This window comes from Lampris incognitus, chromosome 16, assembly GCF_029633865.1.
Source record: "Lampris incognitus isolate fLamInc1 chromosome 16, fLamInc1.hap2, whole genome shotgun sequence".
Taxonomy (NCBI): domain Eukaryota; kingdom Metazoa; phylum Chordata; class Actinopteri; order Lampriformes; family Lampridae; genus Lampris; species Lampris incognitus.
Genome location: NC_079226.1, coordinates 22,001,305 through 22,109,141, shown reverse-complemented (window position 1 = coordinate 22,109,141; position 107,837 = coordinate 22,001,305). Strand labels below are relative to the sequence as shown.

The following is a 107,837-nucleotide window of genomic DNA, read 5'->3' as shown; positions in this document are numbered from 1 at the left end:
TTGTACATTGATTTGACCATGCCCTTATATTAGCCTATGCCACTGTTCTTGCTGCCTTAATGAACATTCCCATTTAACAATTTGGCAGATTAGCAACCTTGGCGGCACGGTGGCGCAGTGGTTAGCACTGTGCCACAGCAAGAAGGTCCTGGGTTCGAACCCCAGGGTTGTCCAATCTTGGGGGTCGTCCCAAGTCATTCTCTGTGTGGAGTTTGTATGTTCTCCGTGTCTGCGGTGGGTTTTCTCCGGGTGCTCCGGTTTCCCCCACCATAAAAAAAAGACATGCATGTTAGGGTTTATACTCCTGCCTGTGCCCTTCACCCAGGCATGGCAAGACAAACTGGAGTTGGTCCGTGGGTGCTGCACAGCAGCCGCCCACTGCTTGCTCCTAGCTACACAGCTAGGATGGGTTAAATGCTGAGCATAATTTCTCAAATTTAAAAAAAAAAATTAAGACTCTGAGTTTTGGTCTTAAAATAAAAAACTCCCCCTTATTATTATTATTATTATTATTATCATTTTTTTTTTTGCCCCTAAAAGGCAAAAGGGATCTGAGATCAGCACCTGTACATTTAACCCTTTCTGCCCAGGTCGCACTCAAACTTGAAACACTGACGGTATGCCTACTTCTGCTTTCCTGCTTTTAAAAGCAGTGGGATCCATTGATTTTCAATCCTGTTAAACCAGGAGATTCATCAGGGGTTCAATAATGGATAATTATTTCATTTTCTAAAAGCCTCCCTTTTACAGTTTGTTATTCAGTGATGCAGAAAATCTCTTGCGGTCGACTCAAATGGAAAGGAACCCCCTTCCAACTCTGCCCTCCATACCTGTCTTCTGAGTGAGTAAACCAAAGGTTGTCAGTCTCATACAAAACTGTAACACACTTTTACCATTGTCTAAAACAGGTCAATGAACTTTGGAAGGATGGTTGATTTGCAACCCACACAGTACACACACAGTACAGAATGGCATCGTAGAATAGGGTGTAGCATGGTATGCTTTGTTTGGCTCCGTTCAGTTCTGCAGTGTAAACCCCCGTTTGCAGATGTTTGAGAGTTGGAAACACTTATGAATAGTTGCCTTAGGAATCCCTCAATGAACTAATTGTCTTATCAAGATGTGTGATACGTGCTATATGTTACATGGCCCTCTGTGCCTGTTCCTACTAACCTAGTTTTATCAATCGAAAGATGTACAACCAATTACTGTTGTTTTTGCACCTTCCAAATGCCTTTTATTTTTGTCAAATAATGCTGGTTTGTGCTTGAATCACCACAAAGAATTGTTTGCACCAAAAAGAGAGGTATGGGTATTGAAATATTCTCCGTTCATTCCCAGGTGTTAGAAAAGTATGCTTAACCATTGGTTCCTCTGATGTCAATTTATGTTCCCATACTTAGCATGGAAATTTGGGAAAATTCTAATCACAGCACAGATTATTTGTATGGTTTCAAATGAATCTCTGTAATAAAATAAAATATTTAATTGTAATAAATAATATATGAGTTTGAAAGTATTTATGCGTGGCTGATTTTTTTTTAAAATTTCTTTTAATAAAGCTGGCAGCTGTAGTAATTGTTTTGCCCCACATGGGAGCCCGTACAGTTTAAACGCTGATGTGTCTGAAGATGGATGCATAGGGGGCATGAGCGACCCCCGAGCAGGTCTGGTATCATGCGGCTGTTGGTATTTACTGACCTATGTTACATAGAAATATAATGACATAGACTTAAGTGTAATACAATTATGCAATCACTTCTTCATCAGATAGGGGACTGTCAGCAAAATAGTAAATGGCAGATGGGGAAACATTAAGAACAAATTATGCATGCAGGAACATTATACAGCAAGTCTGTGCAGCATTCTGTGGTACAGTACCTAAAATGTGCATCAAGTTTAAAATGAAAAGATGATAGTGATTTTACGAGTGTGACAAACTGATGTTTATAGGATGCAGAGTCTTCATAGGGAGCAACGGTTTTGTCAAAGAGCCTAAATTGTTGTCGCAGGAACAGGTAAATGAGAAAAAAATGCCATCACAACCAGGGTTTTAACAGTAAAATTACTTGTATCCCTACATACATTCAAGACTAAAGATTGCATGAGTCTTGAGAAATAATGTAAAATTGCATGAAACTATAGACATTGAATCAAAAAGAAATTCGGGGGGGGGGGTTGCCCTAAATGTCCCTACCACTTAGGAGATGAAAACCACACCCTTGGAAACACAAATATCTGTGCCTGGCTGTCACTGTGCCACTTTATTTCTGCACGCATAAGAAAAAAACTTGCTTCTTACTGTACAGTAACACATTTTTAATACATGTTTTTATCACTGTACGTAACAATTGATTACCTGCATGTTTCTACCGAGTCTAGACAATTTAGACAATTTCATAATAATAAAAAAAAAGCACATCATAGTCTTTTCAACTAGTCGAAAGTGTCTTTGTTAAAATGTTTCTTTGTCTGTGGAATATACAGACACGTTCCATAATCCACTTGCCCTAAGTGGTTTCCACACAGTGCATACATTGTGCTACCCAGAAATCCTCATTGGGTTCTAGCCAGCCTTTTCCCTGAGTCTTATTATTTTGAGATCCATGCGGTATTTTTGCATTTCAAATCAATAAAAAAATGTAATTGATAATTTTGAAATTTGATATTAAATTGATATGAAATTTGAAATTTAATCAAATGAACTTTCATGGCATTACAATTGCATATAGTATTATACTAAATCAAATGATCAAGATGTAAACAAAAACAATAAAAGTGATTGAAACCCATTAAGGTATTTGGCCAGTCGGCCTAGGTCAGGCAAGATGGATGAAATTTCTATGGCATTTTTTTTACATTCCTTTTACTGTGTAATGATGTATGACCTCTACTATCCATGACAACATATCGAAGGGACATATCGAGTGACTAGCAGATGGAATGGACTGACGTGTTCTCTGGATGTCATGTGACGTGTTCGCTGGATGTCATGTGACTTTTCAATCACAAACAATTTATGACATCATTGTGACAGAAGACCTACAAATCCTATAAATACAAGCATGGCAGGGATGGATTTCCCACAGCTGGGGCTCATTGACAGGGTGGGACACAATCTCCTCTCCATGCTATAGTTTAGAGTTTGATTATCATAATTAAATTCTGAAATTATTCCTAATCTCAGAGGAGAATGAGTGGATGGAGATTGGATCCCACACTGACATGGAACCACAACAGCAGGAAACCCATTGCTGCCAGGTTAAACCTGGCAGAAGAGCTTGATGTGGAAGCAATTCAAATCAACATCACATCCATGAACACGATCCCTCAGAAGGATGTTGTGAAGGCCCAGGTCTCATTCTGGAAGATGCTGAGAAGCTTCTTCAGAAAGAAGGCAAGGGAGGAGAAAAAGGAGGTAATGAAACATGATGATGTTGAGGTGGTTGGCATGACCAGTGTGTTGTTTGATGGACCTACTTGAAACTGTTCTGCAAGTAGAAATCCACCATTTCATCTTCCTCATGAGTTTGTCACACTTAGCTAATACTCCATCCCTGATGTTATTTAATATACCACCAGTTAAACCCCCTCAATATCATGTTTCACTGCCTCATTTTTCTTTTGGCTTCTAAATCCTAAAGAAGCTTCTCACCCTCTTTCAGATAGAGACCTGGGCCAAACCAATCTCCTTCTCAGGGATCTTGTTCATGGATATGCTGGTGGTTTGAGAGGCCTCCACATCAAGCTCTACTACCATTCCAGGTTTGGCATGGTAGTGATGCATTTCCTACCACTGTGTCTCCTTGACAATATGAGATCCAATCTCCTTTCCTTCCCCTTATCCTTATTCTCCTCTAAGATTGGAAAGAAGGTAAAGTACCAGGATATATCCACACTATCATGGGAGGCCCAGCTTCTTTCAGGCTCCTCACTCTCCTCAGCTCCATCCAAGGGGACCCAAGATTGTTCTGTGCTTTGTGATCTGGACATAATTAAAGCTTTAACAGTACAATTTTGTAAAGCTTTCTGAATGTTGCTTCAGTATTATGTGAGGACATGAGCATGTTCTGAGTTTTAATAGATTTTGGGGGCTTTATCATCATGAATGACACCAGTAATGTCATTCATGATATCAGTGACTTCACTAATGAAGAAAAAAATAAGAAAGAAGAAAGCTACTTTGTCGTCACTGTTCCTTACAACGAATTGTATTCTTGCAATGAAATTTATTTTCTGCATTTAACCCATCCTATTGTATAGGAGCAGTGGGCAGCTCCAGCACCCGGGGACCAACTCCAGTTCTTCTTTCCATTGCCTCGGTCAGGGGCACAGACAGGAGTATTAACCCTAACATGCATGTCTTTTTGATGGTGAGAGGAAATCCGAGCACCTGGAGAAACCCCACGCAGACACAGGGAGAACATGCAAACTCCACACAGAAGGGACCTGGGATGGCCTGGGGTTCGAACCCAGGACCCACTTGCTGTGAGGCAACAGTGCTAACCACTGGGCCACCGTGCTTAATGATGTAATCAATGAAGTCATTTCGGTGCGGGACCCCCAAAACCTATTACTCAGAACAGGCGCATGTACTGATACTACTTAAGTAATATTGAGAAAGCGTTACAGTTTTGCTGTGCAAGCTTTGCCATCTTCTCAATCTTGGAGGAGAATGAGGGGATGGGGAGGAGACTGGATCCCACACTTAGGAGCCACAGCAGTGGCAAATCCATTGCTACTATGCCATACCTGGCAAAGGAACTAGATGTAGAGGCCTCTCAAACCACCATCACATCCATGAACAAGGTCCCCGAGAAGGGCCATGGTCAGGCACACGTCTCTCTCCAGAAGAAGCTGAAAAGCTTCATTAGGACGACATCCAAGGAGAAAAAGGAGGCAATGAAACATAATGACGCTGCAGTGGTTTTCATGAGGTTTTCATGAATGGGTCCTTTTGTTTGTTAGAACGACTTAAAACTGTGCCACTTCACACACCACTTCATCTGTATTGAGAGTTTTTTAAGCCAAACAATATAAAACCTTAGTTTCAGCATGATGTAAGTGAGAAACTCATAATGCACATGAGATGGTGGACTTCTACTTGCCGAGCAGCTTTAAGTAGTTCCAACACCACCTCAGCATTATAATTTTTCACTGCCTCCTTTGCCTTCTTCTTGGACTTCTTCCTGAAGAGTGGGATCCAGTCTCCTCTCCATCCCCTCATTCTCCTTCAAATTTGGGAAGAAGGTGTTCACACCATTATGGGAGGCCTAGCTTTGGCCTCTTTCGAGCTCTTCACTCACCTCAGCTCCATTTAAGGGGACCCGAGATTGTTCAGGGCTTTGAGATCTGAACATAGTCAAAGCCTGCACCATAAAATATCAGGGTAAAGCTTGAGGGTCCTACACCAAAACGATGTAATTGGTTCAGTGTTGCAGTGATGTCACTGATGACATCATTGGTGTGACTGATGATGACATTAACAGAACTTATGATGTCAATCTGACTTAAGACTCCCAATATCTATTACCAAGAACAGGCTCAGGTCCTCATGTATGAGATGGTGGTAATTTCTCAGACACATTTTAAAAGGTTTTTTAATGTAAAATTCTGTTTAGTTTTTTTTTACTTTAATTGGTTGTTTGGTTAAATTTAAGAATTTTATTTCACAACCTTGATATATTACTTTGCTTACTTTTAAAAGATTGTTAGAAATCACCAGATGAATTACATTACATTACATTACAGTCATTTAGCCGACGCTTTTATCCAAAGAGACTTACAGTAAGTGTATTTAAGTTTAAGAATTAAGTTGAAATATCACCTCCATGAACTATGGGTCCCTGAGATGGACCTTGGTCAGGTCCACGTCTCTTTCTAGAAGAGGCTGAGGAGCTTCTTCAGGAAGTCCAAAAAGAAGGCAAAGAAGGAGAAAAAGGGGGAAGTGAAACTTTATGATATCAAGGTGGTTTAGTTGTGTTTTGTTTGCTTGAACTAGTTGAAGCTGCTCTACAAGTTGGAGTCCCATGTCATTCACCTGCATCATGAGTTTCTCACACTTAACCCATGCTCCATCGAACATTTTATTTTGTTCGATTAAAAAACACAAATAAAACTGTTGAAACTTCATACAGGCACTGTTTTCTGACCACTTTCTTAATAAGTAAGTTGTTTGAACTACCCCAAAACTTTAAAGTCTAACAAACGTGTGTTACTGACTGTCAGAGCCCTTGTTGTCGACAGGGCTCTGACGGTCTCCGGTGAGGCCAATATAGTGTTAAGTAAAGCTGCCGCTTCAGTAAGATTACTTGCAGGCGGTTGAGCAGACATCAGCGTAGCGAACAAACCAACAATAGCCCGTATTATAATTTGCGCTAATTTCTCAAGCACCTTCCAGTTCAGCTAAAATGCCTTCCATTCCATTGTAATGCCTTCCGGTTTAACTGAAATGCCTTCTGTTTCACCTGAAACGTCTTCCGGTTTAACTGAAATCCTCTCATACACAATACTAAAATGCTTTAAGAAAGAAAAAAATTCCCCCAAAGTAACTGTGAAAGCTTTTAAGTAGTTTATGTAAAAGGTTTTCACAATATTGTGTGTGCATTTTAACTGTGGCTATGAGCATACTTTACTAGTATGTGTGAAAGCTTTTCAGTAGTTTCCATGAGAGCTTTTCAGCCAAGTATGTGCAGGCCAGCCCAAGGCTTTATGGGGCCCTAAGTAGAATTTGATTTGCCCCTCCACGTTAAACCCACCTCTGACAACCGACAATATTATGTCCATGCTTGATCGTTAAGATTAGGTTTAAAATAGGCGTCCAGAGAGCGTGGTGGGCTATTCGGGAAACAGATTTCGGAGGCGGCGGGATGACCGCTTGGGAAAGAGACTTTGGAGGCGGCGGGACGGCTGCTCGGGAAGCAGACTTAGGAGGTGATGGGACAGCCGCTCGAGAAGCAGACTTCGGAGGCGGCGGGACAGCCACTTGGGAAACAGACTTCGGAAGCGGCGGAACGGCCGCTCGGGAAACAGACTTCAGCGGCGGCGGGGCAACCACTCGGGGACCAGGCTTCAGAGGCGGAGGGACGGTCGCTCGGGGACCAGACCTCAGAGGCGGTGGGGCAGTCGCTCGGGGGAGAGGCTTCGGAGGAGGTGGGACGGCCGCTCGGGAAGCAGACTTCGGAGGTGGCGTGCAGCTTGGGGGACAGCCTTCGGAGGCAGCCCGGCAGCAACTCGGGGGACAGGCTTTGGAGGCGGCCCGGCAGCCACTCAGGAAACAGACCTCGGAGGCGGCGTGGCAGCCACTCGGGAAACAAACCTTGGGGTCGGCGGGACAGCCGCTGGGGAAACAGACCTCGAAGGCAGCGGGACAGCTGCTCGGTGGACAGGCTTCAGAGTTGGTGGGACAGCCAGTCGGGGGACAGGCTTCGGAGGCGGCAGGGCGGCCACTCGGGAAACAGACTTCAGAGGCGGTGGAGCGGTCACTCTGGAAACAGATCTCAGCGGAGGCGGAGAGGCTGCTCAGGGACCAGGCTTTGGAGATGGCAGGATGGCCGCTTGGGGACCAGACTTCGGAGGCGGCGGGGCAGTTGATCTGGGGACAAGCTTCGGAGACGGCGGGGCAGCCGTTCGGAGGACAGGTTTCGGAAGACAGGCTTCAGATGCGGCCCAGCAGCCGCTCGGAAAACAGACCTTGGAGGCGGCGCGGCAGCAGCTCGGGAAACAGACCTCGGAGGCAGCGTGGCAGCCACTCAGAGAACAGACTTCAGAGGCGGCGTGGCAGCTGCTCGGGGGACAGGCTTCGGAGGCAGCTGGACGGCAGGTCGGGGAAGAGGCTTCGGAGGTGGTGGGGCAGCCACTTGGGGGACAGGCTTCAGAGGCGGTGGGGCAGCCGCTTGGGGGACGGGCATCAGAGGCGGCCCAGCAGCCGCTAAGGGAGCAGGCCTCTGGGGCGGCATGGCAGCTACTTGGGAAACAAACCTCGGAGACAGTGGGACAGCCACTCGGGGGACAGGCTTCGGAAGCGGTGGGACAGCCGATCGAGGGACAGGCTTCAGAGGCGGTGGGACAGCCGCTCGGGGGAAAGGCATCAGAGGAGGCCCGGCAGCTGCTTGGGGGGCAGACCTCGGAGGCGGTGTGGCAGCCGCTCGGGAAACAGACCTCGGGGGCGGCGGGACAACTGCTCGGGAAACATCTCGGAGGCAGTGGGAAAGCCGCTCGGGGGACAGGCTTCGGAGGCGGCGGCACAGCCAGTTGGGGGACAGGCTTTGGAAGCGGTGGGAGAGCCGCTTGGAGGACAAGTTTCAGAGGCAGTGGGAAAGCCGCTGAGGAACAGGCTTCGGAGGCGGCAGAGCAGCCACTTGGGGGACTGACTTAGAAGGTGTTGGGCCAGCCGCTCAGGGGACAGACCTCTGAGGCAACATGGCAGCTGCTCGGAGGACAGGCCTCGGAGGCGGCGTGGCAGATCAGGGGACAGCCTTCAGAGACAGCGTGGCAGCCGCTCTAGAAACAGACCTCGGAGGCGACGTGGCAGCTCGGGGGACAGCCTTCAGAAGCGGCCCGGCAGCTGCTCGGGGGACAGGCTTCAGAGGCGGCCCGGCAGCTGCTTGGGAAACAGACCTCGGAGGCGGCGTGGCTGCCTCTCGGGAAACAGACCTCAGAGGCGGCATGACAGCCGCTTGGGTGACAGGCTTCAGAGGTGGAGGGACGGCCACTCGGGGAACACGCTTCGGAGGCGGTGGGGCAGCCGCTCGGGGGACAGGCTTCAGAGGCGGCGGGGCAGCCGCTCAGAGGACAGGTTTCGGAGATGGCAGGACAGCCGCTCGGGGGTCAGGCTTCAGAGGAGGCCCGGCAGCTGCTCGGGGAGCAGACCTCGGAGGCGGTGTGGCAGCCATTCGGGAAACAGACCTCGGGGGCGGCAGGACAGCCGCTTGGGAAACAGACCTTGAAGGCAGCGGGACAGCCGCTCGGGGGACAGGCTTCGGAGGCAGTGGTGCAACCACCCGGGAGACAGGCTTCGGAGGCGGTGGGGCAGCCGATCGGGGGACTGGCTTGTGAGGCAGCGGGGCAGCCGCTCGGAGGACTGGCTTTGAAGGTGGCGGGGCAGCCACTCAGGGGACAGACCTCTGAGGTGGCATGACAGCCCTTCGGGGGACAGACCTCGGAGGCGGCGTGGCAGCCACTCGGGGGACAGGCTTCGGAGGCGGCGTGGCAGCCACTCTGGGGACAGGCTTCGGAGGTGGCGTGGCAGCAGCTTGTAGAGCAGGCTTCAGAAGCGGCTTGGCCGGCGGTTCAGGGACAGACCGTATGTCGGCAAAGATGGCAGTTGGCACAGGAACAGACCACTCATCGGCAAAGATAGCTGATGTCACAGGAACAGACTGCACATCGGCAAAGACGGCCTATGGCACAGGAACAGACCGACAAATCTGGAACTCAGGAACACTGGGCAGTTGAGGCTCAGGGACGCTGGGCAGCTGAGACTCGGGGACACTGGGCAACCGAGCCCGACAGGTCAGCTTAGATAGCCGGATTGCAACGACAGAGACAGGTCATTTTATTTTTTTAAGCCATTGTTGGCCATTGGTTAGTGGGTTTGAAGAACGAAGGGCTCTTTCAACAAAAAATCTCTGTCAAAGGGGGAACAAATGCATCAAAACATCCTCCTCAGCCTCCCAAAGAAGCGCCGCACACGACCCTTCTTGAACTTCACCTTATATTCTCCCTTGGCCTCCATCTCCTCTTCATCAGGAGAGGATGATTCCTCCTTCACGGCTGCATCTCTCTGCAGGGCCTCCACTTCCTGTACGAGCATGTCTTTCTCCAGGGGGATCGACTCCTTTTCTTGCTCCATGACCTCCTTGGCAGAACGAGCAGTCTGTGCCTCTTTGGATTTGAGAAGACACTCGGTCTGGAGGGTCTCATTCTGGCAGAGGAGTTCCTTTTGATAAATAAGGAGATGCTCCTTCTCCTCCTGCCACTGCTGGAGGTGTCTATTTAACTCCTCCTCTGCCTCAGAAGCCATCTTTTTTTTTGCTCTGCTCCCAAAGCTTGGCATCGTCACCGAGGCATTCCACCCACTCCACCAGTGCCTTAGTTTTCTCCATAGCAGCAGCTTTTAACTTGTCTGCCTTCAGAGCGGCAGCACTCTCCAGGACAGCATATCTCTGTAGGGCCTTCACCTCCTGCAGGAGCTTGTCTTTGTCCAAGAGGATCAACTCCTTTTCTCGCTCGATGGCCTCCTTAGCACAATGAGCATCCTGTGCCTCTTTGGATTTGAGAAGACACTCGGTTTGGAGGGTCTCATTCTGACAGAGGATTTGCTTTTGATAAATAGATCTCTCCTGGAGAAATCTCTGGAGATGTGCAGTCATGCTCAGGATGGTTTGTAAGAGAGTTTCCACCTCTGTCATCCTCATCCTCTCCTCTTGCAATTCAGCCGAATTCTTTTCTCGCTCCATCGCCTCCTTGGTAGAAAGAGCGCCATTTGCCTCTTTGGATTTGAAGAGCTCCTCTTCATAAATAGATCTCTGCTGGAGAAATCTCTGGAGGTGTGCAGTCTTGTCCAGCCATGTTCGCAAGAAGTCTTCAACGTCTCTCATCCTCATCCTGTCCTCTTGCAATGGAGTGGGGCACATCTCTTTACACCAAGGGCCCTGCTTTCTCCATCTCCTCACTTCCTGTGTTACAGTTGGGGGTCTCTCCATCCTGTTGTCCTCCTCGTCTGTCACCGCACACTGTAATACAGAACAGGATCAGTTAAATTACAATTTTTGTCAAAACCGATTTTCTTTTATTTTTGTACATAATGAGGACAGTGATGTTCACTGTGTTTTCTATATAACAGATGGAAAATATCAATGAATATCTGCTGAGAAGGCGCTATGACATCAGATATGGGGAAGCTAAATTTCCTAGGATTTTGAATGAATGAATGATGATGATTTATTTCGAAAATATAGATAAGCAGGATATAACATGTAGATAAACCATTGCCAATAATCTGAAGTGATCAACAAATCCACACATCAAACTCAGTGAACAAATCTCTGTATGCATCAGATTATTTGTTACATGTGCAAAAAGGAGTAGGAGGAAGTATACACTTAAATTTTCATGAAAAAAATAGCTTAACCCAACAGTGGACTGGCACTTAGAAACAAGAAAGTCCACATCTTGCTAAAATACGATTCAATGAACCTCATTCAGCTGCGAGCCTTTGACTCGAAATTACAATCAAATTTCCCATTAAGCCTATACATTAATTAATAGCGGATAATACCATCCCCTAGCCTCTCAATAGCGCCACCTATGATTAGTAGCGCTGCCTATGATTAAATGTGTTTTGATCATTTCAACACATCAGTGACGAACACAAAGTCCGTCAGTATCACTACAAGAACTATCTCACCTGTCTGGCTTGGCCTGTTTCTACCTGCCGGCTGCCTTTCTGCTGACGGGGCACTTGGTTCAAACCAACTCTTGTGTTGTAATGTCCCTCCTGCTCCATCTTTCCTTTCTCACTGATCTGTGATTTTGAGTCTGACCTCTTCTGTCTGCAGTGAAGCAATCGAATGACTGTCCGCGGCTGCTGCACGTTGTTATATACCGTAGGTTCTATGACATCACAGTGGTTCTGATTCTGATTCCAGAACACATTCATTCTGTCTTCATAGTGTAACCTGGAAAACAGACTGCGGAATGAATTAAAAGCATTTCAACAAAATTAAATATTTTAAAATATTGAATGTGTTCACTATACAAACCTTATCCAAAGGAATCCAAAGGAATTGAAGCGAGAGCAACTGGACTTGGTATATATCCGTGAAGACGTTTCACCTCTCATCCAAGAGGCTTCATCAGTTCGGGCCTTTCTGACTAGACCAAGCTAGTCTGACTGGCTGGTGATGAAACTCAGATATTTAACCACTTTGGAGTCGTTATCAGAGCTAATGATGTCCATGGCTCTTTGTGTTCCGATGTTTAGCAACGCCCATCATTATCAGAGGTATTGATATGTGTGGCTCTTTTGTGTTCCGATGTTTAGCAACGCCCGTCGTTATCAGAGGTATTGATATGCGTGGCTCTTTGTGATCCGATGTCCAGCTGCGACGGACAGTTAGTTTCGACTTCGTTAGTGCTCCATTCAGTGGTCATGAGTCGTTGGAGCCGTTAGTGACCGACTGTTGTTCTTGGAGGCTAAGCTTCTTGAGTCTCCTGGGTAGAGATGAAAGGACGGCATTGTAAGTGGGAGATAGGTGGTGTCGCAGACCTCCTCCTCTGTTGAGGGATGGTTTTTCCAGTTTCGCGTAGATGGCTTCCTTGACCCCTCTTTCAAACCATCTATGTTTCCTGTCCAAAATGCGTACGTTGCTGTCCTCGAAGGAGTGTGTCTTCTCCTTTAGGTGTAGATAGACTGCTGAGTCTTGTCCTGAGGAGTTTGGCCTTCTGTGTTGGGCCATCCGTTTGTGTAGTGGTTGTTTGGTTTTTCCTATGTATAGGTCAGTGCAATCCTCATTGCATTGTACAGCATACACCAGATTGCTTTTTTGGGTGTGTGGTACACGGTCTTTGGGATAAACCAGTCTTTGACGGAGTGTGTTGCTGGGTTTGAAGTATACCGTGATGCGGTGTTTGTTAAAAATTCCCCTGAGTTTCTCGGAGACCCCAGAAACATACAGGATGACTATGTTATTCCTTCTGTTCCTTTTCTCCTCGTCGCTCACCCGGTTGGTCTTTTTGGAACGTGTTGCAGTTTTCACAAAGGTCCAACTGGGGTAGCCACAGGTTTATAAAGCTCCCTTCAGGTGTTTGTGTTCTTCCCGTTGGGCCTGAGTGCTGCTGGGCACATTGTCAGCTCTGTGTTGCAAAGTTCTGATGATGCTCAGTTTGTGTTTCAACAGGTGGTGTGACTCGAAAAGTAGATATTGGTCTGTGTGTGTAGGTTTCCTGTAAACCCCAATGTGGAGGCTCCTGTCTTTCCCAATGTGGACGTCACAGTCCAAGAAGGGCAAACTGTTGTTCTTTACGTTTTCCCTTGTGAACTTAATGTTCTTGTCCACTGAGTTGATGTGTTTGGTAAATGCTTGCACCTCTTGTGTTTGGATTTTGACCCATGTGTCGTCCACATATCTGAATCAGTGGCTCGGCGGTGTTCCTCTGAAGGAGTTCAGGGCCCTGTGTTCTACCTCTTCCATATATAAGTTGGCCACAATGGGAGATACTGGTGAGCCCATTGCACAGCCATGTTTCTGTCTGTAAAACTGGCCCTTGAATTGGAAATATGTAGTGTTCAGGGCTGTAGTGTTCAGAACATCCCCAGACATATACAAACCTTACAATTTATTTCATATTTCAAAACCTGCGGAAACAAACTGGATCGGGTCTGCTGGATACAATAATAATAATAATAATAATGAACTTTCTGCAGCTGAGCCGTCACTTTTTTACATTTCAAACTCCACAACCACACACAAAAGCCGATTGCAATTCATCATCAATATCTGTCCCTGTATTCACACCGGGGATGTGTTAAACTCTGGGTGACGGATCGAGATCGGCAGCCCATTCATTTCAATGAGAGCTGCTCATTGAGCGCATACAGCTTGGCTCGGTTGACTGCGAAACACGTGACGCAGTGGGGCTCGTTGAAAAGAGAGGCTTGTAAATGACAACAAAAACACCAAAGACAACTTCTGGGCATCTCAGACTTGCAAAATCAACTCTATGTATGGTCAACTTTTAAATCATCATGCACATTTTTAATAAGCCACTTTCTTATCGTGAACTCGCGCGTCTTAAACACTAGGTGCATTCTCACACAAGTTACACAAGGCAGCCTGGGTGCACTCTGAGGGTGCAGGGTGCTTGCTCACTTACATTTCCTTCAGCCCAAAGATTAACAGCTGACACACTTTTAACATGCAGGACAACAGAGTGTCTTTGTTTTTCTTTATTTTCTCTACTGATAAAATAGGCCGTTGCAAGCCGTTACTTGACTTAATATGCACATCCAAGTTGTTTTTTCTCACGGCATGGACTGCGTCGCAAATTGTGGTCACTCATATGGACGACCTGAGGGGACGCTCGGTAATATCCGCTCCTACTAAACGCGCGCTCGTTACTCTATGATATATTAACTATATGTATTTCAATATTCCCCTGTGTGTGTGTGTGTGTGTGTGTGTGTGTGTGTGTGTGTGTGTGTGTGTGTGTGTGTGTGTGTGTGTGTGTGTGTGTGTGTGAGAGAGAGAGAGAGAGTACGTGTGTATGTGAGGTCTGACAATGTGATGGCGTGAACACATGTCTAGATATTGTAACGTGCATGGATAAGTAGACACGTTCGTCCTTGACTAACGGGTCGGACCCTTTAGTCGACTGGAATACAGGGACCGCCACTGCCCGGACGTGAACCCGTATCTCCCACTCCGCAAACGACAACGTTAACCGAGCGGTCAGCGATGTCTCCCGCGGTGCGGGCGATATGGGTTCACAAAACTCTCATTGCTGTAATCTGCTGTATGATTCTAATCCAGTCACGCGATCTGGTTAATCACAGTTACTTTTGCATTGCTATGCCTCCAAATTCTATCGAAATATGCAATTCGACAATTTGTTCAAAAATTCCATAATTTATGCCCATCATCGACTGTTTTTCCACGTGTTATAGTATCTACAAGGAGTTCGTTGCTGTTATCTAGATTAAAAGACACCGTATACGTGAGGAAGAGCTGATAGATCGAAACGTTAACGAGTTAAGAGATAAAATAATTATTGAGCGCATTTCAGTGTGCCGACCTCATTCTTCTGTAATATGTTTTGCAAATTTTTTGTCTTGCACCTAAATATGTTTTTTCTGGTTGTGTGCACACTTGGTTCCTCCTCTGAAGGTTTGTTATCTAGATTGCCCTGTATTTAAACATGCTTTCGATTATTACAACAAGTTGTTTGCCTGCATCTGCAGTCTGATTCACTGCTTTTGTAAAGCATCGATTTTCAAACTTTTTTTTTTCTAAGGGACTCACATTTTCAGAATAAGGTTGTGGCCCAGATTATTTTAAGTATTATACTGGCTAGTAGGAGCAAATTTATCATGCTTTTATGATGTTAAACTTACATCCATGCTGGACCCTATCCCAGCAGTCATTGGGATAGGCTGTACAGGGAGACACCCTGTACAGGCCGCCAGTCCATCACAGTGCCGAGACACACACACACACACACACACACACACACACACACACACACACACACACACACACACACACACACACACACACACACACACACACACACACACACACTTTAGTACGGCCAAGTCACTTGACCCACATGTCTTTGGACTGTGGGAGGAAACCGGAGCACCTAGAGGAAATCGACGCAGACACGGGGAGAACATGCAAACTCCACACAGATGACGACCCGGGACGATCCCCAAGGTTGAACTACCCCGGGGCTCGAACCCAGGACCTTCTTGCTGTAAAGTGACCGCGCTAACCACTGCGCCACCGTGCTGCCTAAACTACAATCCGTCCAGAGCCGGCCCAAGGCTTTATGGGGCCCTAAGCAGAATTTGATTTACCCCACCCCCCACGCTAAACCCACCTCCCACCACCGACAATATTATGTCCATGCTTGATCGTTACCATACCATAGTCACGACTTACTACTGTGCTGGAAAGTCTTAAAATAAACCAGCAGACAATGCATTTACTGAACAAGTTTATTTTAATTGCTTTTGAACTGTGCAAAAGTACCGAACTGTCACAGCCTCTCGCCCTTGACATCAAAGCGTTCGCCCTTGACACCTGCTGACCCCCCCTGTCCCAGCCTCTCTCCCTTGACTTCAAAGCAATCAGCCTCTCGCCCTTGACATCAAAGCGTTCGCCCCTGACACCAGCTGGCCATCAAAGCAGTCAGCCGCTCTCCCTCGACATCAAAGCGATCATCACCCTTAAAAAGCCTCCACTCTGGTCCAGTCTTCGCTGGAACGTCGCCTTTCATAGACTTCTGCCTGCCTACCTGCCACTGAGCCGACTCCTGCTCTACCCCTGAGATCAGTTACTTCAATAAAGACTTGATTCTTCCCTTACCTGGTTGTCCCGTCTGCTTTTGGGTTCTTTCCTGATACGTGACAGTACGTTCCAGCCACTGTGGACCCAGCAGACCATTCCACCACAGACCTGGCCACGGTCTGCCAGGCTGTAGCCAACCAGGAATCAGTCCTCGGCCAGCACAGCCAGGTGCTACAGGGGATGGCTGACGCCCTCCGTGGGCTCAGCTCAGAGATCTCCGGAATCCAGACCCAACTTAGTGCCTCCGCTAGCCTGGGATCCGCCCCTCCAGCTCCGCCACCCCCAGCGCCATCAACTTCGGCTAAGGAACCATGGGTTGCCCCGCCCGAGAAGTATGATGGAGATTTTCGACTTTGTCGCCCTTTTTTGATGCAGTGTGAGATTGTGTTTAACCAGCAGCCCCAGTCATATTCCACGGATGGAGCCAAAGTCGCTTACATCATGGGTCTTCTCCGGGGAAGCGCTCTGGATTGGGCTACAGCGCTGTGGGAAATGCGGGCCTCCACGTCCTCATCCTACGCTGAGTTCACCACTGCTTTTCGCCAGGTTTTTGATCATCCCGTGCGGGGAAAGGATGCGTCAAAAAGACTGATCTCTCTCCGCCAGGGTTCCCGCAGCGTTGCTGACTACTCAGTTGAGTTCCGTACGCTATCAGCGGAGAGCGGATGGAACAACGAGTCCCTCCAGGCCGGCTTTTCCAACGGGCTAAGCGAATCCATAAAGGTCGAATTGGTTTCCTACCCCGAGCCTGGAGGGTTGGAGGAATTGGTTACCCTGGCCATTCGTGTGGACAACCGTCTCCAGGAGCGGAGGTGAGAGAGGACGTGCCACTTTCCTGGTCACAACAACTTACCACGGGCCACACCTCCAAACTCTGGGGGCCGAGCTCGCTCGACTGAGGTTGCCATCCTCCGAGAAAGCCCGAGGCGTGACTCTTCCCCAGCTTCGGAGCCGATGCAACTTGGCCGCTTCCGGCTCAACCCGGAGGAGCGTCAACGCCGCATCACCGAGAACAGCTGCTTGTATTGTGGTCAGCCTGGTCACCTTCTCGCCTCCTGCCCTCACCGTTCCGTCAAACTAGCAGGCTCACGAGGGAGGGGGAGGATCCTCGTGAGCCCAACTGTCTGCCCTCTGTCTCCTCGTCCACGTACCCAGTTGCAAGCTACCATCAGTTTTAAAGGTCAGTCCACTAAACTTTTGGCTTTAATTGACTCTGGAGCTGATGAAAGCTTTTTGGATGCAAGTGTTGTGAAGCAGCTAGGTCTTGCCACTGTGAATCTGGACCAGCCTCTTGAAGCGAATGCCCTGGATGGACGTCTCCTGGCCCGGATAACCTCTAAGACCGAGCCTGTGCGCCTCCTGTTGTCGGGAAACCATCAAGAGGAGTTAAGTTTTTTCGTTATCAATTGTCCCTTTGTTCCCATTATACTTGGTCATCCCTGGCTGGTTAAGCATAGTCCCCATATTGATTGGTCATCGGCCAGAATTTCAAGTTGGAGTCCCGTCTGTCATGCCATATGCCTCCAGTCTGCTCTGCCTCAGTCTGTCCCCTGTCAGGTGTCAAGCTCTGAGACCTCTGACCTGTCACCGGTGCCTCCAGAGTACCATGACCTCCAAGCCGTGTTCAACAAGCAGCAAGCTCTCTCCCTGCCTCCTCATCGCCCCTATGACTGCACTATTGACCTGCTGCCGGGCGCTCCCCTCCCCAGCAGCCACCTATATAGCCTCTCCAAGCCTGAGCGGGAGTCCATGGAGAGATACATCAAGGACTCCTTGGCTGCTGGTCTTATTCGCCCATCATCATCACCCCTTGGTGCGGGGTTCTTTTTTGTGGCCAAGAAGGACAAGACCCTCCGGCCGTGTATTGACTATAGAGGCCTAAATAACATCACAGTCAAGAATAAGTACCCTCTGCCCCTCATGACTTCCGCTTTTGATTCTCTCCAGGGAGCCACAGTGTTCACTAAACTAGACCTCCGCAATGCTTACCACCTGGTCTGGGTTCGAGACGGAGATGAATGGAAGACTGCCCTCAACACCCCCCTGGGGCATTTTGAATATCTGGTGATGCCGTTTGGTCTCACTAATGCCCCAGCTGTCTTCCAGAGTCTGGTCAATGACGTCCTACGTGACATGTTGGATCGTTTCGTTTTTGTTTACCTGGATGACATCCTGATTTTTTCCAGAGACCTGTCAGAGCATGTCATGCACGTCCGCCAAGTCCTTCAATGGCTTCTGGAGAACCGCCTTTTCGTAAAGGAAGAGAAGTGCGAATTCCATGCCCCTTCAGTCACCTTCCTGGGCTACATCGTGACCGATGGGCAGGTGAGAATGGACCCCGCCAAGGTCAGAGCGGTTCTTGAGTGGCCAAGCCAGACCAGCCGTAAGCAGCTTCAGAGGTTCCTCGGGTTTGCCAACTTCTACAGACGGTTCGTCCGCAACTACAGCCGCGTTGCGGCCCCACTAACCGCTCTTACATCCACCTCCAGAACGTTCCTGTGGACCCCTGTAGCAGAGGCAGCTTTCCAAGCCCTCAAGCACCGCTTCACCACAGCTCCTATCCTCATCCAGCCAGACCCAACCAAGCAGTTCGTTGTAGAAATGGACGCCTCTGGGATTGGGGTGGGGGCGGTCCTTTCTCAGCGTTCCGGTGAGGATGGCAAGACACACCCCTGTGCCTTCCTGTCTCGCTGCCTCTCCCCAGCTGAAAGGAACTATGATGTGGGGAATCGTGAGCTCCTGGCGGTGAAATTGGCACTGGAGGAATGGCGACATTTTCTGGAGGGGTCTGAACTTCCTTTTATAGTGTGGACTGACCATAAGAACCTGCAATACATCCAGTCAGCAAAGCGACTCACCGCGCACCAAGCCAGATGGGCGCTCTTTTTTGGTCGCTTTAATTTTTCCTTGACGTACAGACCTGGCTCCAGGAATGCCAAGCCCGATGCTCTGTCTCGTGTGCATGGGGAGGAGTCTGAGCCCAAGCTCGAACCTGACACCATCGTTCCCTCTACCTGTGTGGTTGCGGCTGCGGCTGTCACCTAGAACATTGAAAGGGATGTCATGGCAGCACAACAGACTCAGCCTGACCCAGGTAACGGTCCCCCGGGGCGCTTGTTTGTTCCAGACGCTGTTAAATCTAGCGTGTTGCAGTGGGCTCACTCTTCCAAACTTACCTGCCATCCTGGAGTAACCCGTACCCTAGCCTTCCTCCGCAGGCGGTTCTGGTGGCCTTCCATGACGGAGGATACTGGGTCTTTTGTTTCTGCCTGTCCTGTTTGTGCCCAGAATAAGCCCTCCACTCGGGCCAGATCCGGTCTGCTGCGCCCCCTGCCTGTTCCACACCGTCCCTGGTCGCATCTGTCCTTGGATTTCGTCTCTGGTCTGCCCGCCTCCGACGGTAACACCGTTGTACTGACTGTTGTTTATTGCTTCAGTAAATTTGTTCACTTTTTGCCCTTGTCTAGACTGCCTTCGGCCCGAGAGACTGCGGATCTGCTGGTCAGGGAGGTTTTCCGGGTCCACGGTCTCGGTGCCACCGTCAGCCTGTCATCGGGGTTCCATCCTCAGACCAACGGCCAGGCCGAGAGGGCCAACCAGGCATTGGAGACGGTTCTCCGCTGTCTGGTGTCTGCCAACCCATCCTCTTGGTCCTCACAACTTCCCTGGGTAGAATATGCCCATAACACCCTGCCATCGTCTGCTACTGGGTTGTCCCCTTTTTAGTGCCTTTACGGCTATCAGCCTCCCCTTTTTCCTCCCCAAGAGGTAGACATTCCGGTTCCGTCTGTCCAGGCCCATGTCCGTTGGTGCCGTCGGACCTGGCGGCGAGCCCGTGCCGCACTGCTCAGGACCTCCGGCCGTTACCAGCGCTTGGCGGATCGTCATCGCACCCCTGCTCCGGACTACTCCCCCGGTGACCAGGTATGGCTCTCTACCAAGGATCTACCCTTGAAATCGGACGCTAAGAAACTGTCCCCCAGGTATATTGGTCCCTTTCCCATTGTCAGAGTCATTAACCCCTCGGTGGTCCGTCTGAAGCTGCCCCACACTCTCCGAGTTCACCCTTCCTTCCATGTGTCCTGCCTCAAACCTGTCTCTACCAGCCCTCTAGTTCCTCCGGCCCCCCCGCCCCCACCTCCTCGTATGATCAACGATCATCCGGGTTACACCGTTCGTCGTCTCCTGGACTCTCGGCGCCGCGGTCGCGGTCTGCAGTATCTCGTGGACTGGGAGGGATATGGCCCGGAGGAGAGGTGTTGGGTCCTTCGTCGCCTGGTCCTGGACGCGAACCTCATTCGGGACTTCCACAGGACGCACCCTGACGGGTCTGGTAGGTCGCCCGGTGGCGCCCCTCGGAGGGGGGGGGGGTACTGTCACAGCCTCTCGCCCTTGACATCAAAACGTTCGCCCTTGACACCTGCTGACCCCCCCTGTCCCAGCCTCTCTCCCTTGACTTCAAAGCAATCAGCCTCTCGCCCTTGACATCAAAGCGTTCGCCCCTGACACCAGCTGGCCATCAAAGCACTCAGCCGCTCTCCCTCGACATCAAAGCGATCATCACCCTTAAAAAGCCTCCACTGTGGTCCAGTCTTCGCTGGAACGTCGCCTTTCATGGACTTCTGCCTGCCTGCCTGCCTACCTGCCACTGAGCCGACTCCTGCTCTACCCCTGAGATCGGTTACTTCAATAAAGACTTGATTCTTCCCTTACCTGGTTGTCCCGTCTGCTTTTTGGGTTCTTTCCTGATAAGTGACACGAACAGTGGCAAAGAAACAAATTATTTTCTTACATAAAATGCAAACGCAAAAACAGACAATATTAAATAAATTAAATAGAAACTTAAATAATTACATACAATGTACAGCGCTTCTCTGCGCCAGACGGATAAACCCTTTTAGGTGACTGTCGCGATGTACTTGCTAACAGTTATAATGCGCATGAACCTGACCCAGCTCTGACATAGGCAGCGGAAATGATTAAACCAGTTGCATTAATTTGTCAGTCTGTTAACAACATGATATCAAAATATTTATTTTTTGTTTATCGGTGATTACTACTGATATGATATATCACACTCACAAATATATATATATTTATCAACTTGTCTTGTTTGACATTTCAAGCGCTCTTGGGGGCCCCCTGCTGGCGCGGGGGCCCTAAGCGACCGCTTAGTTCGCTTATGCCTTGGGCTCTGTAAGTGGATGTATAATCTTTCAGTTGTTTATGTAAAAGCATTTCACTTGTGTGTGTGTGTGTGTGTGTGTGTGTGTGTGTGTGTGTGTGTGTGTGTGTGTGTGTGTGTGTGTGTGTGTGTGTGTGTGTGGTTTTCAGTATAGTATACGAACGAGTTAATTCTGATTAATGTCCCTCATGGCCCCTCACAGCTGGTCGTCGTCTCATGTAGTCAAAGTCAACTCTCTGTATATTCACCAGCTAAGTCGAGGCTTCCGGTCATGTAAAATTATAACATGGTGTCAGAAGTCGGTCCAGTTCGTCATGTTACTGAAGTTGAGTCGAGAGACAACGGAGTTTTCTACTAGCTAAAAGCTACGCTAGCGCGTACGGCGTACATACAAGGAAAGGTGAGCCACCGTCTGAAGATGGACCAGTTTACGTTACCGTCGCCGCTAGCGCTGACAGGCAACTTTGGGAGAAAATTGGGAGTCGATGGGAAGGAACAGCACTTCCGAATGTACATGACCGCGAGTGGTGCAGAGCGTAAGGAAGAAAAGGTAAAAGTAGCCATTTTACTGCACGCACTAGGCGAGGAAACTCTCGAAGTGTAACACACTTGATATTGACTATGATGAAGAAGAGACTGTACTGTAGAATAAATTCTAGCAGCTTTCAGAGCCTATTGACAGCCTAAGAAAAGCACAGTGTTTGAAAGACATCAGTTTTGGGTGCACCCTATGTTAGAATCTACCACGATAGAGAAATATGTGATAGAGCTCACGCGAAAGAGTAAAGACTGTGAATTTGGTGTCTCGGAAAATGACATGATCAGAGACAAGGTTGTGTTCAGTATGAATGACCAGCGCCTGAAAGAGAGACTTTTAAGAGAACCAAATCTTACATTAGAAAAGGCCATAGACACATGTCGTGCTGCAGAGACTGCTAAAGCACAAATACAAGCAATTGTTGCAGTGTCCCAGGAGAGAGCTGTAGAAACAGAAAACAAAAGGACAGTCAACCATGGGATAAAGGACACACAGAACAAGGGACAAAGGAGCGCATGCAGGAAATGCAGAAAATCACACAAGCCAAGGAAGGCAATGTCCAGACTCCAGCATATGGTGCATGCTGCCGCAAGTGTGGAAAGCAGAACCACTATGCAAAGATGTACATGTCAGGCAAAGCACAGCATGGAAAGACCATACATGAAATGAATCTTGAAATAGATGCCGTGTTTACTGGAACAGTGAACATTAACCAGCTAGACCTAAAGTTGACAAATCGTGGTAAATGTAGGCAATATGTCTGTCAAGTTCAAGTTGGACACAGGAGCAGAGACCAGTGTCCTACCACTGAGGCTAGGCATGAATGGAGAGCACACCTACTACTACAGCCCACAAGAACAATTGTATTTTAAATTGTACATTGCAATAAATTGTATATTGCAAATTGCAAATTGGAATGCGTGTGTAGCTGTTGTACTTTGTTGTTTGCACATCTCAGAGCTCGTACCTTTTTTCATTTCACTGCACTCGGGACTTGTACTTGTGTGTACGTGACAAATAAAACTTTTGAATCTTGAATCTTGAACAGTGCTGGTGGCATATGGATGGATGAGACTGAGGCCAGAAGGGAAACTCACCCTCAGGTGCTCCACACCCAAGGCTCAAGTGCAAGGCTGGATTACGGACCGGGCATTCTGGGTGAGTGCCCCAGGGCCCCAGACCACAAGGGGCCCCAAAAGGTCAGGGGCGATGCTGTGAGCTGCTATTCTCATCTCTGTTTGTTTTGTGATTCAAAATTGTGTTGTACTTTGTAGTCGCCATCCGAATCCCATGCAGATTGGCATAGCTTCGACTACCATGTTGGGTATTTGCATTAGTTTTGCATTTAACAATGTTTAGTATTGTTTACGTAGCCTATCTGACGGGGCAGGGGGGCCCAATGGACGTGCATGCCCCAGGCCCCCCTGGTGGCTTAATCCGGCCATGCTCAAGCGAGTCTACCATTTTATGTATCCAGGCACTCTGCCATACCCATCCTAGGGAGGGAGGCATGTGAAGATTTGCATCTAGCAAAAAGGGTGGACATTGACACACTGGACGTGAAACATCCAACAACAAAAGAGCAGCTGATAGCTCCACACCCAACTGTCTTTGAAGGTCTGGGGGAGTTCTCTGGAGAGTATCACATCCAAACAGACCCCAAGGCTACACCAGTCATACATGGCTGCAGAAAAATACCATTGGCAGTAATGGACAGACTCAAAGCCACTCTGAACGATCTGTTACAAGCTGATGTGATTGCACAGGTAACTGAACCAACACAATGGGTAAATAGCCTTGCAGTCACTGAAAAGAATGACAAAAAGAAGTTACAGGTTTGCTTGGACCCCAGTAATTTGAACAAAGCAATACTAAGACAGCATTACTCAATTCCTACAACTGATGAAGTTTTGAGCAGACTTGTTGGTAAGAAATATTCACAATGTTTGACGAAAAGGATGGCTACTGGCAAGTGAAGCTAGACAAGGAGTCATCACTACTGTGCACATTTAACACACCATGGGGGAGATATCGGTTCAAATGCCTACCATTTGGAATAAAGTCAGCGAGTGAAGTCTTTCAGCAATCCAACTGTGAAACATTCAGAGACATCCAAGGAGTTCACATCATAGTTGATGACATGATCATCGCTGCATCTACAGAGAAAGAAAGTGATGAGATAATACAGAAGGTGATGGCCAGAGCAAAAGAGGCCAACATGAAATTCAACAAAGAGAAAATGCAGTATAAGGTGAGCAGTGTAAACTACATGGGCCACATTGTCACTGCAGAGAGTGTTAAGGCAGATGAAGCAAAAGTTAAGGCAATTGCTGAGATGCCGCCACCTACTGACAAAACAGGACTACAGTGAATGCTTGGCATGATAAAATACCTTGCGCAGTATATCCCTGGTGAGGCCACCATAACAGCGCCACTAAGACAGCTGTTACGGAAGGACAATGTGTGCAGTGGCAACATGAACATGATGAAGTCAAAAAACTGAAACATGCCCTCACAAATGCTCTTGTGCTCAGGTTCTTCGATCCAAAGAAAAGGCTCATAATACAGGCTGACGCATCTAAAGCCTGGGGGCGTGTCTCTTACAAGAGGGCCACCCAATAGCCTATGCATCAAGAGCACTGACTGAGACCGAAAAGAACTATGCACAAATTGAGAAGGAACTCTTAGCTATTGTCTTCTCTGTCAAAAAATTCCACCAGTATGTGTATGGGGTGAGGGTGAATGTTCAGTCAGACCACAAATCATTGGAAAACATCCTGAGAAAGCCACTTGGAACAGCTCCTTCCAAACTGCAGAGAATGCTGCTTCAGCTGCAGCGATATGACTTAAATGTCACCTACACACCGGGTAAAGATCTGCTGATCACAGACACACTCATGAGCTGTAATACAAGAACAGCACACGTCAGCAGATAACGTCATGGACGAGAAAGTTGTCTATGCTTTGGAGCCCACAGATGCCTTGAGTACAAAGACTCTAGAGCAGCTCAAGAGCGAAACAAAGAAAGATGAAACACTGCAGCTGTTGCAAGTCATACACAGAGATGGTTGGCCCCGACACTGGAAGCAGGCAGACTCAAGACTGACACCATACTGGCCTATCAGACACACAGTGGCTGTGAGAGAAGGAATAATGTTCACTGGAGACAGGATAATCCTCCCAAGCACAATGAGAACAGAAACGCTACAAAAGCTACATATAGCTCATCAAGGGATGCAGCGGACTAATGCACTGGCCAGAAAGCACTGGTACTGGCCAGGAATGACAAGAGACATAGAACAGATGGTTGAGACTTGTGGGATGTGCCAGCAGTCCCAGCCCAGAAACCAGAAGGAGCCACTGATCTCACATGACATCCCTGAGCTTCCTTAGCTCAAACTTGGGGCTGACATCTTTGAAATAGAAGGTCAGTCATTTCTCTTGATAGTAGACTACCTCTCAAAATACCCAGAGGTACTGAACATTAAGGACAAGACATCACAACCTGTGATCAATAAGATGAAATTGGTCTTCTCTGGAATAGTAATATCAAAAGAGATAGTGTTTGACCATGTTCCATTTGCAAGTCAGGAAATGAGAAACTTTGCAACATCACGGGGCATAAAACTCATTCACTCCAGTCCGGGTTATGCACAGTCAAATGGACTAGCTGAGAGAACAGTGAAAACAGTGAAACTCGTGCTGAAGAAAGCACGACAAACAAACACAGACCCCCATCTCGCACTTCTCACCCTGAGGAACACACTGATAACAGGCATGAGTACTCCCCAGCACAAATGCTCATGAGCAGAGTGCTCAGAAGCACTCTACCAAGCTCCAGCACAGTTCTCTGTCCAGCAGTGCCCGAAGATGTACATTCAACTCTCCAAAGTCTACAGAAAAGACAGCAGCAGTATTACAACAGAGGAGCAAAGTAGCTTCCAGAACTGCACCCAGGTAGTACTGTTCACATGGAGACAGCACAAGGTTGGCGTTCAGCTGTGGTCATGCACAGAGAAGTGAACCATGGTCCTATGACATAGTAACATCTTCAAGGCAGCACTACAGATGCAACAGATGCCATCTGAGGAAAACACCACCCAGCACTCAGATAAACTCAGAAACAGACTTAACAGATGATAAGCAAACCAACACACCGGACGCAGGTACAGCAAAGAGTGTTGACATCGAGCGCTCATCCTCGTCAAGGCCAGCTCAAACCAGGAGTGGTCGAGTTATTCGACCACCTGAGAGGTACAAAGAGTTTCTAATGAGCCCGCAGTGAGAGTCGCACTCCAACTATGCTCATTAAAAAAAAAAAGAGAAAAAATCACTCAAGAAGGAAATGTGATTTGAAATGCTAGGATATTTGAAATATTTTCTGTTCATTGCAGGGAGAAGACACAATATTATGCTCTCACACACTGATTAGCCATTGTGGTGTTTGACAGAAGAGTTATAGATCATCTGTACTCTTTGAACAGCAAGTTTTTATTTTCTTATGTTGAAGCAAATGTGTGAGTTAGACCGTAACAGTAATGAGACACAAAGTTCAGTCCTAAACAGATCTTCATTATAGCGATGTTGAAGTGTAACTTTGATGTTGAGAAAGGAGGCTGTAGTATATAGTGCTGCACACTGATACTGATATGGAGGTTGATGATGTGGAGGTGGAGTAACTCAGTTTGTGATTCGTCCAGCCATGCGTTCAGTATATGTGTATGCAGCACAGGTTGTCGTTGATAAAGTCATCACATGCAGTCAAAGTCAAGAAGTCTCTGTATATTCATCAGCTAAGTCGAGTCTTCCAGTCATGTAAAAGTATAACACCCCCCCCCCCCCCAGACACACACACACTTTTCTCCCCAATTGTACTTGGCTAATTACCCCACTCTTCCAAGCTGTCCTGATCGCTGCTCCACCCACTCTGCCAATCCAGGGAGGGCTGCAGACTACCACATGCCTCCTCCGTTACATGTGGAGTCACCAGCTGCCTCTTTTCACCTGACAGTGAGGAGTTTCGCCAGGGGGACGCAGCGCATGAGAGGATCACACTATCCCTCCCAGTCCCCCCCCCCCCGAACGACCAGTGGTGGCGCTAGTGCAGCGACCAGGACACATCCCCACATCTGGCTTCCCACCCGCAGACACGGCCAAGTGTGTCTGTAGAGACACCCGACCAAGCCGGAGGTAACACGGGGATTCAAATCGGCGATCCCCATGTTGATAGGCAACGGAATAGACCGCCACGCCACCCGGACACTCCTCCATTTTTCATCCAACTCACAACGTTGACCCAATGGTGCGATATGTCATGTTTCCTGTCAGCAGAGCGTTCGTGTTATAGTGCTCCACCTTCCACTATATTAAAAGCTTTAGTATCCTATAAAATATAGTGTATTCGTAGCCATAGTGGGTCAAAGGCCAGCTAACATGAGGTATCATGTGCTCGAAATATAAAAGATCCACTTTTTTGGGAAAAATTACCCACTCCTTTTAGTAAACTGGCTGCAGCCCAGATTGAGGACAGGAGTGTACAGGATCACATTGTGTGTTTATGCCGTCAGTCAGTATAAACACTGTTTTGAGCATCATGTATACGTAGTCCTCAATCACCATCTCCAGCCACCTAGCTAAAGAGCCAGCTGTTTCTAGAGGTTGAACAGACCATTTTATTTTGTCGTTCTTATCCTCAAGAAAACAATCTCCTTTAAATGAACACAACGGAAACAATTACGTTTTTACTAATTAGATATTCATGACTTATCTCCTCCCATCAAGCTTATTTCAGTCATATAAATATATTACTTTAACTCTGCTCATTGTTTCACCTTCCCATTAGAGCTTTTGCTAATTATACCGAGGAGTTTTTTTTCTTATGTGTTGCCTTGTGTATTATTATTTTCTTCACCAAATATCACCAAAGGTAGATATGACTTTCAGTGGCTTATGACTCACTAGTGAGTTAACATAGGCATCACAAATGCAGAAGTGTTTGAGTGCAGTTATTCTTCGCAAAGTTATTATCTGCAGTTAGCCTTTGCTGATGCCTATTTCTTAGGCACCATGTTGCTTGTCACAATAGAACTGAGATGAGTTTGTGTTAAATGAAACGTTATACATGCATAGAGTTCAGACCCCTCGGAAATTGAGACAGCAATCATCTTCCCATAGTTTACGTCATACATAATATTTCTTTAAAGGTCCTATTCACCTTCACTGTTTGGTTTTCAAGATTCTTCATCCTGACAGATTGAGCATTTGTGTTTTGACGAAGGACATTTTCGGAGCTATGGAGGTACAATGCTGCTCACCGCGACCCCTTAGGCTTTTTTTCTGTCCTTTTTAGTTATACTGCCAGATAAGAAAGCAAAATATGATGTGTGACATAAGCTTCTTGTGGGTGCTTCATTTGAGAGGGTGAGGCGAGTCAGCCTGCAGCAACAGGGACAGCAAACACTGGGGTGTCTGAAGCTATAGAGAAGGAAGAGTTAAACTGACTCTTATCTGTAGTTGCTGGTCATGATTAATTTTCTGTTGTAAACTTCACCAGCCACCTCTGACTACGCCCTATCTCCTGCAATATTTCCACTGCTTATTTACTCTTTTTGTATTTGCTGTTAATGTAATACTGTGTCCTGCATCTACAAAGGCTACATGCCTTTGTAGATTCACTGCAACCATTAATGCGCTAAATAAGAGCGATAATCTGCATGTAAATGCCCTCTACATTGCATTTCTAGTATTATTGACCCTTCAAATTCTCAAATCTGTGTTCAAATGGATCACCATCTCAGAGAGGAAGGGAAGAATGAAGAATGAAAAAAAAAGAAAGAGAAGAGTTGGAGACAGGAGAAAGGATGTTGGGTATATTAGCAGAGGGAAAATCTTGGGTGAAAATAGAGTGTTGACTCCCAACCCACCCCTACTTGAAAAATGACTTAGACACACACACACACACACACAATTAACATATATTGAGTCCATTTTGTCAACTTATAATTATCTCTAGTTTTATTAGTAAAATTAACAAATTGTGTTCTCTGCAGACTTTTGATCTGATACCATATTAAATGCACTGCCTGACAAAAAACAAAACAAAAACACAACAATGGTTCTCAAGTACTTTTTTCTGATGGTACACTCATGCTTCTTCATTATTATGTGGCGGCATGACTCAGGCAGTAGAGTGGGTCGTCTAGTAAATCGGAAGGTCGCTGGTTCGATCCCCGGCTCCTCTTGAGAGCATGCAGAAGTGTCCTTGAGCAAGACACTGAACCCCTAACTGCTCCTGATGAACAGGTTGGCGACTTGCATGGCAGCCTCCACCATGTGTGTTTGTTTGTGTGTGTGTGTGTGTGTGTGAATGTGAGGCATACACTGTAAAATGCTTTAACTGGTCAGTAGACTACAAAAGCTCTATATAAATGCCATCCATCATCATCATGTAATTATGATGTGAACAACTTTTTAGTGATTGCTTCCAGCTTCAGAAGTGTGTTAACTGGTAACATTGTTTCCATAACTGGTGAGTCATCCTTCAATGAAGCCGTTATGGGGTTTTGCTGCTTAAAGCAACAATCAGTGAAAATGTTGTGCTCTTGGATGAGGTCATCCGGCTTTGGACAAATCCTTTATTAAACTGTCGTATGATTAAGTGTGTCGGCACGATCAAAATGAATACATTTCAGTTTGCATTCTGGGTGAGATATTGGTTTGCAATATCAAAAAGAGATTTTCATAGCCCACACTGCATCCCCACGACCCTGGGAGCAGGATAAGTGGTTAAGATAATGGATGGATGGAGTTTTTTGTTTTTTGAAAGAAAGAGACCGAAATGAATAGTAAGACTGTTAAAAGAATAATAACCGCCTTGTAGTTTTACAAGTAAAGGTCAAAGTGCATTTTATGTGTGAAACAATTTGAAATTTACAGCATTTTTTTTCACCTGTCAGTTGAGGTCTGTCTCTGAAGGGACCTACTAACTGGCTATTCGTTCAGGACAAGTTTATGTACTTTTATCATCTGTTCTGCATACATAATTATCACATGACATATTCAGAACCTCCAGATCTTATAATTTATATTACACAAAAAGGGGGATTAGGATTTTTTTTTTAAATAGGTAATTTCGAGGGGTTTAATTTTCCAACTCTTCTATTCTTCCCTTTTGTCACAAGATGTTTTTTATTTTTTCCCCAGATCTTATTTTTGCACAGATGAACAGTAAACAATGCTCATGTCCATTCTCTTTGCATTAAAGCTGACATTCAGCCACACTGAATACTCTGGTGGGCTGTTGGTTGTCTCATATGTCAGTGCTGCAGCGGATGCTGTGTGACATGCACTCGGCATCTTGGAAAAGGCAAAACTTGAATCAGGAAAATACGGTATTCAACTACTAAAGAAAGCCCTACACGGCTCTTTCTTTATCCACTTCACTCACATGAAATGGATGTACAAAGAAACGTGTTCTCAGTAAGACAGTTTATTGTCTAAGTAAGTTCCCTGTACCTTTGTTCTTTTGAGTGTTTCTCACTAAAATTGTCAGGGATGACGGATATATGTATTTAGCAATTTTTAACTGACACAAAATAAATGAAGTCTTTTATTATCTGAGTAAAGACAGGATAATATATTATTTTTTCATGGCATTGACTTCTTCAGTCCTCACTGTTTCTAAAAATTTTAAAGACCTTGAAAATTACGTTTATTTTGCTGTTGAACTCATAGTAAAATGCTCTGCGTAAGATTACCGGTATTATCCCTGGTACCACACACAGATGCGCAGGCCCACCGGTGTGTGGATATCCCCTGATGCCCACGAACCAGCCCCCCAGCTCTGGGTTAAATAGTGTCACTGCCTAGTGGATACCTCGGGAGAGGACTAGGCTACGGGAGTAAACCCCTACAGAAAATCAACGTCCACAGTGCTGTGTTTTTTTGCTTTTCTTGATCTTTTGTAACTGTTTAAGTCGGAGAGTACTGCTGGTGTCGTGTGTGGCTGCCACTTCTCCCTCTCGTAGCCCCCTTCCCATCCACCCCTGTATGTTTGTGCTATGTTTATCTGTTGTCTTGTTTTACCCCGTTTATTGTAAAGCGACTTTGGGTGTTAGAAAAGCACTATATAAGATTGATTTATTATTATTATTATTATTATCATCTGAACTGAAAAGAAACATGTCTTGATGCATGCTCAATAATCCAGGTGTAGAAATACAAATGACCGGGGCGTGGCGGTCTATTCCGTTGCCTACCAACACGGGGATCGCCGGCTTGAATTCCTGTGTTACCTCCGGCTTGGTCAGGCGTCCCTACAGACACAACTGGCCGTGTCTGCAGGCGAAAAGTTGGATGTGGGTATGTGTCCTGGTCGCTGCACTAGCGCCTCCTCTGGTCGGTCGGGGCGTCTGTTCAAGGGGGAGGGGGAACTGGGGGGAGTAGTGTGATCCTCTCATGCGCTACATCCCCCGGTGAAACTCCTCACTGTCAGGTGAAAAGAAGCAGCTGGCGACTCCACATGTATTGGAGGAGGCATGTGGTAGTCTGCAGCCCTCCCCGGATCAGCAGAGGGGGTGGAGCAGTGACCGGGACGGCTCGGTAGAGTGGGGTAATTGGACGGGTACATTTGGGGAGAAAAAAGAGGGGGGTACAAACGACCATCCCTGAACGGAGGGGCGGGGGCTAAGAGTACATCTATCACCATCTTACAAAGCTGTGATTGCAAACATTCCCAAATCCTCTGTGAATAATACACATGGCCATTGTAACTCTAGTTAATGGTCACACCCATATTTGCATATGAAAACTATTGTTGGTTTCGGCCGTTATGCCACTCTATTGTTTATAAGGGGTGGGGATACCTGCAGTCAGTTTAGACTGAAAAAGTCACTTAGATGAGTGATCTAACATTTCTCCTTCAACTTTCTGGGAAATGTAACGTGAAATTACAGATGATGCCTATGGCTTGCTGAATTAAACATGAACCCTAACATACCATCCATCAAAATGTACAAGGATATATTATCTATATTAAAATCGGACAATAATATGTAGAATTTCATCATCTAATTGAAAATCTGTTTTGGTATACTTTCTACACTGTGTTATTCAGGTGGTTTTAAATGAACATGCTATCAGGTTGATACATTATAAGGTGATAAGGTAAAGAAGAAAGAAAGCCACTTTATTTTTGTCATTGTATAGTTGTTTGGTTACAATGAATTTGTTCTCTGCATTTAACCCATCCTATTGTACAGGAGCAGTGGGCAGACGCAGCGCCCACGGACCAACTCCAGTTCTTCTTTCCATTGCCTTGCTCAGGGACACAGACAGGAGCGTTAACCCTAACATACACATCTTTTTGGTGGTGGGAGGAAACCGGAGCACCCTGAGGAAACCCACGCAGACACGGGGAGAACATGCAAAAGACCGATAGAAGGGTAATGTTGCACAGCACATTGCATAGTTTTCATTGGCAATAAGACAACAGAATATTATAATTCCCATAGACATCCTTAAACATGTTAAATTGCACTTCATTACACACATGAATACATAATAAGATGATAATTTGGGATGCCTGTTTGCATCTGAGTAAGCTCGGCTGAGGAGACAGAACTGTCATGATTTTTATTGATAGCCAAGCATGAGTTGCACCTATATGCTTTTGCATCTATTTACATACATTGAATCTTGTGTCGAAGCTCCGTCAAAGCGTTTGGAGTCTGATCAAATTTGATATCTTTAGTTGAATGTCTGCGTGGTTCTTTATTTAATAGGTAGTTTTTATGACAACTCCCATACTGTCAAGAAAACAGTTTCAAAAGCCATTGTATCGCCTCACATCCCCTAATCCAGTTTTATTTCCTTCCAACTGTTATGATCTTGTGTCTACATCAATGACAAACCCTTATCATGACTTTTAATGCACATGACTATCATGGTGGCCCAGTGGTTAGCACTGTTGCCTCACAGTGAGAAGGTCCTCGGTTTGAACCCCAGGCCATCCCAGGTCCTTTCTGTGTGGAGTTTTCATGTTCTCTCTGTGTCTGCGTGGTTTTCTCCCACCGTCAAAAAGACATGCATGTTAAAGTAATACCCCTGTCTGTGTCCCTGACAAAGGCAATGGAAAGAAGAACTGGGGTTAGTTCCCAGGCACTGCATGGCAGCTCCCTGCTCCTAGCTACAGTCTGTGTTGAGATGCATTAAATGCAGAGGATGAATTTCCCCACAGGATTAATAAAGTATATCTTCTTCATAAAATTTGGAGTATGGGAGTATTGCATCGCATCTGAAGTTTCAAGGCTTTCATTCAGGACACGTCCACACAATGTGAGTGTGTAAATATAAATATAGAATATATTATAGACAAATGCAATCTAATTGCAATTTGTCTTGCAATCTAATTGGCCCACTCAGACTCCATGTCCCCAGCCTCCCTTGGGATACACGAGAACTTCTTCCGGAGGTGGGAGTTGAAGACCTCACGGACAGGGGCCTCCACCAGACATTCCCAGTTCACCCTAACTAAATGTTTGGGCTTGCCAGGTCTGTCCGGCAGCCTTCCCTACCATCTGATCAAACTCACGACCAGGTGGTGATCAGTTGACAGCTCTGCGCCTCTCTTCACCCGAGTATCCAAAACATATGGCCGCAGATCTGATGATATGACTACAAATTATATCATCGATCTTCAGCCTAAGGTGTTCTGGTACCAAGTACACTTATGAACTACCTTATGTTCGAACATGGTGTTTGTTATGGCCAATCCATGATGCGCACAGAAGTCCAATAACAAGGCATCGCTCAAGTTCAGATCAGGGAGGCCATTCCTCCCAATGACGCCCCTCCAGGCTTCTCCATTGTTGCCCACATTAGTGTTGAAGTCTCCCAGCAGAATGATAGAGTACCGAGGCGGAGCCCTATCCAGGACACCACCTAGAGACTCCAAGAAGGCCGGATGCTCCAAACTGCTATTCAGTGCATAAGCACACACAACAGTCACAACCTTCCCCCCAGCGACTCGCAGTCGTATAGAGGCAAGGCAACCCTGTCATTCCCCGGGGAGAACTCCCAACACGGCGGCGCTCAACTGGGGACTTGTGAGTATCCCCACACCCGTCCGGCACCTGTCACCTTGGCCATCTCCAGAAAAGTAATGAGTCCAGCCCCTCTCCAGGAGTCTGGTACCAGAGCCCATGCAATGTGTGGAGGTGAGCCCATCTATATATAGTTGGTACCGCTCCACCTTCCGCACCAGCTCAGGCTCCTTCCCTGCCAGAGAGGTGACACCACATCCCGAGGACCAATTTGCGATGCCGGAAGTCAGCACACCCCAGTCCCCACCTTTGCCTCCCGCCTGGCCTGCATTTCACCCTACCCCAATGCTCATCCCACCCATGTGGTGGGTCCACGAGGTGGTGGCTCCATGTTGTTTTTTTGGGCTAGGCCCGACCGGGCCCCGTGGGCCAAGGCCGGCCACCAGATGCTTGCCGGCGAGCTCCCTTCCCAGTTCTGGCTCCAGGAGGGGGCCCCCGTTTCCCTTTTCCGGGTGAGATGCTGTAACTCTGCTGGCGTAATTTCATTGGGATTTTTTAGGCAGTTGCGGAAGCAAAAAACTTGGGTGTGGGAAGAGTTCGGCAAGGCTAGGGAGGAGGACTTTTGGATGGCCTCAAGGAAGTTCTGGCAAGCCATCCGGCAACTCAGGGAGGGGAAGCAGGGCTTGACTCAGGCTGTGTTCAGCTGGGGAGGGGAACTGTTGACCCGGACTTGGGATGTTGTTGAGTGGTGGAAAGAACACTTTGAGGAGGTCCTGAACTCAGCTAACACGTCCTTAGTGGAGGAGGTAGAGTCTGAAGACTCAGGGGAAGCTCCACCGATATCCCTGGCAGAGGTCTCTGTGGTAGTTAAAAAGCTCCTCGGTGACAAGGCGCTGGGTGTGGATGAGATTCGCCCTGAGATGCTGAAGGCTCTGGACATTGTTCAGCTGTCTTCGTTGACACACCTCTTCAGTGTCGCGTGGAGGTCGGAGACAGTACTTGTGGAGTACCAGACTGGGGTGGTGGTTCCCATATTTAAAAAGGGGGACTGGAGGGTGTGTTCCAATTATCGGGGCATCACATTGCTCTGCCTCTTTCCAGTCATTACAAAATCTTGCTGTCGAGTCTATTTTGAAAGACAACTGTACCAAGTGCGCCTTCCGTTCATGCAACAGGGTTAGCCTTTTGTCTGTAAAGACGTTTTTCAATGCTTAGAATGAGTTTTCACACATGGCGGTTGATGCGCCAAAAGTGAGTGCATGTTTGAATGCCATAGCACTTGGCATTGCCTTGCAAGCACTCTAGAGCATCAGTTCCAGATAAAGCCAAGATTGGCTGTACCTGCATGGCATCCAGAAAATGTTCACTACATGGGTCAAGTGCTGATACAGCTTTGATCAGTTCACCGTTCCTCGCACTGAAACTTCTGTCCATTTCTCTTACAATATCGACAGTGCTGAAAAACAACCTCCTCAGTTCATTATCTTCACCCTCTTCATCATCAATTTCTCTCTATCCAGCTCCTGCCTCAACCACGAAGCCCTGTAGATTTTTGTTCTGCCTCCTTCTGCATTTTTGTGGCCTTTCAGCATCGCGCACATGGCACTGTTCCAGAATGGTGGTGAACTTACTCTCACAGCTAAGTTTTGCCACACAATCTGCCGCACTTTGAATGAGTCCAAGACCAGAGAGAAGAACAGTGTTCTTTGCTTGTAAGTTTGTTGGGAGGATCAAGCAACAAAAGGAATTATTGCAGGATTCATGCAATAAACTCAAAGCTGCGGTCAGTAATGGCCTTAATTAAACCCGTTGCCTCAATGCGCAAATCAGCTCCGTATTTGTAGCTGCTGTCAACTTCAGTCAATAAGGAAAAAATATCCTCATAAGATCGGAGTACAGCAGTTACTGTGGCCAAATGTCCTGTCCAACGCTGTTCTAGAAGTCACTTCAGTTTTTCACTTTTGAAGTGAACTGCTACAATGAGTTTCTCAAGAAACTTGTACACACTGAAAAAAAGTCTGTTGGATTTACATGAAAAAAAAATTATGTACATCGGTTGCACATATTAGTTATGTTTTCTAAAAATAATTTATTTATGTTCAATATACTAAATTCTTTTTTGTTTAACAAACATTACTTTTTTATGTTAACTGAAAGCATTTCTTTCATGTTCAGGTTTTGTTTAAAAACATGGTTTTGTTTGTTGTTTTCTCGGTCTCAGTCTCCATGTAAATTATTGCGATGGAGGTTTTCTTTTGCTTTTGCCGGTTTTAATGAATCACCATTGTCCGCTGCTTCTCGCATGACCAGCGACAAGCTTTTATCATCCAGAAACTGAATTAGCTCTTCATATGCCTCAGCATTTCTCTCCTCATTTTTTGCCGGTTCCGCTTCCTCATTGTCGGCTGGCTCAATTAAAATGGTGTCCTCTGGCCCTTGCAGCCAAAGATGGACCAAAATATTCGTCTCTCACAGTTCATAGTTCTTTTCAGCTCCATCAAAAACTAGCCGAGACCAGCGGCAGTGTGCCACACACTGCCAGAAAATGTTCGATTGCTTTTTCACTTGACATAGTGTTGGTGACTACTAAATGTAGCTGGTGGTTGTAACAGTGGATGTATGGTATCTCTCTGTCCAATTTGTCTTGCAGAACCTGCTGCATACCACCGTGCTTTCATGACAACACCGGCGTACCAGCATAGACTTGGCTAATTATCTTAGATGGATTGAGTCCAACTCTCTGTAACGCAGACAGGATTGTGTTTGCTAGCGTCTGTGCATCACCAGTCTCTGCACTGGCTATGGTCAACAGCCATTCCCTCACCTCATAATTATCTGCTAAAAATCGCAGAACAATGGAAATATTCTCAACCCTAGTTGGGTCCTGTGTGCTGTCTGCTTTACCAGGACTCACCAATTTCATCAGTATATCACTCATTATGCGAATCAGCTCATTTTGTATGGTGTGTGAAGTATGTTATTTATCCACATATTATACAGCAGAAAAGACACGACTGCTCAGTAACCGTCCACATCAGCTCTGTTTATTTTCCTCTGGTTTTTTTTACGTGTCTTTTTTTTACTTATCCCTTCTACTGCCCCCCATAATGGGTGGTGAACTAACTACAGGATATAACATCCCTCCACCCCTTGTTGAGCATAACCATTACTTTGAAATAAACTCCCACAAACACACACAGATGAGTAAATATGAGCCTAACCAAATAACATCATAGTCACTGAAAAAACCATATAAAAGCAGCTAACCCAGAGTGGGGATAGACTGCCCCAGCTCTGGTGGACTCAGAACAGGGATTATTGTGCCCCAACAAGTTCTGGCCCCTCTAACGACAAATCAAGTTTTTCGGGGGGGGGGGGTTCCCTGACCTACAGGAATGGCGAGGGCCCTCGTGCCCTATTTCCTTCCCCCTAACATCAGGCTCAGTATCGGGCGGATGAGGTGGCTGCTCAGCTTCACTTCCACCATCCCCCCCCCCCCCGACAGCTTGTGGTCATTGTACCTGGTCCGTAGGCTCTGTATACGGTGGCTGAGTTGACTGCTCAGCTCCATAGCCATCAGTGTCCCAGTCAGCCTTGGGGTTTTGCCGGTGGTCTTCATTGAGTGGGTGGCATCTGTCTGACTCTCTTCTTAGTAATAGGTGGTCCACATGACGTCTAAGCACCTGGCCTTCCACCGCCACTCTGTAGGAGAGAGGACCTGTGCTGGTGATCACCACCCCGGGTAGCCATTTCTTATGGCTTGTGAAATCCCTTACCCACACTTCTGCACCTGAAGCCAGTGTTCTCGTTGGCCTGGTGCTGTTTTTTCTACAGATCATGCACTCTTGGTTCTGGGATACTTTAGCATGAGCATCCAGTCTTAGCAAGTCAAACCTGGTTCTGACAGGACGGTTGAATAACATCTGTGCTGGTGACCTGCCTGTTGTTGCATGTGGTGTTGACTGTATGCCGCCAAGAACCTTGATATGCGCATCTTTAGCAATCTTCCTGATCCCACGGTTTTCTTCAGGGCCCTCATAATTGTTTGGACAGCTCTTTCAACTAACCCACTTGTGGATGGCCTGTAGGCGGCAGATGTTATGTGTCTTACGCCATTGGATGTCAAAAATCCCTTAAACTCAGCACTCATAAAAATTGCTACATTGTCTGACATGATCGTATGGGGAAGGCCACGAGTGCTGAACATCTCCCTTAGGTGCTCAATTGTTGCTGCTGACGTGGCTATTCAGACAGGGCAAACTTCAAGCCATTTCGAATGTGTCTACTGCTATCAGAAACATCTCCCTCAGAAATTTACCTGCATAGAATGCATGTCCATGGTTTGCCAGGCCATTCCCAAGGTGAGACTGATGCTTGGGCAGGGGCTTTGCGTACCTGTTGACGTGTGGTACAGGCTTGCACTTCCAATTCTATTTTATTATCCAATCCATGCCATCACATATGAGCTCTTCATTCTCGAGATTCCTTAGTGTGGTTAATGAAGCTTCTCCAGCAGGGTTTCACGAGCTTGTGGTGGCACCACAACATGGAGCCCCCAGAGCAGAATGCCATCTTCTACACAGAGCTCAGCTTGACTTCTGAAGAATGGACATAAAACCTCAGCTGGACAGGTGGCAGGCCATCCCTCTTTAATGAAGTGACACACTTTAACAAGCAAAGGATCCCTACAAGTTCACTGCTTCAGCTGATGACTGGTAATAGGAGCAGTCTGAAGCTGTTTCAATAAGCATGTCAGCTCGGTTGTTCTGTGTGTGTCCTTGGGCATTTTGGGGAGGGGAAGCCTGCTGAGGCCATCAGCATTTGCAATGGAGGGTCCTGGCCTATATCTGAGGATATACTGATATTGAGCCAGTAGTAGTGCCCAGTATTGAAGGCCCGGTGATGCAACTGGCTGAATGTTTTTAAGCTCACCTAGTAGACCCGGTAGGGGCTTGTGGTCAGTTTGGATGGCGCAGTTATGGCCATACATATATTGGTGGAACTTCTTCACAGCAAAAATTACAGCTAGCGCTTCTCTCTCCAGCTGAGAGTAGTTACTTTCTGCTGGCGACAAAGAGCAGGACGCAAAGCAGATGGGCCTCTCAGAGTTGTCCTTCATCCTATGTGACAAAACTGCTCCAACACCGTATGGGGAGCTGTCACATATTATGATCGGGGGCAACTGTGGGTCATAATATGCCAGCAGTGTTGATGCTGACATTAGGTCCTTGGACCTCTGGAATGCTACATGCTTTTGAGACTCCCACACCCATTTTACACCTGTCTTGAGGAGATAATGAAGTGGGGCTAAGACTGATGACAAATCCTGAAGAAACCGCCCATAGTAATTAATCATTCCTAAGTAAGCCTGCAGCTCTTGTCACATTTTTGGGCTCTGGGGCCTCTTTGATGACTCTTACTTTCTTCTCCAGGGGCTGGAAACCGTCAGCAGATACCCTGTGTCCAAGATGTTCAACTGCTGGAGCCATGAACTCACGTGGACTTTTTCAGCCTGCTGCTTCCTCTAGTCGTGTTAAGACCAGGTCAAGATTTCGAAGGTGATCTTTCTCTGTCGCTCCCATGATGAGCATGTCATCCAGATATACCACTGTGTGATGGATCCCGGCCAGTAAGTTCTCCACTGTCCTCTGAAAAATTGCACAGGCTGATTAAACTCCAAAAGGGAGACGTGAGTACTGGACTAACCCCTTGTGAGTGTTAATCGTCACCAGCTTGCGTGAATCTTCCGTCAACACCAACTGTTAATAGGCATGGGACATGTCTAGTTTGGAGTAGCTTCTGCCTCCTGCCAGTTTGGCAAAAAGTTCCTTGATTCGTGGCAAGGGGTACTGCTCCAGTCTTGAAGCTAAGTTTCTAGTCAGCTTATAGTCTCTGCAAATTCTGACTGTATTGTCTGGCTTCAGTACAGGAATGATCGGTGCAGCCCAGTCTGAGTGTGTCACAGGTTCGATGACCCCTGTTGCTTGTAGTCGGTCTAGCTCCGCTTCAATCTTTGATCACATGGCAAATGGCACGGGTCTGGCCTTACAATAGTGAGGGTTTACAGTCTGATCAATATGGAAACACACTTCCATCCCTTTTAATGTCCCAAGTTTATCTTTGAGAGATATCATCATGTTTGAAGAGAACATGTTGCAGCTCACCGTCTGCAACCCTGAAAATTGGCTTGAAAAGCTCTTTCCAGTCGAGCTGCAACACACCCATCCAGTCCCGTCCCAGCAGATTTGGACCTCGGCTGCAGACTACCAGCACGTTCAGCTGTGCTGTCTGGCACTTATAGTGCACATTCACTTTAGTTTTGCCTTGGACATCGACTTTCTCCCCCGTGAAAGAAATCAGCACGACTGCAGAAGGCTGCAACTCCAACCCTGGGACTGTGGCTTATAGTCTGATAAAACACTCCTCACCTATGACTGTACGATATGCTCTTGTGTCCACTTCAAAATCCACTGGGCAGTTGTTCAGCTCTACTGTTATCACTAGTGGACCATGTAGTATCTCTTTCAGTGCCAAAAGGTAATCAGCCTGTTCCTCCCCTTCCTCTACAGCCGACGACGGAGAACACTCTGACATAAGATGAGCTCTCCTTGAGCCCAGCGTCCGAGTCTGCTTGCCTTTGTCCTTTATCCACTGCCTAAACATACGAGTGATATCACCCCGTTTTTTTACAGTATTGGCACTCTAAGTCTTTAAACCTGTAGTTGTCAGCTGTGTGTGGATCCCAACAGCAGTAGCATGTTGTTGACTTTGTCCCTTGTCGTGGATGTGTAACTGACACTGGGTTTGCTACCTGATTAACTTGGGGTACAGACTGCAGGGGTTGAGCACCTTTATCTCCTGCTTCCAGTGCTATGGTTGTATCATGGGCAGACTTCCATGTTAAATCAGAGATTGCCAGTAGGCGGCGCTGCATCTGTTCACAATCTATGCCCCAAACGAACTGATCTCGCAATCGCTCCTTTTAATCTAACGACATGATAAAACGGCTACACCAGATCCTCTTGTAATTGCAATTTAAATCTCTCCACAATTTCATTTGGCTTGGGGTCGAAATGCTCACCTACACATTTAACCAGGACCCAAACGTAACTTAGTAGGTTTCAGTGGCGCAATCAGATCCACCATTAGCCCGTACAGTGTGCTGCCGCACGCAGAGAGAAGAATGGCCCATTTCGTCTTTTTTCCGTTACCTCATTTGCCTCGAAATAAAACTCCAGTCTGTCCACGTATCTACTCCCAACTTCCCGAAGTTGGAGCAAATGCATCAACTTTTCTAAAGACCGACATCGTTAGTATCATTTTGTCGCCGATGCTTCACTTGGTTTCACTCTCAGTGGCTACGCCGCCTACTCACGCGTGATGTAACTTTGCCTTCGCGTCGCGCGCGTAGTTCACGATATGGCAAGTTATTTTTTGGTGTTACTTTTACCTCATCGCCAGTGTTATTTATCCATATATTATACAGCAGAAACGACACGACTGCTCAGTCAGTAACCGTCCACATCAGCTCTGTTTATTTTCCTCTGTGCTTTTTTACATGTCTTACTTCTCCCTTCTACTGCCCCACATAGTGGGCAGCGGACTAACTACAGGATATAACAAAGTATATCGTGCATTTTCGGGTATCGGTATTTTCTGTAATTCTGGATCTTTCCTTACAATGTATTCAAATAAAGAGAGAAAGAGGCCACAACTGTCCTCCTCCCGTGACTGAAACGCATCTTTGCTCCTCCGAAAAGCTAACTGGTTTGGCGCTAGAAATTCTATCATAGTGTAACGTGCATGCATAAGAAGACACGTTGGTCCTTGACTAACGGGTCGGACCCTTTAGTCGACTGGTTAACGTTGTCGCTTGCGGTGTGGGAGACACGGGTTCGCGTGGCGGTTCCCGGACTGCGTCCCGAATTCGCTACAATATCAATAATAGCAAAGAGATAATAACGATTTCTCGCCAACTGCTCTGTGTTGACCATTGTCATACCTGTTTGCTCTTCTCTCCCTCTTTCCAACTTGTCTTATCCTCCATGTGTTCTTTTGGTCCAGCATGTTTGTTCAGGCCTCTGTCTCTCTCGCATGTTTCCAGTGAAAGAATCCCATTTTGGTCAACACAAGAGGCAACTTCGAACCTTCGGCAAGTGAAACAAAATGCTGCGTCAGCTTTGATGCTGTATTCCAACCACTCCCTGCGGTTATACCCACTGGCTTACGAAAGACCGTTTCTGACCCTTAAACAAAGGAACTGGGAATTTGCTCAAGGTGGGCTGAGCAGGCATATCAACTCCCAAATCGTCCGGTGCAAGGCTGCCAGCTGGAGAGCTGCTGTGAGGACAGCTTTGAGGGAACTTGCCACTTTCCTCACTGTTAGCTATGGCTAATGATGACTGTTGCTCCCCGCCCCACGCCTCTGCCACTTCGGAAGCGGTTCCTTGTTGCTCCTCGCTCCGTGGACTAGCCTCAGTAACCCCAGGTGCGGTAGCCTCTCCTCCTTTGCTTCGATCATTTTGAGTTGGTAAAAGTTGTTCCAAAGGAGGGAAAGTAAACACGATCTCAGAGGAATATGTATATTCAAAAAACAACTAGTGAGGACAAATCCAAAACTTCCCTGTATATCCATCAAAGTACTCAATCTATGGAACAACTGTAGAAAAGAAATTAAGACGTGTACATCAATAAGTAAGTTTAACCAACTCTTTAAAAACAACATATTGAATAGATATAGGATGGATGAACAAAGAGTTGGACTGGAATAACATGACATGATACATGACGTGTAAGGTGCCTTGTTTGACTTGTACTGTTTTGTTTATTTTGATCTCTATGCATTGGCATTTCTTTTCTTTTTTCCACTTTTGTTTTGTCTTAAAAGTTTTGTTTTGTTTTGATTTGATTGATAAAGTATAAGAAAGGGGTAGGACCAGAAAAGTTATTTACTTCATCCTACGCCCTTTTCGAACATGGTCGTTATTACTAGTGATGTTACAGAGAGTTTGCAACAACAAAAAAGTTCACTATTATTTCCATTTGTTCTTGTATTCCTGCCTGCATATTTTATTTTGTTATTTTAGCATGTTCGAAATAAAATCAATCTGAATCTGAATCTGAATCTGCTTTTGTCAACTTTGAAAAATCTTCTTATATCCATTTCGACTTTTGGTCAATTCGCGCGGTGCAAAAACAATAACTGAGCATAGTTTACCCTACTGAAACTCGCGAGACACCTGCTGACGCAACACGTGAAGGAAACGTGCAAAACATATATCGTCGCCTCCTTAAAATAATGGCCTAAGTCATATTTTCAAGTTTAAAAAAAAAAACAATAAACTGAAACTGAAACAAAAATTGTCAGTTTATTCTGTTTTTTGAAGGACTTGAAATTATGACTTAGGCCATTATTTTAAGAAGGTGACGATATGATTTGGACTGGATGGCCGCCTAACATAAAAACGAAATCTTTTCTAAATTGAATTAAAATGTATAATTTGGTAACTAGCGCACCAACCTGAAATAGTGCAATAACGATTTTGATTTACTTAGAAAATTTAAACATCTTGAAATAATTTGGGTGGGTGGGTGAGGGGGCATTGAATGTCGCTTGGGAGGCTAAGCCGCACCACAGCGCCCCCTGGAGCCGGGCCTGCTCTGGACCAAAGCTGCAGAGAACAAGAGACAGAAAAACGTCAAGATGACGTTTAAACAGTGACATTAATAGAAGGTAGATGTAACTTTTTACAGGTTTATTTGCAGTTGCATTTGTTTTCCTTTCAAAGGGCAGGACACTGGTGATCTACAGTAGAGAAGGCTGTTGGGCCAGGACGTTGCTTTTAGTTCAGACAGACCATATAGCACAGTTGTGCTGGTCACCAGGACTCTCCAGCAATTATCACATGTAATATTTATAATTTGTTTGATACGTATTCTGATTCTGATTCTCAATTCACCCCAGCACATACTCACATAATCGCTTAAATAACGAGGCCACATCAGAATGCTTTTAGCACCAACCACTAACAGGATCAAAATTAGGACTGAGTCACATCCGGGTGGACTAATGAGCATCCATTTCAAAGCTGTTGCCTCGTAGGTCCTCCTTCTCATAGGCCTCATTACTCATCCCTGCATTTCTTCTCTCATCTCAGGTGAGATGCTAAATTATGTGTATTTTTAAATGGCACTGGAATACGACACGTCCAGTCATTTGTGTATTATTGTGCAACAGTTAAAACAAATCTCAAGAAAGGACATTTAAAGAAGTGGGGCTGACACTTTATTGCACATTTATTAGTCAATTCAGTCTTTTCCATACTGATGCTGAATTTGAATAAGTGCTTATCTATGTATGAGATGGACCTCCTGCGCACAATTTGTCATGTTAAGGGCCAATCTCATCTGCCATGACAATGTAGTTTGAGTCTCTCTCTCCTTGCATGAAATTAGTCATTACGTTCATTACAACGCCAAGACAGATGATAAGAAAAGAGGAAAATAAAGATTTTTCTGACACTTTCTCTAGACTTTTTGCTTCACTGATATGATGATATGATGTGATGTGAGATAAGTGAGGTGTACATCAGCATACAATTCATCTTAAAACTGTTTAATGCAATTAATAATCATTGAAATGAGCTATCATTTGAAATAAATATACAGCTTGCAGAAAATTCATAATTGTCCATTATATTTTCATGATTGTGGTGATTATAGTAATGAGACGTTACACTAAAGACTACACTAAATCCAATAAATCCATGCAAAACTGATGATTGCATCTCTAAACTAAAAGAGAAACCTACCTCCTTGAGGTGTTAAGATTTCACAACTATTTCATATACCAGAACGTGATTGTAGAAATGTCCTATAGCTGCATTTGTCTCTGTCCACAACCAATCCCTCTCTCCCTTTCTGTGAATGTGACTCCTGCTTGTAGCCAACTGTGAATGAAATCCAACCCAAGTAGCTTGGTCTCTTTTGACGTTGTCAATAGTATTATTGACCAATTAGGAAGATAATGTGTCACTCATATTGTCCATATCATCAAAGGACTTTGTTGTAAACACGGTCTAGAGATGAGATTTACTAAGTGTATTCGGATATTTCTTCCCAAATAAATTTTCAACTTCCCTAACTTCAGACCACGCTACATGCTCAGCGCCCTCGCTACCAATAACAGATCTTATGCATATCTCTAAAAAAAATTAAAGCTCAAGAGAGGTTGATAAACATCTAGAGCTGAAATCATTCAACCTATCATTTGCTCTTTTAGCATTCAACCTATTCCGCTCACATTCCTTCCATGAAGTTAATTAAAAGAAAGGACTAATCAATCAGCAACATCCGTGCTTTGACTCTTAATTGTTTGGTGGGTTGAATTACACAGGTGACAATTTTAAGTCAACACACACAAACATACAGAAACACAAACGTCACATGCATATGTGACGTTTGTGTTTCTGTATCTGTTTGTATCACTCATTATGCGACTGACTTGAGTACCTTACAATATTCAAGTCAGATTGTTGACTCAGAATCTGCAGTTGACACTAAAAATATTGTGACAATGAAATACAACATAACTCTGTGTGATCCTTTTCTAAAAACTGAATATTTATTCAAGGAGGAAGCCATCAACTATGTTTGTGACAAACCTGACAATTTTGTGGTCTACAGAACAAATCCAAATTCAAATTTTGCATTACACGTATATTATAACATTGTTAAAAAGGCAAACAGCAAACACGGAACAAACACAACTGACTCATACAGGGCCAATACCCATTACCAAGTTGCTTGGAGAACATCAGGGATTATGAAAAGCTTTAAATGCTTTCGATCCTTGTAAAGCAATTGATTTTAGCCATGGTTCTGGTATTGCACAACACAACTCTGACTAAAAAAAAAAAATCAATAAACAATTCAGCCTCACTTAACAGGTCCGAAATTAGTTATTACTTAGTAATTTCCATCGTTAATGTAGAGTCATTTCTCTGGGTTCTGAGTATCATCCTCATCAGCATTGTGTGTCTCGCTCTCTGTTCCCTCTGTGTTTAGTGTTTGGTTCGGGAGGGTGGTACTATCAGCAGGTTCCTTGTTCTGAGATGGCCTCAGGAGATACTCCAGTTCCTCTGCACTGATGGCCACTTTCTCTGGGATCAGCCACCTCTTTAAGTGCTCCAAGGCACTGGTAGAACAAATACAGAAGTCAGGGGCAAAGAGGTGAGAAGAAGACTCTTGGAAACTAATTTAATGTTATTCCCTATCTAAACTAGCATAGTTGTTTTTGGTTGGAAATAAACTTGAGAATCTGATGTATTATCTATTGTATTACCTATTTTAAAACACTGGAAATCTCGAGAGGAAAATAACAAAATATCCCCTTGTGACTCTACTGGTGAATACATTGTATGTTACCAGATAATGGAATGTATAGAACTTCAGAATATAGCTATCTCCTATAAATAATATTACTTGGGCAGAATGGTATATTAATAACCTAGCTGCCAGTAGAGTGAAGTAGACAGATGAGATAGAGACACCATCACAGGCAGGACTTGCACATTTATGACACCATTCATCCACCAGGATGGCTCTTACCTCCTATCTTTACCCTAACAATGGTGTCTAACCAAACAGAGTAAGACATCCCTCCTGGCTCACCTCTCATCCATGTCGCTGCCTTGGAAGAGTTCGGAGGTCTGGGCATCATGTAGAAATCTATCCCAGCATTCCTTCTTGGCCTGAGACAAAGAGCGCAGCATATCCCTGGAAGTTACATCACTGGACTGACCCTTCAGTCTCTTCAAACGGTTCTCTGAGGCAAAATGCAGAGCATATTCAGTCATTACTCCATTAATCTGAATTAGTGACAAAAGAATCAACCACACTGCCCTTACTATTGTTTCGGGGTTTTTTTAGAATAAGGGACAAACAAATCATTTCATGTGACACCACCAGAATATCCACAAAATTGGGCAAACTATGATATAACTTTTAACTAAGAACCTGTAGAACACAGTCTAGACCAGTGGTTCTCAACCTTTTTGGGGTCCTGCACCCCCTGCGTATTTTTGATCTACCCTGAGGACCCCTCCACCTGATCTTGGGGGAGAGGGGTTGCAATTTGATAGAAACAGTAGAAACTGCATTTTAAATTGCATTATAGCATTTATTCACTCTTTGGGGCAAAAATAAGAGCTTTCAGTTGTAACTTAGATATAGTTAACAAAACAGAATTCGTATGCAGTAACATTCAGATATATGTAACAAAACAGAATATGTATTCAGTAACTTTCAGATATATGTAACAACAGAATTTTTATGCAGTAACTTTTAACAATGCAAACGGGAGCGAGATCTGTTATTAAAATACAATAATTTACACTTGTGAAACAGATGTAATTAGAGAAAAAACTCCTGTTACCCTTTATAGTTTAGGTAGATAAAGGTCTCAGTCACATTTGAGTAAAATAATCCTATTTCTATAAATGTCATAGGATCTTTTTTTTAAAGATATTTTCTTTTCACGGACCCCTTGCAATTACACCACGGACCACTAGGGGTCCGCGGACCCCCGGTTGAGAAACACTGGTCTAGACCATCCCGAAAACCCATTTCTATAACTTGATTTGAGAGGAAGGATGATCTGGTGGAAGTGGTGGGGGTTGGTGTTGGTGGGAGGGAGAGGAGACTTGGTAAAATGAGAAAGAAGAGTCATGGAACTCTAGACACAGATGGAGGAGGTGGGGGCAAAGAGAAACCGTAAGGCGACCAATACCTAAACTAGCTATGTAGATCTCAGAATCTTCCATTGGTTCCCACTTGGCACTAGAAGAGCTTGTCGTTGTCCCATCTGATTGTCCATTGAACTGCACTCTGACTTGCGATGCCGGTTGAAAGGAGTCTGTGAACTGAGCACCGTTTTCTTGAAAAGCCTGCTCTTGCGCTTCTGGTAAACTGGAGCAGATCTCAGACCACAGTTCTCCGCTGGACCGGGCCTCTTTTTTATTATCGAAATCGTCGATCATTTTGGTGCGCTAACTGTAAATTTCAACATCAATGAGCATATTACCCACTAAAACAGATTTTAACAACGAACATTTTGGAAACGACATGCAAGCCCAATGAGAGCCTTGGACAAAATACAACCATGGAAGGTAAACAAGAAAATTTAGATAATCTCTTGAACACCAAAAGCAAACTTAATATATCTTAGCTAACGTTAGCTAACGCTGCAGTCTACGCACTTCAAATACTACCTGCAATATATCGAAATCTAGAAGTCATGACGGGGGGGGGCATGTTATCTCTATAGCTTACCTTTAAGAAAATGTCAACGCGCTTTTTGCTTTTGGAGAGTCCCGTTATCAAATATAAAGATTTCACTTCCTAACCAAGCGTGCCCATGGTTCAGTTGAGAGTTGACCAGACAAACGCAACTTCCTTATTTTGAGCAAGATTATTGGACTCTTACACTGCCTGTCAAATTGTTCTGCGCTGTGATTGGATCCCTTCCCAAATAAGCTCTTCGCATTGGACAGGTATCGTGATCCGTCAAAGGTACCAGGAAATCTGTGTCTGCGGAGACATTGTCGATATGCCAAGGTAATCTGCAAACATATGTTGTTTGATTTTATTTGTGAGCCCTTTACGAACAGGCATTAAATACTCTTGGTCGCTGAGCGGGACCGTTCATGACGTAAACCAATTTAGCGGGCACATCAGCCTAGCTTCGATCAAGTTGTTTTCTAAGTGAGTAATGTGCCTGGCAGAGTTTCTTTTAACATGAACAAGGGTAACACTAGAAATGAACCTCTTGCACGCTGCACATACAAATTGGGCAGTATTTATTGGGCAAATTCTAACTGGCCGATGTCTATCGCCTCAAATACCATATGTCCATATGTAAGAGAGACCACTGATCATAATTTTACCACAGGGATATCCACTGTTGGAGATGCGAGCGGTAATCCCTTTGGTGGTAGTTGCAGTCCCTATGGGTGTACTGCTGTCCCGGACCATGGCTTGGATGTCCAGTGGCAAAACGCATCCAGAACTCATCAGCCGCCTGAGGGGTAGAGTAGCCTTATATTAGGGAATTGAGCTATTGACTTCAATATGTTATCTAAGTTATAATCTGTGCTGCATTGATATACTCATTTGTTTTTTTCAAAAAGTCTTCGTTTTATTCAGGACATGTATCACATGGACTTAGGGTCTAAAATTTGATGTGTCTATGTCAAACAGTAGATGCACACTATGATTCGGATTTTTTTTTAATCATCGATTTTGCAATTGTTATTTGTGTTAGATCATGGGGTGATCCGCAACGACAGAGTCTATGAGGCCATGCTGGCTACAGACCGAGGGCTTTATTCTAAAGATCACCCTTACGCCGACTCTCCTCAGTCCATAGGTATCAATTTTGATCACCCTTTTCACCTGTTGTAATAATGTGGTTATGATAGTGTGGCACAGTAGTTTGTAGAGTAGCGAATAAGTGATTACAAACAGTGAAAATTATGTTTGTTGTAACATTATGTTATGCTGATAAACAATTACAGGGTACAGGGCTACAATCAGTGCTCCACACATGGTGAGTAACATCATGTGACATACTGTGTATATAACATATATATATAATTTATGTATCGTAGGCTATAAAATCATAGGATAACATTACAGAATAACACTTTAAGACTTGATTGATTTGATTGATTGATTAGAAGGATTTTAAAAATTCATTCATATGATGCGGGCTGCACGGTGGCGCAGTGGTTAGCGCAGTCGCCTCACAGCAGCAAGGTCTTGGGTTTGAGCTCTGGGGTAGTCCAACCTTGGTGGGGTTGTCCCGGGTCATCCTCTGTGTGGAGTTTGCATGTTCTCCCCGTGTCTTAGTGGGTTTCCACTGGGCGCTCCGGTTCCCCCCCACAATCCAAAAACATGTAAGTCAGGTGAATTGGCCGTACTAAATTGTCCCTAGGTATGAATGTGTGTGTGTGTGTGTGTGTGTGCGTGTGTGTGTGTGTGTGTGTGTGTGTGTGTGTGTGTGTGTGTGTGTGTGTGTGTGTGTGTGTGTGTGTGTGTGTGTGTGTGTGTGGCCCTGTGATGGCCTGGTGGCCAGTTCAGGGTGTCTAGCTGCCTGCCGCCTAATGACTGCTGGAATAGGCTCCAGCATCCCGTGACCCTGAGAGCAGGATAAGCAGTTCAGATAATGGATGGATGGATTCATATGATGCATGTTATGGACTTTTATGGACTGTGGCATATCTCTTGATAGCATGCCCATGCTCTGGAGGTTCTCGGTGATAAGCTAACGGAAGGGGCATCAGCACTGGATGTAGGTTCAGGAAGTGGTTATCTCACTGCCTGCTTTGCAAGGATGGTAAGTTCATAATATTTACATGTCACGATGCCAGTATTCACATGTCAACACAAGTTGCTTACCAAGCAATGCACTCATTCTTCTGCTGTGTGTAGGTAGGGCCCAGTGGTAAGGTGGTGGGGATTGAGCATATCAATGAACTGGTTCAAATGTCAGCGAGAAATGTTCAAGGTGATGACCCAGAACTGCTTTCCTCTGGGCGCATAAAACTTGTAGGTGAGTCAGGTGACATCTTGACTATGTCATATTGGGTCAACTGTAAGCTGATGTTTTATCAACAGCCATTGAATTTGGATGGTCAAACTCTTGTTGTCCTTACCATGATTCAACTTTTATGGTCACACCAAGCTATTTCTTACATTATGTAAATGTCATAATTACATCCCTCCACAGTAGGAGATGGGAGGCAAGGCTACCCAGATGGGGCACCATATGATGCCATTCATGTTGGAGCAGCCGCACCTACACTTCCCAAGGCTGTAAGCACACCTATGGTTTAAAGTTAACTGAATAATTTGTATTTCCCTTTCTCATAAAACCTAAACAATAATGATAGAGGGAAAAAAGTGTGTTATGTGATATTATAGAAATGAGCAAATCCATTGATTGCAACTATGGTCATGTTATCCGCCCTCTCTTTTCCATGCATTATTGGGGAAGCTCTTGGAACAACTCAAGCCCGGTGGACGGTTGGTTCTGCCAGTAGGTCCAGATGGTGGCAGCCAGGTCCTAGAACAGTATGACCGCCAGAGCGATGGAACTTTCCTCAAAAAAGCATTGATGGGAGTGGTCTACGTTCCTCTAACAGACAAACGGCACCAATGGCCAGGGTATTACACATGCACATCTATACATCTTAATTCCTAAACCAAACAAAGCCACACTCTTTTCTTGCACACAGATTTTATGTAATGACCAAAAAAAAAAAAACTGCTTTTAGAACAGACATAGTCTTGATCAGGAACATGTCATGGTTATTGCCCACATCTTCTTGCAATCATTAACTACTACTACTACTACTACTACTACTACTACTTTCGGCTGCTCCCGTTAGGGGTCACCACAGCAGATCATCCTTTTCCATTTCTTCCTGTCCTCTGCATCTTCCCCTGTCACACCAGCCACCTGCATGGCCTCCCTCGCCACATCCACAAGCCTCTTCTTTGGCCTTCCTGTTTTCCACTTCCCTGGCAGCTCCATATTCAGCATCCTTCTCCCAATATACCCAGCATCTCTCCTCCACACGTGTCCGAACCATCTCAATCTTGCCTCTCTTGCTTTGTCTCTAAACCGTCCAACCTGAGCTGTCCCTCTAATGTAATCATTCCTAATCCTTTCCTTCGTCACGCCCAATGAAAATCTTAGCATCTTCAACTCTGACGCCTCCAGCTCCCCCTCCTGTCTTTTCGTCAGTGCCACTGTCTCCAAGCCATATAACAGCTGGTCTCACAACCATCTTGTAAACCTTCCCTTTAAGTCTTGCTGGTACCCTTCTGTCACAAATCACTCCTGACACTCTTCTCCACCCACTCCACCCTGCCTGCACTCTCTTCTGCACTCCCCGTTACTTTGCAGTCATTAGCTATATCAATAATTTTGTGAAAGAGCCAAGATGTGGCCTCTGGTTGTAGCTGTGATGTAGCATTTCCATGACGATAACCTTGTTGTCCATCTCTCCCCAGAGGTGAGCTCTGACTGCAGTGTAATTACCCCTGCAGGAGGTGGCGCTGGTGCTGCACCTTTGGGCCTCCATAAAATTCCGTGAGGTTTCAACCTAGTGGATGGACTCCAGTGAATGGGCATGGCATTCTTATTAGCTTTTCACCTTGCAACAGCTTTGCTCGATTTGGCTGATAATCTTGTCTTCCTGTTGCACTTAAAGAGTGAACAAGTGACAGACGGGTTAAACTGCTGGTTAATTGGTTGTCTCATGATCATACGACTGAGGCTCCTCGCTGAGAGACTGGAATGGAACTGGAATGAAACACAACTATCAAAGTAGTTTTGACTGGAGGTCCTAGTATACACTGAGGAAATCTTAATAATAACAGCTATGATCCCCCCCCCACGTTTTGAATGTTCAATTACATTTGTGTGCCATCTTGTTATCAATGCATTCATTCATATATTTATAAAATGTTGTGTTAACATTCAATTCACTCCTTTAATTTTAAGATTTGAAATATAACGAACCAGTTTCTAATTTGGAAAGATTTTATAGCACACTTCTGTATTTATTTACAATTACTGAATTTAATTTTTAACTTAAAAAAATCTCCTATATGTTAATCTCAATAACATCAAATAAATATGGGCATACTTATTTGCTAACAGGCTCCGGAAGAGGCTCTTACATTTTTTTGATGACATTTTGATGTCCTCAATTAGCACCTGCATGCCAAAGGACACTCTCTACCAGCCAATGAGTTGTGCATTTGGAACAAGTGTTGATGGAGTTTTCAAAACATAGAAAGATATTGACAGATTTAGGGAAGCACTGAGTGGTAAAGAAGAAATGGGATAGGCAGAGAGATGAAGAAAGTAGCCAGGAGTACAAGGAGATGCAGCATAAAGTGAAGAGAGAGGTGGCAAAGGAAAAGGTGTATGCTGAGTTGTATGAGAGGTTAGACACTAAAGAAGGAGAAAAGGACTTGTACTGATTGGCTAGACAGAGGGACCAAGCTGGGAAGGATGTGCAGTAGGTAAAGGCGATCAAGGATAGAGATGGAAATGTGTTGACAAGTGAGGAGAGTGTGTTGAGAAGGTGGAAGGAGTACTTTGAGGGGCTGATGGATGAAGAAAATAGAGAAGGATGAATGATGTGGGGATAGTGAATCAGGAAGTGTGGTGGATTAGCAAGTAGGAAGTGAGGGCAGCTATGAAGAAGATGAAGAGTGGAAAGGCAATTGGTCCAGATGACATACCCTGTGGAGGCATGGAGATGTTTAGGAGAGGTGGCAGTGGAGTTTTTAAGTAGATTGTTTTAACGCAATCTTAGAAAGTGAGAGGATGCCTGAGGAGTGGAGAAGAAGCATACCGGTACTGATTTTGAAGAATAAGGGTGATGTGCAGAACTGTAACAACTACAGAGGTATAGAGTTGATCAGCCACAGCATGAAGATTTGGGAAAGAGTAATTGAAACTAGGTTAAGAGGAAAGGTGATGATCAGCGAGCAGCAGTATGGTTTCATGCCACAAAAGAGCACCACAGATGCGATGTTTGCTTTGAGAATGTTGATGGAGAATTATAGAGAAGGCCAGAAGGAGTTACATTGTGTCTTTGTGGATTTAGAGAAAGCATATGACAGGGTGCCGAGAGAGGAGGTGTGGTATTATACGAGGAAGTCGGGAGTTGCAGAGAAGTATGTAGGAATGGTGCAGGACATGATTCAAGAGATTGAAGATTCAAGAGTTTTATTTGTCACATACACACAAGTACAAGTCCCGAGTGCAGTGAAATGGAGGGGAAAAAAAGGTACGAGCTCCGAAATGAAATGTGCAAACAACATACAACAGGTACACACACATTCCAATTTGCAATATACAATTTACAATCAACAAATTAAGAACTGTCTTTAAAAAGAAAACAGACAGCACAGTATATACAGTAATATAACATATGCACATACATTGCTCTGGGAACCGCCACATCCGGGACGTGAACCCGGATCTCCCGCAACACAGGCGACTAAAGGGTCTGACCCAAAGCACTTAAAAAAATAGAAAACTGAGGTATATGTGCTGAAATATGAGGTATGTATGTACATAATATGAGTTATGTGTAGTCGGTTACCTTACTGTGTGTGCGTGTGCGTGTGCATGCATGCGTGCTTAATCATGAGGGAGGCAGTATGGGTCAGCGACGGGGCCCCGGTAAGGTCAGAGTTCACAGTCCTGATCGCCCGAGGAAAGAAACTCCATCTCAGTCTCTGTATTTGCAGCATGACTTCGGAGGCGCTTGCCTGACTGCAGCAGCTGGAACAGTCGGTTGTTGGGATGGTGAGGGTCCTTCATAATCCTGTAGGCTCTGGTTTGGCACCTCGAGGTGTATAAGTCCTGCAATGTGGGGAGTGAGTTACCAATAGTGCACTCAGCCGAACGCACTACCCTATGCAGAGCCTTCCTATCCTGGGCGGAGCTGTTTCCAAACCAGGCGGAGATGCTCTCCACTGCCCCAGAGTAGAAGGACTGGAGGATCTTCCGGGAGACTTTGAATTTCCTTAGTTGCCTGAGGTGATAGAGGCGCTGCCTTGCCTGTTCACCAGAGTGTCTGTGTGTGAGTGCCACGTGAGAGCCTCTGTAAGGTGGACTCCCAGGTATTTATACCTGCTCAGCCTCTCCACATGCATGAGGGAATTGTGACAGTGGTGAGGTGTGTAGTTGGAATGACAGATGGGTTCAAGGTGGAGATGGGATTACATCAAGGATTGGCTCTGAGCCCTTTCTTGTTTGCAATGGTGATGGACAGGTTGATGGACGAGACCAGGCAGCTAGTATCTGTGGACTATGACGTTTGTGGAGGACATTGTGATCTGTAGCAAGAGAAGGTTGCAGATGGGGGGAGAGCCTGGAGAGGTGGAGAGGTGGAGGTATGCACGGGAGAGAAGAGGAATTAAAGTCAGTAGGAGCAAGATGGAATACCTATGCGTGAATGAGAGGGAGGACAGTGGAATGATGAGGATGCAAGGAGTAGAGGTGATGAAGGTGTATGAGTCTAAATACTTGGCGTCAACTGTACAACGTAACGGGGGGTGCAGAAGTGAAGTGAAGAACAGAGTGCAGGCAGGGTGGAGTGGGTGGAGAAGAGGGTCAGGAGTGATTTGTAACAGAAGGATGCCAGCAAGAGTTAAAGGGAAAGTTTACAAAATGGTAGTGAGACCAGCTATGTTATATGGTTTGGAGACAGTGGCACTGATGAAAAGACAGGAGACAGAGCTGGATATGGCAGAGTTGAAGATGCTAATATTTTCATTGGGAGTGACGAAGAAAGACAGGATTAGGAACGAGTATATTAGAGGGACAGCTCAGGTTGGACGGATTGGAGACAAAGCAAGAGAGGCAAGATTGAGATGGTTTGGACATGTATGGAGGAGAGATGCTGAGTATATTGGGACAAGGATACTGAATATGGAGCTGCCAGTGGTGAGGAAAAGAGGAGGTTTATGGATGTGGTGAGGGAGGACATGCAGGTGGCTGGTGTGACAGAGGAAGATGTAGAGGACGGGAAGCAATGGAAACGGATGATCCGCTGTGGCGACCCCTAACGGGAGCCGCCGAATGTAGTAGGAGGAGGAGGGAAGCGCTGAGTGGTGAAGGTATACAAATGAGTTCAAAAGAAGGTGTGGAAAAATCTATGTTCTATGCGCTGCAATGTATTAATTCAGTTAAATTATTTCAGCAGAATTGATAGAAATTTTCCATTTGCATCCTCTTTTACATGAATTGAGATGAAGTATTTAGTTCCACGATTTCTCTCCCTTTCAGATGGTGGCGGTAGTGCGCCTTAAAGTTGTTTGGCAAAAGCCATAAAAATAGTCGAAGAAGAAATAGAAGCAGCAGAAGAAGAGACGTGCATACACGCTCCCACACAAATGTTTCAATTAGTTTTTAAGTCTTTCGGGGCACGTGTTTCATTTACAGCTGCAGTTTTGACAATATCCGTTGACAGTCCGTTGTATTTCCTCTTTAATTTGTTCTCGAATCATCGCAACAACAGCGAGATTTTACGCCGATTTCTTCATTTTCATAGACACGAACTGTGCCGTGGTAGTTTTGACAGCAACCAGCTAGTACATGTTACTAATGCATGTCAGATTGATAGGAGAATAACGCAGCAACCACAGTCTGGAGCCCGTTATAGTACCTGGAATCACTTTGAACGGCAGCAACAAAGCAACCCGATGGCGCAAACGGGAGCAGTGGAGGAAGGCAACCTTGCGGAGGTGATCGCCACCAAGGAGAACAAGGCGTCAGAGACTGGTGGTAAACGCAAACACGAGGGAGACGAACCTGAGAGAAGCGGTCGAGCGAAAAAGAAAAGGGGGGGTGGAGGAAAGAAACTTCGTCCAGGTGAAAGATATGTTCCCCCTCCCCAGAAGCGGAACCCCGGCGTTAGCTTCAACAAGGAGCATTTTGATGAGACGTCTTATTATTTCGAGGGGGGCCTCCGCAAAGTGCGCCCCTATTTCTTCGACTTCAAAGGATACTGTAAAGGTCGATGGATCGGGAAAACTCTTCTCGAGGTTTTCAAAAGTGAATTTAGGGCCGAGTCCATAGATTATTATCAGAGCGCTGTCAAAGAGGGCCGCATCCGACTGAACGAGGCCCCTGTGGAGGACCTTACGTCCGTAACGCTTAGGGTTAGTGCTTACAATTGCAAATTATATCTAATGTCACACAAACTTTTTTTTGATGGTATACTAGCGGTATCCATACCGATGTTTTAATAATACTTACATTTTTCAATTGAAATATTTTTTGTCGTTCTCTCTCCTTTGCATTGATAAGTTACAGTCATTCTCCAGATTCATAATCTTGAAACAGAAATGCTGATGTTTCCAAACGTTAAAACTCCTATAATTATCATTACTTGTACTTCCCTTGTCCATAGAACAATGACCTCATGAGGAACACAGTACATCGCCATGAGCCGCCTGTGGTTGGGACGCCCATAGAAGTTTTGGTAGACGATGGTGAGGTGCTGGTGGTCGACAAACCTGCCTCCATTCCAGTCCACCCCTGTGGTCGTTTCCGCCACAATACAGTGATTTTCATCCTGGGAAAGGAGAGGGGTATCTCTGGGCTCCATACCATCCACAGATTGGACAGGCTTACTTCTGGAGTGCTGCTGTTTGCCAGAACATTGGAGATGTCAAAGAAGCTGGATCAGTTGGTGAGAGACAGAAAAGTGAGTTCAGAATACATTTTAACACACTACATGACAATTACTTGAAATCAGTAATATATGGAGCGATAGGTCAAAATGTATATTAATTTTTCATTGACACACAAGCAAAATATTGGTACTGTAATCATTTTAATCAATTCCACTGCTTTGCAGTGGTGAGATAAAGAGTGTATATATGTGCTGCCCTTTCTGAACAGCTCGAGAAGGAATACGTGTGCAGAGTGGATGGGGAGTTCCCAGAGGGTGAACTGGTCTGCGAAGAGCCCATTTTGGTTGTCTCCTTCAAGGTTGGTCTCTGTCGAGTTGACCCCAAGGGAAAGGAATGCCGGACTGTTTTCCAAAGGCTTAGCTATAACGGCAGCACCAGTGTAGTCCGCTGCTTGCCCCTGACCGGTCGTACACATCAGATTCGAGTCCACCTCCAGTACCTGGGATTCCCCATTCTTAATGATCCCATCTATCGGTCTTCAGCTTGGGGCCCTCACAGAGGCAAGGGGGGTTTGGTGGGGAAGAGTGACGAGGAGGTGCTTAAAGCTCTGGTGGAGGAGCATCGTTCTAAGGAAAGTCTGCACCTGTTAGATATACCTGAAGATGGTATTGGGGTTTTACAGGCGGAAGGGGATTCTGGTGCTGAGCCCTCTGAGAAAGAGGAGAAAAATGATGGGGCCTCTAAAATTGATAAGATGGGAGAAAACTTTCCGACAGGACTCTGTGGTGCCTCAAAAAAATCAAATGCACAAGGGCAACAGGACATTAAATTTGGCTCAAGCAACTCTTTACTTAATGAGGTGAGTCAGGACACCAGCAGTACAGAGATAGACCCCACGGCCAACCTTAACAGTGGCTTGCCTACAGAGTCACAATGTGTTGTACCGACTGAATTGCACCAGAATCAGAAAGGGGCTACTAAATCTCAGCACACCTCTCAGGGGACCAGAGACCACCTGTGCAGTGAATGTAAGTTAGTACGACCAGACCCCACTGAGAAGGAACTTGTCATGTACCTGCATGCATTGCGCTACAAGGGACCTGACTTTGAATATTCCACACGCTTGCCTGATTGGGCCAAAGAGGACTGGAGTGAGGTTGAATAGAATCAATATGAACACTACTGATAAAAAAAAAAACTACTGATAACAAAGAAATTGACGTTTAACAGATCAAAAGTGTGGCCAAAGTGTTGTGGAATATTATTTAACAGGTAGATTAGGCTTGCACAGGGTGTCTCCCTGCCTGCTGCCCAATGACTGCTGGGATAGGCTTCAGCATCGCGTGACCCCGATTGGGATAAGCAGCTTGGATAATGGATGGATGGATGGATGGATAGATTATTGTTTTAAACTGACATGCTTTGGTTTTGCTTTGGAAATTTTTTTTTTGTTTTGCTACATTTCCGTTGATAATCTTTAAGTAATTTGTTTGCAAATGTTAAACACATGCTTGAGCTAGGGTTGCCAACTTTTTCACTACCAAACAAAGGACAAAAGGTGGCATGCTGGGCAGTGTGGGTATGGTGTTGTGTGAATATACAGTGTATTGTTTTAAGCCGTTTGTCATAAGGATAGCTACTCTCTTACAGTCAAATTAAAGCTCAATACACAACTCGCACGCCTTGGCAACATACGGTACGTTTAATAATAGTTTGTTAATTTACAGCAGGTACCTTTAACACAGTCCTTTAATTGAACCATTACCTTTACTGTTAGTGTAAGTCAGAACACTTGTGACTCTTGCACTGTAGGTTAGAAAAAGTTATCCCCTTCTTTTTAATCCTACAAGTGACAAACTAGAAGTAACCATCGCTTCTGTATGCTGTAGTTTTGCAGAGGAATCAAACAGCAGAGGCTCACAGCAGGTGCACCCTCTGTATACACAAATAGTAGTGGGGAATGAATGCTTCATATTCTTATTCACTAAAACTATATAAGTTGGAAATCACAACTTGGACCTTCACAAAAAAAACCAAAACATTTATATGCAAAAGAGGAAAAAAGGGGCATGTGTCTGCTCACCAAGTCTACTTTTTCCATGGATATTTTTTGCTGCTCTTAACCGATTCAAGCAGTCTTTTGTCCTTTTGTGCAGCCAGAGAGAAGTCCTTACATGACAAGTCACAGTTCACAGATATTTGAAGTTCATTTTTGATCAGCTCTGTACTGTATCTGTTTCTTGAGTCTGACCATTTAATGGTCATAAGTGAGAAAATCCTCTACAAAGGCATTTGAGCCTGGCACACTGAGGACAAATGAGACAATCCTAAACATGTTGATCAAGTTGGCTGTCCCTATGTTTTGGAAAACTGCCATCCACTTCTCAGTGGTGGATTTTGTGGTATCCTGTCTGGCTTTCTGTATTTCCTCCCTTCTAGCACAAAGCTCTTCATAGAGATGGTCCATACTGACAGTCTCTATCATTTTGAGGGGAGCCACCACCTGCTCCAGGTCAGTGAAGGAGAACTCCTCATGAAGGGTGATTGGTTTCAGTTTCATCATTACATTTTCTGACGAGAAATCAAACCACTTGTCAATGTATGCAATGACAGAGTCATTGCATACTTCAGAAGGTCCTTTTGCTGCTTTGACCTTTGTGCTGACACTTGTTTGTCCATCAGCTGCTCGGTCTGGTATTCAAAAAAGCTGTCTTGTTTCTGCTGAAGCCTCTTCACTTTGAATGTTCCCACGTCCTTGTAAACATCTGTGATGCAGAGCGTTTTTTTTCCTCCAGCTTTCTAACGAGGTGTGTCAAAAACACACCCCAGGTTGTGGAAAAAGCACAGATAAATCTCAGCAGCTCCAGTTTTTCCTTCGTTCTCAAAAATCCTCTTCAGTGCCACAGGACAGGTCTCCCCAAGGGACCTGAAGTATGAGGTGAGAGCTGGCCAGCTCTGCAGGGCACGATCAACAGCTGGATGAAGAGACTGCCATCGCGTGCAAACATGTATTATTAGTATTTCACGCCACTCAGTGTCAACAAAGGCAAAAAATGCACGCAGCTCCTCTCTTTTGGAAGCAGATGCTGAGAAGTGGCTGTAGATCTTTAAAACGAGTGACTCAATATCCACTGACAGCTGATCACAGGCGTGCTTGCAGGTGTTATGAGCTATGTGAGCCAGGCAATTAGCTTCAGAATGTGACTGTTGGCACTGCTCAATAACAGGAAAATGGTGTGGTGGTTTCCAAAGTTGACATTGGCATTATCTGCTGCATAGTCTGTGATGTGTTTAATATCCAGTTCATACTTTTCCAGACAGTTCATCAGAGCTTGATGCATAACATTTTCAGTTTCATCACTGTCTTCATAAAAGTCAAGTTACTTGCACTGCATGCCATCAGACACAGAAAAAATATCTCACACACACTGGAAACATTTTTCTGTTTCCCTTGTTTGAGGCATCGGTGGCAACCGAGTAAAACACAGGCTCACTGTCAGTCGGGAACAGATCATCCAGAATATCCTGCACAGTCTTTGGTGCTAAAACATTCATTGTGATCATCTCAGCTTTCGTTCTTCCCAAGTGCATCTTCTTCACAACATTTGAGTCATGAAACAATGCACCATTGAGCTTAACAAGATAGTCAGTGCTGTTGAAGCTGAGTCCATGTTTAACAGTATGATACACATACGAGGCTTTACTTGCCACAATTTTGTAATTTTCCACAGTAGATGCCATGAAAAACGCACCAATATTGCTTGCATCTTGAGCTAGTGTGGCTTTCTTGTGCATTTCTGTGGAAGCAGGCTGAGTCAGGTCATTCTCACCTGCATGGCCAACTGAAAATTCCCTGCGACTTATACCCCGTTTAGACTGGCAGCCCAAGTCGAATTTTTGGCAAATCCAGATTGGAATCTGATTTCTTTTATGTAGTCTGAACAGCAAAAAAACACATTGGAATCTGATCTTTGCAAATCGGATTTGAGCCACATTCAGAGGTGGTTTCATATCTGATTCAAATTGGATTTCTAAAGATGTGTCTCAGTCTGGACGCTCTAGCCACTCACAGATGAGACTTCTTGTACTTTCTTCTTGGACCTCATGGGGGCCCAGCTGCCATTTTCCTTGAACTGGATCTCATTGCAGTCCATGCAGCTGTTCAGGATCTCCATGAAAAGACCATCGATGATCAGGTGCTCATATGGGGCCTTCTTGTCACAAACAGGACACACCCAGGTGGGCTTCTCATTCATTTGGATGTAGAGTGTGGCGTCGAAGCACTGCAGGTGGGAGCGTGTCAACGCTCGGCACGGGATCATCAGCCGCATCTTCACAAGTGGACAAAGTAGCGACACTCATAGGCTGGTCGTGATTATTTCACTGTCTGGATCTACTGTTAGCTTCTCTTTGATGAGAGCTCTGGAGTGGTCTGGGTTCCTGATGCCTTTGGACTGTAGTCTCTGCAACAGCACTGTGGACATCTGCTGCTTCACCAGGTACACTGCCATGGAGTAGCTCCATCCAATCTCAGCAGTCCACAACGTCACAATGGTATGTGGGACTGTGGTGGACAATCTGACTAGTGAGGTAACATTGATGGGCCGGCTGGGGCACTTGGGCTCCATGCCATTTTTGGTTGAAGGAAGATAAGTCAGCAGGTTACACAGCTTCTCACTGACTTTCATGCACAGGTTGGGTGGGAAATGGTCTTCCTGAGGACAGCTAGTCTCTGACAGGCAAAACCGCAACTGAACTTGAACTGAGAAGTCACATTTGGTCCCCGAGCTGTCCATTGAGTTGCTGATCTGCTGGACTTGCTGTGGTGTTAATGCGAAGGCAAAACACGTCTCCTGAAACCACTGGCTATTGTCTGAGGCTAGACTGGTGGGCTTGATGAGCTCATCCAGCATATCGTAAAAGGGCAGCCTTTTAACTTTGATGTCAGGATGGACTGGTGCAGCATGGCTGAGGTGGGCAGGTGGTGTGTCAGCCTGCACAACTCGTGCTTCCCAGGACCAAGCAACGAAAAGGGTAACAAGGCAGCTGGTGATGGTGCTCCGCCGTGACCTGCGTGACCCTCGAATGCCAGCTGGATTAAGCCGCCGCAGTGCGGCGCCTCTCCCCCACCCAGTCCTCCAGAAGCAGGATGGTGTGGTCCAGGCAGGGCCAGTTCTGAGAGGGAGACCATCTTCGCAGGGAAGCGTTTTCGGTAGAGCTCCTTGCATACCTGCCAATTTTTTGGGGTATTGGCAAATGGCCCACCCTCAACGCCCCAGCCCCCATATAACCCTACACCACAGATAAATGGAATAAATACAAGGATGTGAAAGTAAAATTACTTTTAATTAGTCTTAAATTTATAGCTCACAGTAAAATAATTTTGTAAAAAAAAGAACAAAAATATTGTTCTTGGTGACTAGCATAGCCATTTTCACCTCTGCCTTAGTGACTTGATCAGCCTCCGACACCTCGCGATGAACGTGCCAATGCTAGCGATTTCCCTCTGTGCCTCCACAGCTTGTTTGTGTTTTCGCGCCGTTAGCATGTTTGCTAACGTCGTGTTTACCACCGTGCTCTATGCTAAAGTCGGCCCGACATAGCTTACAAATCGCATGGTGTTTGCTGATGCGGCTCGCTGTTAGAAAGGGGAAGGTCTCTTTCCAAGTGGACTGAAATTTAGAAGCGTATTTCTTCTTTTTAGCTTCAGACATTTTCAGCGGCAAACAGGACTTGTACGTCAGGCAGGCTTGTTTGTGCATGCTCACCTCTGCCCCTGGGTATTGGTTGCCGGGTACCATGACACATATCCCCCACAGAAACTGAGAAACACCCATTTGATTTGTATCACTATGAAATCGGGAGATTAGCAGGAGAAATTGCCAATCGGGAGCACAGCGGGAGAAAGGGTTAAAAATAGGGAGACTCCTGCTAGAATCGGGAGTTTTGGCAGGTATGTCCTTGATCTTCATATGCACGGCGGGGCTGCAGCCAGCCTTGAGCAGATCTAGGGCCTTGGTCAACAGCTTATGTTTGCATCCATACTTTTTTGTTGTCTGTCTGCACAGAAGTCGCCAGCATATTACGTCACACAACACACATGCAACGTACCCACGCCTACATCGTTACCACAGCAACCAATGCAGATTGGTCGACGATGTGGCTTCAGTCTGAACAAAGCCAAATCTGATCTGATGACTTGCAAATAACAGTCTGGACAGTCAGTCCTAAATATCAGATTTGAGAAACAAATCGGATTTGCCTGCAGTCTAAACGGGGCCATAAAGTACAGAAGGCTTTTGTTGAGTCACCACTGACAGGCTTAACCCACGTCTTTTTTTTTTTTACTTCCCATTGCTTATTGTAGCTGCACAGTCTTCTTATTTTTTTTTGCAGGTTTATCCATATTTGCAGGTTAATCCATATGTCCACATGTCAAACCGACTGAACAGCACCAGACATTCCCAGAATGTTTTGTTTTTTAAGGAACTGGCGCATTTACTGTACATGTACAACTGATACGCGTGAGGGTGGCTGTGATTGGATGATGACAGGTGATTTCTCACCCATCGTGATCAGCACTAACTGTGAGAGTGCCCTCTAGTGGTTAGAGTAGAGTTGCAGTCATTAAACGAGACGGGGGGGGGGGGGGTCGCGTATGGGACAAATCAATTTGGCCCAATATAAGGGACATCCCGGTTAATACGGGATAGTTGGCAACCCTGGCCTGAGCTGAAGAGAGGAAGCCCTTTATTATAGGCTTCGATAGCTTTGCCTTGAAGATGAATGAGGACAGATTGTGTAAATTGTCCTTTTTTAGAAAATGTTTTAATGACAAGAATATGATTTCATTTAAAGTTGGATGATCTCGGCCTGTAATCGTCACAATGTTCCAACCAAGACTTTGAAGGAAATAAAACACAGCATGCAGGAAAAATAAGTTTCATTTTATTACTTTCCATATTGTGAAAAATTGACATTATTGGTTATTGTAAATAATAGCGGTGGCAACATTTTAATTTATTTTTTACTGTTTATACAAAGCCTGTGATGGATTTATGTCATTCATCTCTTTAAGGCAAGTTATTCCAGTGAATGATTTTAGTGAAGGCTCATCTAAGAATTGTGATGGTACAGTCACTTATCAAAAGGAAACACTTGCAATGAGACTACTGGTTGTAGGCACATTTGACATTTGAGTCCTTGTCAAGGTCTTTTTTGTTAAAACCACCAAACATCTTTGTGTTGCATACTTTGTGATATTTAAGACTATGAAGAAATCTCATAAAACTTAATTTTACATTTGTAAACCACATCTTTTGCACACAACACACATACACACAGTTACAATTGTTTCAGGTCATGAAACAACTTGTTGCAAGGAATTTGGCACATGCTGCACATTTTGTGTATAGCACCATTTGAATGGTACTGAAACATACACATATTTGGCTGTTGTGGCATCTCAGCTGGAATGTGCAATATATGAAAGACATACTGTGTAGTTAAAGTTATTTGCCTTTCAGAATTTGTCTACACTGCTGCAGTGTCATTTTTCCTAAAAAGCCTTGTTGAAGCAGCCACATGCATACAATGGTACATCAACTGCTTTGGGTGTGTCAATCAGAATTTAAATTTAGGACTCTTTATTCTTTCTAAAAGGGTTGGCACAGTGATGTCTTTCTTGTTTGGAATAATATGCACTTGCTGAGCCGGAATTCTGCAGCAATGCGCTAACCCATGTTACGAATTAATTATCTCTACAGGCAATCTGCTTTTTAGACTCATCAAGGAAAAGTTACATCTTTTGGCATTGCCAAAGACAAAAAAAAAAGGCATGAGTATCAACTTTTAACAGTGAAACCGTTATTAAATGCAACTAGGCCATGACATTACAAATAACACATTGCCATTGCTGGTCTGATAAACAACATTGACATCATGGTTACAAAGCACAAAACCGACTAATGCACCATGACAATAGTTCCATGACTGTTTGCTATTCTAGATGAGGAGACAGTTGGTGCTTTCCAGCTGTGACACTCAGGCATACACAAAGCAGCACTTCTGCTGTTATGTCAAAGTTTCTTCTTAAATTTTTCATGGGAGTCATGAATGTGAACACATTCATATGGCTCGGTAAGGTCAATTCCTGCATGGTGGTTGCACACTGACTGCAGTTATTAATCCAGCATGTGCCGAGTATTTGTAGGGAGGAATTCCAGGCACAAAGTGATGCTCTGCAGTAGTAGTCAGAATATGCTGTACTTCATTGTTTTTTTGTATGATTTTTGGGTTGATGACATGGCCTTAGCTTCTCCCAGAATGACGGTGATGTAAAAATTTTGGTTGCAAATAATGTCATTGTGCATTGTCCTTTGACTGAAAGTGTCGATTTGAGCGAATCATGCTTTGACCTCTTGAGAAGGAGATAAACATTCATGCTCTAGTCTTATTCATATGTAGTAAAAAGTGTAATAACCTTGGCAAAGTCATTAAACAAACATGCTATCACTTTACATGTTGTGTTTGCAAGTGGCTTATATTTCCTTTGAATATCAATATTATTACACAAGAAGAAGAGTGATGATGATTCCTCTTGTAATTAGTATATTTTCTGTGTAAGTTCTTTGTTTGTTGTTTTTTTTCCACAATTTTAGAGCAAGTAAATGCACAGTGTTGACAAAATTTCACTAACTGCTCTCAGCATGTATCTTCTCTTTGTCCATCTCTTTTTATCCATACGTCTGGCAAGTCAGGCTTACTGTTGGGTAAGATGACTATTTCCTCACTCTGGCTGGTTCGGCCCTTACCACATCCTGATAAGGAGGTCTCATAAACAGTTTCTTTCAGTGAGAGACGAAGGGTGCCTCTTTTCCCGTTAAGGTGTCCTGGTTGTAACTGAACTTCTCCTTGTCCCTCAGTTTGCTGTGCGCTGGAAGGTCTTGGCTCTATGTCACTCAAACAAGTCTCGTTGGAGTCTTCCAGACCCTCACAAGAGCTCTGCGACTGGTATGCAATGGCTACTTTGTAGGGCTGATGATGGTGTCTCTTCTCTGAAGCGTTGCCCTCATTGCAGAGTGAAAGCTGGTCAATGCTTTCCAAGGTCTGGCTTATAATGGTTTCCTCCATGCTAGGGGTCGATGAGAAGGAGGCACCCCTCCATTGCCTCACTCCACCAGATTCACACCTACAAGTCTTACACAGCATTCTGTCCTTTGTTAGGTCCTCTTGTGGGACTCGTTTGGGCTGCAGGGAGCTCTCTTTGTAAGGTGAGGAGGTTTGGAGGGCTGGGGGTGGGTGACAGACTTTATGGTGATGACTACCTATCTCCTCGCTGTCCTCCTCAGTGCAATTCCTTTCTGCATCTCTCCCACAGTACTCAATCTCATCAGAGAGCACTGAAGGGCGGTTGGATAGCTTACTGGTGCAGGTGCTGTTCTCAAAGCTGTCACTGAGCCGATAGGCTAACGGCTGGAGCTCATACTGCTCAGGCCCCCGCCCACAACTCACTCCTGCAACTCCAAGATGTTTCTGTCTCTGCTGCCGCTGGTGGTGGTTGGGATAAAGATACCCACTTGCATCTTTGTCATAACTCCTCCTGACTCTGGATCTGCCAAAAGACCCATTAGCAGCCGAGGCTGAGCTTGAATTAGGCTCCGCTGCCGAGCAGGACAGCACGCCGTCGGTGACCTGCTCAGATAAACACGGTAACATTATCCTCCCACAGTCTTTCTGAGGCCCAAAGAAGCAGCACAGCGACTGGAAAAAGAAGGTGGCAAATCCACATGCTACACATTTGACCAGAAAGAGGAAAATCCCCAACTTTCTAAAAAGCAGGGCTGTGGCAGGCAACATAATGATCCCCATGCAGAAAAAAGCACCGCAGCCTATTGCTACTGGGCATCCCATCCTTTTGGTGGAGTGTGCTACCCTTCCAATTCTGTCTGAGTGTGGTGCTGAGCTGTAGGAAATGCAGTAGTTAGCAATAAAGTCAACAGACAGCCCTGCAGCTGCTGATATAAATAGAGCCTCAATGCCACTCAACTGCCATTCAAGAAGAACCAGAAGTCCAACGGTGACGAATACGCTGCCTCCTACAGCCACGGTACCATATATGCTCAACAAAATATTCCAGGTGGTCAAGAGAAAGGAAGCGAATGTGAGAGATACTGAGAAACCTGCTACTACAAGAGTTTCTGAGCTTAGCGACTGCTGCAGATCAAAAAGGGAAAACTGACTGATGAACCAGCCTTTATCCAGCCCCTGCGGTGCCCCTGATATCTCTCTGTTAAACCACGAGAAAATCTCTCTGTAGAGGAGACTGGTTCTGCTGAAGTTGAAGCTGTAGAGGTATGTGGTTTTGAATGCCAACACGAGCGCAGCTACTCTGCCATCTGGTTGGAAATACAGGCCTCCGTTTGTGGCCAGATGGCCCGCAGCATGCCTTTCTGCTAGCATCTTACTGAGGCATTGCTCAAATACGTTGGGTGGGTAAGGAAAGGGGATATCATTACAACAAAAATGGAGAGTGTCCTCGCTCTCCGAGCAGCGCCTGGCAGACACCCAGTGTATCAGCTGCTCCACCAGACATACATTATCTGTTTCCAGAGCCTTACCCACTGACGATGGAGGGGAATAAAAGCTTTGGTTCTGAATCCTCCCACATAAATCCCTCAACCAAACCTGAGCATCAGGACTGCTAATATTAAAATCGGGGTCGAGAACCAAAGTACCGTTGCTGCTTGGATTTAAGTGGTCCCCGTTATCGTTCGGCGTGATGCCCCAAACTAGTTTTACCGGGACAAGTTTATCCTCACCGTTTCTCTGCCTCTCAAACATAAACATGTGGCGATACTCAATGTCATATCTCTCAAACGGGTGGCTTGAGCGGAATAGCTGAGTGGCTCTGCTATCTAAGGTGGGGAGCTTCATACCAGGGTCAATGCAAGAAATATATGTCCCTCCGGCAGCAAGAGCAGCAAACCAGCACATCCAAATATATCTGAACTTCACCACCCCGCAGGGCAGGATTTTGAGGAATAACAGATTGGAGGTGTCAGTTAATCCCATTTTTAACCCCCTAAGCTTTCGCCCAATGGTGAATAAACATCGCCTCCATGCACTCGTATCCCAAAAGCCACCAGGGTTTTTGGAACAGCAGGGCTTCCATCCCTGGACTGCCACAGAGGCGGAGGATGCCACTGTGTAGCGCTCATGCAAGATGAACGAGCACGGCAGCCACATTAATGCCGAGAGTGAATTGATCAGAGATGCAGTTCCCAGGTAAACAGAAAAACACCTAATTGCTGTGATGCTGCTAAGATAACCGGAGAAAAATGCAATGCTGGATGTCAAACCCGACGCCACAATCAAATATCCGACTTCCTGCATTGCTCTGTTTACTCTCTTCTCCAGGGAGGCTGAGGGGTTCTGAGATAGCTGCAGAGTCCAGAAGTCAGCAAAGGTAAAAACCTGATTGGAGCAGCTGCCAAGGAGAATGAGAGCAGCTGATAGATTGAGCAAGGGAAAGAATGTCAGGCGGAATACTACCTTGTATAAAAAATAAGAAGTAAGGAGGGAGCCTGTGGTTGCTAGCACAGACAATACTGCTATGAAGAGAGACTTGAGATACAGAGCCATGGTAAAAAACAGAAACACAACGGCCAAGACGGGGTAAACCGAATCCCATGCCAGATAATATTTAAACAACCTCTGCTTGATACCAAGATCCATACCAGTGATAGTTGTATTCTTATATGTTAGATCCTGGCCTTGGAGACTATTCATGTATATGTCCATCATATGATCTCCTTTCTCCACAGGGAGGAATAGAAGGCTATATTTCAGGGAAGGGATTTGGTATTCAACAGTCTGTGGGCCAAGGAAATCCTTATCAACAAGGAAGTGTAAGATCTGAAACACCACCGGGGATTGTTTGCAACGGGACGGCACCAAGGCACAGCTGCCATGCTTTGGTCTCTGGACGCAGGCTTCCACTAAGTGTCCGTCATGATAGTGTAGAGCACAGTACCGGAGCAGGCTCAGGGAATCAGACACCTGGTGTAAATATAGAAGAAAAAGGTTGAATGTAAATATAAGGCACTGTATATTTGCCAACATATACCATGGACCCATCGACTCACAAGACTGGCTGTAACCAGGGTGTGAACTATACTGCAAATTTTAAGGGAGCTCTTTTTTTTGGGGGGGGGGGTTGTGTCTCAGAGAGGGCTTACAATGAGTCATTGCTAATAAAACATCCATGCTGCAAGCAAAATTATACTTGCTCCATATCAGCAGACCTGTGCCTGAGACAAATATTCAACATCGCCTATGATACAACACAGCCAAATAGAATATAGCACAGCAATATCCTGGCAAATAAGAAACAGATAGGTCAAATACAAAGGCCACACTGCAATAAATTATTCTTGCATAGTCGGTTTGATATTGCAACACCACATTTGTATGGTTACCGCAGGAATAGCATAACTATATCTTCGTAGTAAACGAGAGATCGAGAGATGAATCGCCCCCCCCCCCGTTAAAGTCACGAATTTTTAACTCAAGAAAGCATGTGCAACATAATTTATTGCTGTAGAAAACTATATACAAATGCACTTAGAAAAACTTTGGCAAACACAATTTGGTATGAAACGTTTTGGAGACCCTCCCAAAATGTCATAAATTACGTTTTCTTGGAGCTCCACTCTTTCCATGAGAAGTTGAGCTCCCCGTGGCTCCCCTGTAGTTCGCACCCTGGATAACATCCTTGCGTTTTAGGAAATTATAATTCAAATATGGGAATGGAAAAAAAAACAGAAGGAAGCAGTAGAAAACAGTAAACAGATGAAAGGGAAACAGTAGAACGCTACCTGCTGTGAAGTGAGGCTGAGGCATGAGGAAGCATTGGTTAGGACGGCCAAGTAATTCCCCAGAGACCAGCTAGGACAGCAGCTGCCCCCGGACAACCTTTCCTCGGACGCTGCTCGTGCATGCTGCTTGCACATGTCCTGGAACCGGGCCTGGGAGCGGATCTGAATCAAATGATAGAAAGGCACTTTTGAATTCATGCCAAATTTTAAATCAAAATAAAAAACAAGAACTGACTGCTGACGAAGCATTGTGGGTAAAATCATGCTTGTATTCATTTCGCTGCAGATGATTCAAATGAGGCACTTTATATGGTGAGGATGAAGAGAAACGTCGAAGGAGGGAGGAGGAAGCGGGGGGGGGGGGGACGAGGATGACGAGCATGGAGATGGAATGGAAAACAGAGGCCACGGGAAGAAGGTTAGATGAGTGAATAGGAGCGTAAGAGCGCACCTTAGCATGCTCCATCTCACACATGGAGTAGATGGCCTTCAAGCTCCAGAGACTGGCCGAGTTTCCTGAGCGAAACACCAGCTGAGCAAAACGCTCCCCTGCATGGACGAGAGAGAGATCTATCGTTTTGCCAGATGGGCTCACATGTTAAATGTAATTAACTTATGGTCATACATCATAATATGGTCAGTTGTAGTGGAGTTTTTTTCCCCATTCCTATGTTTTAGATCTAAATTGTGCTCATCAAATAAATTACTGCCCTCTTGGGAATTATAACAAATCCTTTCAGTAACAGCATCTTTGAAATGTCAAACAAAAAAACAAAACTTGGGAAAACTTCTCAAAGGAAAATGGAATCAGCAAACTCATATTATTATAAATATAATAAGAATAAGAAGAATAAATGAGGATAGCAATTAGTAGTAGTAGTAGTTACTCTAGTAGTAGTAGTAGTAATGATGATACATTGAATTTGTGTAGCGCTTCTCATCTACGGAGACAGATTTCAAAGCACTTCACAGATAAAGTAGTAATAGTTGTTGTAGTAGTTGTGTTATTACTATTATCAGTGGCGTTGTAGTTTTGATCGGTTTTACATGTCCCTCAGATGATGGATATGAACTGATGAAGGGTGGTGGCCCACCTGGAGCATCACAGAGAAAAGTATCCGGGGACGAGTCTCTGTCCAACATCCTCCTGGTGCGTTGTCTGGAGGACCCCTGTCCGTCACCGGCATCTCCACTGATACCAGCCCCGTAGCTGAAGCACAGAACTGAACATTAACTCACACAGATACTGTGTCGTCGAGACGCAATGGCTCACCCCACACATGCACAGTGATATTCCCCAAAAACCTGCTCTGCGAAACAGCTGCTTTGTGGCATATTTACAGGGCTGTTTGGATGATTTGCTTTACCATCAACAGATGAACTCCAGGAGCAGTATAATGTGTTGTCTGGTTTGCTTTACCCACCCCCAACCCCCTTACAAACACACACACACACACACACACGCGCGCGCGCGTATTAACCCATACAATAAATCTACCATCGTTGCTTTGCTGCAGCATCAATCATGTCCGCAGCTCATTTCCATTTCAAAGGCTGCTCATCGGAGAGGCCCTGCATGGCACCATACTTGCTCACTGACCTTTCACTGGGCTGTCTTGGAAAAGGAGACAGGGTTCTCCCTGGTCCTGTGTTCGCCAGCAGTTTGGCCAGACTGGATTGGCGGACCCCTATATAGGTTCCCCTTGGTTCAAAACCCTGATGAAAGATCGCACATACGCACACATATTCATAAATACATAAGCATCAAAGCTGGTGACACGGTGTGTAGACCAGTGCCCACCTACGCACCGCGACAAACAGCTTCCTAAATGAATTTGCATGGAAAAGACAGCATCATGTGTTGTGAAAGGAAACAGTTCACAGTTCACTGTCAATGAATGAGAAGCTCTTTGTGTCTGTATATGTTTCATGCCGTCTTGATGAAAAGGAAGCCACTTCGAGGAGTCGTTACATATCGACAAGGCACCGCATATTGTTAAAAGCAGATTCACTCTGAGCAAACTCATTCTCTTCTGCAAGATGTGGGGCTCCTTTTTGATGGTTAGGTATGCATTGTTATGGCAGACGTGATGCATAAACAGTTTAAAGCTCTATGTGATAACGTTTTTATGGTAAAATATGAACTTTTAAATGGTATTTAATGTTGGGCTACTCGAGATGCAACCATACATTTAGCTTGATTTGAGCCCCTTCGCTATTGCCCATTCTGATCACTGGTGCAAGCACTCTAGCAGAAATTGTTAATGTCGAAATGGAAACGACGCATTTTATTCAACATCTTGTTACCCTTAGATGACGCCAGAGGCCTGGTGGACGCTAATGCTAATTTGTCTGGTAATTTAAAATGCCCCCCCTCTTTTTTTCTGCTCAATTGTACTTGGCCAATTACCCCACTCTTCCGAGACGACCTGGTCGCTGCTCCACCCCCTCCGCCAATCCGGTGAGGGCTGCAGACTACCACATGTTTCCTCCGACGTCGCCAGCCGCTTCTTTTCACCTGACAGTGAGGAGTTTCGCCAGGGAGACGTAGCGCGTAGGAGGATCTCGCTATTCCCACCAGTTCCCCCTCCCTCCTGAACAGACGCCCCGACCAACCAGAGGAGGCGCTAGTGCAGTGACCAGGACACACGCCCACATCCAGCTTCCCACCCGCAGAATTAGGTTGTTTGCGGTCACGTGATCCTGATGACGCGCGGATTCAGATCGAGGGCAGGACGTGAAAAGCAGAATGGGCGAGATGGAGCTAGTTTAGCCCGAACTGTGCTAGTTTAGACGATATTATGAGAGAAAGGTATAAACAGAAAGTAAGATATGTTGGACATGATCCTTATGTTATCAAGAGTGTTTTTTTTAACATTTTTTTTGACGAAGTGGTCACTGCACATGCGCGTTATCCGACTCCGCTCCTCCCGACCGCTGACGACAGTTCGCAAGCCGTTTTTTTCCGGCGTTTTCGGTCAATTTCTTGAATTTTTTCCCCCCTCATGAAAATCTTTTGGTAATCAATAAAACCTCCTTGTAGTTTCTCAGTTAATGACGCCAAACACAGGCATTTCGAAAGTTTGTGATAGTGCTTCCTATGTAGAAAATCACGTCCTGCCCTCCATCTGTAGCTCGTGACGTCATATGCAAACAACCTATTGCGTCTGTAGGGGCACCCGACCAAGTCGGAGGTAACACGGGGATTCGAACGAGCGAACCCCGTGTTGGCAGGCAACGGAATAGACCGCTATGCCACCCGGACACCCCAAATGTCCTTTTCTTTTGTTAATGCAGTTTATACAGAACACAAACCATTTAAAAAAATGTATTACCATTCCAATTATTTGTGTTTATCCACAGTGTACGCTTGTGTCTGATGTTAACACAAGTGTGACTGCAGTGTAAGACTACACTTGCGAATTCTGATCAAGAGGCCATTATTGTGGCAGGTTATCAAATGCACTTTTAAAGCGTAAACAGGGTTTACTGTGTTAATGCATTACAAATGTCAGGTGTTTGATGAATATGACAGCAAGTATAATCTAATGTAGTGTGATTCATTTGATAGGCGACCAGGCTAAAGTGGTTGTGACTCAGTCTGGAGTGTGTGTGTGTGTGTGTGTGTGTGTGTGTGTACTTGTACTTGCGTGACTTTGTGTGCATGCACATTCGTGCCACATGGGACTTCTAGAGAGGCCTTCCAACTATCTGACTCACCAAGAGCGGGTCAGAGAAGTCTGGCAACGGACCAATGAACAGGCCAGTCAGCGAGCATCCCAGGAGCACCAGAGCACAACCTATCAGCACCGCGAACGGATGGTCTACAATCACTTGGGAATAACTGTAAAATCGACACCACCAACACAGATGTTGTCAGTGACCATAAGAAAAAAAACACAACTGCAATTGTCACAGTGAGACTTTTAAAGTGGAAATAAGTCTCTATCTTGTTCGAAAATGCTCTAATAAAATTTGTTCAAATACATTAATATGCTATTAATATAGCATCCCCAGCTAATTGATGATTGTAGTCTTAAAGTTGTGCCCCTATCAGCCAGGTGCAAAACAATATTAAATACTCTTTCGCGAGACCGCCAACACGTTGACGGTGATTATTTTCGTCCGCCGGCATTTGCAAACCTTTACCCGCGTTTATCCACATCCTGTTTGCTTTTATTCTCCTCGTTCCAGCTTCACACAACAACTGCGCATGAGCATCAGGCAGTAATACTGAATTTCAAAATAAAAGCGCATTTTAAGAAATAAGACGCTATCATAAACAAATATGCATGAGCACAAAAAAGAGCACTTATCAAATGAATAAGATAACTCACTTAAAGGTTATTTACAATTAATATTGACTTTTTGGGGAGCCAGTAAAGTCCTCCATCCCTAAAATGGAGCAACAAAAAAAAGTCCATGGACTCCAGACAGGAATTTGACAAGTATTGTGAGCCGCAAGATGCTCCAAATGTCTTTGTAGTACAAAGACAGAAACAAATACAGATGGAAATTCACTTATACATACCTAACTGTAACCACATGCCGTTGCATCTGTTTGTGTGACCCGCTTTCATGTGACCCGTGAAGCCAGTGACATCTCACTGTGCTGTGACAGGATGCCTGATGGGAAGAACTACAGCTATGTCCTGCTTTCACTGCCATGTCCCCCGCTAAATGGTCAGCTCGGCGGTCTGCTGCCAGTGCATGACAGTCATGGCAGGTGTTGGATTTAATTGGCTTGTGATGGTCGCAGCACTGACATCCTCTGGGCTGAGGTGAATGGAAGGCCGTAGCTGAAGGACTTTGGGGGACCTACAAGAAAAGAAGAGGAGGAGGCTTTAAAATTAATCTGTGTAGTTTACCATGAATCGATTGAGTGGTTAAAGTCATCATCTCTGGAGCCATATCATATCATATCATATCATATTGTAAACTACTAATAAGACACATTAGTCCCTAGCTAACGGGTCTGACCCTTTAGCCTAGCGGTTAGTGATGTCGCCTTGTGGCGCAGTACGCCCCGTATCGAATCCCGCACCGGGCAAGAAAATAACCGGTTACACTGGTGGCAGCGGTGGGATCCGGAAGTGTGCAGATCCTCATAAGTCTCTTCGGAGCGCGGGAAGAACAAGCGCGAGGGCGCGCTTCCGGGGAGGGTGACGACTGTAAACTACTAATAAGACACATTAGTTAGTCCCTAGCTAACGGGTCTGACCCTTTAGCCGAGCGGTTAGTGATGTCGCCTTGTGGCGCAGTACACTCCGTATCGAATCCCGCACCGGGCAAGAAAATAACCGGTTACAATATCATATCATTCATCCATCCATCCATCCATTATCCAAGCCACTTATCCTAATTAGGGTCACGGGATGCTGGAACCTATCCCCTACTCTAAAAAATGCTGGGTTGTTTTCTCAACCCAGATGCTGGGTTGAGGCTGCTTGGCCATATTTTGGGTTATTTTAACTCATTCTGGGTTGTTTTCTGTAACCCAGCAGCGGGGTTACAGAAAACAACCCAGAATGAGTCCTTTTAACCCAGCATCCTTGTCAGAATGGACCAATATTTGGTTGGGTTGAGAAACCCAGCTTCTGGGTTAAAGTAAAGACCCATCTTGTTGGGTTCTTTTAACCCAATGTGTGTTTGGTCCAATAGTTAACCAGCACCTGGGTTAAAAACAACCCAATTTGGGTTGTTTTCAACCCAGAATTTTTTTTAGAGTGCACATTCTCTTCCTGACAAGTTTTTATTTCTATTTTATTTATTTATTTTTGTGAGGAACTTTTCTTCATCCAATTCAAGAGTCCCAAGATAGGAGTTGTTGTACATCGCACAGAATGTGACTGTAATCGAAAAAGCCCTCTGGGCCCAAGTTGTGATTTGAGGTATATAAATAACTTTGGCTTGACTTTGACTTTATTTTGTCCTTCCCTCCAATCATTATCTCAACAAAACAATAAAAAAAGTGTGTAGGAATCCCTTTCTTCTTTGGGATAGAGATATGTTTTCAATTTGATCAAACAAAATGCAGAGGTTGAATGCTCTCCCTAGCTCTTCTCTTGGTAGACGAAAGATGGGGGGGGGGTTCCGGGGGGGGTTCCCCTTCTTATTTTATTCAAGCCAGGGCATTTTGATTAGGCATGACTGAACCTATAGGGCCCTATACAAGGATATACAAGGGAGAAAATTCAGAATTTTTTGCTCATGTCTGTCTTGCAGTATATTTTTGACCATCCCCCCCCCCAAAAAAAAATCCTGACAGGGTTTTAACGGGTCCCTAAAGATGTCATGTAGCCTCAGCAGCACACGGTGCAGTCTGTGCTCAGACATACTTGGTGATAAAGCTGGCAGGAGGAGGAGGAGGAGGGTCGTGCGAGGCTGCTGCAGCTGTCGCGCCGATCCTCTTCAGACTGGATGCCTGTCAGCTGGGCGTCGGTGGCACAAACGCCATCAGGAGGGCACAGAGACACCGCCGGGATCTCACTGAGGAGGAGAGGGAGGAGGACGGAGACAGAGGGATAAGGGCAGGGGACGAGAAGAGGATGGGTGGCAGGCGCAGTACATGGAGATACAAAGGGAATGCAGTAAACAAGAGAGATATGAATGGCAGACAGGTAGGAGAGAATGGGGAGGAAGCGAAAGTCAGTCAATCCGGAGGTGTGAAAGGTCAGGCCTGCATGGGCTCCCAGCATGTTATTTGTGACGCCATGATAAAAGTCTGCCTATTGAAATAGAGATGAGGTGATATCTGAAGTTCTGGGTTGATTCCTTAGACGTACGATCTTACGCCCAGTGGAGAACTGAGTGGACCACTAATGAGGTGAGAAATGAAATTCTGGGCAGCACACTCTCACTGCTGTATGCTAGAAGGCCCAATTAAAATAAGAAAGACTCCGGGTGTGTGTGTGTGTGTGTGTGTGTGTGTGTGTGTGTGTGTGTGTGTGTGTGTGTGTGTGTGTGTGTGTGTGTGTGTGTGTGTTCGCGAGGATGCATGAATGTGATAGAGATAAACAGAAAGCGAAAGAGAGCGAGCTCCATATCAGAAGCCGTATGAATAAGACAGACCTCGTGGCATAAGAGGAATGCTGTACAGAATAGAGACCATGAGGGATGGCTCTGTCTGATGGCAGGATTTATGATAAAACTGGAGCGATGGGTGAGGTGATTATGCTCCCCAGCTGCTCCTTGAGGTTTTAATGGAGATGCTCCCCATTTTGCTGTTCAATTTAATACAGTTGGGCAAAAAGAGGTTTTACTATATTGTATTCTGTTGGAGCCTATCCCAGCAGTCATTGGCGGCAGGCGGGGAGACACCATGGACAGGCCGCCAGGCCATCACACAGGGCCCATACATGTACACCAAAATATTTAAACTCATTTACCGTGAACCAAAGGAAAAAGTACCAATGGAAAAACTATATTAAAGACCCCCTGACCAACAAAAACAGAGTAATAAATGTTCTGAAGCAATATTGCTGCTTTGTATAACCAATTCAAACATGCATACACACTAACATTTTACATTGTGTACAAAACGCGTGATTTTTGGTAGGTTTTCGTGATTTTGATGAAACATTGAGTGCCGTCATCAGTGCCGTCACCAGGCACTTGAGGTGTTAATGTTTATTACTCGTCCCGACTCCAAGGTTGGGGGGGGGCAGGGGGGTCTCCATTGACATTCTCTCAGAAACCGCGTGAATAGACCAAGCTAGCCAACCCGTTGTACGTGGCCTCACAACCTCATGTTAACCCTAAACTCAACCGCTGTAACCGTATCTGCCATCGCTACTGCGCAAAAGTCGACTCTTGCGTATGGAAGAACGTGGATCGGCAGAACTCGGCGGTGACACGGTTTCCGAGACACAAACGTCACCGACCACAGACCAAAGAAAACGTTGTTCGTGGCAGAAAGGGGATGGGACGAGGAGAAAGCGGCTGTCTTTAAATTTACAGCGGTTTCTATCTTTTCGTCCTTCCTGAAAATAACGAGGGGGAAAAAACTCCAGTGCTGTGAGATCATTTTACTTGCTTCATTACAATCAGTGTTGGGAAAGTTACTTTTAAAGTGTAATGGGCTACAGATTACTAGTACTAGTTACCCTGTTAAAATGTAATAAGTAATGTAACTATTTTAATTATTTCATCAAAGTAGTGTAACGTATTACATATGATTACTTTTTGATTACTTTTCTAACAAATATTTTAAACTGGGCAATAAAGCTGAAAAGTCCTAAAAACATAAATTTAAACCAGGCAGTGTAAACCTCACAACGGTACTCATCACTGATTGCTGTCAAACTTTAATTAGAAGTTCTCAAATATAACTTGAATTAAGACTGGAATGTTTGGATTTTAAAGAGCAGCCACCAAAACAAATATAAAAAAGAATGTAACTCCTTTGTAATCACCAACTTTTCATTAATAATTGTTATTTAATTACATATTTTTCTCAGTAACTGTAATTGATTACAATTACATTTATTTAGTAATCTAATTAGGTAACGCGGTTACATGTAACTAGTTACTCCCCAACACTGATTCCAATTCAAAGTGTTTCAAGACGTCCCCTAAAATGAGTGACTGTTGAAGTGAGTAACTGGGCGAAATGAAGTAGCAATGTTAAAGCCGTTCTCCATTTCGAAGTGAAAGTGGGGGATGTGGTCTTTGGTCCATAGAGCGTGCTTGTGTTTCCACAGCCGAATGGGTGCAGCTGCACTTCCCGTCTTGACGCTATGGTGACACAGTATAAGCAAACAGACGCTAAATTTCCTAAGAGGGTACAGGTAAGGGGGGGGGGGGTCAGTTAAATCACTGTTATATACAGCAGCATAGGGATTATGGAGCACTTCAAAGAAATCTAAATTTGAAATTTGATGAAGCATTCATCCCCCACCGTTTTCAGCTACATTGCAGTGAAACTTGTTCACTGACCTACTTGGGCAATGGAAAACATGCCAGTTCCACCTTTACATAAATTGTTCTGAGGGACAAGATGAGATCGAGTTAAGCTCACTTATGCACCAAACTGAAAGTCAGAAAATGTAAGGATCATGTTGGTATACTTTTATGGGGGTTGAAATAATTTCTTACAACACATAAACTGTCAGCCATTGACGATATTTCTAACAATGCATCAGCTCCAGTGATGCGGTATATCTCAACAAACAGGTGCTCCGTGCAGGCTAAACTGAACGCTGGGAATTAGATGCAAATACCATCTAAGCAGCCAAGGAACGGGTCAGAATTATTCAAAGCTATTTACTGCAGGGTGATTGTTTTTTTGACAGCGCTGGTAGACATCCAGATGCGGGTAGGAGTGTGTGTGTGTGTGTGTGTGTGTGTGTGTGTGTGTGTGTGTGTGTGTGTGTGTGTGTGTGTGCGTGCGTGCGTGCGTGCGTGCGTGTATGCGTAGCATATTAATATTTCAGTGAATAGGCAAACAACAACATATATACAGGAACGTGTTATTGAGCATCTGCCCACAACAGGGAATAAGAATTAACCCAGCTGCTCATTTCAGAATTAGAGGAGAAAATATGGACAGAACACTGGACTTCAAAATGGCCTCGTAAATCTGAACTCAAGATGTGCACATGTCAAAAAACAACAAGTGATTGGGTCTGAACAACTACATATTCATAATGCACGTTTTATTGTTTCAGTGTATTCGTTCACTTTTCATTTTGTCAGTGTGATGGATTCAGAGACACCTTGCCCCTTGTTGTGATGGACTTTACCATCAAAAATTAGAGTGATTTATGGAGATAATCTCATGCAGCCGACATAACCTGATTTAAGGACCAACATTAGCTGGCTGATGCCTCAGGCCTGTGTTGATTCCTTCAGGACATGATCAAGGGATGCAGAAGACTCTCTGCTCTTTCTTCTTTCTCCCTTGTCTGACTCCATCGCTCTCTCTTTCTCTCTTTCAGTCTCTCTCTCCCTTTTTCTCTGACTATTCCCCACTCCCTCTGTCTCATGTCCATGTCTTTTCCCTTGGCTCTCTGGACTCCAAATCTGATCCTTTTCTAGTCAGCCCTCGGACCCTATGCCTTTCCTGTAATGTTTTATACTCGCTCTCTTTCTCTCTCTCTCTCTCTCTCTCTCTCTCTCTCTCTCTCTCTCTCTCTCTCTCTCTCTCTCTCTCTCTCTCTCTCTCTCTCTCTCTCACACACACACACACACACACACACACACACACACACGGCAGTAAACAAATAGAAACACCTAACAAATCCAAACTAACGTGCGCTTCTAGCCTCTAGCCCATTTCAACTTACATGTGTGACCAGTGGGGAAAAGAGTTGGTGATTGGTTGGCCTCCGTGGCCACACATGGCCCACCTTCCCGAGAGAGAGGTTCACCTTGTGCTACAGCGATACACTCCATCTGAACGGACCTCACAGAGGTGCTTGTCAAATGTCACCACTATATCCTCTGACTAAATTGAAGATGGGTTGAAGGATAGCTCTTTACATATTCCACAGATGCGATATCTGATCTGACCTGATCTGATCTGATCTGGTCTGGTCTGATCTGATCTGGGCATTGAACAAATCAATGAATAAACCGTGAACTCTTGTTTTTGCATTTGTTCGACGCAAAAGTGACGTGTCTACTGTCTAATGTACAACCCTGTTGTTTACTACATCCTAACCACAGCTGGACTGAGTGCTGAATGAGACGGTGCCACTACGACAGCACAAGAGAGAGAGAGAGAGAGAGAGAGAGAGAGAGAGAGAGAGAGAGAGAGAGAGAGAGAGAGAGAGAGAGAGAGAGAGAGAGAGAGAGAGAGAAAGAAAGAAAGGAAAACACATTTACGTGCGCTGATATATATATGTGATTGTTGTCAAGTGATCTCCAGACACATCCACCGCGCAGCAGACGACCCACCTTTGAGAAGCCTGTTGTATTTCCCCTTCATCCGCCGGAGAGTCGTCCACTACAGTCGCATCCGCGCTCTCCCCGACGATCGAGCAAGCATCCATCCTTGCGTGACGTTAATATATGCGAAAACCACAATCAACTAGCAGATTTCCACAGGGGCCAAATTCGGGATGGGCTCACGAAGAAGCCACGTCTGCTCCAACTCCACGGGGAATCGCGATACGGGTTTATTTTCCGAGGCTACTACAAAACAACAGCACAGGGCTGTTTGAGTTAATCTGCCCCCAGCTGCACTCTGATTGGCCGAGACATGTCGTGACGCTGCGCTCGGGCGCGGAGCGGTCGCTGTCCAGCCAAAGGTGGTGCTGGAGGAAATGTGACGGATGCGATGTGGCGGCGCATCGGAAATGTGTCTGGCTGCCACCGTCCGACGTTATTATGGCACCTGTATGTGAATACTCGACTTAACGCGTTTCCCGCTGTCGTCCCCCAGTAAAACTTCATAACGCTGTCTGGAAGGACGGCACGCGCACGAACTGGGCAAAGTGCAGGGGGATTTGTTTCGCCAAAGTGCACAAGGGCCACAGCGAACAGAGGAAGCACGAACTCGAAAATAAAAAGTCCACGTTACACTACAATGTACAAATTATGAGAAATCGCCGATTTATCCTTACTCGTAATATCCCAGTTCTTTCTATACAGATGAAATAGAGATTTAATCAGTGCGTTTTAAAGTTCAGAGATTGGCAATACAATAGAATAGAATAGAATATTGCTCTTCTCTAAATAAACAAAATCCCCCACCCTAGCACTCTGCCCCTAATCCTTAACCATAAGAAATTAATAATAATCAACCAACCAACTAAATGATGATCAGTCCAGATCAAGCAAAAAGGCAAACGGTGATCATGTGGGCCCACGTGAATCACTGCTAATGAAGCAGCCGGTGGTCTGGCTCTGATTAGAAATGTGAATCATTTTTCAGGCACATCGTCACAGTGGGGGCATGGGTTGCTGGGGAAAGAACAGAAATGGGAGGAGAATATAGCTACTGCAAGTGGGCCTATTGGAAAGTGCGGTGAACACGATGTTGTGTTTCATGTCCTGCAAATGCGGGAGAGGCAACAATAAGGAAGAATCAGACTCAGTCAGCATTGTGATCAACTTTGTTGGCAGAGACACATACAATCTCACACTTACTACGTGTGGGGGTGAGACACAATTAAAATGTCCCTCTCTCCCTCACGCACGCACGCACGAGCTCACGCGCGCACACACACACACACACACACACACACACACGGGCCTCATGTTGTGAGCCTTCTGGGTGGTGCTAAGGCGACAGCCATGGTAATTTCCTGTGGCAGCTCTCCTCGGAAGAAACGATGCGGAGACGAACGATTTATTACGGCCAGAATGCTGCCTTGAGACCATCAGCATACACGTGAGGGGGGGGGGCACTTGTAGCAGAACAGGTCACTACTGAACATAACAGATTTATTGGTAGTGGGCGGCACGATGGCGCAGTGGTTAGTGCGGTCGCCTCACAGCAAGAAGGACCTGGGTTCGAGCCCCGGGGTAGTCCAACCTTGGTGGGTCATCCCGGGTCGTCCTCTGTGTGGAGTTTGCATGTTCTCCCCCGTGTCTACGTGGGTTTCCTCCGGGGGCTCCGGTTTCCTCTCACAGTCCAAAGACATGTAGGTCAGGTGAATAAGCCATACTAAATTGTCCCTAGGTGTGTGGGGGGGTGTCTCCCCACCTGCCGCTCAGTGACTGCTGGAATAGGCTCCACTCCTGAGAGCAGGACAAGCGGTTCAGATAATGGATGGATGGATGGATGGTGGCTTTAGAATAAAAGTGAACTAACAAAGAGTCGTCTAGATAATTTTGATTAGAAATTATATAGATAGATAGATAGATAGATAGATAGATAGATAGATAGATAGATAGATAGATAGATAGATAGATAGATAGATAGATAGATAGATAGATAGATAGAAAGAAAGAAAGAAAGATAAATAGGATCCTCCTAAAAATTAACAACAACATTCCAGACGACGGAGGTCTGGTTAACTGGCAGCAACGAGCAGTGAGCGTGAGATATAGTATTTGTATTTCATAACTCGTTATTATCTCAGTTTAACTGGACATATAAAAGGTGTTTTGCTGCCACCTGTTGAACAGATTGTACACCGCAGAGGTCTCTCTCGCTCGCTCTCTCTCTCTCGCTCGCTCTCTCTCTCTCTCTCTCTCTCTCTCTCTCTCTCTCTCTCTCTCTCTCTCTCTCTCTCTCTCTCTCTCTCTCTCTCTCTCTCTCTCTCTCATGATCAGTTAAGTCAGTCATCTGTACCGCTCTCTCCCTTTTTCCTTTCTCCTTGTGAGCGGGTAGTAAAGATGAATGACTGCTTTGTTGGCCAGCTAAGAGCATCCACTAATACCCAGTAGAGTATTAGTGCTGTATAGGCTACTGTGTAGTAAGCACAGTGGTCCAGTCAAACGCCAACAAGAGCCCAGGGGTTGTTGTTTTGTTTTTGTTTTTTCGTTTTTAAATTGAAAGTCACAGTATAACGTTACAACAGGCTCAGCACACTCACTTAGCAGTTTCTTCCAGACAGTACACAAGGTGTACATATAACCGAAGATAATATGAAATTAAACTTGAAATAATTCAAGATAATGCTGGAATTAGCCTACCTTTCGAGACCATGATCACGTGTCTTGGGACATGCTTGCATTCTGTATGTTATTAGTTAATACAGCAGATGTCAGGTATGTTTGACCAAGAGCTGCGTTACATTTCTGGATCCGGAGACCAAGTCAAATTCCCATGGGGGGGTGGGGGGCTGGGGTGGGGGTGGGGGGTTAAAGTTTGAACACAACAAATGTATGATTTCCTTTTTTTATTTACAACATTTTTATTTACCTCTTTTTTTCGAATAGTGTGAGGGACCTACACGGGTACGATTATTAAAACAAAAAGTATAAGGATGATAAAAAAAGGCGGTAACACAAGGACCCTACCCCAATATATATACCCTGCCTCTTCTCCTCTCAAATCATCATAATCTGCAACAACAAAAACCCAGATCCCATCGGGCCACCCACAGAGAAAACCAACCTGTGCCGTACCCCCTGACGTGTCCCACATCTTCATTTCTAATAGTTCAGAAGAAGAAAATAAGTCTGCGTTACTTGAAATTATCGCGCTTTTTATATCCACATTTGGCTGAGCTACACTTGCGGCGCGGAATGAGGTTTGTTGGCAGATAAAGAGGGGAGGTGGTGTGTGTAAATTTAGGTGAGGGAACGCCTCTAGGGGGCGTCTCCCTCGGAGGTGAAAACAAGGAGAGCCGGTCGTTCCCAGCCAAAGCAGCTTGACTCTACTGGGTGCTGCTAGCACGGCGCTGCCGCCTGCGTGTCCGCGCCTCTCTCCGCCAGCCGCCGGCTCAGACATGCCCCTGATGGGCAACCCGCTATGTGCGGCCGCGCTCCTGGCTTTCGTGGTTATTTCCGTGCTGGTGTCGCTGCTGATTGGTAGTTTGCAGCATGGCTCTAAAGCCAAGTCGGGATACGTCTCCAATGGGACTCTTGGCGAGGAGTTTGCTCCGCGACACGGTGAGCTGATTTATCAGCTCAACGAGAGACGCAAAGAAATCATGCCGCTGCTCGCAACCGCCGGCCAGGGAAGCAGGGGACAGCCGTCGGCGTCTTCGCTTTTCCCGCAGCAGTACCAGCCACCAGCGGCAGACTCGGATCTCGGCCCGAGGAGCGAGCTTACGGATGGGTCCGGACTAACGGGCGTGGACGAGATGGGCTGTGATTCGCTGGTGGACGTGCGGGCGGTGGACATCCTCGGGTCTGGATATACGAAGCTGGTTGTCAGGGTGTTTCTAAGCGAGGATCAGCCCGCGGCGTTGAAGTTCGTGAACGAGCAGGGCAGCGACATGGAGAAGTGCCTGCAGGAATTCGAAGACCCCCGTGGCTGCTACGAGCTCGTCTCGTATAAACTGAAGAAGGAAATTGTCCTGTTGCAGAGGTTGCAGCATCCAAACATCATAAAGGTTATTTATTTTCCCTCTCCCTCTCTCTCTCTCTCATTTACTCCCCTTTTCTGTGTGTGCGCGCGTGCGTGTGCGTGCGTGTGTAAATTCTTCTCCTCTGCTCAATGCTTGACCGAATGCTTAATCTGGATGAAAAGCCTCATTGCCTTCCCATTTAATTCAATTAAGTTCATTGAACCTCTCACGACCCCGTGTCTGGTTTGCTAACTTATGGGAAGGGACATTGTACCTCTCCGGGCTAAAACCTCTTATCTAACCCCCCCTCCCCCCAGTCCATCAAAGAGCACTATATATATATACTCAGAAAGTCGTTTTGGATGAAAAGAACACTTATATCTCACGATGGTCATGCCACAATACAGCCAACACTCTAATTGGTTAATTTTATGAAGTCAGAAAGTACATTATCTCCAGGCTAATGTGATTTTGTTATAGCAAATCTCAGCTGCACAAAGCTGGGTTCACAGAACATTTCTGGAATCCCTTCTTTTTCCATTTATCGCCGTGGTAAGACTGTTTTAGTCTGTTGCTGGGTGTGATATATTACCTCAGTCTTAAGTAAGTGTTTTTGCCACCCTAAATGATTGCCCAAGACATACAAATGCCACCACAAACTTTGGTACCGCTGACACTGTCGTCATGGCCTCTGGCAGCCAAATGTCGTTGTTAAACTGTGACTAACTGAGGATCAAACCTCACTACAGCTGAGAGGTCACTGTATGGAGGATGCAGGAGGAGGGGAAGAAGAAGGAGAAGGAGAAAGAGGTGGAGGGAGAGTCACGGCCATCCTGGAGCAGGGGCATCCACTCCAGATGATTCAGCTGCTGCAGAGCCCCTGGGAGGAGAGATTTAAGGCAAGGCTACTAACTGACTCTCTCTTTCTCACACACACACATACACACACACACTTTTTCTCCCCTAAACTGTAGAGGGGCAGTGTTCTGCTGCACCTAGGGAGCCTTAAGGGAGAACTGAACCCCCCCCCCCCCACACACACACACATACACACACACATCGCTCTCTCGCACACACACACACATGCACACACATGCATCCATTTGAATGTACAGTCTTGCACTTGGCAGAAGAGATGATACCAGAGGGTTTAAGCAAGAGAGCAGGGGTGAAGGGGAGATACTTGAAACTCTCTGTGGTCTGACATCTGTCCCTCTGCGTATTTGATCAGACCATGGCTGGAATGGAGAGGGCACCAGAGTTAATCCAGTGCAGGCTAAGAATGTTATCCCAACCCTCTTTAAAACACACACACACACACACACACACACACACACACACACACACACACACACACACACACACACACACACACACACACACACACAGAGCTTCAGCTGAACCCCCAGCATAGGTATGCTCCCAGCTAGAGTCAACAGGGGGTGGGACAGTTTTGATTAACACTTAGGTAGCCCATAGCCCCGTCTAGATGTCTGTGTGTGTGTGTGTGTGTGTGTGTGTGTGTGTGTGTGTGTGTGTGTGTGTGTGTGTGTGTGTGTGTGAGAGAGAGAGAGAGAGAGAGAGAGAGAGAGAGAGAGAGAGAGAGAGAGAGAGAGAGAGAGAGAGAGAGAGAGAGAGAGAGAGAGAGAGAGAGAGAGAGAGAGAGAGAGAGAGAGAGAGAGAGAGAGAGAGAGAGAGAGAGAGAGAGAGAGAGAGAGAGAGAGAATCATTATAATCATTGTTGTGTTGTGTTGTTGTTTTACATGCTTTGGCAATATGCACACAAACATATGTCATGGCAATAAAGCACATATTGAATTGAATTGAGAGAGAGAGAGAGAGAGAGAGAGAGAGAGAGAGAGAGAGAGAGAGAGAGAGAGAGAGAGAGAGAGGCAGGTACAGGAGTAATGAATGTCAGAATAGCAGGGAGGCTGTGGCACCACAAAAATGGCAGATGCGTGTTTTTGATTTATAAGCAGCAATACAAGTATTTTGAGACACAGTGATCGTTTCAAGTGATTTTTTTGGTGTTGCGGCGGTTTCATCGCTGAAAACTGAAATGTGAGCACATAGTATAATCTGCAAACTGCTCAGCCTCCTTGAGCTACCTCGCATCTCCACAGACTACGATAATCCGGCAGTGTTTGGTTTCACCCACCTCTGTTTTTACAGTGACATTGGAGAGTCTTACTGCATTACCTAATACCCCAACTGTGTTGCAGAGTGACAGAATCATCTCGTTCCCGCTCACAGATAACGCTTCCCTCTTCTCTCTGCCGGCTCCACTGCCCCTGCGGCACACTGCTTCGTTTTGATTCATTTTATTATGGGGGTATCAACGACCTGTTTTGGAAGTTGGCCCCACCAACATCCCTAACGCGCCTAGATGCAATAGATCCTCTCTATTTTCACACTTTAGATTTTACGGCGTAGTAAATTGCAGTTACCAGGCGGCTACGGACCATCACCCAACGCCTCGGTAACCGCTCCGTAATGATTTGATAATGAAGCGGGGGCGATGTATTGATCCCCAGCCCAGTCGCGTCGGCCCCGTCCTTCAGTTTAACTGTCGGGAGTCGTGTGTGTGTGTGCGTGGTCCGGTTGCAGGTGTGTCTGGATCTAGTCAGGCTCCTGCACTTCCTCTCCCGCTCCCCCTTGGGCTCCGTGGCTCTTTTGGACTTCCAGCCGCGGCAGTTTGTGACGGTGTCCGGGGAGCTGAAGCTGACAGACCTGGACGACGCCACCGTGGAGGAGCCGGCCTGTCAGACAGATGCAGACTGCACGCTGCAGTTTCCCCACAGACACTTCTCCCTGCCCTGCTCGGCCCGGGGAGTGTGTGAGGGGCTGAACGAGAAAAGAAACCTCTACAACGCCTACAGGTAAGAAGTGAGACTTTAGCTGCATGGTATTTGTGTGACAGGTGGACTGATTGATAGGAGGATGATGGTTAAAACACGTGTACAGCTGACAGCGAAGGGTTGTTGACTGTAGAAACGTAAGAGTTATGGGTGGATAGAATCTGATGGTGTGATTGATGAGGTAGGTTGGAGGATCTGGCAGTTTCAACTGGAGAAGGGTAGCTTTCTTTTCTTCTTTTTTTTCCTTTTTGTGTCTTCGCCGGGGGTTTTGACAGGTTTATGATCTGTTTGCTTTAGCACCTTAGTGAGACAAGCCGTGTTCTGTGTGAACTATATATGACGAGGCTTGTCTCTGAATGAGTTGTTTTCACCTGGCCCCAGGTATTTCTTCACCTACCTGCTGCCTCACCAGGCCCCGCCAGGCCTCACACACCTGGTAGACCACATCATGAACTCCACAGGTGAGGAAGACGGAGACGCCTTGACATGACAGAACGCAACTGTTCCAGATCAAAAGAAAAACCATTGCATTATTTGAGTCGTGTAATAACACGCCGCCGTGTCGGAGCGCCTGTAAGCGAACGCTGCGGTGCTGCACGACACACGCGTTAGCGCGGCGGATGGCCGTCGTTAGCGTTTTAGCTCCACCACATGTAAACGGCTAGATACGAGACTTGGAAAGGAGAGAGCTTTGAAAGAAAAAAAATGGAGACGTAGGAAAATATATTATCCATATGGTTGTGTTTGACCCTATCCTGTTTGATGTTCTGATCCCTTTATACCATTTTCCCTTACCATGTTCAATGGATGTGTGTGTGTGTGTGTGTAGGGGAGCTAAGAGCTGACATCAACCAGACCCTGGAGGCCTTTGAACACATCCTCCTCCTCTATAAGTCTGGTCTGCACCTGGACAACCTGCCTCCATCAATACTCAAAGGTAGGAGTTCAAGAATGACGTTTCTCTTTCTTCCCCTTTTCTTTTCTTTTCTTTTTATAAAGCAGAGCCGTCTCTCCCGGAGACCTTTTTTCTTGTTTTTTCTTGAAAAGCGTGCAGCTGAGTATACCTTCCTTTTTCCGTTTTTTTCTTCTTTCTCTCTCTCTTCCCTTTCAGGGGAAAGCAGGCGGCTCATGGCGCTTTTTCTTCTCTCTTCTTTCTTTTCACTTCGAAAGGGGGGAATAGTTCTTTCTCCCCAGTCTGTTTTGGCAGGTATGTTAGGCAACAGGAATGAGCGGAGGCTGACATGGTGGGATTCATACGCAGGAATCCCACACAGTGTTCGGCCAACTTACAATACCATCAGAAATAATCATCAGTAATTATCTCGGCTTTTTTTTTCTCTTCCTTTGTCTGTTCAGCGAACTTGCAAGTTCAAAGTAGACTGATCAACGATGTTTCTTTTTTAATGACGGGGTAAAACCCCTTATTCATCCTTTTGTACTCTCTGAATATAAGTGCCAAGTGCCCTTTGCCATTCTTCCCCTCGGCTCATATCAGCCCCCCCCCACCCGCCCCCCTCCTTCCATTCCTCTCAGCTCAATGAAATATTAATAACAGAATGACTGGCCGGGTTCCCGCTGAGAGATTTTCCATTCCCCAGACGCTGCGCTGTTTACATAGCAGCACTTTGTGCCATTTAATCACAGACCAGGAGTGAGTGAGGTGACCGGACACCGAGGCTGCAAATCAAGCGTTGTGGAGGAGCCATGTGCCCTACTGGGCCTTGTGTATGTAATTGGGGTCCTTGCAAGAAAGGAAGGAAGCCTGAGAGCTTTTTAAGTTATTTCGGTGTGCCGCGCGTGTTGCCGTTGCAGCCGAGGTGTTCGCCGGGAGACGTGCGCTGTAGGACCCGGCATGTTCCCGGGTGGGGCGCCGCAGTATCATCATCTATTTTTATCACCGCTTTCTGGAATGACGTTGCTGAGAGACGGCCGCGTGTGTGCAGCCCAAATAACCAAAGAGGAAGGATCTCCTCTTGGTTTGGTTCACATTTGATACAGTTTGGTTTTTACTCTGCTTTACTTTACCGTGGCTGTTTGCATACGTAGACCGTAAAACGGAAAAATTGCGCGGGCGTAATACGAAATAAGAGGCTCATAAATCACCGCACCCAAAAAGATGAAATATGAAATTAAAAAAACAATTGAATGCTGTCATTCGTACACTGTGTGTGTCTCCTCCCTGTTAAGGGGGAAGAAGCGTTTGGGTGCGCCAGACAAGGCCGCACGTTATTTGAAACCGTTGACTGATGTAGATTCATAAGCAGTGTGAGTGGAATAAGTTAGTGCAGTCTGCCTTATGGTGCAGATTCATATCAGCTGAATCAAAGTGCACAAATTCAACTACTTTAATAAGCTTTTTAAGGGATACCGGTTCAATGCATGTAGTTCTTTTCTTTTTTTTTTACTTTATTTTTCAACCTTCAAGTCACTGGAACAGGTGTACAGTATACGCACTCAACCAAATAAAAAAAAATAAAATAAAGAACATAATGTAGAAGTTCCTCCCCAAGGCTCAAGAAAAAAAAAAGACTATGCAGGGTCTTCTTATTCCAGTTCCTCATGATAACTATGTTTTTGCAGACAACAGTATACACATACATCCCTTAACCACTGCAAAAATGATGGGGCTTTATTCGACTTCCAGTTAAAAAGACTAAGTCTGCGAGCGAGCGACGAAGCAAATGCTAGAGCATTTGCCTGCAAAGTTGTGACCTTACAGGTAAGGGGTGGTGTGCCAAAGATGGCTGTGTGAAAATCAGGGGTCCTGGTCTGTTTACAGATATGGGATAGTACATTAAATCTCGGCCCCCAGTAGCTGCTGAGAGAGGGGCATGCCCAGAACATGTGTCCTGCCCAGGCTGGACTGTGGCTGCACCTCGGACAGCCAGGGTCTGTGGTGGGACAGATCCTGGCCAGCTTGTCCCCTGAGTAGTGAAGACGGTGAAGCACATTAAATTGAATCAACCCGTGTCGTATACACAATGAGGACGTGTGTATACGAGTTAAGCTGCCCTGCCACGGGACAATGCATGTAGTTCTTAGAGCCCCCCCCCCTCTTTTCTCCCCAATTGTACCTTGCCAATTACCCCACTCTTCCGAGCAGTCCCGGTCGCTGCTCCACCCCCTCTGCTGATCTGGGGAGGGCTGCAGACTACCACATGCCTCCTCCGTTACATGTGGAGTCACCAGCTGCCTCTTTTCACCTGACAGTGAGGAGTTTCGCCACGGGAATGTAGGACATGGACGAATCATGCTATTCCCCCCCAGTTCCCCCTCCCCCTTGGGCAAGCGCCCCGACTGACAAGACCAGACCGACCAGAGGGGGCGCTAGTGCAGTGACCAGGACACATACCCACATCCAGCTTCCCACCCGCAGACACAGCCAATTGTGTCTGTAGGGACGCCTGACCAAGCCAGAGGCAACATGGGGATTTGAACCAGCGATCCCCGTGTTGGTAGGCAACGGAATAGACCGCTACGCTACCCACACGCCCACAATGTGTGTAGTTCTACATGAAAATGAATATTTGATATCAATTAACATTGAAAATGGATATTTCTCTTAACGTTTTTGCATGAAGGTGTAGTAGCTAGTCCTCCTGGCGGTTTAAATCCATCACTCCCCAGGTCAAATTAAACAGATTCGTTTTCTCTCCTGAGAACGAGCCCTCTGTCTGGTTCATAAACTCTCCTGCTGCCTCGCTCATTTTCATCGTTGGACCAGGGTGACAGATACTCTTTTCTGTGAGTTTTGGAGGTGGTGGTCACTGTAAGAGTATTTTCCCTCTGACATGTATAAGTATGGCTGCATGTACGTATATCCGGGCCAGGCCATTTAAGAAGGTGCAGCAGATCTGGCGTTCGTAATGAAACGTTCTGTAACCTCAACTGACTCACTCACACACTTGGCTTTTGTTCTGCTCCATGTGCAAGCAGAGAGCGAGGGTTTGGAATGAGTGGGAGGGTGTGTGTGCGCGGGTGTGTGTGTGTGTGTGTGTGTGTGTGTGTGTGTGTGTGTGTGTGTAAATGTGTGTTCTTGCTCATGGCCTCTACTAATGTGTAGCAGATGGGTTTAGGCAGGATCAACAAGCTGTCTGACTGAAAGATTTATGATTGTAAATGTAACAGTGAACGTTGGGAGAAAGTTCGGGTTCAATTAATTTCAGTATGCGGAAGGAGCCCGAGAGCGAAGAGCAGATTTTCTATCGGTTGACTATGTTTTTGACCCACAGATGCATTCCCAGTTCCTTGTTTGTTTGTTTGTTTGTTTGTTTTTTTCTATGGTAATCTTTACATAGGGACCTATGTTCATATGTAAGCCTTTTTACCTATAAATCTCTCACCTGTCATCATTGCAAGAACTCATTCCAGGCTACTCAAGTTCTGCATCAGCAAGATGACTAGCTAAATCTTTTTCCGCACTATTTTTTATTTGCAACATTTTCCTGAACATGTTCTGTTTAGTATTTCCTATGTTCTTACTTGAATCCTATTGTTTGTCATTACATTACAATGATCCAGTTTCCCCACAGAGATCCTTCTGGATCATGACTCATCTGACCATAAAACAAAAGATATTCTCTCTGGTGCTGATGTCTGGCTCTCTTCTTCTCTGCTTGATTAGATTACACAGTGATGCATGGCATGAGGACCTCTGGTAGTGTGGAGTACAGATGCTGGCTGTCTTATACCCACCAGGGATGTGTGTTGTCTGTCCACAACGCCACAGAGGCAGCGTCCATTTGTAACTCTCATTCTCAGTGTACCACCTTCTGCCTCACCGGTGAGAGGACGTGGTCAGGTTAGTATGGGCCGTCAGTCTGGCCTCCCTGATCTCGTCGACAAAGGCCTCCACCCCAGCCTCCTACCATTTCCATGTCCCACAAATCCTCTCCTCTTCATAATGCATTTGCGCCTATCCCTCTGACACATTCCTTCTCCTATACTTTTCCATTAACTGCGCCATTCTGAAATGTTTGTGTGTTTTTTTTTCCAACATGTAAAGGCTACTATCCATCCATCCACCTATTATCCAAAACACTTATCCTGCTGTCAGGGTCGCGGTGATACTGGAACCTATCCCGGCAGTCCCCGTGTATCATCTTACTGCAGCATAACTTAGACTTCTTTTCCCCAGCCAGGCTGAACAGTTCTGAGCCCGGAAAGAAACCCTTCCAATGACATTTCCGTTAGCTCACGCTTTGAGAAGCATCTGTCTGCCGACTACAAGACAGGGGCAGAACATGTAGGGGCGTAACTGGACTCCCATCACTTGCCCCAACCTTAACCTCGGCAGGGGTGTGGTCTTGAACTGGGGGGGGGCCTTGCTCTGTGGGGGTGTGTCTTGTACGTTACACCCCTCTCTGGCAGTCTGCAGACAGATGCTGTTGCACATTTTGGCGTGGACTGCACCCATTTCTGGATTTTCAGCACTGTTTTATTGTGGCAGCGGGAGGGTTTAATGATGTCGGTATTCAATGAATGGTTTTATATTCAGGTCACATCCAGTGACACCACATCTGGTACAGTTTTAGCATCCCACGCCGCCATTAGTACGTCCTGCAATGATCCCAAAGTGCATACTGAAATTGCAATGAGCAGGCGTTTGTCTATTTTGATCAGAAAACAAAGTGTCCAGGTAGCGTAGCGGTCTATTCCATTGCCTACCAACACAGCGCTCGCCGGTTTGAACCCCCGTGTTACCTCCGGCTTGGTCGGGCGTCCCTACAGACTCAATTGGCTGTGGCTGCGGGTGGGAAGCCAGATGTGGGTATGTGTCCTGGTCGCTGCACTAGCGCCTCCTCTGGTCGGTCGGGGCGCCTGTTCAGGGGGGAGGGAGAATAGCGTGATTTTCCTATGTGCTACATCCCCCTGGCGAAACTCCTCACTGTCAGGTGAAAAGAAGCGGCTGGCGACTCCGCATGTATCGGAGGAGGCATGTGGTAGTCTGCAGCCCTCCCCCGGATCGGCAGAGGGGGTGGAGCAGCGACCAGGACGGCTCAGAAGAGTGGGGTAATTGGCCAAGTACAACTGGGGAGAAAAAGGGGGAGAAAATCCACACAAAAAACAACAACAACAAAGCGACCATGTGAGGGGTTTTGTAGTATTTGCTGAGTTTATCGTGAGAGCAATCAATTCTACAATGCTAGGCCCGTACCAACATGTTTTTAAAAAAATGTAAAAAAAAAAAACCCAAAAACACCCCATTGAGGCCATGTCAAGTGTTTCCTCTCTCAGCCTCTTAAACCTTCCAGGCCTGTTGAGTCTTCTCGTGGAGCAGTTCAGCAGAAGTGCTGAGTACACATATTAAATGAATCCCTGTTTATTCCCTTGATGGAAGCGCTGGCGGTGAAATACGTAGCGGTATCGCTAACACCAAGTCAGCGCACGTTATAATATCAGCATGGCTGACGAGGTTTACATCAGGTTTTCATTCCTATCTGTTTTTGGTGGTTTGCAGGACGCCACCTGGCCTCCTTCTACAGCGGCTTCAGCAGTCTCGTGCCTGATGGGATGTCCGAGGTGTATCTGAGGAAAGCCAGCCCCCCTGAGACGGCTACTGTGTGATGTGCGAGGAACAAACACGGGGGAGAGGGAGGTGAAGCGGAGCAAAACGTTGCACGGGAATTCCTCATGGTGATATGCTTCATAACAACACCGTGTCACTATGGCAGGACGCCGACTCTCCTCCTCGCGGTATTTCGCTGCGGGAACATACCGAACACGGTCAGGGGCCCGGGACTGTGCAGTGATACGGCTGAGGTCGGGACAGGGAGGGGGGGGGCGTTTGAAATGAAGCAAGCGAATATGATGTATTTATAGAGCTTCTAAACTCTGCGACTGTTTGATCCGCCTGCCAGCTCGCTGCCTCTGCCAGCAACTATTTAGAGGTATTTCCCTTCAGGTACAATTAGTGGGGTAGGGGGCTTGTTCCCTCTGTGTGTTTCGCCATGTTGTCTTTATTTGCCATGTGTGTTCGGGTTTTTTTTTTCCTTTCTGTGAGACATGATGACCCCTGCAGTAGGACTTAAAGCCAAAGGGGTAACAAGAGCAACTCTGAGCCCGCCACAGCTAACTGTTCGGAGCCCAAGGACGAGAAAAGAAAACAAGCCGTTACGAACACACTTTGATGCTAATTCGCTGAGGTTATAGCTGTTTTTACACGGTTCCCTGGCTCTGCTGTCTTGTGGGATGAGTTGGCAAGAACCACGTAGGCATTTCTGCAGCAACCATGAACAAAGAGGATTTATTACATTCCACACCAGTCGGTCCCTAAATTCTGTGTTAGTTTTAAATGGTAGTGTTGTTTCCTCTGATGTATTTATATGCTGAAATGAAATGTGATTTTTTTACATTGACTGTGTATTGCACCTTGTGGGTGTAGTTGTTATTTTCAATGAAAAGAGGATTGACTTTAGTGAAATGTATCCTGCATTTGGTACCCTGTACAGTTTAACAGTTTTTGATCACATAAATCTTTTAATTATACCCTTTTTGCAGTCTTGGTGACGTTCATCTCAATGTGTTTGGGAGAAGCAGAGCTACTATGAGAATTTGGGATACGTTATTTGATTTCCCCTCCCCCCTTTTTTCTCCCCAGTTGTATCCAGCCAGTTACTCCACTCTTCCGAGCCGTCCCGGTCGCTGCTCTACCCCATTTGCCGAACCGGGGAAGGCTGCAGACTACCACATGTCTCCTCCGATACATGTGGAATCGCCAGCCGCTTCTTTTCACCTGACAGTGAGGAGTTTCACCAGGGGGGTGTAGCGCGTGGGAGGATCACGCTATTCCCCCCAGTCCCCCCCCCCAAACAGGCACCCCAACCGACCAGAGGAGGCACTAGTGCAGTGACCAGGACACATACATCCAGCTTCCCACCCACAGACACAGCCAATTGAGTCTATAGGGATGCCTGACCAAGCCGGAGGTAACACGGGGATTCGAACCAGCAATCCCCGTGTTGGTAGGCAACGGAATAGACCACCACACTACTCAGATGCCCCGAGATAAGTTATTTCTCATTAGCACTTTGGGGTGAAGGTTCATCATTAAATGTGGCTTCTCCAACTGTTAGTGTGTGTGCGTGCATGTGTGTGAGTGTGTGTGTGTGTGTGTGTGTGTGTGTTTGCTCACGTGCCCCCTGACCTGTAGTATGTAACCCATCTGAATGGGTATTTCTCCAAACCCACTGTGCTCCACAGAGTTTACACTATACCAGAGGAATGCATTCAAATGCCTTCTCATGCTGAGCTCATTATGAGCCTTAATTAATACATGTAAATAAGCCTCACTTACTGGCCCTTTCACGTGGAGGGGGGGCATTACTGTGGGACAATGGCAGCCATCAGGACAATCACAACTTAATCTCCAGTTTGCACGCGAATAGGTTTGCCATCTGTGCTTGCTAGGAGGAACCCGATGAGGTTGAGATAAGGGCACGCCTGAATATAGACAGACCTGCAGATTTGCTGGCTTTTTTTTTTTTTTTTTATCCTCAAGATTTTGGACCGGCAGCACTGAAATACAGAAGAAGGTGAGCCATGAAACTCAATATATAGATAGTCAAATATTTTTTTAAAAAAAAGACAGCAAGGAATGGAGATTTCAGTCTACATAGCAGAAAATCAGGGACTGTTTTCTTATTTCAGGTATCTGTGAGTACGGTGATTCAGACAGAAATCCAGTCTCCAGTAATGCTGCTACCACCACTTAATTCCCTCCTGCTTGAAGGGGCCTGTCTCATCCGCAAGTGGTGCGTTTATGGTTGGGACATTTTGGAAGCCCCAGGGTCCTTTATGCCCTGTGTTGGCCCCTTGCTGTCTGGGGTAGAGCCGGTTGATTAAAGCTTGATTAGGGAGATAAGACTCTGTGAAAGCATGATTAAATACAACCAAACCAGATGACGGGACCAACACAGCAACTTGAATGACTGGATGTGTGGAAGAGAGAGAGAGAGAGAGAGAAAGAGAGAGAGACTTAATTGGACAGCTGTACCTCCTACAATGGAGTCTGCACTTTATCTATCCCGCAGTTGAAAGAAGTAAATAAAGTAATGAAATCCGACCGCAGGAACTCCTTTCACTTATGAATAGTATGAAACCTGCCTCAAGAAACTAGTTCCCCCACTGAGAGGAATAAAGCCTCACCGCAAGATGCTGTTATCAGTTTTTGATTTATTTTACTCCCTCGTTTCAGCAGGGTGCAGAGGTGGGTTTGTATTCGGCGGTGAAATCACTGCAACAAAGAGGAACAATAAGACTAATTGACGCACGTCTGGCAGAATGAAAGCGAGTCCTGAACACGCAGGTCTGCTCACAGGCCAGGCAGTGGAGGCAGGCCGTGTCGGGTTTCAGCCGAGCAACGCCGACCGCTTCAGCATTATAACGCATGAGAAACCAAGGCGGCCTATATGGATGTTTTCATTACAAATCGCCGTTTCACACGAGGAATGCCTTATATGCCGAGTGTTCAAATTTTGTTTAAGTTTGTTTCATTTATTTATTTAGACCAATTTAAACTTGCGGTTTGGTCTATGGCAGACCCTGAGATGAAACTGCCGTCTCAACAGTTTTTCCTGGCACCGGGTTTGACATTGCTAATAGCCGGCTGGATTTTTTTTCCATCTAGCTTGCCTCGTGTTGCTTCGCATGCAGATTTTTTTTCTTTAAACGCATTTTGCAAACTTTGCTGTGCTGATAGATGCAGCACCTTATAAATATGATCATGTGGTCGATTCTGAGATAAGTTAGTACGTGTTTATCGAGGCTTCACAGTAGGGTTTGTGGACAATGGGTATGTTTAAACAACATGTCTTCTAAGGTTGATCCATCCAGATTAGGTCTGCAACCCCCCCCTCTCCCCGGTATTCTGAATGTGCTCCAATTCTTCTTCTGCTGTTGTTTGTTTAGCTGGAAACATGTACAGACATATTGAACACCACGCTGCTCAGATCTTTTCAAATTGTTGGCCGTGGGGTCTTCGTCCTCCTCTTCGTCGTAGAAAACAAGAGTTAATTGGTAATGTCCATGCTATGTTCGGTATTGTATATACATACTTCTCTGTTCCGGGCGCCTGTACTTGACGAATGAGTCTTTCTAAAAGGTCTGGAGGGGGGGAGAGCAGGAAGGGGAAGATTGTTTTGATACTAGCCAGTAAACCCCACCATTTCTGTTTTGTTAGTTTCCAGTTTCACCAGATTCATTTCCATCGTTTTTATTCATAGACGGCATCTGGAAATAATATATGTTCATGAAAACAAGCCATCAGCAATTGGAGGGGAGAGACACGTGTGTGTGTGTGTGTGTGTGTGTGTGTGTCTGTGTGTCTGTGTGTGTGTGTGTGCGTGCGTGTGTGCGTGTGTGCGCGTGTGTTGTGGGGGAGGGTGTTTCCTCTGTGGGTTTCTGGCTTTTCTGAGCCAATAAAGTAACAACAGCGGTACAGTGAGTAATTCGTGTATGATTGAGCTATATTTGAACCAAGGTCTGCATCTTCATCTGATAAAATTCTTGGCCGACTCGAGGTTTTTAATACAAATGCAAAGTAAGTCATCAAACACCACACACCACCGCTGGGAGAGAGAGAGAGGGGAAAAAATGTATCACAAACTCTTTGGCAAAACGAACAAGCTTATCTAAGACCAAAAATATGCATTAACTCGAAGCCTTGCGTGGTTTTGGAAGCCTCGGTCTCCTGATGGAAAGAAGATGTGGATTCTCTCTGCGTTGGCCAGAGGAGTGTTTGGCATTTTCTTGTGGAGCAAATATTCGCAGCACTAAAAGAGCGCATGCAACACTTCTGTCTTTGTGTACTGGCTTTGGCTGCCTTGAGCAGACAGGAGACCAGCCAGCCCCACCTGAGAGCCTCGGAAGAGTAGCCAGCCATTTACCTACCATGCCGATTCCCATCAGTAGGTCTCGCTGACTGCCTAACTAACTGACTGACTATTTGTCTGTCTGCCTGTCCATGTGGAGCCAATAGAATCCTCTGGAGAGCCATAATGACTTTAGCAGGCCCTAAGGGGGGGGGGCAGAGAGAGTGAGAGAGAGAGAGAGTGTACGTGCATGTGTAGATAGATGTATGTGTGTGTGAGAGAGAGGGAGATAGAGAGAAGGTGAAAGAGGGCAAGAGAGAGACAGCTTTTCAGTTCTCCCTCGGTCTGCTCGGCTCTGGGAGGTGTGGCTGGATCATGTTTTTTAAAAGCCCCGAAGTTAACCCCAGTCAAAAGGTTTATGCCCCGCCGCTAAAGCCGCAGAGGCATCTTAAAAGGTGTAGCAGCTCAGCGCTGTATCCAATGACACCTCCACGGGCTCAGTGAATAGCCTCTCAGTGCACAGCAGAGGGTTCGCCTCTCTGCTGCAGCGCCGAGGCCTCGGTGTAGAATGTGGCACCTGAAACAAATTCCACACGGTCGTATCATGTCTTTATTTATAACGGTGCTGCTGCTGCTGCTGCTGCAACACCACCGCCCAGGTGGAGCAACAGATTTAGAGCCTGTTTCTCCGAAAGGAATAACTCCCAAGATTTCGAGAAATAATTTTCAAGTTTGCAGTGTAGTGTTCCCGAGCGTCTGCAGGCTTTGAGTCAGGGTTTCTGACCGGAGGGAGGGAGGGGGGGGCATGCATCACTGAAAGCATGTGTTTAAAATTTCATTTTTTCCCTAGCTGTGGCACTGCTCCCAAGTCCTTCTGGTTATGAGATCCCCAGACTTCCCGCCGTCTTGCGTTCCCCTCTCACTACATCCCGGTATCAGCCTGCGTCATTTTCCCTTTGAAGCACACTCCCCGCTTTTCCACCACCTACCCTCTCTCCTCCACCCCTCTTCATCCATCATGTGGGAGCTCCGGAGCCCTGGTTCACCCCTCCCCTCATACTATTCGTGTAGCCCTCTGCCGCTATGTTTAAACTGCTCCACTGCATACATGCCTCGAACCCTCCCACTGGTCCCCTGATTCGCCCTTCCTCCATCTACAGCACACAGCTTCTGTAAATCATCTGGAAGTCCCCCCGCCCCCACCCCCCGTCTTTCAACTGGCAGAGACCCCAGGGCAGGGCTGCTGAGGATCGCAGGAGTGTGTGTGTGTGTGTGAGCGAGAGAGAGCAAGAGAGAGAGCGAGAGCGAGAGAGAGAGAGAGAGAGAGAACTTACTGCACTGTACAGACAGTTTAAGTTTTCTTTTCCTGTTTAGGGAAAATTCATAGTAAGTCTTTTAATCATGAAGCAAGTGCAGCTTTATTGAAAGGAGCAGTAACGTCTGAAAGTGGGGTAGGACAGTTTCTCCAGGCGGCCGGCCGCCGCTGGAGCTCCAATCAAAGTGTTTGCCTTTTGTTGTGTGTTCTGGTATACCCTCAGTCACACCTCGGCCATTTCTCAGTGGGACCACCGCCCCCAGCCAGGAGTATGTGTGTGTGTGTGTGTGTGTGTGTGTGTGTGTGTGTGTACGTGCGCATGTGCATGTGCATGCATGTATGTGTGTGTGTGCATGAATGCGTGTGTGTGTGTGTGTGTGTGTGTGTGTGTGTGTGCGTGCGTGTGCGTGCGTGTGTGTGTTTGTTAGCTGCTTTGTCTCTCATTCATTTTCTCTCTGCAGAGGTCTTTTCATCCCTGCTGAGTTATACAGGAGTTGCTGGATTCAGACCCTCATTACCCAGATTCTTCTTTGCACACGCTCTCATCTGACATGTTTCATTCCTTTTATTTCATCATATCTCGTCAGGGACTCAAGTTTGACTTTTGCGTACCCCGCTAGCTTGTTCAAAAGTACATGTTAGAGGGCAGCAAGGGACGCCTTAAAATGTTTACACAAAAATGATAACCATAGAGCTGATGTGAAAAACAAAAAAAAAAACTCACATACTTGGAGCACCCATATTCAGCTTTGACAGCCATACAAAATGTCCTCATTGCAAAGCCATTGTTTGCTTGGCGTCCTACAAAAGTTCCCTCTTTGACACCACAAAGCGAGGCTCTGATTGCCTTTGTGAAGGTTGCTAAACCTGGAGCGAGCTGTGAAATGCAACTGTCTGCCACAAGTCCCCAATTAGGGTTCTGCCCACAGTCATAAAACTGTTAGTGGAATCATTCTGAGGCTGTTAGATTTAACACTATTAAGAGTTCATTAGTGGCCGCGCTTACAGCTGCTCCCGCCACTGCTGCCTCATTAACATAGGCCCAGTAAAACGGAGGTCCTCTCTGCCATATTAACGACGTTATTATTTATTTTTTATTTTTTTATTTTTGGATACCGCCTGTTGTGACAACTCATTTTAACTCGCAGGCAGAGCCGTTAAAAATAAGGGCAGACTGGTCGGCCGGCTGGTTGGAGTTGGTGGTGGGTAACTAAGGAGTTGTGTATAAAACAGGATGTCACAAAACAGCCAGTGTCTGGTTTTAGTGCGAAGCAAAACGAAGTTGGTCGAGGCTCGGTATGGCACCCATAAGCCCTTTATTGACGGCTTCATGGATTTCTTTTATTTCTTTGGCATGTTATGTTCAATAAAAAAATGGGGAAAAAACTCACACTGCAGCCCCAAACAACACTAATTACACCATTTTTAGGATCACATTATGCATAATTTGGGGCACCGGTTTGGGTATTGCAGGGCGTATTAGCTCGGCTGAAGGGAGAGCGCACGGAGATTAGTGTGTAAAAGCAGCCGTTGCTGGCTGCGCCACACTCTGGGAGGTAGAAGGAGAGAGGGGTCAGGAGGTTTTTATGGGGTGAAGGTTTAGGTTACGTTTGCTGAGAGCCCTCAAGCTGTTCTGCAAACAAGGGTTGAAAATCCAACATCAAAGCGGGTCGGGATGCGAGGGCAGAGGTGGCCGGGGCAGGAAGACGGGAGAGGTTTTAAGGGTGGGGCCAGTTTGAGGGGGGTTTTGGCGGCAACAAGCTAAGGCCGAGACCTTCCCCTGGCCGCCGCCTGGGACTCAGAAAGCTGCAGCTCCGCTATTGTTTCTTTAACCCTGAAAAACCCGAGATAAGCCCGACCTCTCTGAGTCAAGTGTGACTGGATAAATGTGAGCAAAGCAGCGTCTAAAGCCCACGTGGCCCCCACGCCGGACCATTATCTGCTAATAATCTTCCTAATCAGGCGACAAGGGGGCAGAAAAAGAATGGTGGAGGGTCACATTTTTGGGTGTATTGAAAAAGGAATTCAGGCTCAGCCATGAGCGAGTGTTGTAAAGCTCCAATGTTTTGCTGAAATCTCCACACTGCGAGCATATTAAAAATAAACCTTGTAGGAAAATCATCCATGCAGCATTGTCATGTGCCCAACAAGCCACATTCTTTGTGTCCTCCGTCATCAAAGGCTGTCTAGCTGAGGAGACTAAACTGATGGCGATCCACTCTTTTTCCACTCGTTCTTCTCCTCCACATGTTTTTTACCACTGATCTGCTTCAGCTCACCCCTCTGTTCTCCTCTATCTAATGTACAGCTCCCCTTGAGCAGAGGACGACTCCAAATGACGGATAAACCAACCTCCTCCTTCAGGTTTATATATGTGTGTGTGTATATATATATATATATATATATATATATATATATATATATATATATATATATATATATATATATATATATAATCCAGTGAGTCAAGTCAGTTCTTTATGAGACAGTACAAGTCTGTTTCATTCCATAAGCAATCATCAGCTGTAATTCACTTGACTAACTGGATTATTTTGCTCCTTATTTGTTGAGCACTTTCCCTACCGTTGAGTGTTTGTTTTAACAAAGTTATATATATATACACTACCGTTCAAAAGTTTGGGATCACATTGAAATGTCCATATTTTTGAAGGAAAAGCACTGTACTTTTCAATGAAGATAACTTTAAACTAGTCTTAACTTTAAAGAAATACACTCTATACATTGCTAATGTGGTAAATGACTATTCTAGCTGCAAATGTCTGGTTTTTGGTGCAATATCTACATAGGTGTATAGAGGCCCATTTCAAGCAACTATCACTCCAGTGTTCTAATGGTACAATGTGTTTGCTCATTGGCTCAGAAGGCTAATTGATGATTAGAAAACCCTTGTGCAATCATGTTCACACATCTGAAAACAGTTTAGCTCATTACAGAAGCTACAAAACTGACCTTCCTTTGAGCAGATTGAGTTTCTGGAGCATCACATTTGTGGGGTCAATTAAACGCTCAAAATGGCCAGAAAAAGAGAACTTTCATCTGAAACTCGACAGTCTATTCTTGTTCTTAGAAATGAAGGCTATTCCATGCGAGAAATTGCTAAGAAATTGAAGATTTCCTACACCGGTGTGTACTACTCCCTTCAGAGGACAGCACAAACAGGCTCTAACCAGAGTAGAAAAAGAAGTGGGAGGCCGCGTTGCACAACTGAGCAAGAAGATAAGTACATTAGAGTCTCTAGTTTGAGAAACAGACGCCTCACAGGTCCCCAACTGGCATCTTCATTAAATAGTACCCGCAAAACACCAGTGTCAACATCTACAGTGAAGAGGCGGCTGCGGGATTCTGGGCTTCAGGGCAGAGTGGCAAAGAAAAAGCCATATCTGAGACTGACCAATAAAAGAAAAAGATTAAGATGGGCAAAAGAACACAGACATTGGACAGAGGAAGACTGGAAAAAAGTGTTGTGGACGGATGAATCCAAGTTTGAGGTGTTTGGATCACAAAGAAGAACGTTTGTGAGACGCAGAACAAATGAAAAGATGCTGGAAGAATGCCTGACGCCATCTGTTAAGCATGGTGGAGGTAATGTGATGGTCTGGGGTTGCTTTGGTGCTGGTAAGGTGGGAGATTTGTACAGGGTAAAAGGGATTCTGAATAAGGAAGGCTATCACTCCATTTTGCAACACCATGCCATACCCAGTGGACAGCGCTTGATTGGAGCCAATTTCATCCTACAACAGGACAATGACCCTAAACACACCTCCAAATTGTGCAAGAACTATTTAGAGCAGAAGCAGGCAGCTGGTATTCTATCGGTAATGGAGTGGCCAGCGCAGTCACCAGATCTGAACCCCATTGAGCTGTTGTGGGAGCAGCTTGACCGTATGGTACGCAAGAAGTGCCCATCCAACCAATCCAACTTGTGGGAGCTGCTTCTGGAAGCGTGGGGTGCAATTTCTCCAGATTACCTCAACAAATTAACAGCTAGAATGCCAAAGGTCTGCAATGCTGTAATTGCTGCAAATGGAGGATTCTTTGACGAAAGCAAAGTTTGATGTAAAAAAAATCTTATTTCAAATACAAATCATTATTTCTAACCTTGTCAATGTCTTGACTCTATTTTCTATTCATTTCACAACATATGGTGGTGAATAAGTGTGACTTTTCATGGAAAACACAAAATTGTTTGGGTGATCCCAAACTTTTGAACGGTAGTGTATATGTGTGTGTGTGTGGAGAGAGTTATTCTGATAGTTGAGATAAACTGTATTCTCCTGGTTCCCCACCTTGCCGTGGTGGAGAAACTTGCATGTACCAATGATCCCAAGAGCTAGGCCATCCAGAGCTTGGCTCCTTGTAGAGTCACCCAAGATGGATGGGTCAAGGGGGACGTTCCAGACACATTTTTTTGATTTTGATTTTGAGATACTTTATTGATCCCCATGGGGAAATTACATTTTGCATTTATCATCCTAGCTGTGTTGCTAGGAGCAGTGGGCAGCTGCTGTGCAGCACCTGGGGACCAACTCCAGTTCATCTTGCCATGCCTCGGTCAGGGGCACAGACACGAGATTAACCCTAACATGCATGTCTTTTTGATGGTGGGGGAAACCGGAGCACCCGGAGAAAACCCACCGCAGACATGGGGAGAACATGCAAACTCCACACAGAAGATGACCTGGGATGACCCCCAAGGTTGGACAACCCCGGGGTTGGAACCCAGGACCTTGCTGTGAGGCAACAGCGCTAACCACTGTGCCACCGTGCTGCCAAGCGCAATCCAACAGAGATCCAACAAAGACCTTAATGACGGAACTGGTGGAAGACTTCTCCATGTCACAACGGCAGTGAAGGCGGATGAAGGCTGCAACAGAGGGTCGCCCCCAATCGTCTTGGTTCTCCATGCCATTGGACTCTGGCCACCCCCTGCCAAGGACCGTGTGGTGGCTGCAGGTGCATCAGCCACTCCACGTAAAAAGCTGTCACGCGCAGGCATCCTCCCATTATGTTGCTTCAGCATCAGCCTCTACGCCCACCTGAGGACCCAGAAGGACCCAGAGAGAGGATGGTCATACTCGACCCTGAGTGACTGACGATGATGATCTCAGTATTGCCTCGAATGAAACATTTGCATGTACCCATTATTAGAATTGCATTAAAAGAATAGATCATTAGTTTCCATACTATAGGTTGCAGCAGGGGGCTGGGTGGGGTGCACGATGTCCCCATTAAATACATTTTATTGGCGACAGAAGGAAAAAAGACGTTTATTTTCTTTTTTTTTAATCAAATTTCTGATTTTATTTAAACAGAATGAAAAGTAAAAATTTACTTTCATACTTTTTGAGTTGTTGCAAACAATACAATGTTGTAATTGTATTCCAAAATATCCCTGATATGATATTTACTGTTGACACGCCTCATCTGTTTCATTCAATCATCAGCAGGCCATGACTGAAGAGCAAAACATACTGAATTAATGAAATTTATAGAAGCGGTTACTAATTATCTTACATTTTGACAGCTAATGAGAAGTTATTGGTTATTCTAATGCACGACATATTCAGTGGGTCCCCGGCCAAGAAGTACCCACAGGAGGGTCATGGCATCAAAACGTTTAGACACCCCTGGAATAGATCATCTATTTGTCTGTCTGTCTATCTGTCTATCTATTTGTCTGTCTGTCTGTTTCTCTATGTGGTTTTTCTGTATATATAGTATATATGTGTGTGTGTGTGTGTATATATGTCTATCTATCTATCTATCTATCTATCTATCTATCTATCTATCTATCTATCTATCTATCTATCTATCTATCTATCTATCTATCTATCTATCTATCCTTTTTCAGAAAGGGTGTGGAACAGAAATTGCAAATAGCTTTAAACATTACCATGTCCCATTTGGACAACAGGTCTGCTCTTATGACCTAGACTGTCAAATTTCATTTCCTTAACTCAGTTATGGTATGCAACTGGCTAAACAGATAATAAGCAATAAGCGAAGGACAAATGATAGTGCCGGTCTGAGAATATTACAAATGAAGGACAAATTCAATAAAAGATCGCTTTCAATGTGACCATTAACAATTCACGGTCTTTAGAAAACACACATGAGATGATGCTATTTTGGACGACGTTTCTCGTGTTTCTGTAGGCCGTACCGTCCCAATCCATCACTTTCCTAACAGGGCCTCTGGTGCTTTGCAATGTACCACTTCCACTACATTTAGAGTTTAGGGGTGTTCATTTAGCTTTTCATCTGTAAATCTGTCTAAGGACAGGCCTTTACCTTATACACCTATTTCCTCTGTGGGTATATAGAGCCCACTGAGAAGGCATCTGTGACCATGGGATGTGTAAGTAAACTTGACATAAAAGCGTGTATTTGTAAAGCAAATTAGAGATGACGGATTACAATTTCCTAATCATTTATTCAAGTGCAGATGAAAAGATCCACTTTTTGTATTTCCAATTAAGGAAATGAGCCCGATGAGGAAGAAACCTCTGGCCTCCGTCTTCCTTTGGGGGAGACAAATGCGTATGACACTAGCGCCGCCTATAGGTGAGAAAAGATGCTACAACTACGAACCCCAGGCAGGCATAATGCCCGGGTGGGCTGACGTGACGTCAGTGTTGACAGCTTGTCGCGCTTCTTCTCTGCGTGAGGTTTAAGAGATAGATGGCGGGCAGACTGATAAAACAGATGTGGCGTTGAGTTTCCTGGAGATGAAGATAGACCTCCCCGCCGATTGGTCGTTTAAAGCGGCCTATTTTAAAGTTAACGGTTTTTCTCCAAGTGGTGTAGTCACTTCTTTTCAGGTTACATGAGAATCCATGAGAATTTCATTGAAATTGCAGTCAAATAGACCTGACATTTATAACGGAGACAAAATATATCTGCGTGCTCTGTTAACAAATGTACTGTCCAATACCTTGATGTCTAAAGTCTGATTGGCCTGCCCACCGACCTATCATCACAGCTTAATGTGTCCATCATTAGTCAGATGGTCCTGAGGGGGACATTGAGACAGTGTGTGTGTGTGTGTGTGTGTGGGTGTGGGTGGGTGGGTGTGTGTATGAGAGAGAGAGAGAGTGATAGAGAGAGAGCGTGAGAGTGAGAGAAGGAGAGCATGGCGGAGTTAAAAGAAGGAAGCTATTAAAAGTGAGCATTACAGGAGACCAAAACACTAGGGGGGAAGAGCAGAGACGAGCGTTAAAGAAGCAAAGGGACCACAGAACCAAAACTCGACTGATAACACCATCCCGATCTTCTCTCCTTCACCATGTCTGACTGTGAGGGACTACCTATGGGTAAGAGAGACAGACAGACAGACAGACAGACAGACAGACAGACAGACAGAGAGCGCGAGAGAGAGCGACCTTGCACTCATTGTGAACTCATGAATGTGTTTACATGCATGTATGTATTGATGCATGTGTCTATGTATGTATGTGTGTGTGTGTGTGTGTGTGTGGTGTAAATAAGAGTTTAAACTATAGTTTTAGATTTGCGTGTTACATACAAATGTGTGTTTGTCTTTCTACACTGCATGTGTATATGTTCCAGGGAGGGTCGCTCCTATCCCATCCTGTTTTGGTTTGAGCCTACCACTGGGACTGCTCACCCAGTAAGCACTGTCTCCGTATGGGCCCTTATATGGAAATTTGGAGGGATTTAGTCTATATTCCTCCAAGTGGTGGCATATGAATTTGTGGATGTTTTATATAAATCAGAGATAGGAAGAGACAGTAAAAGCTGAGTTAATAGAGGCTTTAGGGGGTTAGGGTAAACTAGGGAAAGAGGCAGGGAGGTAAACAGGCCACATAACAAGCCACAGAGAGCTCACAGAAAGTTAGTGGCAGTTTCAAGTGCATTAGTTTTGTGTGTGTGTGTGTGTGTGTGTGTGTGTGTGTGTGTGTGAGAGAGAGAGAGAGACATGAGACATATCTGTGAAACAGCCAAGCATTAAGTAA

The 107,837-nt window shown here is 45.7% G+C and overlaps 5 protein-coding genes and 1 pseudogene across 8 annotated transcripts; 3 read left to right on the top strand and 3 right to left on the bottom strand.

Moving 5' to 3' along the window:
• Window positions 1-45,367: 45,367 nt before the first annotated feature.
• ccdc32 (coiled-coil domain containing 32) lies at window positions 45,368-48,274 on the bottom strand. 2 transcript variants are annotated; one of them, XM_056296114.1, is made up of 4 exons: window positions 48,169-48,274; window positions 47,627-47,889; window positions 46,510-46,663; window positions 45,368-46,033 (listed from the first exon to the last, which is right to left on the bottom strand). In XM_056296114.1, exons 2-4 carry the CDS (start codon window positions 47,874-47,876, stop codon window positions 45,832-45,834), a joined length of 606 nt encoding a protein of 201 aa, XP_056152089.1. In that variant the 5' UTR covers window positions 47,877-47,889; window positions 48,169-48,274; the 3' UTR covers window positions 45,368-45,831. The 2 variants fall into 2 exon arrangements, with proteins under 2 accessions (XP_056152089.1, XP_056152090.1); XM_056296115.1 differs by having other exon boundaries at window positions 47,627-47,759; window positions 48,169-48,263.
• Window positions 48,275-48,327: 53 nt separating this feature from the next.
• Window positions 48,328-52,558, top strand: pcmtl (l-isoaspartyl protein carboxyl methyltransferase, like). 2 transcript variants are annotated; one of them, XM_056296061.1, is made up of 9 exons: window positions 48,328-48,453; window positions 48,788-48,923; window positions 49,160-49,264; window positions 49,413-49,444; window positions 50,129-50,233; window positions 50,329-50,449; window positions 50,627-50,712; window positions 50,894-51,063; window positions 51,916-52,558. In XM_056296061.1, exons 2-9 carry the CDS (start codon window positions 48,806-48,808, stop codon window positions 51,926-51,928), a joined length of 750 nt encoding a protein of 249 aa, XP_056152036.1. In that variant the 5' UTR covers window positions 48,328-48,453; window positions 48,788-48,805; the 3' UTR covers window positions 51,929-52,558. The 2 variants fall into 2 exon arrangements, with proteins under 2 accessions (XP_056152036.1, XP_056152037.1); XM_056296062.1 differs by lacking the exon at window positions 48,328-48,453 and adding an exon at window positions 48,461-48,600.
• Window positions 52,559-56,133: 3,575 nt separating this feature from the next.
• rpusd2 (RNA pseudouridine synthase domain containing 2) lies at window positions 56,134-58,234 on the top strand. The gene is made up of 4 exons (XM_056295385.1): window positions 56,134-56,592; window positions 56,844-57,140; window positions 57,338-57,734; window positions 57,846-58,234. Exons 1-4 carry the CDS (start codon window positions 56,134-56,136, stop codon window positions 58,232-58,234), a joined length of 1,542 nt encoding a protein of 513 aa, XP_056151360.1.
• Window positions 58,235-61,127: 2,893 nt separating this feature from the next.
• Window positions 61,128-64,307, bottom strand: LOC130126009 (E3 SUMO-protein ligase PIAS1-like; annotated as a pseudogene).
• Window positions 64,308-65,772: 1,465 nt separating this feature from the next.
• Window positions 65,773-80,941, bottom strand: disp2 (dispatched homolog 2 (Drosophila)). The gene is made up of 10 exons (XM_056296469.1): window positions 80,847-80,941; window positions 76,286-76,436; window positions 74,479-74,765; window positions 74,313-74,342; window positions 73,668-73,791; window positions 71,548-71,663; window positions 71,042-71,139; window positions 70,399-70,496; window positions 69,948-70,109; window positions 65,773-69,129 (listed from the first exon to the last, which is right to left on the bottom strand). The coding sequence occupies exons 1-10, from the start codon at window positions 80,939-80,941 to the stop codon at window positions 65,773-65,775; spliced, it is 4,518 nt and encodes a 1,505-aa protein (XP_056152444.1).
• Window positions 80,942-84,240: 3,299 nt separating this feature from the next.
• On the top strand, window positions 84,241-95,202 carry pkdccb (protein kinase domain containing, cytoplasmic b). 2 transcript variants are annotated; one of them, XM_056296247.1, is made up of 7 exons: window positions 84,241-84,901; window positions 85,606-85,755; window positions 87,464-87,735; window positions 88,096-88,175; window positions 88,544-88,651; window positions 92,339-92,515; window positions 94,175-95,202. In XM_056296247.1, exons 1-7 carry the CDS (start codon window positions 84,293-84,295, stop codon window positions 94,279-94,281), a joined length of 1,503 nt encoding a protein of 500 aa, XP_056152222.1. In that variant the 5' UTR covers window positions 84,241-84,292; the 3' UTR covers window positions 94,282-95,202. The 2 variants fall into 2 exon arrangements, with proteins under 2 accessions (XP_056152222.1, XP_056152223.1); XM_056296248.1 differs by lacking the exon at window positions 92,339-92,515.
• The last annotated feature ends 12,635 nt before the right edge of the window (window positions 95,203-107,837 follow it).

What these genes read in the sequence shown, in the direction of transcription:
- ccdc32 (XM_056296114.1), bottom strand. Translation starts at nt 47,876, where the DNA reads ATGATCGACGATTTCGATAATAAAAAAGAGGCCCGGTCCAGCGGAGAA. An exon ending in GATCTACATAGCTAGTTTAG is followed by an intron (nt 46,664 to 47,626) that starts GTATTGGTCGCC and finishes ATTTTGCCTCAG; the next exon opens with AGAACCGTTTGAAGAGACTG. An exon ending in GGCAGCGACATGGATGAGAG is followed by an intron (nt 46,034 to 46,509) that starts GTGAGCCAGGAG and finishes TTGTTCTACCAG; the next exon opens with TGCCTTGGAGCACTTAAAGA.
- pkdccb (XM_056296247.1), top strand. Translation starts at nt 84,293, where the DNA reads ATGCCCCTGATGGGCAACCCGCTATGTGCGGCCGCGCTCCTGGCTTTC. An exon ending in AGCATCCAAACATCATAAAG is followed by an intron (nt 84,902 to 85,605) that starts GTTATTTATTTT and finishes ACCTCACTACAG; the next exon opens with CTGAGAGGTCACTGTATGGA. An exon ending in GCCTCCATCAATACTCAAAG is followed by an intron (nt 88,652 to 92,338) that starts GTAGGAGTTCAA and finishes CTGCTTGATTAG; the next exon opens with ATTACACAGTGATGCATGGC.
- pcmtl (XM_056296061.1), top strand. Translation starts at nt 48,806, where the DNA reads ATGCGAGCGGTAATCCCTTTGGTGGTAGTTGCAGTCCCTATGGGTGTA. An exon ending in ACTCATCAGCCGCCTGAGGG is followed by an intron (nt 48,924 to 49,159) that starts GTAGAGTAGCCT and finishes TATTTGTGTTAG; the next exon opens with ATCATGGGGTGATCCGCAAC. An exon ending in CGACTCTCCTCAGTCCATAG is followed by an intron (nt 49,265 to 49,412) that starts GTATCAATTTTG and finishes AAACAATTACAG; the next exon opens with GGTACAGGGCTACAATCAGT.
- disp2 (XM_056296469.1), bottom strand. Translation starts at nt 80,941, where the DNA reads ATGGATGCTTGCTCGATCGTCGGGGAGAGCGCGGATGCGACTGTAGTG. An exon ending in ATACAACAGGCTTCTCAAAG is followed by an intron (nt 76,437 to 80,846) that starts GTGGGTCGTCTG and finishes TCTCCTCCTCAG; the next exon opens with TGAGATCCCGGCGGTGTCTC. An exon ending in CGGCATGTGGTTACAGTTAG is followed by an intron (nt 74,343 to 74,478) that starts GTATGTATAAGT and finishes GCTCCATTTTAG; the next exon opens with GGATGGAGGACTTTACTGGC.
- rpusd2 (XM_056295385.1), top strand. Translation starts at nt 56,134, where the DNA reads ATGGCGCAAACGGGAGCAGTGGAGGAAGGCAACCTTGCGGAGGTGATC. An exon ending in TTACGTCCGTAACGCTTAGG is followed by an intron (nt 56,593 to 56,843) that starts GTTAGTGCTTAC and finishes CCTTGTCCATAG; the next exon opens with AACAATGACCTCATGAGGAA. An exon ending in AGTTGGTGAGAGACAGAAAA is followed by an intron (nt 57,141 to 57,337) that starts GTGAGTTCAGAA and finishes CTTTCTGAACAG; the next exon opens with CTCGAGAAGGAATACGTGTG.